The sequence below is a fragment of the Sturnira hondurensis genome, unplaced genomic scaffold (assembly GCF_014824575.4).
Source record: "Sturnira hondurensis isolate 20B ecotype Veracruz unplaced genomic scaffold, ASM1482457v3 Scaffold0020309, whole genome shotgun sequence".
In the NCBI taxonomy this organism is placed as follows: Eukaryota; Metazoa; Chordata; class Mammalia; order Chiroptera; family Phyllostomidae; genus Sturnira; species Sturnira hondurensis.
The window spans coordinates 263,441-366,446 of record NW_028092940.1 but is presented as its reverse complement, the minus strand read 5'-3'; the positions used below and the strand labels follow the sequence as shown (position 1 = coordinate 366,446).

The 103,006-nt window shown below is 59.0% G+C and overlaps 5 protein-coding genes, 1 long non-coding RNA gene and 1 pseudogene across 16 annotated transcripts; 4 read left to right on the top strand and 3 right to left on the bottom strand.

The window, feature by feature from the left end:
* The first annotated feature begins 6,511 nt into the window (after positions 1 to 6,511).
* GBX1 (gastrulation brain homeobox 1) lies at positions 6,512 to 25,467 on the top strand. Its single transcript, XM_037029503.1, has 3 exons — positions 6,512 to 7,055; positions 22,561 to 22,563; positions 24,497 to 25,467. Exons 1-3 carry the CDS (start codon positions 6,512 to 6,514, stop codon positions 25,045 to 25,047), a joined length of 1,098 nt encoding a protein of 365 aa, XP_036885398.1. The 3' UTR covers positions 25,048 to 25,467.
* Positions 25,468 to 26,927: 1,460 nt separating this feature from the next.
* Positions 26,928 to 76,730, bottom strand: AGAP3 (ArfGAP with GTPase domain, ankyrin repeat and PH domain 3). 7 transcript variants are annotated; one of them, XM_037029538.1, is made up of 18 exons: positions 76,143 to 76,730; positions 54,069 to 54,127; positions 53,756 to 53,843; positions 53,486 to 53,571; positions 53,239 to 53,380; positions 52,770 to 52,904; positions 52,519 to 52,646; positions 50,858 to 51,016; positions 47,465 to 47,557; positions 42,500 to 42,604; positions 36,319 to 36,487; positions 32,888 to 32,986; positions 31,160 to 31,297; positions 29,309 to 29,463; positions 29,135 to 29,225; positions 28,718 to 28,940; positions 27,793 to 28,048; positions 26,928 to 27,623 (listed from the first exon to the last, which is right to left on the bottom strand). In XM_037029538.1, the coding sequence occupies exons 1-18, from the start codon at positions 76,468 to 76,470 to the stop codon at positions 27,417 to 27,419; spliced, it is 2,661 nt and encodes an 886-aa protein (XP_036885433.1). In that variant the 5' UTR covers positions 76,471 to 76,730; the 3' UTR covers positions 26,928 to 27,416. The 7 variants fall into 7 exon arrangements, with proteins under 7 accessions (XP_036885433.1, XP_036885430.1, XP_036885431.1 ...); XM_037029535.1 differs by lacking the exon at positions 76,143 to 76,730 and adding an exon at positions 55,359 to 56,758; XM_037029536.1 differs by lacking the exons at positions 32,888 to 32,986; positions 76,143 to 76,730 and adding an exon at positions 55,359 to 56,758.
* LOC118975515 (10 kDa heat shock protein, mitochondrial-like) lies at positions 63,819 to 64,277 on the bottom strand (annotated as a pseudogene).
* On the top strand, positions 73,244 to 73,701 carry LOC118975546 (uncharacterized). Its single transcript, XR_005064089.1, has 2 exons — positions 73,244 to 73,308; positions 73,502 to 73,701. It is a non-coding gene; the product is annotated as an uncharacterized LOC118975546 (long non-coding RNA).
* A 1,469-nt stretch (positions 76,731 to 78,199) lies between the features above and the next one.
* Positions 78,200 to 81,840, top strand: TMUB1 (transmembrane and ubiquitin like domain containing 1). Its single transcript, XM_037029542.1, has 3 exons — positions 78,200 to 79,437; positions 80,308 to 80,732; positions 81,029 to 81,840. Exons 2-3 carry the CDS (start codon positions 80,338 to 80,340, stop codon positions 81,378 to 81,380), a joined length of 747 nt encoding a protein of 248 aa, XP_036885437.1. The 5' UTR covers positions 78,200 to 79,437; positions 80,308 to 80,337; the 3' UTR covers positions 81,381 to 81,840.
* A 261-nt stretch (positions 81,841 to 82,101) lies between these two features.
* FASTK (Fas activated serine/threonine kinase) lies at positions 82,102 to 86,519 on the top strand. 2 transcript variants are annotated; one of them, XM_037029548.1, is made up of 11 exons: positions 82,165 to 82,257; positions 82,469 to 82,521; positions 83,073 to 83,495; positions 83,964 to 84,143; positions 84,272 to 84,411; positions 84,804 to 85,017; positions 85,117 to 85,276; positions 85,701 to 85,792; positions 85,880 to 86,015; positions 86,096 to 86,210; positions 86,304 to 86,519. In XM_037029548.1, coding segments are annotated over exons 1-11 (1,623 nt in total). In that variant the 5' UTR covers positions 82,165 to 82,255; the 3' UTR covers positions 86,412 to 86,519. The 2 variants fall into 2 exon arrangements, with proteins under 2 accessions (XP_036885442.1, XP_036885443.1); XM_037029547.1 differs by lacking the exon at positions 82,469 to 82,521 and having other exon boundaries at positions 82,102 to 82,257.
* Positions 86,520 to 86,595: 76 nt separating this feature from the next.
* Positions 86,596 to 101,609, bottom strand: SLC4A2 (solute carrier family 4 member 2). 4 transcript variants are annotated; one of them, XM_037029543.1, is made up of 23 exons: positions 101,440 to 101,609; positions 99,084 to 99,197; positions 97,173 to 97,338; positions 96,797 to 97,038; positions 96,597 to 96,715; positions 94,964 to 95,196; positions 94,738 to 94,877; positions 93,662 to 93,842; positions 91,854 to 91,989; positions 91,604 to 91,769; positions 91,405 to 91,519; positions 91,104 to 91,288; positions 90,786 to 91,011; positions 90,448 to 90,663; positions 90,217 to 90,365; positions 89,905 to 90,099; positions 88,782 to 89,051; positions 88,588 to 88,677; positions 88,219 to 88,385; positions 87,587 to 87,840; positions 87,328 to 87,497; positions 86,913 to 87,086; positions 86,596 to 86,810 (listed from the first exon to the last, which is right to left on the bottom strand). In XM_037029543.1, the coding sequence occupies exons 2-23, from the start codon at positions 99,132 to 99,134 to the stop codon at positions 86,730 to 86,732; spliced, it is 3,726 nt and encodes a 1,241-aa protein (XP_036885438.1). In that variant the 5' UTR covers positions 99,135 to 99,197; positions 101,440 to 101,609; the 3' UTR covers positions 86,596 to 86,729. The 4 variants fall into 4 exon arrangements, with proteins under 4 accessions (XP_036885438.1, XP_036885439.1, XP_036885440.1 ...); XM_037029544.1 differs by lacking the exon at positions 101,440 to 101,609 and adding an exon at positions 101,037 to 101,057; XM_037029545.1 differs by lacking the exons at positions 99,084 to 99,197; positions 101,440 to 101,609 and adding an exon at positions 98,400 to 98,501.
* Positions 101,610 to 103,006: the final 1,397 nt, after the last annotated feature.

Genomic DNA, 103,006 nt, shown 5'->3' with positions numbered 1-103,006 from the left:
GCTCGACGGGTAGCGCAGTGAGCGGCGGAGCCGGAGCGGGGCGGAGGTGAGCGAGCGGGTCTCCCGCCTGACCGGTCCGGCCTGGGACTGACCCGGCAAGGGGGGGCTTCCAGTCGCGGGCGCGCGGCGCGGGGATGGGAGGGTGTGCGTCGGGAGCCCCGGCACTCGGCGGGCGGGCCGAGCGCAGGCCGAGGGGCGCCCCGGCGGTCGTGGCTCCGCAGGCCTCACGTCAGGGGCGCGTCGGCGAGGCTCCGAAGGACAGGTGGGCGAGGCAGCGGTCCCCGCGAGGCGTGTTCGGGCGTGGCCCTCTGGGGCGGGGCCTCTCTGTGGCCGGAGGGGAGCCCCCCGCGTCCTGGGTCAGACAGGCTTCCGGGGCGTGCTGGGCGCGGGCGCGAGCCCGCCGTCGGGCCCTCGCCGCAGGGCGCCCCCATGCGGACGGGGGAAGGGCCGGCTGCGGCGCTCCGGGTGGAAGAACTCCCCTGTGACCGACAGTGGCGGGCCGCTGTCCCAGCCTCCTCTCCGGGGCGGCGACGTTTAGCCTGGGGTCTGGAGAGGAGCCCCCTGGGCGAGCGTGGGGGACAGCAGGGGAGCGACGCGGACTGATTTAGGTTTTAAAAGATCGCTCCGGCGCCGAGAGGCTGTAGGGGGCGGTGGGAGGGGGGATCGGAGACCCCCTGGGTGGCTACCGTAGGGTCCAGGCGGAGGCGGGAAAGCCGTAGGTGCGACACTTTCGGGGACCCAGTGGGACTTGCCGAAGTACAGCCCCACCCAGGATGGCTCCCAGTGTTTTTGGCTGAACAACCGGCTGGATGGTGGTGCTAATTACTGAGCTGGCCAAAACGTTCGTTTAGTTTTCGCCGCCGGCGGCTCTAGGGAGCACTCAGTGGTCTTTAACCTCATTGGAAACAATGTTGTTGTTACATGGTCTTGTGGCGGCCGTCCTATCAGCTGGCGTTTTTAAGAACTTATCAACATTGGTGAATTTTTGTGCAGCCGCTTCAATATTGAAGATGGAAGAAAATAACCGACATTTTTGGTGTATTATGCTTTATTATTTCAAGAAAGGCAGAAACGCAACTGAAATGCAAAAAAAGGTGCAGTGTATGGAGAAGGTGCTGTGAACTGAATGGGTCAGAATGGTTTGTGAGGTTTCTTGGTACTACTGACGTTTTCTTTTTTTAAAATAGAGATTTATTTATAGAGAGGGGGAGGGAGAAAGGGAGAGAAACATCAACGTGTGGTTGCCTCTCCAACGCCCCCTACTGGGGACCTGGCCTGCAACCCAGGCACATGCCCTGATTGGGAATTGAACCAGCGACCCTTTGGTTTGCAGGCCGGTGCTCAATCCACTGAGCCACACCAAGTGGAGCGGTACTACTGACGATTTGGTCAAATAATTATTTGCTGTGGGGCTGGCTTCTGCATTGGAAGAGGTTTAGCTGCACCCCTGGCCTCTCCCCACTAGCAGTCAATAGTGGGAGAGAGCCGACACACTCAAAATGTCCAAATCAATAAAGTTCCTAGGGAAAATGAAAAGTGTGTCTTTTACTTTTTTTGGGGGGGGACCCTAAACAGACTCTTTGGTCAACCCAGTACTAAGGTGGGCAGGATGAGAAGGGGCAGCCGGCCAGGGAGCCAGAAGTTCAATCTGGGAGCTCTCCAGGGGACATCTGTCTCAAAGAGACTCTGATATAAGGTCCTTTGGGTCTGTGAATAGGGAATTCAGGGGTAAGAGTCTGTCCGGAGAGAGAAATGTGGGATTGTTGGTTTGTGGAAGACGTTTAAAGCTTTGTTCTAAGAAATCCTGGCTTGCAAGGATGCCTGACTTTCCTGGGAGAGCCCTGTTTATGCATTTTGTTGCAAATTCTATTTAATCCCATGTATATCATTTCATTTTCTGTTTCCTGAGCCTCAGGTTTGAGGCACCAGGTGTATAGCTGGGAATGAGACCTGTCCCTGTCCTCAGTGAATTTTCCATCTAGTCTGAGAAACAAGTGTGTGCAATCAGTTCCAATACAAGGGGCAATGAAGTGAATGCCAAAGACGTGTGGGAGCAGGAGCTGAGGGTGTGAAGAGGAAGGCCGGCAATGAGGGCAGGCACCTGGGAGCCCTTCACGGGAGGTGGAGTGCCTTTCCCAAAGAGGTACGCGATGAGGACTTCTGACCGCATCCGCATCTGGAGAGCATTTCAGGGAGCGGGAAGGGAAGAAAGGCAGTCGATAGGCGGGGCCCCTGCCCGACTTCACGCGCCCTCCCCTTAGCCAGCCGGTGTTAGGAAAGCCCTTTCTGGGGTTAGACATCCAGACACTCTTGCAAGCCAAGGAGCTTCCTCCCCAGCCTCCTGGCTGCCGGTCCCGCGGGCCCAGAACCTCTCCCCAGTAATTGCTTTCCGTAATGTGTTTGCTCCAAACCAATTTCACGCCTCCGTGAGGACTCCGCCCTGCACTGGAGGCGCGGACCTCCCCACCACCAACCTACCCGCGTGTGACACGTGCTCACACACAGACGGCACACGTTTAACACGACATACATAGGGTTCAAGTACCTGGACACAGCAAGCATACATGAATCTACACACCTGTGTAATAGATTTTAAGGCTGTTGTGTGCAGTCCCTGCGCCCAATCAGTGCACTGACTGTTAAATGCCCAGCAGCGCCCGCCGCGCTGGTCCTTGGATTGCTCACCTGGTCCTGGTCCTTTGCCCTCGGCGCATCTCCCGGACTAACGCGAGGGGGCGCTGTAGTACTCCGTACCTCTTTCGCGGTGACGCAGTTGCACTCTGCTACCACCAGAGGGTGCCCGCGGACAGGGCCCGATGAGGCCCACAGTCAGTGGACTCTGTCCCACCGGTGAGTGCGGTGGCAGTATAGATCTGCTGGCTTTGACTTTAGAATAGTTCGTTCTCTCTCAGTACCCTGAGTGCTGGTTTCTAATTCATGAAGGGGGGCCAGATGATGGGGTCTGACATAGGCACAAGGAAAGAGAGTAGTGCAAAACAAAATTCCTCTGTAGGAGAATAGTGAGAGTGGAACAAGTCAGAGCACATGGGCAGTTAAAAAAGCACGTTTAGAATTCCATTTTAGACGTGAGGGGAGGTGCTTGCCCACAAGGCTACCGTCCAGGGGTTCGGGAGGAGAACCACAGTTTTCTCCTGGTAAGGAAAGGAGCCACCTTTGATCAGATTTGATAGCAACAGCTTCTGTCCTTGGTGCTGATGGGAGAGTAAGAAGTGGCGTTGGAGAGCCACCAATTTGGGTTGCATTCTTGATCGCAGGGCTCTTCTTTGTCCATTTAGTGCAGGAAGAATTCGTTTTGAAAGTTATTTCCTTGTATTCACTTTATCCTTGCACCAGTTTTTTTGACTACTCAGAATAGATAGTAACCTCTCACGGGTGGAAAAGTTAAGTCAAAGAGGGGCAAGGTCAAATGACCCTGTGAGGGGTCAGGATGGAACTTAACTCCAGGTCTTTTTACTCCAGCCAGCGATTTTTCTTATTCGCTGTGTGTCCTCGCTTCCACAGTCCATGAAAGGGCAGGGAAAGGAAATGGGCTGCTTCAGTTGCCACTACGTATGTGAGGGCTTTTATCCTGGTTTAGCTACTGAATGCCAAGGACTCTGCAGAAGTCACACTCCAGGACCCCAGTGTGGCGAGGGGACAGATTGAGGATATAAATAGATTCTAAAACACAGCCCCTAACCAGCATACACCAAACGAGGGCAATACAGAATCCTCGGAGTCTCACTTCAGAGTTGGTGGTTCGTTGGGATTTGTTGGCAACAAGCTTTATGTGTGTGCTGTCTGTGCCACCTTGAGCAGAGAATTCTGCTTTACTGAGTGAAGTTCAGGGCAGTAAGATCTGGGCTTGAGCTGGGTGACACGTATCTTCAAAATCAGAGAGAGGGTCTTTAACCTTGAGTCCTCAACAATGCACTATCCATTCTTTCCCACCAGAGAGTGACAGGCTTATTAAAGAGGTCTTACTGAGGGGACTGGCGGGAGGGGATGTTTCAATGTATGTCTCCTTTGAGCCCTTGGACCTTTGTGCTATCTGATTTTATTACTTATGCAAAAAATGGATGCAATTACGTTCAAGAGTGAGTGTTCCTTCATCTTTTATTTGATTGGTGTTGGTACTGCTCATATGGATTTAAGTTTAGAGATTGTAGCCCCCAAATTCCCTCAATAATTTATTAAGTCAATAAGCCTCTTGGCGTATCCAATACTGTAAAGCCGTAACACCAAGCACTGACCTCTGTCTTACTTTGTAAGCACAACGTGCACTTTTGAAGCCTGGCCTTCCATACTGCTGCCATGAAGTGCTTGGGTAACTTAACACAGGGTTTGACAAGTATCTTTAGAAGGGTTTCCATTCAAGAATGATCCTCGTACTTTAGTAGCGAGCTGGGCTCCCCAGACCTAGATCAAGCCACCTCTTTTTTCTCCATGGTAACATCTTCCTGCCAGACTGGTCTCTCCGAAGTTTCACTTAGTTTAATTAGAGCCCCAGATAGATCAGGACTGAAGGGAAACTATACTCTTCTCCCTTTACCTCTCGGATGGACTGTCAATCAAACATAATCAAAGGAAACCCCTTTTTGGGTCTCACCCTCTTCTGTCCCCCTCGGGTGACCGTGTCTTTCAGGGTGCTGATTTTAATGCATGAGCCTGATGTTAGTGGTGTTCCCTAGGCCACACAATGCTCCTGACTTGAACAGATGTCACGAGACCCAGAGCTCCCTCCTGCCCTGCTCTGTCTTGGTGTGGAAACCCTGAGATTCTTTGGTGCAGGTTTTCATCCTCACCTGAGCCAAATCACCCTCCTAAAATTGCCTGGCTTTGCTACTGTTAATTTCAGCGAGCTCACCCCTCCCTAGGCACACGGGAACACCTGCTCCCAGTGACCAGACGACCCCCATGTTCGTGGGCCAGGCCTGCTCTGTGTGCTGAAGTTCAGGCCGCTCTTCTGTTGACTTGCCCGGCTTCGGTCTTTCTTACCCACGGACCTGAGGCTCCTATCGAGTGAACGTGCCCATGACTTTTGCCTCTAGATCGACAACTCTACTGCTGGAAACCAGGAGGGGGAGAGTGAAAGGGACCACCATTTCAGTGTCTGAGAATGGGGGAGGTGAGCAGAGTCATCGGCAATTAGCGGATAATTAGCGCTGCTGACCCTTGGGGCTCATCAGCGCTCCTGGGGCCGGCCCCCAGCAATCAGCCAGGGCAGGTCGATAGTGTCAAGCCCAGGAATGAATAGGGCTCATCAGCAGCGCTGGAGCTGGGGAGCCAATCAGGGAAATTCGGAGCAGAAGAGAGAGAGAGAGAGAGCAGGCGAGGGGTGGGGGAGAGCCAGAGACAGACAGACAGACAGGCAGGCAGGAGACAGAGATACGGGCGAGAAACGAGGGGGAAAATAGAATAAGACCCACTGAGAAACAGGAAGAACCACATAGGAATAGGGATAGAAACAAGGGCGGAGTAGGGAAGACTGGGAGGGAGGGGAAGAATGGGAAGGGAGAAAGATGGAGGGAGAAAGGTAAGAACAGTGGTAAGTACTTGGTGTAGTGTGGGCCCTTCAGGAAATTCCCCAAGAGGCCAGAGTGCGGAACTAAGGAGTCTGAGACGGAGGAGCGACTGAAGATGAGAGGGAAGGAAGAGCCAATGCCGAGGGAGACCGCGGGGAGAGTGTGAATGGGGCTGCGAAGAATCGACGGAGGAGGAAAAGAGCCCCAACGCGCGTGGCCCTGAGCCTTGATCCCTGGCTTCGGAGTGCGCCCCCTGCCGTCCTGACCTCGACACCCAAGGGGGCAGCGAGGTCCTGTCCGGTCCGCTCCTCTGGGCTTGCTTTTGGAGCTGCCCCAGGGACAGAGAATGGGACCCTGGGGGACCGGCTTGAGTCGGACAGAGGACAGCAGCCCAGGGTGGGATGTGGGTGGGGTGGGGGGCTCGGTCCGGGCCTGTCCCTCCCCTGAGCCCTCCTTGCCTGCCGCCTCGTGCCCAGTCCACGCCCGCGCTGAGTGGGCTGAGTCGGGGCGTGCTGGGTGGAAGGAGGGGCACTGGCCCAGCAGCTGCAGCCGCCTTCTCGTCGGGCCGCAAAGTTTCACAAAGCGGCGTGTCCAGCCTCATCAATCTCCATTAATAATAGTTGGTTGGGCCAAGGGGGGCGGGCGGGGGTCCCAGGCCAGCCGGTGGGGCCGCTGGGAACGGGCTCTGCGGAGGGAGCGAGCGGGCTCGGCGGAGGGCGGAGGGAGGAAGTGAAGCGTAATTTGAGGAAGATGGATGAGTCCGGAGGGCGACACCCCCAGCCCGCCCGCTCGCCCGCCCCCTCCCTCCTTAAGAGAGAGAGGGAGCGCGGCGCCGGAGCCACACTGCGCCGAGCCCGCGCCCCGCCGCCACCTCGGCCGGGGAGCCAGGGAGCCAGCCCTGCGTGTCCGCGCCGGGTGCCTGAGCCGCGGGGCACACGGCAGCACCCAGAGGGGAGTGCCCCTGGGTGGCCGCAGCTCCCAGCAGGATGCAGAGAGCTGGAGGCGGGGGCGCCCCCGGGGGCGGCGGCGGCGGCGGGGGCAGCGGTGGGGGCCCGGGCACTGCCTTCTCCATCGACTCTCTGATCGGGCCGCCGCCGCCGCGCTCTGGCCACTTGCTCTACACCGGCTACCCCATGTTCATGCCATACCGGCCCCTCGTGCTGCCGCAGGCGCTGGCCCCTGCGCCGCTGCCCGCTGGCCTGCCGCCCCTCGCCCCACTAGCCTCCTTTGCTGGCCGCCTTACCAACACTTTCTGCGCGGGGCTGGGCCAGGCCGTGCCCTCGATGGTGGCTCTGACCACCGCGCTGCCCAGCTTCGCGGAGCCGCCGGACGCCTTCTACGGGCCCCCGGAGCTCTCTGCTGCTGCTGCCGCTGCCACGACCACGGCGGCCCGAAACAACCCTGAGCCGGGCGGCCGACGCCCAGAGGGTGGGCTGGAAGCCGACGAGCTGCTGCCTCCCCGAGAGAAAGTGGCAGAGCCCCCACCACCCCCACCACCGCACTTTTCAGAGACTTTTCCAAGTCTGCCGGGTAAGTGCTGGGGCCGACCAGGGAGCCGGGCGGGAGCCTCGTTACCTGGAAATCCCAGACAGCAGCCTGCTCCGAATGTCGAATTTGCACCTGCCTGAAGCCCAGGAACCCCAGACCCCCAGATGGCGGTTCTGCGGAACCACCTCCCGTTCCCTTCCATACAAGGCACCTCTAGACCCCAGAACCGCCACCCTGCTCTGTCTCCAGAGTGCGGGAAGCCTCACCAAAGACTTCCAAACTGGTGCCTCTCCTCCAGCATTCTAGCCCGCAAGCCGTGACTCTCCTGCGACTTCTTTTCAGAATCCCTTCATCCTTCTCAGCTCCTGGGAATAGAGAAGCTTCAGGTGTGGGTTGGGTCCTGGGGACAGCAGTGAGATCCCAGGGTGAGGGTGCTCTGGGGCAGCTGTCAGTTCGGTTCGGGGAGGGCAGTTCCGGCTTCTGGTGAGAAGGTTGTATTGACCCCAGAGGGGCTCCGTGAATGCAGGGGCAGAGGGAGGGTCTTAAGGCAGTGGACACCTCTGTTGGTGACCTGTCTTCACCATAGTAGTAGAGGTCACTTCTGAATTGGCAGATTTAGAGCTAAGCCATAAGGAACGAAGCAGTAGGTTTAAGGAAACCTTAGCTATCAGGGCATCTGTCACACCTGCTGGACCAGGACTGACTGGGAGGCCAAGACAGAGGCTGGGCTGGGCTGGGCGTGGCCCACAAGCCTGGAGACTCAGCTAAGAGCTGATGCAGGAACACTGGGTCCCGGATCCTTCGTGGGCGGAGGATGCCCTCTTGAAAGAGGCAGGGTGTGTTAAACTGCACCTTGTTTAGAGTCAGTCTGCTTAGGACACTCCTGGCTTCCCTGTTGATTGTTTCTTAACCCCTGGAAGCCAGGAAAGCTTTTCCCTGTCCAGGGGCAGGTCCAGGTGCACCGGCATCCAGAGCTTGTACAGTTTGCTGGGCCGCATTGAAGAAAAATTAGGGCCACATGTAGGTGTGAGGTTCCTGAATCTCAAACTTATTTAGCATTAGGATGGATCTGTCTTTGCTTAATGTTTTATCGCATCCAGCTTAACAGGTGGAAGTGACCCCAGGAGGCATGGGGGCTGACTCTAGTGGAGACCGGGAGGAGATTCAGTCGTTTTTTTGTCCTTTCCCAGGAGAAGGAAATTTCTGATTATAGGTTTCTGGGCCCTTCCTTGAAATTAACCCAAGTGCTAATCACTCCTCCAGACCCCGAGGGCTGCTACAGAGCCTGTCTCCCTCTCCTTTCCCCCCTTACTCTCAGGCATTTTGGGCATTCAGCTGTTGTGTTTTCTGCCTGGTTGGACCAGGAGGATCCGGTGACTGAAGGCTGAGCAGTGCCTCCTGAAGGAGGGTCAAAGGGAAATGGTAGAGCAGCAACTGGAAGGCGGGAGGAAATGTCCATGAGATAAAAGGCCCCAGAGTGGTGGTAAGGGGTGCAGCCGGCAGAATGATTGGAAGGAGAAACGATCGGAGGGATTTTCGGAACAGGGTGGTCCTAAGGCAGCAAGGAGGGTAAGGCAAGCCATCAGAAGGATGGCTTTGGAGGCAGTAGGAATGGAGAAAGAACCGGACACACCTGGCGAAGAGACGAACTGAGGGGGAGGGGGGGACACCCCAGTGGAGGGGGCGCTGAAGAGCAGCATGCCCACCCCTTGGGAGAACAAGCCGTGTGTCCTACTCGTTCAGGTTTCCCTCAGTTCTGATTCGAACTCATTTGTAAAATGGGGTCTCTCTTCAGAAGCAGATAGACTATTGGCTGTGAAACTGACTTTGAGAGGGAGAGAGGAATAAACAGAGGAAAAGAACGAAGAGAAATACTGGGGGGGGGGGCAGTAAAGGAAAGGTCCAACGAATGAGCTACACACGCAGATTATCCAGAGGGAGGATGAGAGAGAGAGAGCTGCCTGTTGGAAGAGATGTGTGCAGGGTTTTTTTGCGGGGCTCAGTGAAAAGGGAGCAAAGCTGGATCAGAGGTGTGTGTGTGCACGCACGAAAGGGTTCCGTTCTGAGAACACTGGGTGGGAGCTCAATGAATGTCCAAGTAGGAAACAGGAAAAAGTTTCAACACTAGGAGTAATTTTTTTCTTTTTTTTTTCAGTTTTATGTTTTTAATTTAATTCTTATTCAAGTACAGTTTTCTGTTTTATATTCCCTGCCCTGCCCCCCCAAGTGCTCCCCACCTCCCTCCCATTTCTGCCCCCACCTTAATTATTGTCCATGTGTCTTTTATACTTACTCATGTGAGTCCCTCCCCTTTTCCCCTATGATTCTCTCCCCTCTCCTCTCTGGACCCTGTCAGCCTGTTCCGTATTTGAGTGTCATAGGAGTAATTTTTTAAAAAGGTTTTTCAGTGCTGATAGTGATGGAAAACTAGAATTTATATAGAGAGAGAATAATGAAGGAAAGATCATCTGAGGAAAATGTTGGAGCAGGAAAAGAGAGTTATTCTTAGAGTAAAGATAAGGAATTTTTTTAAAAGATTTTATTTAATTTTAAAGAGAGAAGAAGGGAGGGAGAAAGAGGGAGAGAAACATCAGTTGGTTGCCCCTTGCATGGCCCTGACAGGGACCTGGCCCACCACCCAGGCATGTGCCCTGACTGGGAATCACTGGCAACCTTTCAGTTTGCAGCACCACACCCAGCCCACTGGGCCGCACCAGTTAGGGTGACGAGGAATGTCTTTGCTAAGAGCGATGGGAAGGAGACCTCACAGAGGAAGAATTTGGAGAGGTGCTGGATGAAGGGGATCATTCATTTTGGGAAGAAATACAAATAAAGGGTCTGTAGTGGGGCTTTGGGGTAGAGCAGTAAGGAGAGATTTCAGAAGGAATATTCCAGGAGATAATGAGACAGGGGTCTTATCGGTGACTGCCACTTCTCACCACTCTCAGTACAGACTCTCCCAAGTCTCCTCATCCTGCTGTTCACACCCACCTTCCCAGTCTTGGGTTTTTCTCAACAAATGCTGGATAGGAGATCGGTGTGGGGAGCGATGGTGACATACGGCCCATGCTGAAAGGGTGGGGGGAGACAAACACCATTTGGAGAATTGTACTGGAGTGTTTAGTGTGAAATTAGAGAATCCTCTGCCCAAATAGTGGGGTTGGAGCCGCAACATTAGAAGAGTTTGGAGAAGGAATGCCATCTCTAAAATGACAAAGGAGAGGTTGCTGTACTTACGTAGGTGGGAGATACTGGCCTGAAATTATTAATTTACATTTGTTTAGTGTTTTACAATTACTAGCCCCTTTAAATGAAATTGTAGTGAAGATAGGCCAATTTAAAGAATGGTGAGTGAGCTCTTTTTCTTGGAATGATAAGGGCTACTTTTTAAATTTTGAACAGATCACCCCTACCAGAACTGGTAAAGGGGACACTTTACTGTTGTTTAATCGGATGGGTAGAAGCTGTACTATTCGGCACAAAGAAATACTGTTTACAGAAATAATGGGGCAGAGAAGATACAGGAATGGTAGATGGAAAATAATTCTAGATTTGGAGAGTGAGGACCAGTGAGAATGGTCAGGAAGGCGTGATGGAAGAGGGGAGAATTGTCCATTGGTAGGGAGGGTTTAGAAATATGAATCAACGGAAAATCCAGAGTGCTGCTGTCTAGCAAGCCATTTCTGTAATTAAAAAATTGTGTTAGCCACATCAGGAAGTAAAAAGAAACAGGTGGATTTAATTTTAATAATATATTTTATTTAACCCAGTATGTCCAAAATATTGTTTCCGCACTAATCAAAATGAAAATGTTTAATGAAATGTTTTGTATTCTCTTTTCATATTAAGTCTCCAAACTCCAGTGTGTACTTTACGCTTACAGCACGTCACAACTCAGACTAGCCGTGCTTCTGGCGGTCGGTAGCCTCGTGCGGCCAGCACTGACCATATCAACATAACACCTAGAGAGTTGTGAGAACCGCTTGCAGCACTCTCTAGACGTGCAAGTGACGGGGGAAGGAGCTTTGAATTGCAGTGGGAGGTAAAGTCCTCGATGTTATGAATAATGGAGAGAAGAAAACAGCAGCCCTAAATGGCAGGGAAAGAGGAGTCTGCCTCGAGTGAGATGGGCAGAGATGTCTCGTGTGTGTGGGTGTGTGCAAGGTCAGGTTCAAAGCTAGCTTGAAGACGTGGTGCAGGTGCACATCCCAGAGACGACTTGGGAGGAGGACGCTGTGTGCAGAAGGAGTAGAGAAAAGCGATGTTTGGGGAAGTGCAGAGGGCCCTTTAAACGGAGGTGTCTAGGGCAATGGTTTGCTCAGGAAGAAAAGGGTCGGGTTGCCTGAAAACAGACACTTAAGAAGTGAGGGATGTTAGCTAATTCATGTATAATTGTCAGACGAATGATAAAAATAAAATGAGAGATTGATAGGAAAGGCAATGCCAGTTGAGTGTGGTGATGAAAAGAAAACATTTGTAGTTCAGATGACACAGAGAAGAGAATGTGATGGGACAGACCTGAGAGAGGGCAATGCCGGGAACAGTATTTGTAAAGACTGTGCAGGAAAAGGTTTGCTAATTTCTCAATAGACGTTGGCAATAGTGTTGAAAATCATGCCAGAAGACCGGGGAACTTCCGAGGGGCGTGACATCTGAGTGCTGGTTGCTGCAAGTTAAGCACCTGATTGTAGCTAGAAACCGTTTCCAGGACCGTCGGTTAGTTTCTGAGTTGGTACCCATTATGACTGCCCAAGTCTATTTACTCGTGGGGGAAAAACAGGACATGAGAATGTGATGTGGCATCAGAAACTTCCATTAGAAACAGGAGGGAGATTTTTCTTGGGAGTGAGAAAGACCCGAGTATATTTCCCTAAAAATTTTGAGGAACAGCATACAGTGAGAGTGATTGCCCCACTGACATTCATAGAAAAGCAAATATTGCATTAACTTAATACAACTGGAGCAGTAGTTCTTGGAGTCGTGACACGTGGCTTCAGGTCTCATCGTTAGGGTTCAGGTCACTCATTAGCTGTGCAGCTGTGGCAAGTTGCTTAGTTCAATTCAAGGAACATTTATTGTATTTCTGTTATGGGCTTACTATGTTTAAGACATGCTGAGAGATTCGAAGCCTTACAACTTCTATAGGGTTCAGTTTCCTCATCAGTAACATAAAAGGTTTGGTATAGATGACCTTTAATATTCCTCTCAATTCCATAGAATCAGAGCTTATCTTTAAAGCCCCCGTGTTTGAAGTTCGGTTATTGACATGGACTCTAGACCCTCCTCTCTTCTGAGAGGGTCTATTAATTGTGGATGGGGAAAACTTTATTTCTATCAACCTCTAGCAAAATTTGGTGCTTCCTCTAATTATAAGTGTAGCCTAGAAAGCATAGTAATTTCAACAGTACCTGAGATTCTTGTCACCGATAGAAATCAAATATTTTTCATAGAAGTTTCTAGTCTTTGGAGACAACATTTTGTTTAATGAATTAATAAACATCACAAATTCACTTTAAATACTTGGTAACTACATTTTTTTATAATTGACTTCTAACGTAACCCTATGTGTTTTAAGTTTAACGCCTAGCAGCGTTATTCTGAGAAGGGGTGTATATATAGCCTTTATCAGACTACCAAGGGTACAAAAAGGGTTATGAACCCCTGGTTGAGTGAGGAAGGTCTCAGAAATGACAAGAGGAAACTTTCCTTAGGAGGACTGGACGGGGTGCTGGGATGCCTTGTACCGTGGGGAAGGTCGCCCTGTGGGGGGGAGAGGGGAGGCCTCTGCAGTGACACATGTAAATGTGGAGATAGTGACTGTGAATGACTGGGGAGGCAAGTTTCGAGTCAGGGGCAAGAATAACCTACACTGGGGATAACGAGAAAGGCGGAGGTCAGAATAAGGAGGGGAAATATTTGATTGGAAAGAAGGAGGAACTTGATATGAGCAGTGCTTTGCACTGAGAGAGAAGTTACCATGGGAAGCTGTAGGGGAGTGTTTTGCCTTGGAAGTAACGGGCAGAGAAGGATCTTTGAGGTGCTTGGGAGTCAGGAAGCAGAAATTCGAGAAGTAACGGAGTAGATGTGCAGAACAGGGGGACGTTTGATTAGGGTGACGAGGAGAGTTTGGCGGGAGGGGACTTTTGTCTGGAGGGAGCGGGGAGATGCCCTGAGCCGAGGCTGGAGCGAAGGAGGCCACATCCAAACCAGGAGAAAGGACAGGGTTGTGTGGGCAGGTGGGGAGGAGAGGTCGCATGTTTCCACTGGGAACGTGGTTATCCTGGGGGAAAGCCGTCAGCTCAGAGTCATGTGGGAGAGATACTGACGTGCCCATTGAGAGGAGGAGTGACAGAGAGAAGAGGTGCCCAAACCTGGTGGGACAGAAGAGTGGCCCGTGCAGGCAGAAGTAGGTTGTAGTCGGCAGAGGCAGCCCTGCACCGCAGGCTGTTCCCTTTCCCTCGTGGGGAGAAAGACATAACCTCCCAGGGATGAAAAGAAAAATCTGTATTAGAAGCAGGGAGGCTGCAGGGCACAGATCAGGGTCACGAGGGAAAGGCACCGTGTGAGAAATGAGGACCGGAGAGACAGGACAACACCTTGAACCAGGGATAGTGGAGGGTGGCCTTCTTGACTGTGAGTCCCGGGGAGTGTACTATCGTAGGGTGAAGACGATGGAACCGTGTTGGGAACAGTGGGAAGAGAAGTGATGCATACAGAGGTGTCCTGGAGGGGACAGGAGGGTGAAATTATCCTGAGAGTGACAGTAAGAAGCTCTGTGTGCAAGACCAGACAATAACTCTTCCCTAAATTGTGGGTAAATACAAGGAGTACGTAACTGAGTGTTCCTGGCCAACTCACACCTGTGTCTTCGCTTCCTCATCTGTAAAACTGGGTGATCTGTAAGGCTGCTTCCAGCTCTACAGTTCTGTTTCCATCTGTAAAGATAAACGTGAGTTATTAATGAGTGGTTCCCTTTTTTAAGGGGTTGGGGAAGTTCTGCACTTCTCAGTGCTGAGTCGTGGTGGCTGATCGGGAAGAGCAGCCCAGGAAATGCGCGTCTTAAGGTGAAACCGGGCTGGACTCTAGGATAGAAAAGGCTCTGTCATCTGGGGCCTGGGAGGTGTTACCTGAGTTGTGGCGTGTTCAGTGCTCAGATTAAGTGAGAGAAACATGTGATAAGGGTGAGAGTTGATCTAATCCAGGCCGAAAAGATTGGGGGTCATTTGTGACTGACGTTACCTGGTGGGCAAGAAAGCAGTGCCCAGCGGGGAGTGAGGAAAAGAGCTGTGGCGTTGTGCGGTCATTCCTACCTGGCAGACTCTGTGCCCAGCTGGCGCAGTGTTTGTGATGGGGTGACATGAGAATTCAGCCTTTTTCCTTCCGTGTTGGAGAGATGTGGCGAGCGCAGAGGGAGGAGCGTGGGCTTTGGGTTCGGATCTGGTGCCACCCTTTCTTTGTGACCCAAAGTGAAATGCCAACCTCTGCAGTCTTCGTTTCCTCACCAGTAAAACTATGGCAATAATACTTACCTCACAGAAGTAAGACTTAAACATGAGTTAAATGAGAAGATATTTGTCCAGCATCCTAATGTAATAGTTGTGCAAGAAATGATCCGTATTGTCCGTGTTCTGGAAATGGATGGGGAGCTCTCCTGGGAACTAAGCTGGGAGGGACATCTTCCCTGGCCGTTGTGTGGGACAGGGGACACTCTGCACTGATGAGGACAAACAGTTCTGGGAGTGATGTTAGAAGGAGAACTGTGTTCTGTGAGTTATTCGTGTGGCGAATGCCAGGAGAGAGCATTGTATGAATCTAATAGTAGATTTTGTCTCTGGCTTTCTCTAGTTTTTAATGTTTTTTTAAATGGAGTTTATTGGGGTGATGCTGCTTAATAAAATTATATCGGTTTCAGATGGGCAATTCTGTAATCCATCATCTGTATGTATATCGCACTGTGTGCTCACCACCCCGATCAAGTCGCCTTCCGTGACCACTTACCTCCCCTTTACTTTCTTCTACCTCCCCCCCCGCCCTTTTCTTTGGCAATCGCCATACCGTTGTCTGTGTCTATGAGTTTCGTTTCGTTTTGTTTTCGCTAAATCCTTTCACCTTTTCACCCAGCCCCCGATCCCTCTCCCCTCTGACCGCTGTCAGTCTGCTCTCTGTATCTATGAGTCTGTTTCTATTTTGTTTGCTAGTTCAGTTTGTTCATTAGATTCCACATATAAGTGAAATCATATGATACTTGTCTTCTTCCTCTGGCTGGCTTATTTCCCAGTCAGGAAAAGTAAGATTTTCTTCTTTTTGTGGCCGAGTACTATTCCATTACGTAAATGTACCACAGCTGTTTTATCTGTCATCTGCTGGCGGATACTCGGGCTGCGTCCAAAGCTTGGCTATTGTAAATAACGCTGCAGTGAACATAGGGGTGCGTATCTATTTTTTTAAAGATTTTATTTATCTTTAGAGGGGAAGGGAAGGAGAGAGGGAGAGAAATATCAATGTGTATGGCGATTGCCAAAGAAAAGGTTGCCTCTCGTGGGTCCTCTGCTGGGAACTGGCCTGCAGCCCAGGCATGTGCCCTGACTGGGAATCGAACCATGAATGTTTGGTTCGCAGGCCTGTGCTGAATCCACTGAGCTACCCCAGCCAGGGTCATATCTATTTTTTGAATTAGTGTTTTCGATTTCCTCAGATATATCCCCAGAATTAGAACCACTCGGTCTTTTCCCCCTTTGTTTTCGTGTCTCACGTTTTGGCATCTTTTCTAGATCCCGAAGCTCTTCTGCTGTGCCCCCCTGGGTCTGCTCCTCCTTTCTGTCCATTAGAAAAAACCTCCTTTTTTTCTTCATCAGAATTCCTATTTCCTCATATGCCTGATCTCAACTTGATGTTAGGAGCAAAGCCTTTGAATTAACATAATTCATACTCAGATTGATCAAGAAGACTTTTTAAAAGTTTGAATGAATTTCAGACTGGTCAGGTTTAGGTGGTGTACTAACGAATAATATCAGGTAATATGAAAAGATTACCTTGGATGGGAGAGTCATGGGAGTGAGGTGGGGATGCCTACCCTCGCTGGAATCATGAGATCATTGTCACTTCTAGGCACAGTGTTGGGTGTGGTCAGAACTCGGAGTTGCTGGTGACGGCGGCTCCACTCTAGGCTAAAATGGAGAGTTATTGATTCACGTGACTGTGTAGTACAGGAATGCAAACCGAGTTATTAGGTCTTGTCTTCTTGCTCTCACTTCGCCCCTTCTCCCTGTCTTCACCTGTTCTCTCCCCTTAAGGGAGGCAGCGGGAGGAGGGTGGCATGAGCCTCGGCCGGCCTAATTTTCACGATCCTAGGTTGGGAGCCCGTGGATTCGAGCCCCTGTGAAATCCTAGGTTGGCTGGTTAACTAGCTTGCGTGAGGTGCGCAGGGAGATGGGCTGTTAGGATTGGTCAGATCTGGGTCCCATGCCTACGTGGTCACTTGGGGGGGAAATGTGATTGACAGTCTCACTGTCCTGTGTAATAGACGGGAAGCAGTGCCCAAAGGGAGGGGGTGCTGTGCGTGAACAAAGGGGGGAGGGATGCTTGGCTGACAAAAACAAACCCCAAACAGATATTGATCTCAACCAGAAAGGAAGAAAAGAATGTGCCTTTAACTCCCTTTTGGTAGCACAGAGCAAAGCCCTCCCCCAGATAAGGGGTCCTGGGAGGGGCGGAAGAGATTCCGGGAGTGGGGCCTCGAGGAGCTCTGTAGTGAGGGAGGCAGACTGGGCTCAAGACAGTAGAAAACGCCTGTCCCCCCGTGAGGCTGACTCCCGGACGCGGGAGGGCTGTGCTCGAAGGGTGCGGGAGACAATTGCAAACTAGGAGCTAGAGAAAATTGATATCAAAACAAAGCTGTTTCCAGAGTTTGGCAATATTATTTTTTGAATGAGAAAATACATTTCTAAGTAAAAGGCATGTTGACTGGTACGATTACATCATCAAACCAATAATGCCAGAAAAATATGAGAAAGATCCGATGGGAGTTTTGTTTTGGGAAATGAGAGAAATAACCTGTTAAAGGACAAAGGTGAAATTTGGTGAGTGAAGCTCTCCTGTGGCATTTGAAGAATCTCCTCTAAGAATATTAAGGGAAGATATTAATAATTAGGCTGGAGCTCTTCAGTGATAGTGAAAGGCAGGAGGTCTACACATTGAAACTGGACTGAATAGGAAGGTTATTTATCTGACGAGGCGTCTGGGGAGAGGGCTGCTACTTCAGGGGGGAGGGGGCAGGTGTTTTACTGCCGGGGGTGAAAGGGCATTGACTAGGGATTTGGGAGGCCAGGGTTTAGATGTGGCTCTGTCCCTAGCTGTGCGACTTAGGAAAATCATTTAATCTTTCCGAAACCCATTGTTTTCACCTGAAAATAAGGTTACCAACCTGCCATTACTACTAATAATAGGTTCTACTCCACTTCAGTGAGTAGCTTGAAGGTAAAATAATACATGTGAAAGTGTTTTGGATAGCTAAGGTGCTCTTGGCAGTGATTAGCATTAGTACGCCAGGAGCGGAGCTCTGAGCGCGGACTGGTGGTGAACTTGCCCTGAGCTTGTCAGGAGGGTGGGAGGGGCTCTGGGTGGTCCAGGCGTAGAGAAAATTCTCACAGCGGTCTGGAGTCAAGAATGCTTTAGCGTCCAGGGAAGAATAGAACAAGAGAGAGAGAGAAGGAGTTTTCCTAACGGTACCTAAACTATAGGAAGGAGTCAGAGCACAGAGGGTGTAAATGGGCGGAGTGAGTGAAAAACAAATTGAAAGTGAGCTAGTTGCTGTAAACAATGGGAGAAAGCACGGCTTTGAAAAGAATAGAGCTGTAATTCTGATGATGAGATGAGACTTCGACAGGAGAGTGGTGGCAAACACACCCCTTTTTCAAAAGGATGACCTGGCTTTCTCCCCACCTTTGACACCCCTGCCCCAATTGGTTCTGTACTCAGGAAGCTGAGGAGTTGGCCTGGTCAGTAGGACGAGGAGGAGATGGGTGTCCCGAGGGCGGGTGGGGAGTGCAAGAGTCATCTTGGAAGTAGAGGGAAGGGAAGTCAGAGCCGAGTGAACTGGGGAAAGGCAGAATTCTGTTCAGTGGGTACTAGAGACTGTTGATTTTACATACAGTGGGACCTCACGACTCGTTCATTTGTTCCGGAACTCGTGATGAGTGCCGAGCAACCAAGGAGTGGTAAAGCGTTTTCTCTCGTGGGACGGTGTGGCAACTCATACAAGTTCTAGCAAGTGCGACAAGTCCTGAGCAAGTGCTGGGTGCCTAAACATTTTTTTTTTCTCATCAGAATGCAGCGAGTACAGGGTTTGACGAGTCCTGAAGGCAGTGAGTCCTGAGTACTGAGGCGTGACTCCGAGCTGGAGCAGCAGGGTGCACGGAGGGGCGGGGCCCCAAGTTCCCAGTAGCTGGGACCTGGGGTGGTTTTCTGTGCTGCGACTCCGGCCCACCGCCCTCCGTGACCGCAACTGCGGGACTGCCCCCCCCCCCCACCGCCACGGTACAAGCCTGGTGCTGTGTCTTCCCTTTCTTAAAACATTGTGTTGTTTCCATTGCCATTTAACCCCTTATGTCCCCCTCCCCTGCAGTCACCACACTGTGTCCGTGTCACTGAGTCCTTTTTGGACTCCACGTCTCTCCACCCCCAACCTCCCCCACGCACTAGCTGTCGTCTGCTCTCCATCTATGAGTCTTTCTCTGTTTTGCTTGTTAGTTCAGTGTGTTCATTGGGTTCCACATATGAGTGAAATAACATGGTATTTGTCCTTCTCTGGCTGACTTATTTCACTTGGCATAATGTTCTCCAGGTCCATCCATGCTGTTGCAAAGGGTAAAGTTTTTTTACAGCTGAGTAGAATTCCACTGTGTAAATGTCCCATAGTTGTTTTATCCACTCATCTACTGATGGACACTTGGGCTGCTTTGATATCTTGGTGATTGTAAATAACACTGCAATGAACATAGGGGTGCTTATGTTCTTTCAAATTGGTGTTTTGGGTTTCTTTGGATACATTACCAAAAGTAGGATCGCTGGGTCAAAAGGCAGATCTATTTTTAATTTTTCGAGGTGTCTCTACTGCTTTCCACAGCGGCTGCGCCAGTCTGCATTCCCACCAACAGTGCAAAAGGGTCCCCTTTTCTCCACCCCCTCGCCAGCATTTGTCATTTGTGGATTTGTTGATGATGTTCCTACTGGAAAATACCTGCCATGGGTTCTTTGACCTTGATTTCTTCTCCAGCTTGACTGGACCTGTGACCAAGATGGGGCTTCTCCATCTCCAGAGCGGCTTTCCTTCCTCCTGGAAGGAAGGCCCCACGCAGGCGCATTCGGCAGCCTGAGCGCTGCTCTCCAAAGTGGGGTTAATGTTGTGCCACGGGCTCCACGAGTAATCGTGGTTCAAACCTAGTGATTTCTGGTTCCTAGGGTAATAGTATCCACCAGAAGAATCCACATGAACTCTGGATGTGTCCCACCAGCTAGTCTGCCCCACAATTATTCCCCCTGGACAGACACCAAATGTTTTTCAAAGACTTCAGTCTCACCCATAGGGGACAAGTTGAGAATGCAACACACTCGTCTATTGGCAGTAATGACATCTTCACACGCAAAGGAAGAACCTTTCTGTTTGGCTGCCCTACCTAGCACAGTCAAGTCATTTCTAATTTAAGGGTGCTTTGGGGTTTTTTGCTGAAATTATTCTCCTCAATCATTATTTCCCATATAAAATTTTTTAAAGATTTTATCTATTTATCTTTAGAGGGGAAGGGAAGGAGAGAGGGAGAGAAACACCAATGCATGGTTGCCCCCTGTGCATCCCCCGCTGGGAGTTGGCCTGCAGGGAACCGGCCTGCAACCCAGGCATGTGCCCCGACTGAGGGTCGAACCGCGATCGTCTGAGTCGCAGGCCCGTGCTCAATCCACTGAGCTACACCAGCCAGGGCCCCATATAAATTTTTAATAAAGTTTTGTTGATCAGATTTTTTTGTTGTTGTTCACATCAACCAGTTATAGCATCTGCATGCCCTATTTTCATAGACATTGGATCTAACAAGTTCAGGTATTCTAAATCAAGTTTTTCAAATAGAAATTTTATCAAAAAGATTTGATTCTGTCAATTTTTAGCCAACACATTTTTCTATATGCAATTTTCATTGGGCTTTATTTGACTATATTTACCATTAACATTCATTATAAATTGGATTAAAAATAGTTAGCATTTATTTCTCAGCTAACTCATGAAAAATAGTAAGCTGTTTCAGGATTGCTGTACTGTGAAGGATCAGGCTACCCTGGTGCTCCTCCAGTTCTTCTGAATCTGTTCCTGTCACTTTGGGCATCACCTTTTAACACGCTCCACTTTTGGTGGAGCAAAGAGTAAATGGCAGGGCCAGGATGTTCTGCTGTGGTCCAGATGCATCCATGTTTGGGTAGAAGTAGGGGAAAGCAAAAAGCTTTTGGCTACTTTCTCTTCTTTCTCTAAACTTTGTAGCCCTTTCAGTTTCTCTGACTCATCATTTAATTCTCCCACCACTATGTCTACCCTACTTTTTTTTGAAGATTTTATTTATTTATTTTTAGAGAGAGGGGAAGGAAGAGGGAAAGAGAGGGAGAGAAACATCCATGTGTGGTTGCCACTCACAGGCCCACCTACTGGGGACCTGGCCCGCAACCCAAGCATGTGCCCAGACTGAGAACTGAACAGGCAACCCTTTGGTTCACAGGTGGGCACTCAGTCCGCTGAGCCACACCAGCCAGGTCTCTACCCTACTTCTTTCTTGTCCCGCTCCTATTTTTGCCTGTTTTCTTCCTTCTCCCACTGCTTTGCAGTTTTACCGTCCCAGACTCTCATAGCTGTTTTTCCCTTCTCAATTGCTTCCTTCTTTGCCCCACCCCCATCTCCTTCCAAGAGTTGCTTATCAGAACCTCAGTGTCTTGCCCCTACCTCTCAGCATCCCACTGAGATCAGGCAACCAAGAGAGGCTGTGAACTTGTGCTTCTCGTCTGTCTTTAAAAGCAGCACCGAGGGTGGCACGCTCATGGGGCTCGGTTTTGTGGAGTCTGTCTGAAGACAGAGGGATGGATGGTGCGATCTCGGAGGGCCCCGCCAGATCAAGGAACCTGGGAGCCGCATCTCCATCATCATCAGTTTAGATTTATTGGGTGCCCCTTGGGTACTCAGAGCCGTACTAAATGATTGCATCCTTCAAGATCCAAAATCCAGTTTCTGCCTTTTTAGCAGCCATTTAAGGTATAATAATATTGGACAGAGTTTTTACAAGGTTTTGTTCTTTTTTATTATCATTTACTACAAACCGTATCTTAAAAATTAAAAGTCACAGGGTTTAGCAATGATGTTGGAGATCGTCCTTCTAGCGTAGATCCTCTAGGTTCCCACTCCACGTGGACTTCTCTCCAGCTACCGTGAGATCTGAAGGTATCTGAGAAGGGGGTAGGATAGTGTTCGTGGAGAGGCTGTCTTATGGGCACTGGAGCTGGGATGGGGTGGGGTCGTGGGGACTGTCTGAGGAGAGGCTTGGGAAAGGAAGGACAGAGGGAGAGCGAGCTTGGGAATAGTTTCTTTTATTTGGTCAACAAATTTTTATTGAGTGCCTGCTCTGTACAGGTAATTCTCTAGATGCTGAAGGTACAGCAGTGAAAAAATATATTAACAATCTCTACCTTCATGGAGTTTATATTCTAATAGGAAGAGAGAAGCAGTTAAAAAAATTACCCTGTCTGATGTGGCTCAGTGGATTAGGTGCTGGGCTGTGAACCAAAGGGTCACTGGTTCGATTCCCAGTCAGGGCACGTGCCTGGGTTGCGGCCCAGGTCCCCAGTGGGGTGCATGTGAGAGGCAATCACACATTGATGTTTCTCTCCCCCTCTTTCTCCCTCCCTTCTCCTCTCCCCCAAAATAAATCAATAAAATATTTTTAAGAAATGACTATGGTTGGTGATACATACTATAGCAACAAATAAAACAGGGTGTAGGGCATATTGGTAGTTTTATTTTTAAAACGGTGATAAAAACAGAGACAGGAAGTGAGCCAGTGGCAACTCTAGGTGATGAGCATGGATGTTATTCCAGAAAGAAGAACCTGGGGGAGCGGGCAGCGCAGGGAAACCAGCCGGGAGAAAATGCAGATAAACTTGGGGAGGGATGACGGTGACCTGGACGGCTGGATACAGGGGAGGCGGTGAGAAGCCGGCAGGGTCTGGGTGTGTTTTACAGGCAGCAACACTGCCAGGACTTGCTGACTGGCTGTGAGGGAGAGCAGAGGTTTGGTTTGAACTGGCCGGGGAGAAAGAGTTGGATTTGAGACAGGTTAGGTTTGCATTCCAGAAGTGGACAGTTGAAAATGTGGGGGAACCGTTAGTGAAATGGAGGAAAACAAGGATGTGAATCTTGCAGAAAACAGAATGGTTTGGCTAGGGATGAGATACAGGAGAAGACGTGGGGCGGTGAGAGGTGGGTGTCGTGAGGGGCTGGGTGCTCACGAAGCATGGCCAGCTGGTAGGGGGAGGATGAAGACCATTTGTTGGTGAAAGGCAGCGAAAAAGTCACGTGAGAAGGCGGGGTGAGCCTAAGCAGGGGTGTGCCACGAGCATTTTGAGAAGGTTGGATAAAGAATGAAGCACTGTAGGGAGGAAAGGCACTGGCCTGGGGGATAAACCCCCCCCCCCCGAGGTGTGAAGAAGCTGACTGAGACGGGGGTGGGTGACGTGGATGCGGGCTAGGCTCTGGCCTCTGAGGATAGCGGCGGTGTGGCTCTTGAGGAGAAGGAACAGGTGTAGATTGCACCCGTGAGGGAAGGGTCACCTCTGGGGTGGAGAAGGGGGTTGAAATTGCTGGGCTGGTCCCGGAGGCCCTGGGAGGTTCGTGCTGGCGTGACGCAGATGGGGAGGAGTTGGAGGAGAGCGCTGGTAAGCTCTGGGTGCTGGGCGGGTTGGAGCCATGTAGACGCATGCACACCTTTTTCCTTATAAAACATTTCCATGTTCCCTTAGGTTATTTGACTTTGGGTTGTATTCTCAACCTTGGAGTGTGCTTGTGTGTGCACATGGGACGTGTGGTTGGGTGGGCACATGCACTCCCACGTCCGTGGAGCCCCCCCAGCCTTTACACAGTGAACTCTATGGGTAAGAGAAGCTGTTAGCTTACGGATTATTCATTTTCTCTTCCTTCCTGTTGGTTGGTTTTCTTTTGATTTGTTGTTGTTGTTTCACTCTTTATTGGCCCTTTAGGCAGAAAACAAGAGACTTTTGTAAAATTTAAACACTGAAAACATTTGTAATGCATTATTTGCAATTGTAAGAAGAATAAAAATATCAGTGGATAAGAAGAATAAAACCAATGGTTGAATTAAATTGTAGAATTATGTATGGGTTAAAATGTTTATATGGCTGTGATTACAAATAATCAGTAGTAATCTACTAAATGAGTCAAAAAATGTTTCCCCATCTATGTTCCCCTTACCGCATTTCTGTTTCTTCCCATTTCCCTCCGTGTTCCCAGCTGACATCACGCTCAGGGTCCTCGGGATTCTGAACTTGAGCAGAAGGCAGCTGCTTGTGCTTCTCAGCCACCTTAACTCGGAAAGAGGGACGGTGGGAAAGCAATGACAGTGTTTTTAAATGAGGAGAAGAACCAAAGGGGGCTAAGTAATTGAAGAAGCTCTGGTCATCGATATGGTGCATGTGGCAGGGAGGGGTCCCAGTTGTGGGCTGGACGATCCGGTTAAGGCGAATTGCGCAGGGAGTGCAGGAAGGGAACCTGGCTCCCAGGCCCTTGGACAGTGCTTCTTGGACCCAGATTTTGGGGTGGGGGGTGAGGATGAGGAGTCAGATGACCCTGAAGTTCCCATCTGGAAATGAGATTTAGAGACAGAAGAGAGGTCAACACCTAGCTCTTCCCACTGTGTCCGGTTAGGATTCCTAGGAGAGTAACGAGAACTGGCGGCCCCACCCCAACCCCATCCTGCAGAAGTAAATTCTCCCATATTGCTCACTGGTGTCACAGTAACTGGAAGGATCCTGAGCCAGGTCCCGCACTGCTTCACTCTGGAGCCCGGGGCTGCGTGCTCTGGGTCAGGAGAAAGCTGGGAAGGCAGTGGGGTCGGCCGAACGCGGGGGGGTGTGGGAATGTTGAGGGGACACAGAGCCGGAAATGGTGCCCCTTGACAGACACTTGTTGCCTGCCTCACTTTGCTGCAGTCAAGTCTGTGCTGGTTAATACCTTTCTTCCCATTTCTTTGTCTTCCCTGAACCTCTTCCCCATCCCTCACCCTGGATGTGCTTTCTTCTCCCTCCGCATCTCATCCGCTCCACACCTGTCTCCTCCTCCACACCTGTCGTCTGGCCATGCCTGTTCATGGTTCCATGTGCCTCCTCCAACCTGCCTTTTCCTGCCTTCTCCCTCCCTGTCCACTGGTTTTCGCTCCCCACAGAGGGGAAGGTGTACAGCTCAGATGAGGAGAAGCTGGAGGCACCAGCCAGAGACCCAGCAGGCAGCGAACAGGAGGAAGAGGGCTCGGGCGGTGACAGTGAGGACGACGGTTTCCTGGACAGTTCTGCAGGGGGTCCGGGGGTTCTCCTGGGACCTAAACCGAAGCTAAAGGGAAGCCTGGGGACTGGAGCTGAGGAGACAGCCCCGGTGGCAGCAGGAGTCACAGCTCCTGGGGGCAAAAGCCGAAGGCGCCGCACAGCATTTACCAGTGAACAGCTTTTGGAATTGGAGAAGGAGTTTCACTGCAAGAAATACCTGAGCTTGACAGAGCGTTCTCAGATCGCCCACGCCCTCAAGCTCAGTGAGGTGCAGGTCAAGATCTGGTTTCAGAACCGAAGGGCCAAGTGGAAGCGCATCAAAGCTGGTAATGTCAGCAGCCGCTCTGGAGAGCCTGTCAGAAACCCCAAGATTGTTGTGCCCATACCTGTGCACGTCAACAGGTTCGCTGTGCGGAGCCAGCACCAACAAATGGAACAGGGGGCCCGGCCCTGAGGGGGCCCCCGAGGACTTGGGAAGGCAAAGGACCGGCTCCTCGGCCTACTCTGAGACTGGGTGAGGGTTCTGGGACCCAAGGGACGACCACTGTGATTCTGCCCTGGAGGGGGCTCTGGCGGCAACGCACTTAGCTCCAGGTGCACGCTCCTGACAGTCTGTGCTGTGGGAGCTTGGCCCTGAGCCGTCTACCAGAAACCCTCAGGACTGTGGCTTCAGGGTTCAAGGCGCTTAGGCCCTCATGGCCCAGGAGCTGTTGGGACTGAGGTGGACTCCGGGGAAGGGGTGGGTTCTAAAATGCCTAGGGCCTGAAAGGTTCCCGGAATCGCTTCTAACAGTGGTGGGAGGGATCAGGGTGACGGCTAGCCAAACCGGTTACAGCTCCTTATTTATTTTGTGTGAAGTTTGTATATATGTGGATCTGCCTCCGTCTGTCTGCACCCGAGAGAGGGCTTGGGAAAGCGTTTCCTCGATCCTCAGCCAGAGTTTAGCTCCATCTTACCGCCCTGGAGCGGTTGCTGCCGCCTGTCTATAATACAAGGATGTGCAAAGAAACTAGATGGAGCCTCACTAGCCTCCTTAGAAACACCCCCCCCCCTCCCCCCGCACAACCCATCTCCTCTCCTGTGAGCTACCTCCACGTCTGTCCGCCCCCGGCCTGGGGCCTGCCCCCCGTGCACCTCCAGACCTCCTACTCCTGACACAGCACCTCTCTTTACCCATTAAACAGGAAAGCTTTGTCATCTCTGCTTTCTTCTCTCTGGAAGGGTCGGCAGGCTCCAGGACAGCGGTTTCACTCCCATTTGTATCACGAGGGGAAGTGAAGTGCTGGGCCCTAGTTTTGCTCTGGTGTCTGGGCCCCGTCTGTCTACCTAGGTAGACGCTGGCAGTTTGTCCGCGACTGGGCAGGCCGGGGGCTCACCCTCATCGCCTGTGAGCTCATTCATCTTTGTGCGGAGGACACAGCAGCCTACTGCAGCTCGGCCACTGTTAGGCGTCCCGGACACATGTCCAGTTGTTTCTCGTGGCATTAATTGCGGTCTCTCCTTCTCCCCATTACAGCGTTTACGGAGCTTAAGATACCAAATCCTTGTCGTTATAAAATGAGATTGGTTGAGAAGGCCCACTGCCCAGTGGAGGAGGCAGGAAAGAGTATGATGGTTCTAGGAGGATATGTACTGTGGAGGGAGCTACGGAGGCGGGACTTCCATGAGCAAATCAGGAAATGTTAGTGGGCAGTTAGGGACCCTAACTTAGCAAGTTCTCATCTTTAGAGAACAGGGGCAGAGGGGTTTCCCCTCCGTTGTCTTTCTAGCATCACTGAGGGACAGAGGGGGAGCAGGGGCTCTGGATGCTGCCCAATGACCTGCTGCCTCCCCCCTAACTCAAAGGCAAAGCTGAACTAAGTCCAGAGGGAAGCGCTGCCCTGGCGAACGCCTAGTTGCCCCCGAGGCCCCTGGTGGTGTGGGCAGCTCCCAGACGCTTAGGAAGGGGGTCAGTGCTTATGCCCGCTCTGTGGGCGAACTCCAGCCGGTACAGGGCATGGCAGGGGGTTCCTAAATAGAATACTGATCAAAATGAGATGAGCTGGAAAAGTTTTGGGGGCAGGGGCATGAGCAAAGAAGGCAGCAGGAAGCTTCCAGAGCTCCACGTTGCCTCCTGTCTGGGTTCACTGCCAGTGCTGCTGACAAACTCACTGCACCCCCTGGCAAGAGTGGGCTAGAAGGGACGCACGTGGGAGGCTGAGGAAAGACAGCGGGGCCGCGGACTGAACAAGAGGGAAACACTCCTCGAGTCCAGAGCGCAGGTGAGCAGACAGGGCCGAGGGGAGGAGGGGAGGAGGGCATTTGGGGGAGGGCAGAGATCTGAGGAGGAAACAGGCCACACACGGTCTGGTTTATTGGCTCATCATACACACACGCCAAGTATGTACACAAACATAAATATTCCAATGTACAAATTTACACGGGACTCACAGGTCACCCCTTGTCTTTCACCCAGCACCCCCAACCTGCGCCCTGTCCAGGCTCCACTTTGGGATGAAAGTTCGCAGGGGGCTGGGACTGGAGGGTAGGAAGCTGGAGGAGGGAGAGGTCCTGCTCCCCTCTCCTCACAGGTGCCTCCAAGGGTCCTGTCCCTCCTCAGTGGCACCGCTGGGCAGAAGGCTGGAGCCCTCCACTCCCTCGCTGCTGCAGGTCAAGTCCCACACTTCTCTTCTGATCCATCTGCCCCCATTTAGCTCCTTTCCTGTTTCCTCTCCCTCTTCCTTTCCGTGTCCCTAGGACTCAGTCTCTGTGCCTTTGTTGCCCCAGCGCCTGCAGGCAGGAAAGTGCCCGGGGTGTGGAGTCCTGCTGCCCTCTTCCTGGGCCTTAGAGGAGGCTCGGACTTCGGTGCAGCTCAGCAGAGGCACTGGTGCCATTGGCCGGCTCTCTGTTGGGGGTGGGTGTGAGGCCACAGCCCTCCCCCGGGCAGCCGTGCTGGATCAAGATGTCTGCGCACTCCTGGCTGCCAGCCCGGCGCGCGTAGGCCAGTGGGGTCAGGCCCCGGGCGTCCCGGCTCCTCACGTCCACCCCATACTGCAGAGGAAAGCACATTTTCGCAGTTGGCGTGATGTGGCAGGAAAGATGGGTTCTTGGGGAGCAAAGGAGGCAGCTTTCAAAGGGCCGAGGTAAGAAGGACATCAGGGCAGGTCAGAGGAACGCACAAGGGTGAGGCTGGGAAGGCAGGAGGGAGCCCAGGACTCACCCAGATGAGCAGCTGTGTGAAGACGACGTTGGCCATGGCACTGGACAGGTGCAGAGCTGTGCGCCCGTCCCCATCCCCGTAGGTCTCGTTCACCTCCTCCTTGGACCCGTGTGCCAGAAGCGTCACCAGCAGCCGCAGGTCGTCCTCCACCACGGCCCGGAGCAGCTGCTGCCCTAGAGGCACATCCGAGCTCGGCAGCGGGGCCAGGAACAGCTTCTGTTCGTACTTGGCCCGTATCCAGCGCTCCTTCTCCTCTCTGAAAGCACAGGTGCATCGGGGTGTGAGCAAGGAAGGGCGGGGCCAGGGACGGTGGTCAGGAAACGACATCAACCCCCAAGAGGAGAGTAAGGAAGAAGCAGTGGGAGAAAGTGTCAGGGCAGAGAAAAGAGAAGCCTAAGACTGGGAGGGCGGGTGGAGGGACAAGTGGGCGATGAGAAGGGTGTGCACGAGGCTGAAAGGAAAGAACGCTGGAGGGAGGCCCCTGGGGACAGCAGGGACATCGGGGCTGCAAGGGCAGGAAGATTCCAGGCAGGGCTCGTGTGGCAGCTTATCTGGCCCCGCTAGAACAAAGGGGATGGGGGCCTGTGCTGGGGGCCCACCACAACCCTATCTGCCACCCTTTCTCCCCATCTCGGAGCTCAGGCGAGGGCCTTCGAGCCACAGTGTAGATAGGGCCGTGCGCATGCGCCTCCTGCTGGCCCCTGACCTGCTGATAACAACTCAGAAAGGGCCTGTTGTTGTGAGGCGCCTGAGTGACAGGCGGGGAAGGGAGGGAGCCCCACGGGGCCAACACAGCAGTGGCCAGTTTTAACCCTTGCAGCACTGTCACAGCCCCCTGGCACCGTCCCCAACCTTCCCCATTCAGGAACACTGACCTCCCTTCCCAGCCGGCCTGCTGGCCGGCCTCAGGGTCCCATCCACTCACCTGCAGGCATCAGGCCCTGGCTTTGCATAGCCATCCAGGGCCCCCTCCCAGACACTGTTGGCCAGGGCGTTGCCCATGGCGGTCATGACAGCCAGCAGCTCAGGTGGCCAGTCATCGAGGTCAAGGGAACGGACCCGGGACAAGTGGGCCCCCAGGTGTCGGTGGGTCCCCGAACACTCGATGCACATCAGGGCACCCAGGTTCAGGCTGGCCCAGTCTGGATCTAGGGAAGGAGAAGCAGCACAGTGACGCTCACAGGCCACCAGTGAGGCCACCGGCAGAGCCCTCCTCCCCCTCCCCACACTCTTCCCAGGCCCGCTGGAAGCTTCTTGTCAAGCCTTCTTTACAGAGCTGTGGAGTCATCTTCTCTAAGCTGCCCCCAAGCTTGGCCCTGCACACCCCAGCCCTGCCACTCACTGGGGGCATCACAGTCGATACAGAAGCTGTTGCCGCGAACGGTGCGGACGGCCTGCACAGCCAGAGCTGTATTCTGGTTCCCCAGCCGAGTCTGCCACAGTGGGAGAGACAGGAGGTGGCTGGTCAGTCTGAGGCCACCTTCGGGTCCCGCCCCACTCGGGTCTCCATGCCAACCTTGTCCTTGGCGCTGCGGCAGCCCTGCAGACTGGCGAGGATCTGGGCTTGCACGCTCTGGACCCACAGGTCCCGCTCCTCTGCCGTCGAGGCCTCGAAGTGCCACGTCTGCCCGGTGAGGGACACCACCACAAATTCAAAGGACTCCTCTGCCTCTGTGGGGGACAGAGCGTTGACCGCCGTCACAACGGGCACCTCGGCAGGCACACCCAGACATGTCACTGCCACAGCTCCACTCGCCGCCTCCTTTCCAGGCACCCATCCTCCTCCCCCCACACCAGCCTCAGAGGCTATGCCCCCCAGGGCAACGTGCCAGGGCGCAGGGAGTAAACTTGTGTCAGTTGGAGCCTCGCCCTCCCATTCCTAACCACCTGTGGCGCCTCAGTGACGACAGATGGGGGCGCAAGGTTTCGGCTGCACTGGCACTGCCAGCAATGGGCCTGGAAACCAGGGTGCTTCCTGGAGCAAGAAGAGCTGAGTGTCTGGGGGATGTGATGGGGTGCTAGGAGGCAACGCTGGGAGGGGGGAGGCGGGCGTGGGCACCATCCGTACATGTCAGCTGCAGCCGCCTCATTTTGCAGCTCATTAAACCCAATATTCCTGACGGCGTCAGTGTGGGGCTCCTGGGAGCTGGGCCCCTCCCCCACTACCCTGGCACAGACAGGCAGGAAGGGCAAGTGATGGGGAGAGGAGCGTTTTCTCCATGAACCGGGGTGTGTGAGCAGACAGGCACCTGAGGACATCTGCACTGAGCGCAGCACTGTGGGCGGGACTGTGACCCCGAGCAATGTGGTCAAGCTGTTCCGAGTCCTGCTCCCCCAGGAGACAGCCACACGAATCCCATTCCCAGTGGTCACCGCCCCACGGGTGAACAGTTCCTAACAAGCAGTGGAATGTGTCGTGGGCACTGGAGAGACAGCTCAGGTACCTGTTGGAGGCCCAAGGCTGAGCCCCAGGCAGAGGCCTGAGCCACATGTTCCGCCCAGGGCAGCCTCTCGCCTCAGTGACACTGACATCTCCTGGAAGTCCCCCCGCTGGACTCCCATTCTCAGGGTGCCCTTAACAGAACTGCCTTCCCAGAAAAAGAAAATTGGCACCTTTTCCCTCCTTAGGCTCACAATTCCACCTCCCCTTGCTTTCAGCACAGCCTTTGAATGACCTCAATGCCATCAATTGGGGCTCAGTTCCCCGGGATGGGTGGACCCCATGCCACGAACACTAAGCATCACAGTGTCACAGGGCAGCTGGGAAAGGTGTTCCCACGGAGGCGGTCTCCGCCCACCTAACCACATCCCTAACCTTGACAATCAGAACAGAAGTGACTGACTAGGTGTCAACATCAGAGACTCCAACCACTGAGCAGAGGAACATTCTGAAGACACTTGAGGGAAAACCAGAGAAGCGACACTAGATAGACAGAGGATTATGCGACAGGGCGTATGGAAAAACGAGCAGCTGGAATCCTTTAGCATACAGCCAACTGAGGAGAGACTCAGCCCACCAGCACAGGGTATTAAGCACCTATTGTGTGCCCAGCACTCATTAAACTCAGTGGGTAATACAAGAGACACAGAAAACAGTCCTGCTTTTCCGCAAGTCTTGGAAGAGCTTTGGCGTGGCCGCCTATGTGCTTTTACCGTCTGTGAGAATAAAAGAAGCTCAATGGGCACGGGAAGGGTTTGAGCAGGAAAAGGGCGTTCCTAAGACACTGGGTCTAGATTACCAAAGAAGTTGCAGGACTACTTTTACTGACATTATTACTAAAAGTTCTTAATGTAATACTTTTGGGCTACTGTCCCCAAGTCCCACTGCCCACCTCCTGTGCCCAGTTTCCCTCTGGGTCCCCCTAACCTTCGGCAGCACTGCTGGGGCCGTCTGGTCGGGGGGTCCCGGTGCTCTTTTTCCTCCGGTGCTTCTTCCGGTTGGAGTGGGGAGATGGGGGAGGCTCCAGCTTGGGGCTGGAGCTGAGCACCTCAGCTGAGCCACTGGCTGGGGAGGGGAGAGTTGGAGAAGTGTGGGCAGAGGGGAGGGTGGGGGCAGAGCGCAAGTCCTGCCTGACGTCCCTAAGAGAGCCTTTCCCCAACAGCCCAGTCCCGAAGCCTGCCAGCCTCAGTGGAGGAGAAGGTGGGGAGAGGAGAGTAGGAAGGTCAGGCGGAGCAGGATGAAGAAGAGGAGGGAACATTGGCTTCTGCAGCCTGGAGGGGTAGAAGGTGGCCCAGGGAACTCACAGGGAGCTGAAGCCCCAGAAGCTCCGCACCAAATTTATCCTCAATCACACTCCCCGCTCCTCACAATTAATAGCAGAATTAGAAACAATCAGGGAGCTGCCTAATTACTGTCAATTAGAGCGCGCTAATCAAGCTCCCGTCTCCCACACCCCACCCAGCGCTCACCACTAAATGTCAAACTTCATTAGAGGCAGACACGCTCCCTCCCTCCCTGCCTTCCTCCTTCCAGACTCAACAGAGGGGCCCCGCCAAGGCCAGCGCAGGCCTTAGGGACGGTGACCTGGGAAGGGCCCGAGATTCTTTTCTCAAGCCCTGCACACTCACCCCCCAGGGGGTGTGGACTTGGGGCAGGAGCGGGGCAGATTCCCTGTGCAGTGAGTGCCCAGCACCTTCCTGGATCAGAGCTCAAGCCAGGGGTGGGCAGTCTGGCCTGGGTGACCCCGTGAAAGGCCTTTGGGAGGCCAATGGAGGAAGCAAAGTCAATGCCCAGGCACTGCTGCCCAATGGGGCGCAGTGCAAGGGGCAGGTTTGCCTGGGATGCTGAAGCCCAGCTCCGAGAACCCTGCGGTCTCGTCACTTAGGAAAGGAGGGCAGAGCTGCGCCCATTTTCCTTTTAGCCTCTGGAACTCCCAGGATCTGTGCCCAAGGGCTAGCATTCGGGTGAGAGTAAGGAGAGGAGAGGGACACACGCAGAACCACATGCAGGCACCAAATGAGGGGCAGGAGAAGGAGGAAGGAGAGGGGGAGTCAGGATGCAAGCAAGGTACGAAGATGGACAAAGGGGAAGAAGAATGAAGGAGAGCCGAGGAAAGAGGAGGGTGGGAGGGGAGAGAGAAGGTGGTGGTTTTAGACAGGGCGGGGCCTCAACCCACCCAAGGAGAGAAGCCGGTGGGGGTGGGGACACCACCTTTCCAGACCACTCCCTGGACCCTGTCTGCTGGGACCCCCTCTCCCTGCAGGCGAGTTGCCGCCTTCAGAACATGTTGAAAGCCCCCAGCCTTACACCTCCCTACTCAGCCCCGCTTCCCCGTCCCCCTGCGGTGAGGCTGATGAGCTGACTGCGCAGGGGGCTGATGGAGATGCGGGAGCCACCACCAGCGCCGCCTGGGGACAGTGGCGGGCGGGCAGAGAAGCTGCAGAGGGAGGGTCTCTAGCGCCTGGCCACTGACGAGGGACCGAAGGATGCAAGCGCAAGTGGAGGCTGGAGGAACGGAGGAACGTTAGAGCCCCTGCGCCAGCCCCTGAGGGCTCCCCTGGGCCCCTCCCCCAGGCCTGGGCACTGTCCAATCACAGCCACCCAGGCCCCAAACACTGCACAGCCGCCTTCCAGTCCCTGGCCGGCCCTGCATACCTGTGGGCCAGGCAGCGGCCTCATTCCACTGGTCTGCGCTGGAAACGGAGCAGGAGCGCTGGTGCAGCCCCTCGGGGCGGCTGGCCGAGTGGGGGGCGCCTGGGGGGGGAAGGGTCAGGCTGGAGGGAAGGCCACGGGAGGGGTGCATATAGGCTTTCCTGAACGGCTTGAGACATTCCAACAGGAGACTGACCAGAAAGGGGGGGGGGGTCTGGGTCTGGGGCACCAGGCCAGGCTTATTGGAGAACCAGAGGCCTCACATAGGTCCTCCTTGCCGTAGGAGGCAGCCGTTCCTGACTTCACACCCCTCCTCGCTCCATGCACACGGAGGAGCACACTTCCGTCCCCTCTCCTGGGACCCAGAAGTGTGGGGGGGAGGGGCACTGATACCCCCATCACTGCAGAGCCCCTCATCTCGGCCCCTCTCCCTCCTGGTCAGGACCCTGCACCCCACATTTTGGTCCACACATATGCCACTCGCTTTGCCTCAGATTTGCTGCCATTCTGACGAGAAATAAGTGTATCAAATTCAAGTAATTATGTCTAATTAGTATTAGTAATTATCCTGTTGGGCTGGAAAAAATTAATCTTTCGTTTCCCATCAGGGAAGAACGGCAGAGTCAAGGGGAACAGAAGGCTCCAGGAGAGCCACGCTGGGCAGGCAGGGCTGTGAGCACCTTCCGAAAGCCCTGCCCCCTCCCCAGGCACAGAGTCACCTAAGATGGTGGGGCGGAGGCCAGGAGGCAATGGCCGTGGCGGGTCTCAGGACAGGCAGCCCACAGCCAAGGTGTGTGATCGAAAGCGGAGGACCTGGCCAGGGGCTGGAGGGCAGTAAAGAAGCAGAGAGGGGCCTGCAAGCTGGACAAAGCTGAAGAGAGCAAGCAGCAGACACTAGGTGTCAAACCAGCCCTTCGAGCACACGGGCTGGATTTCCGGAAGCCTAGGGGTGGGAAGCTCTGCACTGAAGCCACTAGCAGGGGAAGGAACAGGCCAGACACCCCTAATTCTCCGGGGACTACATGCCCCTGAAAGGTGGAGGGCAAGTTTTGTGTTTCTCTTGTATTTGTCATAATACCAATGCAGGACCAGGCACACAGTAGGTGCTTACTAATACATATGTGGCACTGAGACTGCAGCCAGTTGACCCCGTTCTAGTCCCCTCCGGGCCACATGCTGACCTTCCTTCAGAATCCTGCCCCCTTCCCGCTCTGGCCTCAGGTCCCTGCAAACAGCCGCTCTCAGGGTCAGGAAGCTCTCCAGAGGGGCAGCTCAGTCCCTAGTTTCTCAGACACCTCGCTTCTCCCGCCTCCCAGGTTCCAAATCTTACTCCCTGGTCCCAGCCCCACCCCAGAGCACAGGCCCACCTTCTCCACCAAGCCCCCAACCCAAAGCCCCAGGGGGGGAAAAGTGCTCTCCCTTTTCTTTGTTAATTCTCCCCTCATTACGCCTGCAACCCCACAATCAGTGTGCACTGTAATTGTCGAATTTGATGCTAATGATTAATGAATTAAACATGGAGCCATCAATTAGTCCTCGGAGGATAATTCTGCATAAAGCAGCGGATAATGTAATTACAGTAACAAAGATAATGAGATGTTAACATCGCCCGGTGAGCAGGAGACATGTGTGAGTGTGCACGAGGTCGGTGTCGGCGCACGGCGGAGGGGACTCAGGCTCGGGGAAGCGTCGGTCCGTGTGTTCTGGGCATGTCGGCGAGGGTGCGTGGGCGCTGGTAACGATGCGGGTGGGTGTGATGCCTGTACCTCCCTGCGCCACTGCTGCCTGCCAGGTGAGGGCTACCGGGCCCGGGAAGGTCACTGGGCAAAGGTTTCCCTCTCTGCGGGAACAGTCCAGCTTCTGTGCTACCTGCCTTGAAAGAAAGGCCCCCCTCTGGGGCACTGATACTCCTCCACCTCCCCCAGGACGAAGTGGGAGACCCTGCGCCTGACCAGAGGCCGGCCCTCATTGTCCCCAAGAGGCTCTGGGAGAGTTCCTGGGGCCCTGGCCGGCCTCCAGCCCCTCCCCTACAGGCCAGGGGTTTCACGGCATGGGGGAGCTGCACGTGGCCTCCCCTGGTGCACCCCAGGGAGGCACCCCGCCCTGGTGGGTCCCTGTCTTTCTTGCCGTCGCTTCCTCTCTTCCCACGTCCACTAGGGTCTCCCTCTGCACGGCTCAAGGGCTGCTTTCTCAGCTCAGGGTGGGAGAGGACAGAGCACAGCTTTTCCAGACCAGACAGTTCAACTTCACAGAGTTGGGAAGCGGGGCATGACCTAGACCTCCTCGTACCTGGCTCACCTCACTTAACAGATGTCAGTGCCCGCCTCCCCTCCACCTCTCCCAGTGCCTCCAGCTGAAAACACACCCCAGGGCAGGGGCCTCGCCCTGGCCCCTGGCCCCGCCCACCTTCCATAATCCCGAGTGTCTCCATGTGGGGCCTATCAGCATTTTGAGTCGGGTGCTTCTCTGGGGTTTGTTCCATCCACTCTAGGGACTAAGTACCCCGGTCCCTGTCCACTGAATGTCCACTGTGACGTCAGGAACAGCCTGCATCCGTGTGGAATGCAGCACGCCCATGCTAAGAGCTACCCCCAGGGGCAGGGACACAGTGGCAGCACCTAGGAGGGCAGGACAAGGTCTAAGCAGCAGTTTCTGGGTCTGGGGAAAACCACATCTGGTTACCGAGGACAACAACAGGGCAGTGAGGTCTTGGGAGGAAGGGGTCCGAAAGCCAAGGCAGATCTGGGGCACTGAGCATGGGAGGGACAGCCCTCCAAAGGAGCACAGTGTCTTACCTGAACCCGCAGTGTCTCTGGAAAAGGAAGCACTGGCCAAGGAGAAGCTGCCCCACCTCAAGCTCAGCCTGTCTTGGGCCCTAGCCCTTCTTTCTCGCCGGCCTGCCGGCCACGTGGTGGGGTCTGCCGGGCCACCAGCTTCGCGCCCCAGTCAGTCCTCCCTGAGCAAAGAACCCACCTCTCGCTGCAGACTGAGGACACGTGCCAGGTAGGCGCCAGGCCACTCTGCCCGCTTCTAGGTGCGCCATCACCACACCACAAGCTGGGCTGAGACACCAGTCACATGCGCACAAGGTCCTGCCCTCCCCGTCACCTGCCCCGAGAGAGATGGTCCTGGGACCGCTGATGCCACCTGTCAGCATTCGGCCATCTGGCTCCGTTCTGACCTCCAAACCATCAGTGGGGCTGTGCACCTGCTGCTGCCCCCAAGGCCACGGGGCAGCATTTCCACCAGCGTGTTTGGCTGAGCTGCTGAAGTGCAATGCTGGTGGCTGGCAGGTTTGGAGCCCATAGGACCCAGCTGGAGAGCGGAACCCCAAATACCTTCCCTAGGCTGTATGGCAGCAGTGCCCCCTGTTCCAGGGGAAAAAGGCAACGCCCTCCCCGTGCCCCCCGCCCCCACCTCAGCAGCCCCCTTACCTGTGCCCCCACCCAGCTGAGTGTTACTCCGCTCGGAGGCCAGCCCGTTGGCCCGGGGGCTGGTGCCTGGGGCTGTGGCTGGCGTGGCTCGGGGCAGGCGCTTCCCTGGCACTTTCACCGTTGTCCGCAGCAGGTCAATCTCCTTGCCGTGGATGTTCTGCATGTAATCCTAAGGGCCGTGTGGGTGAGACAGACAGTTCGTCAGGACAGGTCATCTGCGGCGGTGTGGTCTCTAGCACTGCCCCTCTCCACGCCAAGGTCTGTCTCTGTTGAGCTGCCTGGGGTAGCTCAAACCCACCTGAACAGAAGGCGCCAAAGTGGGGGGGGGGGGCTCAAGTCCAAAGGTTTTTTTAATTTTTATTATTTATTTTTAGAGAGGGGAAGGGGGGAAGGAAGAGAGAAACATCAGTGGTGGTTGCCTCACACACGCCCCCTGCTGGAGACCTGGCCCGCAACCCAGGCGTACAGCCCTGACTGGGAATCGAACCGGCAGCGACCCTTTGGCTCAGAGGCCAGCACTCAATCCACTGAGCCACACCAGCCAGGGCAGAGAGCTCAAGTTTAATAAGAGCAGGACTGTGAGGCCCACAGAATATCCCCAAGTCTGGATTATACCTAGATCTACATGCTGACCACACGCAGCTCAGGGGCGCTTAGCCAGGAGCGGGTCGAGTCAGGGGAAAGAGAAGGGTCTGGAGCCAGGAGCTGAGTGAGGCTCAGGCCTCCCTTAGGGGAGATGGCTCAGGATGCAACACACTGGCCACGTACTGGACAGGAAGGGACTTAGGGAGAGAGGGTCCAAGTAGCAGAGAGGAGGTGACAGACTCCACAGGGTGCAGGCGGCTGGGTTCCCCAGGCCCTAGGTCGCTGGTCCCTAAGCACGTCAGCCCGTCTGCAGAAGCACGTGGCCGGCCGCTGCGGCATGGAGAACCTTACAGCCTAGGACCGCGCCCAGTCCTCAGAACAGGGCCTAACAATAAATATTGGTTCAACAGTTACAGGGAAGCCTCTGATTCCTTTTGCTGTTCTGAGGAGTTGAGACAGGCCTGATGGCATCAAAGACACCAGTGGGTAGGGGCAGCCTGTCCACCATCAGCAACAGCACCACCATCACCACCTTCACGTCCCCTCCCGACTCGGGGCCAGGCCGTCACTGTCACTGCACCGTAGCTGCGAGTCTCTACTCCTCGTGTAACTTTCACACCGCCCACTCTATGGATGACGAAACCGAGGCTTTCAAAGCTTAAGCTGCCCACAGTCACACAGGCAGAAGGCGGTGGAGCCAGGTTCAGGCGCAGGCTTTTCCAACTGGTGAGGCTGTGCACCGAAGGCCGACTCCATCCACCGTGCCTCCCAGTCAGCATCGGAGGGACCCAGAGTGGGGGCTGTCTGGTGCTCTGACCCTACTGTCCCGCCGTTGCCACCTTGGCCTGAGTGCCCCACAGGGGCATGGCCACTGGGGCGGCAGAGCAGAGCCATGCCCCTGCCCCTGGGTCTCTCCTCCCAGACGAGAACTCCGCTCTCCCCCAGGCCCCTCCCTGCTGGAGGCCCTGAGAGCAGAGGCTAGGCCCACAGAAGCCCATGGGTTGGACGCCGAGTTGCCCCTCTGTGCCCCAGAGCACCTCTGCGTCCAGCTGGCGTCCCTGCGCAGCACCGCACCACCTCAGGTGCAGCCTCGTGCCCTTACGGGCCGAACCCTACTATCCGTACCCACTCCGGGGCACTGGGCTTCCTGTCACCCTGGCGCTCTCCCACCTTCGCACCTGTTAGCTTCAGGGGAGAGTGACAGTGTTCCTGCTTAAAAAAGCAGATGGCCATGCTGCCTCTGGGAACGTGCTGCCATCACTCTGGGAATGACTGAGAGAACACCAAGTGGAAAGGGGTCACCTGGTCCCTGCAGACCGAGGACATCTGCTAGCTGGGCCCCGGCAGCTCTGGCCCCTTCTGGCCCCTCCCTCCCCACGTGGCAAGCTGGGCTGAGAGGAGGAGCAAGAGGTGGAAAACAGCAGCCAACGTCAGCCTCCCTCCTGCCCTCCTCATTAGGCTGGATGTCACCAAGGATGGGGACCAGTGGGAGGGCCATGGGGAGGCAGGGGCACCTCCAAGGCCAGCATGTTGGCCCCACCACCCAAGCCCAGCTCCAGGGAGGCCTGGCTGCGCCTGTGGTCGCCTTACATTCTCCAAGCCGCTGACAGCCTCAGGGGCAGATGGGCCTCCCTTCAGAAGGACCGGAGGGGTCTGGCCAGCCAAGGGAGAAAGCTCCCAGAAGTGTGTGTCCAAAGAGGGACACGCCCTTCCCTGCCGCACACACTGCTCTGAGGGTGTTTGCTTCATGACTCAGAACCAGAGAGCGATGTCCCTGAGATGTCCCTGAGCAGTCTCCACCCACAGGACGCCCCCTTGTCACCCTTCCCACCCAACTCTGCTGAGAGCAGCCAGGCCTCTGTCTCCAGCACTGAGCCTTCCCCGGTGGCAGGGATGGAAACGAACCCAGGAGCCCTCTGCCGCCCGCCCGGTGCCCATCCCCTCTGTCCCTTCTCCCACAGACTCAGCCCACTCCACCCAGTCACCGCGGGCCCACCGGTCCTGCTCTCAGCCCGGTGTCCCACGTGTGACTTCACTGTCTGTCTCAGCCCTCCCCACCTCAGGCCCCAACATCCCGCTGACTCCGCTTTGGCACACACCTACCCTGAGTCCCTGTACATAGTCATCTTGGGTCCCTGCACACGACCGCCTCTTGGATTGGCCGCTCCAGACAACTGTCAACAGCAGGCTGGGCCAAAGCCACAACTGCAGTCCCTCTCCTTGGGGAGGGACTTGGGCTGCTCTAGTTCACAAGGAGGTCACAGCAGCTGCCGCAGTTTTCAGGTCCCATGGCAGCCCTGGGATGCTTGGACTGGGACGTGGCGGGGAAAGCTGACCCTACGCCAAGCGCTGCACAGAGGGACTCCCCCCGGGGCCAAGGCGCCAGACCCCGACGGAAGGGGAAGGACTGGCCCTGCTGGCCCCTCTGACCTTGCACACAGAGGCTCTCTGCCCTGTGCGCAGTGCCAGGCCAGGGCCAGGCCCACGCCGCGGAGAGACGGAGCCCAGCCCGGAGGAGAGTGGCGAGGAGCGCCCGGGCAGAGGCGCAGCGTTTCCCTCCGTCAGCAGAACGGGGAGCGCGGTGGTGGTGGCAGCGGTGGCGGCGGCTCAGGAGAGCGGTCACCACGGCTGCCTTTATTACCCACCATCAAACAGCAATTTCTTCCCCAGCCTCCTCGCTAATTACCCAGCCAGCGTTCTCATCTCGTTTTATTACAGGAATTAACAACGAGTTCAGAGCGTGGAAAGCTATTAAGATGTGTGATTAAGCCACATTCAATTAGTTTCTACAAACAATTTAATTGATGTTGCAGATAGAATTAACAGAAGGTGATTGTGTGAATGGCTCCGCTGGCTGCAAAATGGGGGAGGCTGTGGCGGGCTCTCTTGGGCCAGGCGAGAACCGAGCTCGGGGCGTGAGGCCTGCCCGCCAGCCCTTCCTCTGTGTGCCCCCCCAGCCTGGCCGACCTCCACCGGCCAGTGAGTGTCCAGCAGGTGAGCCTCAGGCGAGGGCCGTCCTGGACGGGGGCCAGCCAGGCCAAGAGTTCTGTGCACAACGCTGGAGTTCCCAAAAGTCCTTCCGCGGCATGGGGCAGCTCGCCGGGAGGCAGCGTGCCTGCTCACTGCGGGCAAGTGAGAGGCTCAAGTTGGAAAAGGAGAGCTGGAGGCAGGTCAGTCAGCAGTACATGAGCCCAGCGGCAAGCCAGGAAGGAAAGCAAGAAGCAGGCGGGGTGGCCCCAGTGAAGCAGCCCCTGCTAGGAGCCCACTCGGCCCCGTTCACACAGCCGCATGCTGGGCCCTTGGCTTGGCCTTCCCGTGGCCTCCTCCATTACCACAGTTCAGAATCTGGTTCACGTCTTCGAATGAGACTCCAGTGTGTGGAAAGGACATGCACTTTGACCCCAGAGCCAAAGGGCAGACAGTGAAGAGCTGACAGACGGGGAGCCCAAGCTCTCAAAGGAGCTGCCCACTCAACCTCGTACTGCCTCCAGGAGAGCGAGAGTGGGCCCGGCTGGGGCCTGAGCCAGCGGAGCCACCTGTGAGCCTGTCCCAGGCTCCCGAACACATAGGACAACACACAGTTCAGTGAGCGCAGAGCTGGAAGGGGCTCGGGGGCTCGCAGGAGCCCAGACACCCAGCCTGGCCCACCTCCCTGTGTGACAGGAAGTCTGGGCAACGCTTGCCCCGATGCTAACTCTCCAGCAACTTTCTCAGCCTGCCCGGAAGCGAGGCGCTCTTGGGGGGTGCAGAAAAATCCAGGGAATGCTTAGAACCAGTAACGGGTCTGACTGTTAGTTCAGCCACCGGTCGGATGACTTTGACAGCCCAGGCTTTGTTGCCTTGGCTCTGAAGCTTGCTAAGTCTGTGTAAAAACAGCAGTCTGCCCGGCCTTCACCCCCCCTCCCAACCCAAACCCAAACGCAGAACCAAAGCTGCTGTTTCTCCCCCGTGTCCGAGGACCACCCCCTCCCCTCACCCCAGCCTTCTCCACAGTCTGGGGCCTGGGGACGAAAACAGAGGACGGACGGAGTGCAGCGCCCACCCAAGGCAGCACAAAGCAGAAGGAGCGAAGCAAAGGGGAGAGGCTAAGGGCCCCCACCCCAACCCCGCACACGGGAAGGGGAACTTGGATGCTTTGGAAAGGCCAGTTCCAGCTCAGTGGGCAAGACGGTGCCTGCGCAGGGAAGGGACCACGTGCATCCTGCCGGGGGCGGGGGAGGCTAGGACGTGTCTGGGCGGGCTCGGCCCCAGCCTGGGCACAGTGCCCCCAGGCCCTTCTCGATTGGAGGATCCTGCGCTTCTGACGCCTTTCTGAGAGACTCTGTGGCCACAGGCTGCCCCCGACTTGGAGACACCTGTGCCTTGGTGTCAGTGCTCTTCCTGGGAACCTGCTGCCTCTCATGGTGTCACTGCCTCAGCAGCGGGACCAGGACTGAGTGTCAGGCGGAGGCCAGAGTGGGGGAGAGGACAGCGATCGGGAAGCCTTCCTACTAAGTACCCCAGGTCACCCGAGGGTGGCCCCTCCCACCGCCAGGTACCCCAGCACCAGCTCCCACCCTGTGGAATAAGGGAGGCCAGGAGCAGACAGCCTGTACAGCCCCCTGGGCCAAGGGGAAGAAGGGCCAGTGCCCGAGGAATCGAATATGGGCCAAGCTGGGCGCTGGCCGAACTGGAAAGTGGCTGCCTGCTGGCTCTCCCCAGGCCAGGCTTCCTCCCTGTGTGCGCAGCAGGGCTGTCTGGGTGGCGCTCAGCACCTCGTTCTGGCCAGGCCCGTGGCCCCCAGCACCTCTCGGCTGGGGGGTCCTCCACGCCTTGTGTGGATTCAAAGGCAGGCAAGGGGCCCTCTGAGGCAGGCCCTGGGCCTCTGGGCCGGGGGTGGGGCTGGCCCACGTGCTGTGCTTGAGGGGCTTCACAGGAGAACTCATTAGCCCCACAGTGGGGTGGTGACAGAGATGAATTCTGGTGACAGCTGTGTGCCGGAGCCACGCAGTGAGGGGAGGGGGAAGAAGGAGGGTTGGGGAGCTCACTCCACAACCACTGCAAACCCCCACCCCAGCCAAAGGCCAGGCACCCACAAACATGGCCACCCCACTCTCCTCCCCCCAGGGGACCCATCCGAGTCCCCATGCCATTCTCCACAGACCTGCTGTCACTGCCCCCCAGCTCTCCGGCATCCCAGGCCCAGGTGCCCCCACTCTCGTGACTCCCCCGAAGACCCCTGGCTGGCACCATCAGCCCCCCAGCTGCAGCAGTTCTGTGTACATGGGACCCCCTCAGCTCTTCAGACACGCAGGACATAGGGTGCAGAGCATGACTGCCCACACCAGCCTAGCCTGGGTCACCGTCCCCGCGGGAGAGTTCTCCCCATCAGGCTCGGCCACGATCAGAGCTTGAGTGTGACATTCAGCCCGGGCCTGGGTCTTGGGGCCTGTGTAGTTCCAAAGCCACCAAAGTGGGGTCCTTCCTCGGCTCAAGTGAGAGTCCACTTGAGCTCACTGAGGCCTGCTCCCCTCCGGTCCCAGAGTTGGGCCCTCCGCGCTGTCCCCGTGTCTCTGCCCTCAGCCTCCCCCAGGGCCGGCCCTCGCCCCAGACTCACATGCAGGCTGGGGTGGTAAGTGAGCAGCCCATTGTCACAGAGCGTCACGTACTTCTTCTTCCACTCCTTGTTCAGGGACTTGCCGCTCCGCTTCAGCAGGATGCCCTGAGGACAGAGGCTGGATCAGGGACAGGTGCCAGCCCCCAGGGCCGCCTCTCCAGGGCTGTCTTCCCTCTCCTTCCTCCTGCTTGGGCCTCTCCAAGCGCACAGAGACCTCAGGGGAACCCTGGCCCTCTGCCCTCAAAGATGGCCCTGGATGAGGGCAGCAAATCCCCTCGCTGTCCCCAGCGGGGACCCCCAGCCATTGATCCAGCAACCAGACTTCCCGTGTAGCCTGGGGATGGATCAGAGCTCGAGAGAGCAAGGACTGTGGTGTGTTTCGTTCACTGACGCCCTCAGCACTGTGACAATGCCTGGGACACAGCAGACACCCAGGAAACACCTGGTGGACAGGCTGGGGAGCAGTCAGCCCAGTCTGGCTGAAAGACGGAAGACGAAACTTGAACATACCCAGGGACAGCCTTCACTGCCTTCCCCCAGTGACAGCCCCTGAAGATACCCTCACCTGCCTCTGGCTCTCTCCCTCAAACAGCAGACTGCGGGAGAGAGGGGGTAAGGACAGACGCTGCGGTTGGGGGGACAAGGATGGCCACAATGGTATACAGGTGGCAGACCCCCAGGACCAGCATCCCCCCCAAGTGCCCCCTCCTCCCTGACTGGGGAGGGCTGAGACCATGCTCCTGCAGGTGCCAGGACAAAACTGCACGGGGACAGCCACGCAGAGCCACGGACGGGGGGCAAACAGGAACGGATTAGGGCTCGCATCGTCTGGGAGAGCAGGGAAGCACCCTGAGTCCATCCCCGTGAGTGTCAGAAAGGAGGAGACGAACAGACAGACACTGTAAGGGCTTCTCTTCCAGGAGGGGAGGGCCCTGCCCTAAGACAGGAGACTAGGGATTAAGAGATTCGGGTGTGATGGTTTCACTTAATGGGGAATCTAACAAAAGAAAGTAGAGTAACAGCCCCGGCTGATGTGGCTCAGTGGACTGCGCGTCAGCCTATAAACTGAAAGGTCGCCAGTTCGATTCCCAGTCATGGCACATGCCTGGGGTGATGGGCCAGGTCCTCTGGCTGGGGATGTGTAAGAGGCAACCAATTATTTCTCAGACATCGACATTTCCCTCTTTTTCCCTCCCTTCCCCTCTTTCTAAAAACAAATCTTAAAAAAGAAAATAACCTAACAAACTTATAGATACAGAGAACAAATTAGTGCTTACCAGTGGGTGGATGTTGGAGGGAATGGATGAAAAAGGTGAAGTGGTTAATAAAAACAGTCACAGAGATGTAAAAATGTAGCATAGGAAATATGGCCAATAATGTTATAATTGTGTGTGGTATATATATATTTGTAGATATATAAATGTCTAACCAGTGTACTATACACCTGAAAATTATACAGGGTCCAGCAGAAGGCTTGCTTGAGTGTGGTTGGTAGGGTATGTGAATTCTTGCATGAAACGGACAGCAATTTGAACATTTCACCTCCTAAAATGTCATACGTTGTGCTTGAGTATGATATTGTTATATCACAGAATTATATACTTATGACTTTGTAATAAAAGGGGGCATTATTTGTGCTGAGCCCTGAATATGACTAAATTTCAGCTGCAACTGAAAAAAATTTTTTTCCACCACCGCTGCCCCCCTGAAAAAAATTTTTAAAAAAGACATTCATGCCCTGGCCAGGTAGCCCAGTGGGTTAGAGCGTTGTCCTGATATGCCCGGATTGTGGGTTCAATCCCTGGTCGGGGCACATACAGGAACCAACCAACGAGTGCACGGATAAGTGGAACAAAATGATAGGTGTGTCTCTCTCTAAAAAATCGATAAATTACAAGAAACAGAGGCTCAGGTGTGAGAAGGGCGTGGCCGTGGCCTGAGGTGAGGGTGGGCCCAAATTCCATCACGCCTCCCCTCCCAGTCCGAGTTCCCAAGGGAGGCTCAGAGCAAGGAGATGAGGGGACAGGTGATTTGGGATTTCCTGGCCGATCTCTTCCCCCAGGCAGGTGCCCAGGTGACAGGCAGCAGGGGCCCTCCACACCAGCCTCCTACCTTTTCGATCAAGTTCACCTCCTTGCTACCCTTCTTCCTCCCTCCCTCCTCTCCTCCCGCTGCTGCCCCCGCGTGAGGACAGGTGTGGAGGACTGTCACTCTGAGGACAGGTCCATGTCCTGGTCCCCCCGAAGCCTGAGAGATTTTACCATCACAAGGGGCTTCTGAAGACTCATGGTGTCACAGGGACCCTTAGGCTTCGACAGGGTGGCTGGAACACAGCCTGTGCAGGAGCCTGGGTAATGGGTTCTGGGCGTGGCCAGGAGTGGCTGCCTGGGCCCCCTCCCACGCGCGAGGCCCAAGTGTGCCCCTGACGCCCCCCTCGTCCCCCTCCCTGGAGGATGCCACTGTGGCCTCCGTTCTCACACCCTTAGACTCACCAGGCCCTCCCTCCTGGGTCCTGCCCCGACTCCGTCAGGAGAAAGGGAAGCCAGGCTCACCTCTCCCTCTGCCACCAACTAGCCCTTAACACCCAACAAGTCGTGTCCCGTGGGCCTCACTGTCCGGGACAGACAGGGAGGGCGGTCTCACCGAGGGCAGTCCTGCCCCCGCCGAGCAGCAGACCCGGAGGAGGCGGGCGGGGAGCGGAGCGCTTTCCTGCCCAAGCCCGCCCTCTTCACCTGGGCTCGGGGGAGAGGGAGGGCCGCCATGCGCCGAGGAGACGGCGACCGGGCCCAGGGAGCAACTCGGGGCTGAGCTCGCTGAGAGGCGGGGCAGAGCGGCCCCCACCACCGCCCACTCCCCGCCCCCTGGACGCACGGCGCTGGGAGGATGGAGGCCAGACTGGGCCAGCGGGGCCCGCCCGCCCGCCAGAGCCCCGCGCGCGCGCGCCCCGTGCGTTCCAAGGAGGGAGAAGGAGCTCCGGGGGTTCCCGCTCCCTCCCCGGCCGGCCGGCTGCGCACGGCAGAGCAGGAAGCAATCTGGGGCGGAATGGGAGCGGTGCGGAGGCGACAGCCCCCAGAGGACCCGTTCCCGCCGCCGCCTCCCTCGCAGCTCCGCCAGCCGGCTTAATTGCGGAGTCCGGATTGATTGGGAATGCAAATGGCAACTGAAATGCAATCTCCACTCCCAGCAGGAGCAGGGGGGAGGGGAAGGAGCGGCGTCGGCAGAACGGGACACCAGGCGGGAAAAGGGTGGACGGCCCTGGGCAGAGGGAGGTGTGACCAGAAGGAATGGCCATGAGCTGGGAGAAGCCTCCACCCCAAAGGCAGGCATGCCCCCAAATGCCCCTGGGTGATGATCCCTGGGGTTCCAGCCTGTCTGAGGTTCCTGCCTACAGCGGGCAGGGAGACCCGGGGCCCAGGACTGTGCTGAGCTTCTGCCCCCAGTATCCTTCCCAGTACACTCAGGAGCCCTAAACGGTTAGCGACCGGTAGCACCCAGGCGACCTAGCTGACTGCCCCTGGCCCAGCCCAGAGCCACAGGTGCCCCTGCACTGGGCTTCCGCTGCCACAGCTCCTGCTTCCGTCCACATGGGGGACCAGGCAACGGGTACATCACCCAGACACAGGACCTGGCACCTCTACCCTAGACGGGGAGGGCTTGGGGATACCCTTTTTTATTAACGGTTTACATGTGTGCACGCACTCAGAAAACTCCTGTTCCCCAGGCAGGGAGAGACAGTCCTCTGTGAGCACATCCACACCGCCTAGCAACAGCCGCCCCCAGCCCCGCCAGGAGGTGGTGGGTTTGCTCGGTCCCAGAGACAGGTGATCAGGCATCAATCAACAGGTGTGTGGGAGCCAACAAGAGACTGGCTGCTGCCGCTGCCAGTCTCTGGCCCAACTAGAGCTGACCCTGCCAGACATGAGTGCAGGGACGTCTCAGGAAGGGCTGAAGCAGAAACAAAGAACGCAGAGCCACGCGGTGTCCCCATTCTGCCCCTGGGACCTGACAGGTGCGCTGGGCCGTCCCATCTAAATGGACCTTCACCCATGAGCTCCAGCCCCAGCCTGACCACAGCTGGGCCTGAGCCACACCAAGCTCTGGGGTTCTGCTCAGAACCTGACACATCCCCTGTAGATACGACATCTCTAACCCCCAGCTCCCAAGAAGGTCTTTGCCAAGCCCAGCATCCTGTGGGCACAGCAGACTGACCACCGGGCCCCAGCCCCAGCCTCATGGGCACCTCAGCCCGCTGCCTCCTGCCCAAGATCCGGAGGGTCACCTGGCTCTGCCCTCGCCCAGCCAGGAGTTCTAGAGCCCTGCCTGGCACACCACCACCTCTGCGCAAGGGCGCCCCCCTCCTTCAATGTCTTCTCCCACAAGGGGACCCACATCAGGAGGCCTGGGAGCACCCAAGTCACCAGTAGCTGGCCCTGCCAGGCAGTGACTCAGAAGGGAGTCAGGGAGAGAAACCTGGATTAAGTCTTTTCTTTACCAATGAACAGAGGCTCACAGGAATAAGGCTGCCACAGAACCCAGGGGAAGAGCAGCCCTCGGTCTGCCCCTCAGTGCGTACTCAGGGTTCTCTTGCGAATTCCCTTCCTGTTCTGGGCCAGAGGGCCCAGACCCGGCCCTCTGGCTGAGCACGTCTCCCCTCCAGGTCACCCGGACTCCAGGACCACCAGCCCGAGAGCGCCGGAGGACAGTGGGCGGCTCTCTGCTGCCCCCTGGTGGTGGAGAGGCAGTACAGGCAAAGCCAGGAGAACGGGACTCTCCAGTGGGCAGTAACCACTCCCACCACCCTTCCCAGGGTCTCCTCCTTCTTAGCAGAACCTCAGGCCTGACAGGAGGGGTGCCCGCCTCTGCCACCAAGACCCCTGTCACAGAGGCCCAGAAAAGAACCATCCTCTAGCATTTCCTGGGCCTTATCAGCTCCTCTCCCTCAGCAGGGGAGAAGGGGGTGCTGACCTGTTTAATGGGGATGGCCCGGCCACTCCCGATGCTGTCCACCTTGCACTCAGCGGCCTTTTTCTCCCGGTCCAAGTCAGCACCCTTCCGAGACTGGAAGAGAAAAGAAGAGGCATGTTAAAGGGGCCCAGGGTCGGTGGGGGGGCAGCTGCCCACCTGGAATCCCCAGCCCACCCACCCTCCCTCGGCCTGGACAGGCCCTAGCAATGGGGCAGGGCCGGGGCGGCGGGACCGGGAAGGAACTGAGACCGAGAGTATTCCAATGGGTTTATTCTTACACACGGCACCATACAGAGCAGCACAGGTCACTGAGCTGGGACCGCCCCTTACAAAAGAGCAAGGACACGAGATACCAAGGGCGTGAGAGGCGCGCAGCCCAGGGGGCTGGGGTGTAAGAGAAGGCGGGGGGCAAGGAGAGGTGGACAGTGGGACTGAGGGATGGCTGGGAGCACAGGGCACGACAACCAGGGACAGCCAAGTCCAGAAGTGCGCGGGCAGTGGCCCGCCTGCGGCACAGACACCACACGGCACGTTGCGCCGAGCTCATCGGCGTGGCCCGAGGGGCACAGTGGATGGAGAGAGAGAGGAGAGAGGCCAGGAAAGGCCCCGAGCCCCTGCCAGGCTCCCGGGGCAGAACCGCCCCAACGCGGATCCTAGGAAACGGGGAGGCCAAGAGGGGGAAAGGCAAGCGCGCGGCGGTGCTGGCGTCCAGAGCGGAGCAGGAACGCAGAAGTCCATGCAGGAAGGAGCAGAGGAGGGGAGGGGCGGGAAAGCTCCCCCAGGAGCAGCTGGGCCGCGGGCGCTTGGACGCCCCGCCCCTCTGGGCCTCCTTGCCGGGCAGGCGTGGGGCCGAGCTCCCTTCTTGTCCATGCAGCGAGCCTGGCGCAGCGTCCAGCCGGGCCTGGTCCCCGGCAGCCCCCGGCCTTGGGCTCCGGCTTCCTAGCCTTCCCTGGGGGTGGGGGTTAGTGACAAAGGTTCCCGTGGGTCTCTGGAGTGGGGAGCACGGCGGCCGCGTCTCATCTGAGAGCAGTCCCAGGGCCCGGCCCGCCTCCGGCCCCGCACAGGGGACAGTGTCCAGAGGTGCTGTGTGTCACCACCTGGTCTTCTAATTTGGAAGGAGTTGGAAAGGCCTTTTTGTTGATGAAAAGTTGGAAACAGTGGCACATATCTGCAAATATCGAAAGAATAAAGATTTTGGCAAGTTATACTCAAGCCCCGCATAAGTTGGTCAGCACTGGTGAGGGCAGAGCCCCAGGTGCCTGGGGAGAGGCGGCAGCGGGGTGAAGAGGAAGAGGAGGAGGAGGAGGAGGCGGCAGAGGCGACGGCAGGGCAGCCGGCAGTCCATCTCAGCCGGGGGGTGGAATATTCGGGCACCACGTCCCTCCTGTTCACCCAGGCTGCCAGGAGCTGGGGGCACAGGGAGGGGGCAAAGGACTGCAACGTGGTAGGGGGGACCTCAGCCGAGGAGCCGGGAGCACTGGGCCCAGGGCCCCAGCCCGCAGCTCCGCCGGCGGCGGCAGCGCCTGCCCCGGGTCTCTGCCCCTCCGACCTGGGGAGAAGGAAGGTGGGTGGGACTGCTGGAGGGAGGGGCGGGGTGCAGCCTGCCTCAGGCAGACCGGGGAGCCAAAAGGCCCCCCACCACCAGAGGATCCCCGGGAGCCCCGAGGGGCACACCCCCAGGGCAGGAAACGCAGCAAGAGTGGCAACAAAACAGGGACATGACATCATGGGGGCGGCGGGGGATGTCCACAGCCACGTCAGTGGGAGGGCCACAAGGGCGCCACCCGCAGGGCAGACGTGGCTCTGCTGGGCAGGTGATGAGGGAGACGGGGGTGGCCCCAACAGCGAGGATGGGAGGGGAGGTCCCTTAGAGACGGGAGACACGTCTTGAGGCCGCCTTGGGGACAATGGCGCACGTGAGGTCACCATGGAAATAATGGAAGGAAAAAATAAGGTCGCCACCGTGAAGATGGAGCGAATGGAAGGGCCCGCGGGAGGACGGCGGGAGGACGGCAGGCGGACGCAGCACAGCGCAGCAGGCAGCGGAGGGCGCGGGGCAGGGAGCACGGAGGGGACGCGGCGCGGAGGCCGGGAGCGGAGCATGGCGCGGACGGAGGAGGAAAGCGTGCCCGGAGGGTGAGGGACAAGCAGCAGAGGAAGGCGGGAGGTTAAGAATGGTGTCGAGGGAGCAGGTGACGGAGGCAGGCTGTCAGGGAGCAGGTGCGGAGGGCACGGATGGCGGTCAGCGCCAACAGCGGCGCCCAAGGGCTCGACAGCAGCAGCAGCAGCAGCAGCAGGTGTGGGCACAAGCAGGCAGCCCAAGGCCCTGGGAGTCTCAAGGGGCGTGAGCAGAAAGGAACGAGAAGCTTCGAGTCTAGGCAGGGTCAGGACTGGGAAGTGCAAGGCGTGGCAGCAGCTGTCAGCAAAAAGAGGGTCGGTCAGCACGGACAGGGAGGGAACGCGTGGCAGGCACAGGGGACAGAAGCAGGCAGACCGGGCAGAAGTGTGCTGGGCAGGGCGGAGGCGCGAATGAATGGGCAAGGCCTGGGGACGCTGGATCTGCTGAGCTGGTTCCTGAGAGCCTGGCTGGGGCCTGGCCTGGAGGCAGGACCTAAGGCCAGGCCGAGAGCCCGGCCCGGCCGCCCACAAGAGGCACATGGAGTGACGCAGAAGGACAGGGTGATCTCCTGAGAGTACACGCGGCAGCTCACCCACCTGTGACCCAAGATCCTGGAATGGTCCAGCCAAGTCCCAGCTGGAGGGGGAGCATTTGGGGTGGACACTGTGTGTCAGAGGCCAGACGCTGGGCATGACAGGCGGGAGGCTCAGGACACCTAAGGGCTCAGGGGTGAGGCCCCGAGCGGTGGGAGGCACACGGGCCCCTGGGCGTGAGGTCTATGGGAAAGGGGGAGAACTGGCCTACGGGGCTTGAAGGCAGAGTGGCAAGGTACAGGCCGCAGGCCTGGAGAAGGTGTCTAAGGCTTTACTAGACCGACCCCAGCAGGGGGAGGAAGCGTGGGGTAACGGGAAAGAGTAGAATGTGGACAGGGGGCTGGGCCCTGGTTCCCCTCTGCTGCTAACACTTGGTGTCGGTGCACGGCTTCAAAATGCCAGGAGTCGGGGCAGTGGGGGCAGATGGCTCCAAAGATCCCTCAAAGCCCTGGCTGGAAGCCCTGGGGAGTCGGGGGCAGGTGTGGATGTGCTGAGGGCCGCGGCGGTGGGCCCGGAGGAACCGTCCGGAAGAGCCTGGGTGTGGGCCCGGGCTCCAGGAGAGCCTACGGAGTTGGGTGTCTGTGTGGACGGTGTCTGCGTGCAGCTGGCTCGGCTCCTGGCTGGGCCCTGCCTGCCCGGTGGAGGCGGCTGCGCGGGGGGGGGGCGGGCACGGGCACATACCGTGAAGATGTTGGAACGCCGCTTGGACTGCTTGCGGATGGGTGTGGGGGTGGAGGAGGCGGCGATGGTCTCGATGCGCAGCTCCCGCTGGCTGACGCTGGGGGTGGAGGGGACTGAGGACGAGTAGTCGCCGAAGGCGCTGCCACCGCCATTCGTGGCCTAAGGACAGAGAGGGCTACTGAGGGCGGCTGGGGGGTGGGGTGCGGGGCAGGCAGCAGGTGGGGGGCCCTGGCCTGGGGCTCATGGGGCAGCAGAGGGGCCGCTGGCTCCTAAAGACGGGGCTGAGGGGACAGGCAGCAAGGCCTGGAGGCCGGTGCAATCCAGTGGTCACTGCACGGGGCTGCCAATGGCGCTCACCGGGGAGCTCATCAAGGCAATGACCAGCAAGTCAGAATCAGTGGCAGAAGCTAGAGGACTGTGGGGTCTTGGCTAACAGGTGAGTGTGGCATGGGGCAGCAGGTCCCTCTGGCGGGGTGCCCCAAAGTCAGTGACGTATGTCAAGGATGCAGGAGGCTGGTGCAGGGCTCAGGGGCTGGGGAGGATGAGGTTAGCCAGCGAGGCCTGTGTGTGATGGGGGAAGGGACGTGGAACAGCTGAGGCCGAGCACAGTGCAGAGCTCTGTCCACTATCAGAGGCGGTGGCAGAAAGGGACTGAGCTGGCAAAGGAAGGAAAGATGGGATGGTGGGGTGGGGACAGAGAGTGCACACCAGTGCCCGGCCCAGGGCTCAGAACACACACTCAGACCCTAACCTGCACAAGGAGCAAAGGGGCTGTGCCCCGGCCAGCAGTCAGCAAGGCCCAGCCCAGGAGGGCGCAGCTGCCCAGAGGCAGCGAAAGAAGACCTGTGTCTAAGTCCCTCCTTTTCTTCTCCACCTGGGACACTTACAGGCAAACCTGGCTGCCTTCTAAGGTGCTAAGGGGAGGCATCTCTGAAAAACCAGCAAGACTACCGACAGGAAACGATGGCCAGGGTGGGCCCTTGGCCGAAGTAAAGGGGTGGCTGTCTGCCAGGTCACACCATCGGGCGCCCTGGGACAGCCCCGGGCTTCCTACAGAGCAGGGGACAGAGCGGGGGACCGCACTGATGGAAGGATGCTCTGGTCCATGTCCTGAAAAACAGCCGGGCGCTAGGCCAGGAACTGGAGGGGTGTCCAAGTGGAGTTATGGGGGCAATGCTGGCAGGACCAGGGTCAGAGGCACCCTGATACCCCAGACAGCACAAAAGCCACTGGTCCCCTGGGGGGGCAAGCGCTGCCCTTCTGAATGCAAACACGGACGGGCCGCCCACACTTCCGTTTCACCAGGGGCTGGTCCCCTCTGGGCCTCCGAGAATGCCCCTGCACCTCCTGAGTCCGCTCCATGGGCAGCGGCTCCTGACACAGCCCGGCCAGCACTGACCAGAGCAGATGTTCTGCCGCCTCAGCTGCAGGGGCTGCAGGGCGAGGGGGTGGCGAGCGGGGTGGGCACTAGCAAGAAGTCACCACAGGGCTGCAGAGAAGGCCAGGCCAGCCGCGCAGGCCGCATGAAACTCGAGCCAGGGCTTTCAAACCGTCCGCAAGGTGGGAGACCAGATGAGGGGGCACACGCAGGCAGACAGACAGTATGGTGAGGCAGGGCTGAGGGGAGGCGGGCGCACAGGGAGCGGGGAGGCGGGCCGCACCTGGTTAATGTGCACAGCCGGAATGGAGGCCGCGGACACTGCCGAGTGGCTGGGGGAGTTGGGCAGTGACTTGCAGGGCCCGATGGCCAGCTGCTGCTTCTTCCGCAAGGCCACTACCTTCTGGGCCACTGCAGGGGACAGCAGAGTCAGTTACCCCTCTGCGGAGAAGGGAGAGGCCCAGCGCGGAGCCACCCTCCCCAGAGCACACAGCTCGCCCGCTGGCCAGAGGGCCCGCCTGGCGCCCGAGTTACCGTCCTGGAAGACGCGCTCCACATTGAGCCCGTAGGTGGCGCACGTCTCGTAGTAGGTGCAGCGTTTCAGGTCGGTGGACAGCTTGCGGGCCCTGCTGTCATCGATGACCCGGGGGTTGGCGGCACTGATGGCGTCTGTGGAGGCGGGAGGGGGTGGTTGACACAGCCCGCCGAGCCCTGAGAGCCGAGAGGATGCTGGGTGGGAGGCCCTCTGGGCAGAGGGCTGGCCGCCCGAGGACACGGGCGTCCGCCTCCTTCCAGCTCTGCCGCCGCCTCACTGAGTGAGACCGAGCCGGACTCTCAGCTAATTCATCTCAAAACGTGGACCGATCGTCACCCGATGGTCACCTGGACGGCAGGAAGGAGCTGGGGAAGAGCCGGTGGGTGTGGGGCCAGGAAAGGGGGAAGGGAGCGGGGCTTCCTCAGACCTGCCCTGGGGGGGGGTGTCCAGCCCCACAGGCCCGCTCACCCTGAGTGCCCACCAGCACCATGGGCACCTCGCTGGCGTTGCGGAAGCTGCAGAGGCGCAGGAAGTAATTGTACACGGTCTGGAAGCTGATCTCATCCTCCAGGCTGAACACAAACACCACCGCGTCCACCCAGGCGGCAAACTAGGGGGAACCGCGCACAATGACCAGCCTCGCCTGGTCACGGGCGGGCTCCGCACCCCTCTCCCCACACACGCGCAATGGGCCAGGGCTGGGCGGGGGCCTCACCTGGAGCTCAGGCGGGCCTCCTTCATCTCGGATCAGCAGCAGGTAACTCTGGCCATCCACCACAATCTCCTTCTTAAACCGACCCCCTAGGACAGAGTGTGGGCGGTCAGAGCCGCAGCGGAGGAAACGCCCACGGGCCGCACAGATAGGGCAGGCACAGCCTCCCAGGGGGAGGCCAAGGACGCAGCGGGGAGATGGGCTGGAGCCCCGTGCGCAGCGCACGGAGGACAGGAGAGAAAGAGAGCGGCTCCGCCAGCCTGCAACTCTCACCTTCAGGGGACTCCTCCTGCACATAGGTCCCTGTCAGGTAGCGGTGCACAAGAGCCGACTTCCCACTAGACAGGTTCCCCACAATGCCCTGTGGGAGAGGAGGGGGCAACAGCCGTGGTCAGAGGGCGCCAGAGAGGAGCTGGGGCAGGAAAAGGCAAACACAGCGAGGACTAAGAAGGACCAGCGATGATGATGAGAGCGAGCGAGCGGGGAAGAGGGCCAGCAGGAGGGCTGCCGGGAGAGGCCCGGAGGAGAGAGCAGGGCTGGGGCGGCCCCAGCCCCGCGGCGGCCCGGCCCTCCCTGCCTCACTCACCACTTTAAGCTCCGGCACCGAGCGGCTCAGGGTCCACTCCTGGCTGTTCACAAACGAGTCTGCGGGATAGAAGGCTGCCTATCAGGGCTGGGTGGCCCCCGAACCTGTGCCATCTGCGACCAGCTGTCTGCTACACTGCCCCTTCCTAGGCCAAGGCCGGAGGACAGTGCTGTCCTGAGGGGACCCCGACCTTCACCCCTTGTCCCCCAGGGAGCAGCAGGAAAGTGGAACGGGGTGAAGACGGTCCTAGGAAGAGGACTCTGAGAGACGCAGGCTCCTTCCCCTGGCCTGGACCTGGGTCCCTCCTCCCACTGCTTCGGCGAGCTCAGGAGCCCCCACCTTGAGCCAGACCCGGCCTGGAGCCCTCTGGGCCTGGACCACAGCCCCAGCTGAGAGGCAGCCCCGGCAGGTCTCAGCCCAGTCCCAGGCCAGGCTGGGCGTTTTGGCAGCTGGGGGGCCTACCTCCCACAGCAAGTAGGGACAGCTGCCCCGTGCAGGGTGGGGCCACCCACCACATTCCTGCCAGGGTGAAGAGGGAGGAGCCCTCACCTGCCGGGTTCTGGGCCGAGGGGGTTGGTCCAATGGGGAGCTATCTGCCCCACCCAACTGGCGCCCCACCCTCAGCTCCTCCCCGTCGGGAGGCCACCACCCTTTTCTTCCCCAGAAACCCGCCTCCCAGGCTCCCTGCTGCTCAGTCCACTCTCAAACCAGAGCAGCTGGTCTGACGCTGGCGCCGGCCCGGGATGGGGAGCTCCATGCCACCCAAGCCCTCCGAGGGCCTGCCTCACCTTCCTGATGTCTAGGTTGTAACGTCCATCCTACACACTGGCCGGGGCCATCCTTCTTCCCTACCCCAGGCTGTCCCCAAGATGTTCGCACACGGCGGGACGAGGTACACAAGCAGTCACTAAACTCACAGCTAGAGAGGAGGGCTCAGGCCGGCCCGGGAGCTAGAAATGAGTCCCGGCCCCACCTAGAGCCAGCCCACGCCCGCAGCCTCACCCCCCTGGCCTCGGTGCTGCGTGCGCCTACAGCCAGAGACAGGCCTTCCGCTCTGTCCTCTCATTCCTCCAGGCCACGGGACAGGGCAAGCACAGGGACCACCTGCAAGGCCTCCTCTATCTGCAACAGCCACCTTCCAAGACGCGTCACCAACCTTACGTGGGCAGCCCTGCTGTCCCCTCGACCCCACCGCTCGCCCACCTCTACCAGGTAGGTTCCAGGTTCCCCACCGGCTCTCAGCGCAGGCTCCGGCCAGAAAGGATCCCCGGGCCGGGCTCGTTCCCTTACCGCTTGGCGCGCCCAGGAGCCCAGGGGCCATGGCCGCCCGGCGGCTCCACAACGGCTCTGCGGGTGCGGGCTCCGGCGGGGGGTCCCTCCGGCGGAAGCGGCTGGTGAGCAGCTTCCAGAGGCCGGCGGCGGAGCGGGGTCGGCCGGGCTCCGGGGCGCCGCGTGGGGCCTCGGCGCCCAGCAGCAGGTCGCGGCGGCTGGGGAAGGCGCCCAGGGAGCTGGCGTCGCCGTCGCTGCGGGTGCGCGCCCGGGGCAGCAGCCCGGACTCCGCGCGCCTGATCTCCTGGCCGCGGCGCAGGCGGAAGCTGAAGCTCTTCCTCAGGGCCGACAGGCCGCGCCGGGGGCTCGGGGTGGCGCGCCCGCCGCCGCCGCCGCCGCCGCGCAGCACCTGCCAGCGCTGGCTGCTCCACAGCGAGGCGCCCCGCAGGAAGCCGGCGCTGCCAGCGCGGCCCAGCCCGGCGCCCGCAGCCTCGGCCTCGGCCAGCTCCAGGCGGTTCACCTCGAGGAACGTCATGCTGGTGGGCCGTGGCCGCAGCGCCTGGCCACCCCGGGAGGGGCTGCGCCGGGTCGGCCCGGGGCTGGGCACGGGGCTGGGCGCGGCCGAGCCCAGGCGCTCCGAGGGCGCAGGGGCCGGTGGGCGGCCGTCGGAGGGGCCCCGGCGGCCGAGGCGCGGGCGCAGGAAGCCAAGCAGCAGGCTGCGGGCGCTCGTGGGCGGAGGCGCCGGGCCTCCCGAACACACGCTCCGCGGCCTTGCAGTCTGCTCCCGCCCCGCGTACAGGGCAGCCTGCAGGGCGGGGGCGGCGCGGCTGGCCGGGGCGCCTTGCAGGTCCAGTGAGTCGCAGACGCTGAGGGCGCGGCGGCATACGGCGGGCCGCTCCCGGCTGTAGGTGTCCCCCGGCGGCCAGCCCTGCTCCATGGTCAGGGCCCGCGGGCAAGGGCCAGGCCCATGGCGAGGGGCGCGGGGCGGGGCCCAGGCCGGGGCCGCGGCCGGAGCGCACGGACCTCCGGCCTCTGGGCCTCTGGGCACCTGGCGTCGGTCGACTGAGTCGCACGACTCCTCCACCGCGCAGGGGCAAGCCCAGACCTGGAGAGGCCGGGAGCCGGCCCAGCAAGAAGAGAGAGGCAGCAAGCCTGGCCTGGAACACCCAGGAACGGCGGCGCCAGGGAACCAGCCGGCCGGGGCAGCCCCCAGAACCCTCAGAAAACAGGAAATTCCAGCCCAGGGCTCCTCCTTGGATTGGAGCAGGTAGGTGAGGCGCCGTCGTTAAGAGCAGGCCAAATAAATAACAGTTCTCCGCACACCACACGCTGGGGCCAGCTTTGGACAGAAGTGGGCTCGCTCCAAAGGAAGGAACTGAAGGTGAAACCCTGGGGCCAGGATTAGTGAACGTGTAAACTAGGAGTCAGAAGGTTAAGTCATCACCCTCTCTGGGCCTCGGTCTCCTAATCTGTAAAATGGGAAGCCTGAGCAGGGCGATCCTGTCTTGGTTATACTGAGGCTCAGACCTCCTGAGGCCGGGACCCTTGAGAACGGGGGTTGCTGGATGCTACGGCGGGGCCAACTGTTCTGTTGACCACTGAGGCCTTCGTCCTTGATTGTAAAATCGTCCAGACTGGGTAAAGTGTTGTCCTTCCTCTGAGCAGCGGAAAAGCCAAAGGTAAGCCCTGGACCTGGACCATACAGTTCTGTGTAAGAAGCTCAGCTTGGGAGTTCCTGAAGCCCCCGGTCCGTTGCTCCCGGGTCTCGCCTCCTGTGCAGGGGCGTCCAGAGGCTGACCGGCCGAGCAGAGGTGAAGTGTTAGCTTGCGGTACCGGCTGGAGCCTGGCGCCCACCTCTCTTCAAGCCCCTTTGAATTTCACCAGTGTGGGCCGCACCAGACACTCATTACACGCAGAGTTCTCCCCGGTCCTCCCCCAAGGCCCTGGCCGGGAGCCAGGGCCAGCTCACCCCAATCCACAAGGACCCTGGGCAGAGCAGAAGAAACCAGCTGTGGTAGCGGCCAGCGTGAGGGGCTTGTATTTTCCTTTAAAGAGACAATGCTCCCAGGTTTCCTCCGCCCCCAGTCCAACCCTACTCCTGACTTCCCTCTCAGCTTCAGAACCCCACGCTCCTGGTCAGAGGCAAAGCCCCAGGGGAAAGGGGCACATTCCAGAGGGGCCTGGAGTGGGGGAGTGCCCGCGGGAGGCAGGGCCTCTCCATGCTCGGCGCTGCCAAGTCCTGGGCTGGATAACCGGAGAGACCCTGGGGGTGAAGTGTGTTCTCTCGGGACTTGTCATTAACAGTGACATCTCGGTGTCCTCTCCCGGTGCGTGGTCTCATAGCAGATGTTTCAGCTGAAGGGCCTTTCCCAAGCACCTTCAGGCACAGAGACGAAAACTCAACCCGGGAATCCTGACTCACAGTTCCAAGTTTAAAACTCCCACACTCGACTTCCCTATCGGCACATCTGTGTGTCTGTCTCTCACACACACAGGGAATCACCCCTCCCCCGAAGGACAAGGCTGCTCGTCGCAAACCCTTTCTCAAGCCAGGGAAAACGCGAGCCCGGGACAGCAGTCTGGGAGCCCTCCGGGACAGAGGGGGAATCGGGAACAAGGTGCCCAAGAGGGGTCTCCAACTGACTCTCTGGGTGGGGGTGGCAGGATGGGACTGCAGGGGGAAGCCTCCCCGCACCCCCTCGGGCGTGCGCGCTTGCTGGTGCAGGGAGGACAGGTGGCACTGCCCGGTCCCAGCATGAAAGGACGGCCCCGTTCTCAGAGGACATGCAAGCTCCGTGCTCCCACTGAGGGGTCAGCCCAGGCCCACTGGCCAGTCCCCAAGCCTGGACGGCTTCCTCTTCCTCAGCGAGCTGCCTCCTTCCCACCCCTGCTTCCCAGAAACCACTCCTGCCGGGCAGAAAGGAGCAGAGCAGGGCACTGGCCCCCGTGCCCATCAATGTCCCGGGACATCGAGCCAGGAAAGGAGAGCAGGGCAGACACACAGTGCTTCCTCATTCGCAGCAGCCCCCGTCGGAGACGGGGTCTCAGTTCTGTGTGACCCGATTCTGCTGCAAACAGAAGCAGCAGACAGAGTTCCACGGATCACAGCACGAAGGAAATGAGGGCAGCCCCACAGAGCTCCGAGCTGGGACCTTGCAAACAGGACAGACAGTCCACAAACCAGCCTTCGTATCAGGGGTCGGTCATCAGAATCCCCAAGCTACACCCGTCGCCGGGGGGCGAGAGTGGCTGCCGACGTGTCTGAGGGACTTAGATGCAGCATTGGCAAAGCCCGCGGCGCGCGTGTCTGGGGTGAGGACGGGCCGGCGTCCCCGGGAGCACCGTGCAGCCCCTCTGCTCTGAGTGCCTGGATTCCAAAGACTCTAGTCTAGATCAAAACCCTTCTGTCCGGGGTGTGTCACTGTGTGTCTGGGGACAGCGGGAAGGCACTGTGGACTGCACGGCAGCAGCCTGGGTACAAGGGCCTGCTGCGCCACGTAGGCACCGGGGGAACAGAACGCTGGCCCTGAGCAAAGCAGAGGAGGCCTCGGGCCCAGGAATCCAGCAGAACCTGCACTGCTGTCTCCACTCACGTATTTGCTGGACGATCCATTGATAAGGTGAGGTGTGCCCAGCTGAGGTCACACAACCCACAGGGAGCTGCGGGTGGCCTTCTTGGACCGGGGGTGGGCTGGCCTCCTGCGGATACCCAGGTGCATGCGAGCAGCGCAGGGAAAGGCTTTCCCTTCTCCCTGCAGCTGGGATGGTCCCCGAGGTACCTGGGCCCCACATGGCACAGGTTCCTCTTGCCCACAAGGTGGCAGCAAAGCATCTTCCTGCAGCCCTGGCCGCAGGAGCAGCGGAAGCAGGGGGGGACCCCAGCAGCAGGTCTGTGCTCCAAGGAGTGGAGAGCAGAGCCCTGGCGCTGCCCCACCCCGCCTCGATGGCCCTAAGCCTCCGCAAAGCCGCACACACTGGAGGCCTTTGAGATCCTTGAGTGTTTGAAGTGTCAGGAGCTGCCCACCAAGACGGTTTGATGCAGCAGCAGCAGCGAACCTCCAAATTCCATCCCCCAAATCACTCACCCCACGTTCTCCGTCTTAACTAATGCACAGCCAGGAATGTTCGGGGTGAGAGCCTCCACTCCCTCCTCCTCACCTCGCCCCCACACCCAAACCCTCCAATACCAGGTCAGTGCCGTTGGCTCCAAGTCCTTAGTGTGTCCCAAGTCCACTCTGTACACCCCCTCCTTTGCACAGTGTAGGCGAGCCACCACCCTCCCCAGCCCAAAGCACCTACTGCCAATCCGGAAGTGACCCAAGCACACAGTGTCCGCTGGGCACAGAGCCACACCAAGCTCCTCTCCACCTTTGAATGCCCCGGGGGCCTCGCCTCTTTGAGCTCACCTCCTGGAACTCCCCCCCCCCACCTCTGTCAGCCACGGAGCCTCCATGCTGGCCGGTGCTTCAGCTCATCCGAACCCCCTCCCGCACCAGCTGAGTGCCGGGCCACTCTCCATCGCCATGGTCACTGAACACTCATCACTCTCGGGTATTTTTCTGCTGTTCTATGCTCCCCTCTGGACCCCGGAGGGGCTCACGGGAGGTGTGTGAGGATTCTCCGTGAGTGAGGGAATGCGTATCTTGGCTGAGCGTGAACTGGGCCCCCAGGTTTTTGTTCTCCTTGCGGGGAGGGAGGCAGGCTTCAGACAGATGGGCCCTGGTTGGGACAGTCTGTCGAGGATAAAAACCACAGGCCACACCATCGGCACAGACCCCGAGTGGAGAGGTGCGGGGGGTGCAGGCGAGATGCCCACGAGCTCTGGACTTGAGACCGAGAGCTTCAAGCTCGGCCCGGGCCCTGCCAGCCGGGTGCCAATCCCCGGGCGGTGACCTTTGCCCCACTGAGGCCTGGGGTCAGCCTGTAAATTAGGGACAACCCACCTTGCCCGCTGAAGCCACACTGCCACAGGGAGGTCCAGCCCGGGGCCCAGCCCACAGCAGGCGATCAGTCAAAGGAGCCACCACCGCTGGGCGAGAAAAGTGTCAGGGACACAAAGTCACGCCGGTGCCAGCTCTCTTCAAATCAGACATTGAGTAGACCCCTCAGCAGGCTTTTCAGCAGCTGGTCTCTCCGTCTCTTCCCTGAGGGACTGCAGGGCTGGGCCTCAGAGTCCCCGGGGCCCCGTGGACCACGCCTTCCTCTTGTGAAGTCCTAACCCCCAGGGCCTGAGAATGTGGCCTTGCTTGGAAAGAGCATGGGTGCAAATGGAATTCACCGGAGTGGGGTGGACCCCGAATCCCTTGACAGGTGTCCTCATCCAAAGAAGCAGTTTGGACACGGAGACCACCACACACAGAGGAAAGGTCACTGTCTACAAGCCAAGGAGAGAGGCCCAGGACAGACCCTCCCTCACGGCCCTCAGAGGCAGCGCACCCGGCCGACACCTGACGTTCAGACTTCCAGCCTCCAGAGCATCGGTTTCTATTGTTTTAAGACACCTTCCCCCGGTTTGCACAGAAATGCACAGAAGCTACTATAGACTCAAAGGGGTGGGCTCCCCAGGGGGCCAGCAGGTGTGACTGTGCAGAAACCACACCCCCAAACCCCACCCCAGACCATCCCCCAGGGCTGCTTAGAGGAGCTGGGAATTCTTCCCCCATCTCCCAAGCTCAGAGGGTCAGAGAGCGCCCCTCCCCACCCCGCTGTGGCTGCATGCCCCCACCCTCAGCACAGCTGAGGGGGTCCAGGAGGCCAGGTGGGGAGTGGACAAAGGGAGGAAGCAGCGTCATCCCAGCCCAGAAATAGCCTTCTGCCCCGGAACTAGCTACTCAGTTACCAGTCTCGTTTTTCTTTCTGTCCACAAACTGTTGGTACGTTGGTGGACAGAACGAGACCGTCCCTGGGGAAGACTCAGTCCCTCCCTCTGAGCGTCCCCACTGGCCTCCTGACCTCGATCCACACTGACCCGCCAAGCGGGACCCAGACACACTCCCCAGACTGGAAACCATACACAGGGGGCCCCCCCTGAGGACCATGGGCCCTGCGCCCGCCAGACTCCACCGGAAAGTCCACCGCTTTTCAACGGTCTGTCCCCAAGCGGAAAGGAAGGAAGCCAGCGTGTGCACATCCTCTGTGACCCCGAAGGGCACAGCGGGGTGAGGCTGCACACTGCCGCCTTCGGGGGCGGGGGCAGACTCAGTGTAAAGAGTGGGCGCTCTGCCTCTTCACCCCAATTTTGACACGTTTCCTGCACGTCACGTTTTTAAATGGTCTTATGTCCCACAAGCTACGAATCTGCTTCTCCAGCCTGGGGATGGATCTTCGTTCCTCAGCCCTATAGTGCTCTCATTTATTTTCATCCTGTTTCTACACAAGTAAACTGTCTGAATCAAGTAACTGCACTAATTTCGCTCGGGGACAGAGTTGCTACAGCAGTAAAGCTACTGCCAGGTGCCCCCCCCCCCCCGAGAACTCAAGTACAGACGCTCACGCCAGGGTCTCAAGTAAAGGGGGCCGGAGGTCAGTGCACACAGTTACAAATAAAAGATTCAGGTGGTTTGAGTCTTCATGCACGAGAGTTTAAAATCCTCTGAACTCTCACTACAGGTTTTGGACATAGGTAGGTCATTTCCCCAGCGGGAGAGGCCACAATCGGGCCCGCGCCTACCCACTGCCCCCAGCGTCCCACCCCCAGGCCCAGGCCCCAGAGGCCGCCTCCCCTTGCCCTGCAGGCTCTGCAGCAATCCTGGGTCAGCCCTGGCTTCTGCCTGAGATCTAAGCAAAGGCCCCTGGGGGCAGGGGGCAGGGCAGACGAGGTCTCTCAAACCTGCCAGCCTCCTCTTGACTTTGCTGTAGAAGCTACGATCACATCTGCTCTCCCCCGTCCAGGTGCCTGGGCGCACGCGGGACAACAGACAGCTGCCCCTGCCACTCAGAGCCACCTCCGGCAACCCCAAGGACAGCAGGGTCCCCTCCAGTGCCCACACAACCAAGGCAGCGGCCACATGGGACACTGCTGGTCACCTGAGAGTAACAGCCACTTCCTGAACACATCAGGCCCCACGCTGGGCACTATACAACACAGAATGACCCACTGAACCTCAGAATAACCCATTTTATAGATGAGGAAACCGAAGCGGAGACAACACGTAAATAGTCTCAAGTCTCCAGCTAGTAAGTGGCAGAAGCTGCCTTCCAACCGAGGCTGCCTGGCTGGCCCTGAGCCCTGGGGCCTCCCTGGCCTGGCGAGGCTCCTGCTGACACAGGGCAGCCCAAATTCCAACCTGCAGGAGGCCCCCGCCTGTCTTCCTTTCCCTGGTACCCACACTGGGGCAGCCCAGATGGCCTGCCCAGCAGGGATCCTCCTTCCAAAAAGACCTTCCCGGAGGTTCCTCCTCACCCACCTTCCAAACTCCTGCCCCCAGCTCTGCTTTCCCAGCCCAGGATCAGTACCGGGGCCCACCCAGGCAGCTGCGGCCCTCGCAAAGGAGGAAGCTGCCTCAGAGACTACCTCTGACAGTGCAAGGGGACCGACCTATCGAGGGGCTGATGGGTTCATGCCACGTAGACAGAGCCACAGAGCACCCAGGGCGGGCCTCCCAGCCAGGGAGGGGAGGCGTGGACAAGTCAGACCACCCTCCTGAACTGAGGACACCAAGGACTCAGGCAGGGCGGGGGGCGCTTAGCTGAGCCCTCCGGGGCACAGGGCTACCCAGGTGTGGCCGGTTCACCCACACAATCTCCTGCCAACTGAAACCAACGTGTGCCGGGCCCCCAGGGTGACAGAACTCCTGTTCATTTTCTTAGGTGCGATACTGGAATTACGTTGTGCACAAGGCAGGTGCCTGTTCTTTGGAAACGCCTCCTACGGTGCTGAGGGGGGAATAGCTCCATGTCTACAGCTGCTGACCATGACCACCAGCAGAAAAATGTGTGTGTGTGAGAGAGAGAGAGGGAAAGAGACAGAGAAAGCCAATGGGGATCCCTCTCACCCCAAGATGAGAAAGTATTCAATATTCTTCTAGCCCTGGCAGGTGTGGCTCAGTGGGTTGTGTGCTGGCCTCCAAACCAGAGCGTTGCTGCTGATCCAATTCCCAGTCTAGGCCACGTGCCTGGATTGCAAGCCAGGTTCCCAGTAGAGGGCGCTGGAGAGGCAACCACACATAGATGTATCTCTCCCTCTCTTCCTTCCCCTGTGTCTAAAAATAAATAAAATCTTTAAAATATATTCTTCTAATTTCCTCCCCATATTATTTAAAAGTTTTTTTTTTTTACCCTGGCTGGTATGGCTCAGTGGATGGAGCACCGGCCTGCAAACCAAAGGGTCACGTTCGATCCCCAGTCAGGGCACATGCCTGACACGCGGGCCAGGTCCCCAGTAGGGGGCGCACAAGAGGCAACCACACATAGGTGTTTCTCTCCCTCTTTCTCCTTCCCTTCCCCTCTGTCTAAAAAATACAGAAATAAAATCTTTTTTTAATTTACTTTTTTGGATATCATTAGTTTATTATAAAAGAGACACGGAAATTATTTACATGATGAAAGATTTCAGTACTTCAAAGGAACAGACGGCATCATACGATGCCATTTCAATAGCGATTTATTTCATTCTACATACTTTCCAAGAATGGCACCATCTCTAAACAAAATAACAACCCTTGTCGTCTAGAACCGCTTGGGAACTTTCTCCCCAAGGAGCACGTTGACTGGCTGAATCTCTCCACCCTTTACCCTGGAGCTCAACCCAACAGTGTTTAGAGTCGCCTGCAATACTTTTGCTTGAGATTTTTCTGGAAGCATGACGCCTCCTTTGGTTACGGTTTCCCCAGCACACCTTTCAATGAGTACAGTCAAAGAGGGGCGAAACCTCCCAAACGCCTGTCCTGCCAGGACTCCGGCCACCAGAGTTCGTCCTCCGAGCTCACGCCAGGGCCACATGGAGAGACCAGCAGTTGGGCCCGCAGGACACGTGCACTTAAGAAATAAAACCTCCCTGGCTGGTGTGGCTCAGCGGGTTGAGCGCTGGTTCTAGTCCCAGTCAGGGCACATGCCTGGGTTCCCAGCCAGATCCCCAGTAGGGGACGTGGGAGAGGCAAACACACACTGATGTTTCTCTCCCTCTTTCCCCTTTCCCTTCCTTTCTCTAAAAAATGAATAAAACCTTTAGAAATTTTTGTTTGTTTGTTTTTCCTAGCACAATAGTGCATGCCAGCTGAGAACATGGGCTCTGAGACCAGACTTATGGGTTCAGGTCCTGCCTTTGTCACAACTAGTAGGCAGCTTGGGCAATACCCTTACATGTCCGTACCTCAGTCTCCTCATCCGCGAAATGGGACAACGCTCCCCCTGCAGGGATGTCCTGTGAGTTACAGGCAAGTAAGCAAGGCAGTGCCCAGCGCGGAAGGAGCCCTGACTCGAAGCTCCTCTTTTCAGTACTCTTCTTTCTGCGGTTCCAAATCTGATCCTGCCCCCCACTCCCTCAGCTCAGAACCCTGTCACTGCAAGAGCTGTCAATCAAGAGCTGGTGATATTTGCAGCACAAACACCAAGTACTAGAGTGTGGGGTGGCACATTTGCAGAGTTTAAAAACACACTATGCCAGCAATTTCCATAATGAAATCACAACTCCAGGAAAGCGGTGTCTCATGCGCCCGTCAAAGCCGCCGAGCATTCCTTCCCACAGCCGGCGGCCACACTGGGTCAGTGCGTGGGAGCCAGACTTTGGCCCCTGGGTCCTGACATGCTCTTTCGGTCAGTGTGGTGTTTCTTTGGTGTCAACTCAACGTTACCCAGCCCTGGGTCTCCCGCTCAGAGAAAGGGGCCACACCCCTGGGCCCTCCACTGCATCCAGCAGTGCGGTGACCTCCAGGCCCTCGTGGCAGAAATCAGTTTACCCTTGATCAAGTTTTGGGAGCCACCCGGGAAGGAGAGGCTTGCAGCAGGCTGTAGCAAGCCCGGTTGTGACCACTGCCCCCGTGATCAGAATTTAGAAAGGCCTCCCCTGCCCTGGCCGGTGTGGCTCAGTGGGTCGGAGCGTTGCCCCGTAACCAAAGGGCTGTGGGTTCGATCCCGGTCCAGGCACATACAATCAAATGCTCCTCTCTGGCATCGATGCTTCTTTCTCTCCCGTCCTTTCTCTCTAAAGGTGATGAAAACATGCCCTCGGGTGAGGACACTCAGCTCCCTCTACCTGGACCACACCCAGTCCACCCTCACTTTCAAGACAAGAGGACTGGCGTGTCCCAGCCCCTCCCTCTAGTGAGGACGGGCTTTCTTTTACCATCACGAGGAAATCTGTTTGTTTTCCCCTTCACGTCTTTGGAGAAGACAATACCACATGCAGGGCATGTCTAATGGACAGCTGCCCGTTGGCCCCTTGGTGGGTCTCTGTTAAGCTCTTTGGACTTGGGTCAGGGTCGCTGTACCCATGCCACTGTTGTCCCCAACCCGGTCTCAACTGACCTCCACCAGCCAGCAAGAGGCCTGTACCTCTCTGCCCTACACAGAGAGGACGCCCTGCTGAGAGGCAGGAAGGCTCCCTCGGATCCTGACACCCACCGTCCCACCCACCCCCATGGCCAAGGTCACAGGGTTTGGACCAGAAACCTTCACCCACCTCCCCAGGCCCTGGCAGAGGGAAGGCCGTGCACGCTGCCCAGGGAAGCCTGCTCAGCAGACAGGCCGTGGCTTTTAAAGCCAGAGCCAGCTGACCTGTCAGAGGCCTGAGCCAAAAAGCAGGACTCCCGGTGTTTTCAGTGAGTGCCCGGCTCTGACCCGGCTCTGACCCCTCGAGGAGCAATGGGAACTCCAACTGGGAGGACAGAGAACTTGACGCCCTGCCACCCGCTTCCAGTGCCAGCAGCTGGGCCCGAGCCAGACAGAGAGCCAGCCTGTTTCGGAGACTCAGGAGGGAGGCACCTCCCCACCCTCCCGCCAGAGGGAAGACACAGGCTCACAAGGAGCATCTGGCCCCACGGTGAATGGCCTCCCCACCGGCCCATGAGCACCTGCGCTGGCGGGACGCACAGCTCCTCTCTCGGGTGCCTGACAGCCAACAGCCCTAACTGCCCCCTCCTCCTCCGGGCCGGCAGGGGCCCACCGGGCTGGGAGGGGGCCCTGTGGTGGCACTGTGGCCCTGGAGCAGGGCACAGCACCATGGTACGAGCAGAGAGGCTCCCCGAGTGACCGCCAGTCCCCAGCAGGGCTCCCAGGCTGGGTGAAGAGCAGACAGACCCCTGTGTCATTGATCAGGCTTCACCTGCCAGGCTGGGGCTGCGCTGGGGGCTCGGGCTCAGCGTCCAGAGGGGAAGCAGTGAGTGAAGCAGACACCAGCTCGTGACAAATGCTAACGGGGGCAAGAGCACCACCTGCTCCATACTCCACGAGGTACCAGGCCAGGGAAGGCTGGGGTAGGGAGCACCCAACAGACCAGAGCTTTGAACTGGATAGGTGGGCACTGGAGTCAAACAGAGCCAGGTTCCAATCCCAGCTTGCCGAGTGTCTCAGGGCCCATGGAGAGATGTACAGGGCCCAAGGGCCATAGCAGGTAGGGGGATGGGCAACCAAGAAAGGATGAGAGAGCCTATTAACACAGGTTCATGCCCTGGCTGGTGTAGCTCAGTGGATTGAGCGCAGGCCTGTGGACCAAAGGGTCACAGGTTCAATTCCCAGTCAGGGCACAAGCCTGGGTTGCAGGCCAGGTTCCCCGTGGCGGGGGCGGGGGCATGCGGGCGGTGCATGTACAAGGCAACCGCACATTGATATTTCTCTCCCTCTTTCTTCCTCCCTTCCCCTCTGTCTAAAAAGAAATAAAAAATAAGATATTTTTAAGAAGAAAGGAAAAGAAAATGGCAGCACACCGTGGAAGGCAGGGTCTTTTAAATACACTAGAAAACCGAGTCCAGGAGGCGAACACTCTTGCATCCAGTTTTACAACAAACAGGTCCTCTCCTGTTACAGGGCCAGGACGAGAGCTGCTTCTCCGATGTCACGGCCACTGGCCACAGGGGCTCCTGAGCAGCTGCAGCGCAGACACTCCACATGGAGAGGTGCTCGGGTGTGAAACCCAGGGAGGAATTGGAAGACTTTGTATGAAAAAAAAAGTAAAATATCTCATCAAAAATGTTTATGTTGATTACATGCAGAAACAGTATGTCAGGTACATGGATTAAGTAAAATACGATATTAAAATCAGCCCTGGCTGGTGTGGCTCAGTGAACTGAGTGCTGGCCTGCGAACCAAAGGGTCACCAGTTCGATTCCCAGTCAGGTTACATGTCACGGTTGTGGGCCACGTCCCCAGTTGGGGGTGTGCAAGAGGCAACTAATCTATGCATATCTCACACATCCGTGTTTTTCTCCCTCTCTCTCTCTCGTTCCCTTCCTGTCTCTCTAAAATAAGTAAATAAAATCTTTAAGAAAGTGGATTAGCCCTAGCTGGTATAGCTCAGTGGACTGAACACCAGCCTGAGAACCAAAGGGTCACGGGTTCAATTCCCAGTCAGGGCACACGCTGGGGTTGTGGGCCAGGTCAGGTCCCCGGTGGGGGGCACGAGAGGCAACCACACATTGATGTTACTCTCCCTCTCTGTCTCTCTCCCTGCCCCCTGTCTAAAAATAAATAAAATCTTTAAAAAGTACATTAAAATAATCAGTCACCTTTTAAAAATTTTGTTCATATGGCTCCTTAAACATTTAAATTTGCCCTTACAGTTGTGAGTACGCAAAACAGTTTATTCCTGTATTATTACTTATTAACTACTGTACTACTTTCCATAGGAACAACTGTAAACCTACTTTTGCCCCACCCTGTCTGTGCTGAGAGGAAACACTTTCATCAACCGGCAAGCGATCAAATTAAGGCAGTCCTGGTGGCCGTGTGACACACCCGTGTGACACACCCCGGTGAGCCACACGCTGCGTGGTTCAGGGTCCAGTCCATCAGCTGAAACCTGGGGCAATTCCTGACTTGGCACTCCCGCCCTGGGGCCTGCCACGCTATGCCAACTGACCCCAAACTCCGCCCGCCCAGTGCCCGCCCGGGTGCTGGCTGGGGTTCAGGAAACAGCGGGGGAGGAGCCACCCGAGCGAGGCCCCGCCCCGCCCCCGGCGCATGCGTCCTCACTCCGTGCTCCCTGCCATCCTGCAAGGCTGCAAGGGCAGCTAGTTTATGAATGGGAAACCACAGCTGCCACATGTGAGCACTTCCTAGGGGCTGGCGCTGGTGTAAAGGCTTAGGGGAGCATTAACTTCCTTCCTTCTCCCATCTACACCACGAAAGGAGTGCTTGTGAACCTCATTTTAGCAACCAGGAAGCCAAGACACAGAGACGCTAAGGTCCAACATGTCGCTCCAAGAGGTTCAGATCCAGGGAGCCTGGCTCCAGAGCTGGACTGTGACCACGACCCCACACGGGCTCCGACGGAGGACGAATGACGCCCAGACTTCGTTCCACCACAGCACCCAACGTAGAACCGCCTAGAATAGTCCAGACGCAACAACCAAGCAGATGGTGGGGGAGGGGCTGGGCTTTGGAGTGACAGAAAGGCGCCAAACCTTCACAGCTTTTTACCGAAGGCTTTTGTGACTTCATTAGGGGCAGTTTAACAACAAAAACGAAATCCTCACGGGTCCCTCTCTGGAAGAGACCAGGCAGAGGAGGGCTGGCAGCAGCGGCGGGGAGCACGCGGGAGCCCCCTGCCCCCCACAGACACACTCGCACCCTGAGAGGCTGTGGTTGGACTCACATCCCACTCCAAAGCTTTGCCTCCAGGCGTGCACGCCAGCAAAACATCGAATTACTAGCAAAAGAGAAACTGCTGTAGGCAGGCACACCTACGGTGGCAAGGACGGGCGCAGAGAGAAAAGCAAGAGGAATAAAGACACACACTGTAAACAGGCACAGAACCAGCACAGGCACCTCCCTCTGGGACCGGGCGGGGCGGGGCCCAGAGAAGAGCCACCCAAGACAGCGCTTCCCACCAACACAGAACTGTAGGCTTTAGAAAAATCAATCCTAGGACATTCAAACTGTTTCCCACATAATAAGATAAAGAGGAACAAACCTAGAAGAAAATGAACAAAGAACATAAACAGAATTCAACAAAAAGGCAGACGACAGGGGGCCTCCGCCCCCTGGAACCTGGAGGGACTTCCAGAAAGGCAGTGTGGCCCTCAGAACGGGCACAGCGGAAAGTCACACGGTTTTCTTCTTCCTGGGACTCTGTCCGAAGGAAATAACCGGAGGAGTGTGGGAAGATCTGTGTCCAAGGAGATGCGTGCCGATCCCTGACACGGGAATCACGCAGCCTCCCAAAATGACAAGCATTCACCAGGCGCTGCTGGGTGCCCCTGGCACGCATGACCCCCGCACACCTGGGCACCCCCGACAGGAAGGTGACATTATTACCCCTCTTTCTCACACGAGAAAACTGGGGCACAGGAGCTGTCCCCTCTCTACTCTTTGAGGGACCCCAGGCAGCACGTGCCACGGAAGCCAGGCTCCGTGCGAGAAGCCAGGCGCAGAACATGGTAGTGACAGGAGCCTGCACTCCCTGGACAAGGGGGACCCAGGAGCAGAGAGGAACTGAGCCGATTCAGGCGCTGAGGGGCAGGGCTGGGTCACCCCAAGCTGCACAGGTACGACCAGAAGGCTCATTGAGGAAGAAGGGCGGAAGGCTGACCTGTGCGCGCACATGCGCGTCTTGCCCACGTTCTCACAGCCGGTCAACTGCAGAACAGAAGCGAGAACCCCGGAATCCTGACTCCCCGTCAGCCTCTCGTGAACTTGTGGTTCTCTGGTCCCCCGTCTCTGGCCAGCGCTTTCCACAAACCCGCACCCCTCTTCCTGTGAACCGCCAGGGACCTCAGGTCGATCTCGATCCCGGGGGAGCAGGCACGTGCCAGCCAGCGCGGGACGCCTGGAGGGGGGCGGGGCACACACAGTTCTTCTCTTCCCCTGCACATGTGAATCTGTCACGACAAGCAGGCGTTACTCTTGTCATTTGAACATATATTTACACTTTAACAATGTTTAAACTCTTTGAAGTGTCCCTTGATCAAGCATCCACTACGAGCGCTCAGGGAAGGGGGTGGCAGCTCCGAGAGTCACCGACCTGTTGGGGACTCGAGACCTCAGCCAACAGTTACAGCAGGGAAGAACCGCCCTGGAGTTATAGTCTAAACGTTCCCAAAAGGTAAACTCAAGGTCAAAAGCATTCTTGAGAGCCACCTAAGGAAGGGCTGGCCAGGGTTCGCGCAGCCCCCCAAAGCTCATTGGTCCATCCAAGAAGGGAAAGAGCTCGAGACCTGGGGCTGGAAACCCAGGGGAAGCCCCCGGTTCTGCCACTCCTTGTCTGGCCCAGCGGAGGTCCCTCTGAGACCTAGGCTACCTCGTTTGCAAAGTGGGGATGATGCAGGCACACTTCAAGAGTCTATGGGAGAATCACACCAGCAATGCTGCAAAGGCCTCGTGACAATCTCTGGCGGGCAAGCAGGCGGAAGAATGCTAATCGGTGTGATTCCACACCGAGCAATGTCTCCATCCGCCAAGCCAGTGTCCCAGGCCACCTCCCTTCCCCACTTCCACAGCCTGGTGCTCAGCCCCATGCTCCAGAACCAGCCACCTGCGCCTGACCCCCTAGCCTGCACAGAGGAGGTCAGCTAGGGTCAGGAGGAATGCAATAGGGTTAAACTGATTCTGAGTCACCTGTACAGTAAAGAGAAAACAAGAACCAGGCAGAGGGCCCGGGTGGGTGTTTAGGAGATGCTGAACAGCCACCCAGAACCTCTCAGGGCCCTGTCCACCTTCCCTTGCCCCGGGGCTCAGCTCCCCAGAGCAAGACGGACTTTTCAGGAAGGGCACCTTTGCTTCCTCCCCCCCTGAGGTTCTGAGGGCTCACAGTGCAAAAGCACGGTGAGGGCATTAAGAGCCCACTAATCACTTCTAACTGCTCCTGATCCACTCAGCCCAGCTGCGGCCAAGGGCGCATGCTCTCCAGTCCAGCCCTCCCGGACGGCCCATCTCCTGCAGGATTAAGTGCCATCTCGAGTGGCCTCCTGGAACGTGACACGGTTCAAACGGATAACACAGGATAAGGCATTCTAGCTCCTGAGCCAGGGCCCTCCTGCCCGTCCCCCGTGGACTCGGACGACGGCTCCTTGGACACCACGCTGTACGTGCACCCTCCTCTGCCAGCTCTGCAAACCCGTTCCTTTTCTGGGCCCCCTCGCCCACCTCTCACTGGGCACTCAGGAGCGAGGGCCACCTTATCAAGATGGTGTCTCCCACCTGGCAGCAAAGGGGAGGGGGCCCTCCCTGCCCCCTGAGGTCAAGCTGAGGCAGGTCTTTCCTTCCCTCTCTTGGGACCTTAAGGAAAGGGGTCTTGAGGAGCCTTCTCCAGCCTCTAACTTTCGCCCTGATTTTTTAAAAATCTGAGTTTATTCCTGCTGCTCCCAACGCTGTCTCGCCCTTCCTATAGGCCAATCCATTCACCCACCAGTGGAGAGAGAAACCACAGCCCTCCCTTCCCTCCTTCCCCCTCCTTTCTGCCTTCCAGGGAGCCAGGTGCAACTGGGCCACACAGTAGGAGCTACCTGAATAACTCAATGTATCTGGAACAAGTGTGGCTCTCCCGGGCCACCAGCACCCACACGGACGTGCTCTTGTTCAGAATTCCCAGAGCTCCTTCGTGCCATGTCCTAAATAGGCAGCCGGCCCCTCATCAGGCACACCCTCCCTCAACCAGCTCATTACTGGAATGTCCCTGAGAAGTTCCAAATGAAGATTCTGATCCCAACATCCCAACCACGTGCCTTGGAGGAGCCTCAGAAAACTGCACGTAGCGGGTCTCCCAGGGGAGCATCTGTGCCAGGGTAAAGGACGTCCCCCCCTCCTCACCCAGGACCAGAGGAAGGGCCAAGCACCCAGGAGACAGGGTCCCTGTCTCCCAAGTGGATACGGTTCTTCTCTCTGCATCACCGGGCTCCTGCCGGGACCTAGTGACATGACACACAGGGTCAGGGGACAAACTCTAAAGCCCCAGGCAGGGCTTCTGGGAAGAGTGTGACTGCTGAGCCCTGCTGAGCCCCCACCCCAACATGTCTGGCCACAGCTCACTGCTGCCTTCTCCAGGACAAACCAATCGGGAAACCTTCTTTAGAATGGGACCCAGCCCGAGCCCCCAGAGGCAGAAAGAAAGTGCCTGAAACACGGAGAACAAGCAAGCCTGTCTCTGGAATGCTCCAAGGAACTTTACTAAAAAAAAAAAAGACCCTGGCCCTGGATGGTGTGGCTCTGTGAATTGAGCACCAGCCTGCGAACTCAAGGGTCGCCGGTTCGATTCCCTGTCGGGGCACAGGCCCGGGCTGTGGGCCAGGTCTGCAGTAGGAGCAGCACCAGAGGCAACCACACATGGATCTTTCTCTCCCTCTCTTTCTCCCTCCCTTCCCCTCTGTCTCTAAGAAAACAAAAACAAAAACACCTAGGGAGAAACAAGGAGGACAGGAACCAGTCCCCCCGTTGACAAAGCCTGGTTTGTAGTGGCAGTTGTGTGGCACACCCCTGGCCCCGGCCCACCTCCAGGCCCTCCCCAGGGACCTTCAGGGCCCATGTCCACTTGCCCTACTCTCGGGCGAGTCCGGGCTGGAGGGACACATCTTCTCAGGGTCAAGCCTGCCTTTCCAGGCCACCTGCTAGGACCCCGAGGGCTGCTTCTTCCAGCTCCCCTCATTCTGGGTGCCCAGGCCGTCCCCCATCTGGCCTGGGGCCCAGGTCCTCCGCAGCCTGCTAAGACACAGCAGGAGACCCAAGCAAGTCCCTGGAGCTCCTTTCCCTGCAGGATCCAGACGAAGGCCTCGTCTCAGGTGGCCTTCGTGGCCCAATCCCTGGCTGATCAACTTGGATCCCTCGCTTCCCTGGGCCTCAGTTTCCCCACCAAGGAAGTGAGAGCAGCTCAGAGATCCTGCACAAGGTGAGCCTTCCAGCCCGTCCCAGCTCCGGGTTATACTTCTTTCCGTCCTTAAGACCCTGGGGTAGACGTGTTTTCTCTTTTTGGCCTTTGGTGGGAAAAGGAACTTTTGAAAACAGCCCAACTCCCCTCCAATGCTGTCCTTCGAAACCCCGCAAAGCTGAATGTTCCTCAGCTTCCTCCTGCCCCAACCAAGGGGTCAGAGGTGACCAAGAGAAGCCGAGAGAAGACAAGAGGGTGAGAGGCCAGTCGCCTCAGTCGCAGACAGCTCCCGACTGCATCTCTCGGGTCACCTTCACCCGTGTGTTACCGGAGCGAGGCTGATCACACACCAGGAAAATGCCATCCCTTCCCACTCGGAGGCTCATCCCTAGTAAACACAGCATCTGCTTCCCAGGCCAGGAGTGTGTTTATGTAACAGCCGCAGCCCAGGTCTGCCGGGCCCTGGCTGCGGGGAGGGGGGGGGGCGGCCAGTCAGGCCCAGAGTGAGCGGGGAACCGCCCGAGACGCTGCTGCCCTCCCTCCACCAAGACAGAAAGTGGGGACGCTGCTTTGCAGGACAGCGACAATATGGTTTGGTAGATGGAGAGAGGAAGGATACAGGGCAGAAACTGGAGAAGGAGTTTTCTTTTTCTTTCTTTCTTTTTTTTTTTTTTGATGCCTGCCTACAGCAGAAAAGCTGGGAAGACAGGAGTGGGAAAGCTGGGGTGAAGTGGATAAGAAAGATGGGTTCCAGGAAAGAGGGTGGAAAAAAGAGGGGAGAAAGAAAGAAATGGGAGGCCGTGCCCAGAAAGAACTGGGAGGCAGAGACCAGGAGAGCTGCGAGCGGGTGTGTAAGGGGCGCGGCTGAGCAGGGTGACAAGGAGACATCAGGTCCCAGGGTTCACAGGGGCCACACCAAGCTCCCAGGCTGAGCAGGAACATGGGGCACTTCCCAACCACAGTGGAGAAGTCGGCCACAGGGGACCTGCCGGTTGTGCTGAACCGTAAGACTGAGAAAGCCCAAGTGCTTCCGGTAATCACGGCCTTCGCACCACAAGGAGACTCTGGCCAGAGGCTTCCTGGGCTGGGGGGTGGGGGAGGGCTCACCATGTTAGAGGAAGCCGAAATTCCTGCTCTCCCTGCTCTGGGAAAGGCGCTGCGACAGATGTCTTCCCTCACCCCTTCTGTGGTTACCCCTCCAAGTCTCTACACCAAGAGGGGCGGGGGTGGGGGTGAGATCTTGGAGCTGATCTGGGACTCTCCTACTTCCTCCCGCGGACACTGTAGCTGCAGGGAATGGCTGCTGTCCCCGCCCTGCCCTGCCCGGCCCTGCCCACCCCCTTCAGCTCCAGGAGAAGAAACTGGTCCTGTCCCGGCTTTGGGGCCCCAGACCCACACACATGCCATCTCCGGGTCCCCAGCCACAACAGTGATTCAGGCCATTTACTCAGATCCATATTAATGAGATTTCTTTTTCCCCTGTCACCTAATTAGTTCAAAATGAACTCAGCCCTGAGAGGAGAGGAACGGGAGAGGGCTGGAGGAAAGGACAGAAAGGGTGTCAGGACAAAAGGGCAGGACCCCGGGTCTCATGGGGTCCTCTACTCCCAGAAGATGGGGGGCTCCCTCCCCAGCTACAGGGGCCTCTGAAAGCAGAAAGGGGGTTTTCAGGTGAGGAGGCCCCAGAGCCCACGCAAAGAGGTGAACGTGAGAGAGGGACCCTAACTGTGAGGCTCAAGTGATGGACAGGCCTCTGCCCACGATTCCGTGTCCTCAGCCAGAGACCTTGATCTCCCTGCATTTCCACGGAGGCTGAACCCACCACCTGCTGGTGGGCGTCCCCCATCAAACTCAACCAGAGGAGGAAGCAGATGGCCCAGGGCGAGGCCCATCTGCCCACTGGGCACTCAAAGGTCACCATGCCACAGGGATGCCTGTGGGCGGTGCCTGCCCCCACCTCCCCAGAGGTGGAAGGAGGGGCATCTGCCAGCAGCTTGTGCCCGCTTCCTCTGCCCCTCAGTAGCTGAAGCCCAGGGCCCAAGAGCCTGGAGAAAGTAGCACCGAGCAGCGCAGGGGCGCGGGGTTTCGGTTCCTGAGGCCGGCACCGTGTCCCGGGAAGTCGATCAGCGCCCCACAGTCCCCCGCCCACCTCGCAAGAGGCTCCCTAGAAAGCCGTGGCGGGTCCAGCTCGCGTGGGACCCGGCGAAGGCGGGGATGGACCGTCCAGCGCCTCCAACGCCGTCGCCTTGCCCAAGCCCCGAGCCAGGCCTGGCCCGCCAGGCCTCGGCAGCGGGCGGGATGTGCGTCGGGAGAGGGCGCCGCGGTGAGCGCCACCTCCCCAGCCCAATGGCGCTGGGACCGACCGGGAAGGGTGCCATCCACTAACGGGAGGTTCGGATTCCCCCCGCCCCGCCGCGGGGCACAGCCCGGGCAGCGGCTTAGACGCCTCACTCGCAGCGGCCCCACCTCCCAGCCCGCGAAGGCCCTCCGCCGCGCCCACCCTCCGGGGTCGTGCCAGACTAGGTCTGGCCCAGCCCCCCAGGGATCTCAGCTCCTCTGAGCGTCCCCTCCCCAGAGACATTATCCTCGAGCCCTGCAGCATTAAGGACAGAAAACATATACCCGGGCACAGGACCGGCCCCCAGCCCCCAGCCCCAGAGTGTCCCCAGACAAGATATGGCGAAGCCTGGACGCCGGCTCTGCAGCGCGGGCGTTCAACAAACCGCGTGGCCTGGACTGAGGCGCGCGGGGACCTCAGACGGAAATAGCGTGGCCAGGCCGGACCCACAGAGTCCCCGACGGCCGACGCCGAGGTGCCGCCGCCCCCCGGCTCCCGCAGCCCCAGCGCCGCTCACCCTCGATGGAGATGACGTGCTCCCGGATCTGGTTCTGCAGCGCCAAGTCCTCCATGCGCTCGATCAGGTCGTAGATGGCGTAGATATTGGGATGCACGGACTCAAAGCGCTGGATCTCGGCCCGGATGGCCGCCGAGTTGGATAGCGCGAACTGCTGGGGGGGCCCGCCGGCCAGCTGGGGCGAGGGGCCGCCGCCCCCGGACCCCGGCCCCGCGCCGCCGAACTGCCCGCCGCCCCCCGCGCCTCCGCCGCCGCCGCCACCGCCCCCCGGCGCCGCCAGGCTCGGCTGCTGTTGCGGGCTCTGCCCCCCGCCCGCCTGGAAGTTCATGGCTCCGGGATCGCGGGGCCCGAGGCGGGCCCGGCCGAGGCCGGGGCGGCGCTGCAGGGGCGGCGGCGGCGGCGGGCGGCCGCGCGGGGCTGGCGGGGCTGGGACTACGGAGCCGGCGGCGCTGGGCTAGTGCATGGGGCCGGGGGCCGGGAGGCGCCGCCGCGCACGCTGTGACCGCCGCTGCCGGGCGCTTCCCAGCGCCGCGATCCCGCTGCCTCGGAACAGCCTCCAGCGGCAACAACAACGGGACCGGGAGCGCGCGGCCCTGGCCCTCCCCCCGCGTCATGCGCACGCACCGCCGCCCCCGCCGGCCCCAGCACACGCAGCCCGAGCCCCCCTCTCAGCCGCCCCCGCCCCTCCTGCGCGCGGGCGCCAGCGCCCCCGCCCCTCGCTCGCGGGCTCTGCAGCCTCCACCCCCGAGCCGCGCGCCCCAGCCCTGGCGCTCCGGCCCCTCCCACCTCGCCTCGGCCCTTCCGTCTCCTCTCCTGCCCCCACCGCCGCGGGGCCACAGCTCGGAGGGGACAGTGGCCTGGCCTCCTCCGGCCCCGCTGTCATTTTCGCCTCTGCCCTGCTCTAGGTGGGGTGTACGATCTCCGGGCACTGCCCCAACAGTGTCCTATGCCTGTGGGTGCCATGAATGCGGTTGATTGGCCAAGAAGGGCCGCCAGCCCAGGCCCTGCTGCGCCTCCCTTCCATGGCCCTGCCTTCAGTGCGGCACAGGATCCCCTGTGCACACCTCGAGGTCATCCCTAGAGACTACCCCTCCCCCGGGGTTCTCTCTCTAGCCTCCCTTGTACTCTCCAGGGCCAGCTGCAGCACAGAGGCTGCAGTTTTCCAGTTCTTTGAGAGCTTCATTGACAGGCGGCCTTGGAAATGGCACTTAGAACAACATCCCCACTCCTACCTTCCAGCCTCCCCTTAAAAACCCTTCTGCCGAACCGGGGAAGGCCTGCTGACCATGACCAGACCCACAGGTACATAGAAGGGAGAGGGAGGAATCAAATATTACATCTTCTTCCCCAACTCACCCCATTCAAGAGGCACCAGAGCCCACACGACTGTCTTAATCCTCCTTGTCCTCACCCCGTAGTCCATCCGGTGTTCCCATCCACTCCTCCTAGGATCAGAGAGCTCCCTTCGCTGTCCCAGTCCTCTCCATACCCACTGTCAAAGCTGTCTGCGGTTCTGCCGGCCACCCGCGTCATCAACACCCACACGAGGCAGTGGACGCAGGACCCCGGCCCAGCCAGCCAGACAGCCAGCCTGCCACGGCTGCCTCCCTCCATGTCCTCTGGCACAGCTGACACGTCATCCTTTTGGCGCACACTTCCACTCCCCAGGCCCAGCGGGGTCTTTTCCCAGTGCAAAGGCGCTCCCCGGGCTTGTCTGCCCACACAACTCTGTCCCAGCACCAACCTGATCACCATCCCTCCGTTTCGTGTACCTTCCAAAGAACCGGGTGCAACTGGGGGGCCTCCCCAGCTCCTGAGAGATGTGCATTCCATCTACCTGTTTGACCTTTAGAATGTCTTCTACACTCTCTGGTCATCGTCTGCAAAATATAGTGTTTGAACAGAGCACCTGATGTCCTATAATTCGAAAAGCATTATCTAATATCTCTTTTAGATGCGTAATTAGAATCCACAGCACAAAGTTGTGACCAGGTAGCTCCCATGGGAGACACTGAGGCTGCGGTGTGTTGCCCCGCAGCCCACACGCACCTGTAGCACAGGTGTGTTTTTGCATGTGTGTCTTGCTGTACTGTGTAAGCCCCATGAGGGCGAGGGACAGCATCTTACACATGCCTGGGATATAGTACACATTTCACACATGTTTGTAGAGTCAGTGAACTAGTCGGAAAGAGGGAGGAAGCTAGAGATAAGTGGGTCCTGTGTGTTGTACACCTAAACTGACTGGCCAAGGCAACACTTCGAGTGCTTGCTCCCCCAAGTAGGCACGTCGTGCAATGGGAACACGAGGGTACGTTACTCTATAAATCAAGATTGGCCTGTGAAATCCAGAATGTAAGATCTCTGTGGCCATGGGAACCCAGAGGAAGCAGGGAAAACCCACAGAAATGAGCTGGCCGAGGCCGGGGCTCAAATCAACATCCTCTACACAATGATATGCCAAGGACGCATTTTCAAGCACAGATTTGAGGGGAGGGAGTGTGCTAATGCTAGGTGAGCAAATATCTCAACAGTACATAGTTCTCACATTTATTTAACAAAACACCTATTTCTTCCTTTTGGGGGAGGTCTCAGGAATGAAGAAATTTAGATTCAAAGAAGTTCAATTACATACGAACTTAAGGTCATTAAGGGATAAGGGATCAGCATTGTGTCAGGTTCCAAAGTCGATGCTTTCCACACAGTCTTGCAGGATCAAGGCGGAAGAGGGGACCAAGGAACAAGGACAGCCCAGGGCGCCGCGGCAAGCCCTGGAGAGGAGTACACTGGGCCAGACTGACAGTGCAGCCCGTGGCAACCGGGCTCCGGGCTGCAGAGTCTACTTGGGGGACCCAAGGTGCCTTCTGGCGTTCACCTGACGTAGGGGTTGATCGAGCCACCCGAGTTCATCAGAGCCCGCGTCTGGAAACACGGGTGCTCTGACGCGCTCCAGCTGACGTTGGTTTCTGCAGTGACAGGTGCCCTGGCTGCAGGCCCGGGGTGGGGGCGGTAGGGAGGACGGATCCTGCCGCAGCCCAGACTTTTGGGGGCTGTCACAACTTCCAAATCTGCCCCGCCCGCCCCTCTGGAACCTAAGAGCTCCGGAACCAGTTCGCCGAGCCCTGCACGTGGGTCCGCAGGGCCGAGGGAGGGGACTGTGTCTGGCCTGGACTACAAGTCCCACAATGCTCTGGACAGCGGCGGCGGCGAAGGAGGGGTGCCCTCAGGTGTCTGCGACCTCGGCGCCTCCCGCCCGGAAGTGCCCTAGGGTCCGCTATGGAGCTGGCGGAGCCCAGCGGTGAGTCCCCGCGCCGTGACCGCGCCCACCCCGCCTCCCCGAGCCCTGGCGGTCACCGCTCACCCTGTCCCGGAACCTCCCGTGCCCTCCCACGTATCGGGGGGCGGGAAGATGGGAGGGGTGATGGAGGAGTTGGAGATAGGGAGGGCGAAGTCCCGGCTTCCCGGACGGAACCTGGGGTCTAGCAGGGCGCTGGGTTTGGAGAGGCTTCCAGGGGAGGCGCCTGGTCGGGCCGCCACGGGGTGGGGCCGAGTAGGGTGCGGGGCGGCAACGGTAGGAGATTCCAGATTGTCAAAGGGCGGAGTTGGACGTTTGGTCTTAGGGAAGCCTTGGGAAGCCGTCCGTGTGGGCGGGCGGGGTTTGGGTGGATGGTAAGGGGTAGGGGGGAGGCAGAGAGGCCCCCTTGGAGAAACTTTAGCGACGGAGGAGGAGATAAGCTTTGGGGTAGCTAAGCAGCTTTGGGGTGGGATTGGTAAAGGCATAAACTTCGGGATGAAGTAGACGGAAGAATAGGCAGGCTTTAGGGTGAAGTTCGGTGGGGCTGAATTTAGGGGAGAGGTTGCTCAGAAGGTCAAGGCCCTTATCGCGGGATAGGGTTCGGGGAACTGAGGAGCTGGTTGAAGGTCTAGAGCTCAGGTTACAAAAGTTAGGACTTGGAATTTAGTGATGGGAAGGGCACACAGGGCAAGTTTGGGGCAACTAAGAGTTGGCAGTCTGTGCCCTGGGCTGGGGCTTGGGTCAGGGGTCGGAGGAGCAAGGCCTGTGGGCAGCCGGGGAGGGGTGGGCTCAGGAGCCTGCTGAAGTTCAGAGAGTTGTCGGCCCCTGTGAGCCAGCCCCTCAACCCCTCATGGGTTCTTTGTGCCTCTCCAGCTCAGTAGCACGGCGGGCAAGGCAGGTGCCATGGCTCTGATTGAAGGGGTGGGTGATGAGGTGACTGTCCTTTTCGCGGTGCTTGCCTGCCTTCTGGTGCTGGCTCTCGCCTGGGTCTCAACACACACATCGGAGGGCGCTGACCCACTGCCCCAGCCGTCAGGGACCCCAGCACCAGCGCAGCCCAGTGAAGCCATGGTGGTCACCGAAAGTGTCCCAGGGGAAGCCCTAGAAGCTGAGACCCCCAGCCTGAGGCACCGAGGTCAGGCTGCTGTGCACCCAGAGCCTGGCACAGGGCTCCCAGCGACGCCGCCACCACCCCTGGACTCCACTCAGGAGCCTCTAGTCCTCCGGCTGAAATTCCTGAACGACTCAGAGCAGGTGGCCAGGGCCTGGCCCCACGACACCATTGGCTCCCTGAAAAGGTAAGTTGGGATGAGGAAAGGAATGAAATGCCAAGGAGCGGGTGGGAATGATCACAGACCCGCCAGAGCCACCGAAGGCACCTGAGACTCGCCCCTCATTTTACAGATGAGGGGACCGAGATGTCCAAATCACACACCATATATTGTTCCCCTGCAGCAGGAGGAACCCCCTTTGAGGGCCGTGACCTGGGTCGGGGGTGGCGGGAGGGCACCGCGGAAGGGTGGGAGTGTGGTTCTGGGCAAGGGACGAGGATTGCCTGAGGCCTGCTCTATTACCCAGGTCCCTCTCTCCTCAGGAGCCAGTTTCCCGGCCGGGAGCAGCAAGTACGGCTCATCTACCAAGGGCAGCTGCTAGGAGACGACGCCCAGACGCTGGGCAGCCTTCACCTCCCTCCCAACTGCGTTCTCCACTGCCATGTGTCCACGCGGGTCGGTCCCCCACACCCGCCTTGCCCACCGGGGTCAGAGCCAGGCCCCTCCGGGCTGGAAATAGGCAGCCTGCTACTACCCCTGCTTCTCCTACTGCTGCTGCTGCTCTGGTACTGCCAGATCCAGTACCGGCCCTTCTTTCCCCTGACAGCCACTCTGGGTCTGGCCGGCTTCACCCTGCTCCTCAGTCTCCTGGCCTTTGCCATGTACCGTCCGTAGTGCCTCCACGGGCTCTCAGCAGTGTGGCTGGCGCCTCCGGACCTGGCTCCCGACCACAGGGCGGGAGCTGCTGTCTGCCCAGGCCCCCCTCTCCGGCCTGGGCCTGCCTCTTCCCGCTACCCTGGAGCCCAGCGCTGCGCCGCAGAGCACTCCGGGGGCAGGTGGAGGCCCCGCCCTGCGACCTCCGCGGCTCTGAGCCGTCTCCCGGGGCTGCTGGCCCTCAGCCGCCCCTGACAGCCGGCTCCTCCGGGTCAACCAGCTGCTGTCGCTGCCTAGGCCCTGGGCAGAGCGGGGCCACGCCCCTGGGCCCGGCTTAGTGTTCTTCTGCCTGAGGACTCAGCCACCTCTAGTCCCTAATTTCGCCTCTTGCAGATTTGGGGACCCAAGGACCGTGGCGAGGTGGGAGGGACCGAGGGCGTCCCCTGGAACTTGTGCAGATTAAACAACTGTGAAGTTTTCACTTCTTGTGTGTGTCTGAGCATGCAGCCCCACGGGGGCACCGGGTCCTTGCCGACTGGAACAAACGGAGCGCGGGTCACCGGCCGGGCCCTCTGGATGCGCATCCCTCCGGGGCCAGCCCCGAACCGCCCTCACCTTTCCTCCGCCTCGCGCCCGGCTCCTCGGCCCCGCCCCTCTGCCCCCAGCGCGCGTGCGCGCTATCCCGAAGCCAGGGGCGGGGCCTGGGGCTCCCCAGCGCGCGGGGGTTGACGGGAGCCACGTCTCTGCTGGCCGAGGACTGAGAGGCGATTGGCGTCCGGGGGCTGCTGGGAAGATGGCGGACTCGGTGGCCGGCGGATGAGGAGGCCGCGGGGGGAGCCCGGCCTCCGGGCCCCGAGACCCACTGAGGGAGCGATCTGCGCGGGGCCTGGGGAGTCATGTAGGGGGCGGGCATCTGCGGAGCGGGCCGCGGGAGGGCGGCGGGAGTTGGTGTTGGCAACCGTGACCACGGTCTCCCGGCGTCCCCGGGCTGGGTGGGTGTGGGGGCCCCTGACACCGCCGACTCCGCTCTGCCACTTTCCCCCTGCGCCCTCGGCTTCCACGGGCGCCTTCCGAGATGGGCGCCTTCCGAGATGGTTCTCGTTTCACAGGCGAGGAGGCTTAGGCAGAGAGACGAAGCCACTGGTCCAAGGTCACGCAGCTGGTAAGTGGGAGCACCCAGCATGGAACCCAGGACCGTCCGGCTGCGGAGCCCCCGTGCCGCCCACCGTGCCGCCGCTGCCGCCTCCTGCGGGAGCGGGAGGTGGTCGGGGGTGGGGAGCGTGTCGCCGGGCCGAGCTGGGCTCCAGGCTGGGCGCGACCACTAACTAGATTCGTGACCTCGGGCTTAAGTTTACCCCCTTCATCTCTCTGGGTTTTGGCTTTTCCACCTGTGAAATCGAGGTAATGCCAAGCCTTCCCTACGTCCTCATTGGCGTGTAAGGAGGATCAGAGGAGATAATGCATGTGGAGTTGCTTTGTAAATATTTGTGCGCCGAGACCACTGAAGGATTGATCAGGGTGTCAAAGCATGGAAGGAGGCAGAAAAGGGGGCTGGTGGGGAAGAGGACCAGAGCAGTCCCAAAGAAGGGTGAACATGACTCTGGCTTGCTCTGATCCCAGGCCCCTCTGGATGGGGAGTAAGGTGAGGCGTAGAGAGCAAGCTTTTCTCCCCTTTGGAGAAAACCTCACCCCCTTTTCTGGGCCGCCCCTCAGGGTCTCCATCACCCAACTCCATGCTTCGAGTCCTGCTCTCTGCCCAGGCCTCTGCTGCGAGGCTGTCTGGCCTGCTGCTGCGCCCACCTGTGCAGCCCTTCTGTCTGGGGCCCGGCAAGTGGGGGGACCGGCCTCCCGGAGGAGCCCCCCATGCAGCTCCCGTGCAGGGGCTGCAGCGGCTTCTGGAACAGGCGAAGAGCCCTGGGGAGCTGCTGCGCTGGCTGGGCCAGAACCCTACCAAGGTGCGGGCCCACCACTACCTGGTGGCACTTCGTCGTCTGGGCCAGCTCCTGGGGCCTCGGCCACAGCCCCCTTCTGTGGAGCAGGCCACACTGCAGGATTTGAGTCAGCTCATCATCCGAAACTGCCCCTCCTTTGACGTTCACACCATCCACGCATGTCTGCACCTCGCAGTCTTACTTGGTGAGGAGGGTGCCTGGGGGATGGGCGTTAACGGAAGAATAGAGAGGAGCAGTGGAGGACCCAAGATCACTGGCAGAATTCACCTCTCAGGCCTTGCCACGCATGGCCATACCCTGACACACTGCTGCTCCCCGACATCCACAGCCGACGTCAGGAGTCAAGCAGCATCTGTTGCAGCTGAGCTAGGGTGCTACCCCAGGTTCCTGCTACCTCAGTGCACCCGGAGCCAGTACAATTTGTCACTGTTCGCACTAGATGAGAACGTATATGCCATCTTTGTGTAAGACCTTCCTCACAGGCTGTTCTGATCCCCCAGTTGACATGGTACTTCACACCACGCTATAGCAAACCTTCCAGCCCAGAAAACAGATGAGGAAGGTTGGGGACCCACTAATAGCCCCAACACTGGAACAGAGCAGAACAGCTCCCTGTTACCAGAACTGCCTCCTCTGGTCCTCTCTCTCCCAGGCTTCCCGTCAGATGGGCCCCTGGTGTGTGCCCTGGAGCGGGAGCGAAGGTTCCGCCTCCCTCCGAAGCCACCTCCCCCTCTGCAACCTGTTCTTCGAGGTGGGCAAAGGTTGGAAGCTGCTCTGAGCTGCCCCCACTTCCTGCGGCATCCACAGCAGCACCTCATCCGGAGCCTGGCAGGTGCTGGAGGGGGTTAAAAGCAGCTTGGAGGTCAGGGACTGTTGAGTCAGGTGGTGGGGAATGACTAAGGTGCACACTAGTCTGGAGATCTGGCCTGAGGGTCCAGTGTGATAGGCTGTCCTTCACAGAGGCCAGGCCAGAGGAACTGACACCCCACGTGATGGTGCTCCTGGCCCAGCACCTGGCACGACACCGATTGCGGGAGCCCCGGCTTCTGGAAGCCATTGCCCACTTCCTGGTGGTCCAGGAAGGCCAGCTCAACAGCAAGGTGGGATTGCCTCCCACGCTTCTCAGCCACCCATCAGGCTCAGCCCCTGTCCAGCTTGATTGCCGCATCCTTGAGCAAACTGCTCAGCTGGGCCTTGTGCCCCGGCTTCTCCAACCCCCAGCACACACATGGTCCTCCGCAGTTCCCCAAGCACTCAGCCCATCAGCTTCACTGATCCCACTCCTCTCAGCCTTCAGGGCCAGGTCCCACGGCACTGCCTCCACTTGTTTGGTGATTAATTGCATGGGGCTCAGGACACTGCTTATGCCATGGCGTCCTGGTGTGTGTCAGGTAGAGGGATGGTTCTGCCTCTGCGATGACGTTCTAAGCTTGCAGGCCAAGGATTCTGGAGCACTGTTCCGTGCCAGGTGATGGTTGCTCTCCCTCTGCAGGCGGTACAGAAGTTGGTCCTGCCCTTTGGGCGGCTGAACTACTTCCCCCTGGAACAACAGTTTATGCCCTGCCTTGAAAGGATCCTGGCTCGGGAAGCGGGGGTGGCCCCCCTAGCCACTGTCAACATCCTGATGTCACTGTGCCAGCTGCAGTGCCTGCCCTTCCGAGCCCTGCACTTTGTCTTTTCCCCAGGATTCATCAACCACATCAGTGGTGCGCAGATGGGAAGGCTGGCTGGGACCCTGAGGGCTGGTGGGCAGGGGAGGGGGGGCGGTTCTGCAGCCCAGCAAGTCTTAGTCCCCTTGCCCACAGGCACCCCTCATGCCCTGATTGTGCGGCGCTACCTCTCCCTGCTGGACACAGCCGTGGAGCTGGAGCTCCCAGGATACCGGGGTTCCCGCCTGCCCCGAAGGCTGCAAGTGCCCATCTTTCCCCAGCCTCTCATCACTGACCGTGCCCGCTGCAAGTACAGGTGGATGGGGCATCTTGGGGAGGGAGGGGAGCAGCCTGGAAGAAGAGTAGAAAAGCTAAAGAACCTGGACCTGCTTAGGCTGATGGACTGTCAGGAATCATAAAGAAATGGGCCTTGAGCCCTGACTAGTGTGGCTCAGTGGATTGAGTGGGGCCTGTGAACCAAAGGGTCACCAGTTTGATTCCCAGTCAGGGCACAGGCCTGGACTGTGGCCCAGGTCCCCAGCAGGGGGCACATGAGAGGCAACCACACACTGATGTTTATTTTTCTCCATTCCCCTCTCTCTAAAAGTAAGTAAATCTTAAGAAAACACCACCACACAGAGGCAGTGAAGGCATTTGCCCAGGGTCACACAGCTAGGGGGCGTCCAGCTGGGAGGAGACTCCTGGGCCCTCCCTCCAGCAGTGTTCCTCTCCCCTTCCAGTCACAAGGATATGGTGGCTGAGGGGCTACGCCAGCTGCTGGGGGAAGAGAGATACCGCCAGGACCTGACCGTGCCTCCAGGCTACTGCACAGGTGAGCTCCAGGTGGGTGGGCGGGCACTACGCTGGGTGACATGGAACCCTGGCTAAAAGCCCCCCCTCTACCCCCAACCCCTTCCAGACTTCCTGCTGTGTGTCAGCAGCTCTGGTGCTGTGCTTCCTGTGAGGACCCAGGACCCCTTCCTACCGTACCCCCCCAGGTCCTGTCCCCAGGGCCGGGCTGCTTCTCAGCCCACTACCGGGGACACTGCCCAAAGGTAAGGGAAGACGGCAGGAGGGCCTCCCATGCCTTCTCGGACCCTGAGCGACCCTGAGCCACGGTCCATTCTGTCTCCAGGGTGGTGCTGGTGCTGCGTGAGCGCTGGCATTTCTGCCGGGACGGCAGGGTGCTGCTGGGCTCAAGGGCCCTGCGGGAGCGGCACCTGGGCCTGATGGGCTACCAGCTCCTGCCGGTGAGAGCCTCCCCCTTCCCTGGTGAGACAGACTGTATGCACGCCCACCCCAACCCCCAGGCTGGTGGGTGACCCGCTGCCCTGTGCTCGCAGCTGCCCTTTGAGGAACTGGAGTCACAGAGAGGCCTGCCCCAGCTCAAGAGCTACCTGAGGCAGAAGCTCCAAGCCCTGGGTCTGCGCTGGGGGCCTGAAGGGGGCTGAGGGGTGCACGAGGGGTTCATGATGGCCCCCCTATGGGGGGTGGGCGACTTGCACTTTGGCTCCACCCTGTCTTATTTTTCATTAAAGTCCCTTTCCTCCCCATCACAAGTCTCGTTTCTCATTTCTGGGCCGCCCACCTCCCTCCCATCCATGCCCCACCACCTCAGAGATACAGGAGGCCAGGGCAGGTGGGAGCAAAAGCGCTTTACTGCGGGGGTGAAGGGAAGGGGCCATTAAATTATTCACTTAAATAAAAATGAGGAGGGAAGGGGATGGGAGGGCATCCCCAGCCCGTCCCCTCTGTCCGGCCAGCAGCAGCTACACAGGCATGGGCATCTCATTGTACTCGTCCACGCCTTCCCGCTCGTCGAACACAGGCTCCGCCTCGTTGGCGTCCAGCTGTGGGGGAGGCAGGGGTCAGGAGGAGGGCTGACCAGGACTCGGGCAGGGACCACTCGGGCCGGGTGGGGCTGCTGAGGGGGAGAGGGCAGGCGGCCTTACGCATTTCATCTCTCGCTCGGTGAAGATGCGGGTGAGCACCACCATGCGCAGCGGCACTGTGAGGATGAGGATGAAGGGGAAGGCCAGGGAGGCGGCTGTGGACATGACAGCCCAGAGCAGGGCCAGGCAGAGCAGCTGCAGGGCTGTGAACAGGTGCATCCGCAGGGTCCGGACCTGGAGGCGGTGGGGTGGGGTGAGACGGGGAGCCCAGGCTCCTCCCAGCCACTGAGGACCGAGGACGCCTTTCCCCTCCGTGGGGGTGAGGACAGAAGTGCCTTCTCGATGCTCACCACAGCCAGGTCTTCACAGACTGAACTGGCCAGAGTGGGTACACGGGTCGGGGCTGGGGGCTGGCAGGTGACCCGTGCAGCCCAGGAGGGGCAGAGGCACGGGACCCTTCCAGGTGGCATCTCACCTTCTTGACGTAGGTGACGTCCGGGTGGTGCTTGGGAGGCATGAGCAGCAGGTGCAGCCGCTCGTAGAACTGGATCCCGTTCAGGGAGGTGACTCCCATGTACAGGAAAATCCCGAAGAGCACGGCCAGGGGTATCTGCCGGAGCAGGTCCCCGATCACGATGGAGAGGCCTGGGGGCGGCAGGGGGAGAAGTGGTCGTCTCCAGGGCCGCCCACTCTGACACCCAGCCCGGACGAGTGGGCGGGGGCAGCGAACATACCCACAAGCAGGGAAACCAGCAGCCCCGTCACCCGCTGCTCCTTGACCTCCTGGATCTTGGGCTTGTCCCCGGGCGCCACAGCCTTGCTCATGACGGTGAGCGCATTGGCATGCGTGACGGAGCGGACGGTGGCCGCAGCCAGCCAGGGCAGGCCGAAGAGGGCACAGATGCCGCCCATGCCCACGATGAGCAGCAGGTCCAGGTGGAAGCCGGAACCCTTCTGCAACATGCGCTCCTTCTTGGAGATGATCAGCCTGAACGGGCACGGGGCTCGCTGAGGCCCGGGGCCAGCTCGGCGGACCACAGGGTCTCCCCAGGGCTCTCCAGGGCACCCAGCTCCTGGCCTCTGTATTTGGAACCTGAACGCGTCCCGACCCACTCCATCCAAAATGAGAGTTCTATGACAAAGGACTGCCTCCCGCCCTCTGGGTCAGCTCCCAGCGTGCACTGGGCTCCTCCCTCCCAGCAAACATCACAGGGATCTCCTGCTGGCTACAAAATAAACTCCGGCAGGCAAGTTTGGCCTCCTGCGCTCCAACACCTGACGCTGCCCCTGGCCAGGCTCTGACCCACCCCCACGCCACCAGGCAGTTCCCGTCTGCACAGCACCCCCCTCGGCTAGGACCACTCACGTGGTGATTTGTGTCTCCATGAAGATGAGGATGAAGACCAGGAGGGCAGGCAGCAGGCTGGCCACCATCATCCACACGGGGAAGGAGCTTTTCTCGCCCAGAGGGTTGATGACCCAGCCCCGCTTGTCAGGGGCCGTCACCGAGAATCCATTGGGCACATTCAGCTTCTGCAGAGCAGAGGGCGGGACGGGTGGGCCGTGGAGAGGGAGCCCCGGGCTGCCCCAGGTGGGGCGAGTGCTAAGGGCATGCTAGGGAAAAGGCCCTTGTCCTCTCAGCTCAGAGGCAGCTCTGGAGCCGGGGGCCACAGAGGACCATGTGGAGTCCGATGCCAGGCAGCACGTTCTTGCTGCTGCCTGTACTTGGCCTTACCTGGGTATAGGTATCCTCAATACTGTAATCCACAAGCACCATGACGAGGATCGCGATAGGCACCCCGAAGTCCCCAATCACCCGCCGCACCTGTGGGCAAGCACCACGCTCAGACCGGAGGCCCCTGCCCTGCTCCAGACCCGACTGTTGGTCACCCGCAGCTTCCGCCTCCCTGAGGCCTCCACCCCACGCACCCGGCCAGGGAAGAACCGGCTGTTCTTGAATTTGCGCAGGAAGAAGGCGATGAAGAAGGTGCCGGCCATGAGCACCAGTGAGAGCAGGGCCGTGTTGGGCTGGCCCCGGGGCCTTCCCTGCGCAGGGGGCCCGGCCACGCTCACGTTCCCCGGCCCTGGCGTGGCCCTCGCCCCAGCCCACGTGGTATTCTCGCCACCATCTGCCTCATCACGGGCTGGCTCGGAGTTGTTGGCGACAGAACAGCCGTGGAGGGGATGTTCCTGGAAAATCTGAGGAGAGGACAGTGTTCCATCAGCAAGACAGGTGTGACTCCTGGGCTCAGGGGCACTCTGAACGGGACAGGTGGGGCGGGGGTGGCCAGCCTGCCCGCAAAGAGCTACTCTTGTGGATTAAGAAAATGACCCGGCCCTGACTGGTGTGGCTCAGAGGACTGAGTGCGGGCCTGGGAACCGGAAGGTCGCAGGTTCAATTCCCAGTCAGGGCACATGCCTGGGTTGGGGGCGTGCAAGAGGCAACCAATTGATATTTCTCTTGCACGTCAGTGTTTCTTTGCCTCGCCTGGCTCCCTCCTTTCCCCATTCTCTAAACAAATAAAATCTTAAACAAGAAAGAAAAGAAAATGACCCAGAGGACCAGGTGTGAGCGCAAGGCAACTGAGGATGAGCAGAGGCTGGTCTTCCCGAGGAAGGGGCTGGGGAGGGCAGCTGCAAACAGGCCTGGAGAGACTGCGCGTGACGTGTGGGTCACGGAGCCTGCCACAGACACGAGCCACATGTGCTGGCTGTGGCGGCACCTGCCCCTCAGGGGCCTCCTCCTGCCTACATTTTCTGGGGCATCTGCCACTTTAATAAAAGTGTATTACCCTTGTTATCAAAAGGGTGTTTTCCAGCCCTGGTTGACCTGGCAAGGCTGGGGGGTGGGGAGGCAGGAGAAAGGACCTACCCACTCTCTGCAGGCTACATGGTCTATGAGGGGGGTGGAGCAGGGGTGGCGGGCACCTCAGGGCCAGCCTGGCTTCCCGCCCAGGAGAGCGAGCAAGAGAGGCGCACACTGCCCCCTGGCTCCCGCCCCAGGCCCACAGCCTCACCCATCCCAGCCCAGTGCTCTGAGGGACCTGCTCACCTTAACCAACTTGTAGAAGGTCTCGTAGATGAAGATGAGGGAGATGAGGAAGGCAAAGATCTCCTGGGTGAAACGGGAAACGAAACGCACCAGGAAGCTCCCCTCCAGGGCCACCATGAGCAGGGCCAGAAGCACCAGCCAGAAGCCGATCCACACGCGGCCCACCAGGTACTCCAGCCCGTTGTGCTGGCAGAACTGAGGGGCAGGGGCAGGGGCGGAGAAAGGTGCGGTCAGGCCCAGAGAGCAGGGGCTGCCTGGGTGGGGGTGTGCCAAGGAGAGGAGGGGCACCCCAGGGGGCCTGCGGACCCTCACCGAGAAGAAGGCCTCCTCGAACACCAGCAGGGGCCCCGAGAAGCCAATCACCAGCAGCGGCTGGGCGCCCAGCAGGCAGAAGAGCATGCCCTGCAGCGCCGTGGACACGATCAGCTCCGACACCCCGATCAGGTTCTCCGTCTTCTCTCCTGGGGCGGCAGCAACCAGCTCAGAGGCTGCCAGCCAGGCCCTGTGTGCTCCCCGCACCCCCACCCCGGAGCCTCTCCTTACCCAGCAACCCCCCGAAAGTGATGGCGGGCGACAGGGCTGCGAAGTAGATGAAGATGACCGCAGCCAGGCACTGCGGGTTGAGCGCGTCCCGGAAGTCGCTCAGGTAGTGGGGGTAGCGGCGCCGCACGTCGCGGATCAGCCCCCCGAAGGGCCGGCCTGTCCGCCGGAGGGGATCGTCTTCCACGGTGCCTGTCGCCTCTACCATCTGCAGGAGCGCTGCAACCCAGGCCTCCGTCAGGGCGCCCGCCGCGGCCCCCCCACCCACCCAGCTCTCCTAGGAACAACTGCAGACCGCCGGACTCCTGCCCCAGGCAGCCCCGGCCCGCACTGGCCCGTACCCTTATCTTGGGCCGACTTGGGCTCCAGCCCTGCCCCTGGGGGCAGTAGCCGGCCCTGCTCCTCCCGCTTCTTGAGCATCTGGCGCTGGAAGTGAGCGACGGAGCGCAGCAGTTCCTCGCCCTGCACCTCGGAGGGCGGCAGCACCACGCTGCAGTCCAGGAAGGCGTTGATGGCGGTCAGCAGGTCCTCCCGCTCGTCTGCCAGGTAGGCCGCCTCGTGGAATTGCTGCCGGAGCAGAAGCAGGGCCGGTGAGGGCACAGGCCAGGGGCCAGGGGCCAGGGGCCTGGGGCAGGGCTGGGCTCTGCACCGGGGCTGACCTTGTCGGACATGAGAGTGGAGATGGAGCGGCCGATCTCGTGGTAGTCCATGTTGGCGCTGCTCGGGCCCAGCAGCAGGAAGAGGAAGCGCACGGGCACGGGCACCTCCAGCACCGCATCCAGCTCCACTGCCTCTCGCAGCCGCACGAAGGCCATGGTGGGCCGGGAGAGGAACTCCACACAGCCTGGGGGTGCGTGGAAGTTGTGGGCGAGAACAGGGCACGAACCGCCACCCATTCCCCGTAGCCTGGGGGCCACCAGGACCCCCACCCCCCAAGACATGCCCCGCACCCCCACATACCCACGAGGACCACTGTCGCCTCGGCGTTCTCGGGGATCTTCTCCAGCAGCTTCAGCTCATGTTTGGACTTGGAGCGAGCGATGCCGGCCGGCGGGGCTGGGGGCGGCAGCTCACGCTGCAGGTGTGGGAGGGTGGAACTCAGCCCGGCTGACCGCAGCCGGGCAGCCCCAACCCAGCCCAGGCCACCTTCTCTGCTCACCTCTCGCTCCACATCCAGCCTGGTCTCCGGAACACCGCCGATGAGAGGCTCGGTGACGTGGGGGTCGCCCTCGGCCCCTTGGCCGTGGTGATGCCCCAGCAGGGAGCCCAGGGAGCCGGCGGAGATATTCCGGGGGAAGGAGAAGTCCTTCTCATCACTCGGGTGGCTGGTGGGGCAGAGGGCGGCGTGTAAGAAGGGTGATGACAGGGACTAGGGACAAGCAGTCAGGGAGCCGCGGGCGGGGCCTTACCTGTGTTTCAGCAGCAAGGCCCGGAGCACGTTGGCTCTGTCCTCGGCCTTGATCTGGTCAGAGATGACCATCTGCTCCACCACCTGGTGGGCCACGCCGGGCAGGGTCTGCTGGTCCAGGTCCAAGAGCACCGCCCCTGGAAGAAGGAGGACTTAGGGGGACCCTCATCCCCAGGCCAGAAAGTGCAGGGCCGGACATGAGCTGCAGATGAGAGCGTGACCGGGCGAGGCTAGATCAGGGGGCAGCGAGCAGGGCCTGGGACCCGAGTCCCATCACCTCTAGGTCCTGTTCCTCCCCACCCTCTCCCTGCAGGAATATTGTGGGGCTCATTGGAGGCTGCGGAACTGGCCATTAGAGGCCCCAGTGGGCGCTGGGGCCGGGAAGTGGCCGGACACACCCTTCAGGAAGCAGGCAGCCTCCGCTGGGGGCCCCGGCCGCCCGCTTGGGCAGAGCCACTCTCCGGTGATAGAAAGTCCCTCCTCTCAGCGAGTGGCACGCTGCCTCCCCACATCTGCCCTGGGGTCCAAGCTCTGCCTCTGGAGCAGGACGGCGCTGTCCGGGGCCCTCGTCCACCCGCAAACTTCCCCCTCGACCCAGCTCCGATTCCCTACATCCAGCAATGACCCTTTCTTTTTGTTTTGTTTTTAATTAATTAATTTCTTTTTAGAGACAGAGGAAAGTAAGGAATAAAAAAAAAAAGGAAGAAGAGAAACATCCACGCATGCAAGATACATTGATCAGCTGCCTCTCGCACACCCCAACAGCCCGCAACCCAGGCCTGTGCCCTGACTGGGAATCGAACTGGTGACCTTTTGGTTCACAGGCCAGCACTCAATCCACCGAGCCATAGCAGCCAAGGCTAAACATTTTACTTATTTTTAGGGAGAGGGGGGAGGGAAGGAGAAAGAGAGTAAGAGAAATATCAGTGCAGGAGAGAAACACTGATTGGTGAACTTCTGTACGTGCCCGGACCTGGGACCGAACTCACAACCCAGGCATGTGCTCTGAACCAGTAATGGAACCAACGACCCCTCGGCTATGGGACGATGCCCAACCAAGCAAGCCACACCGGCTGGAGCTCACAAGACACTTTCTAGACCTCTCCCCCCAAGTGACTGTCCGGGAAGTAAAAGTTCTTTCAAGAGTCATCAGGTCATTTTTCTGCCAAGGGCAACTTTCAAAACACAGAACTAACAACAAACAGAACCAAAAACCCCCGAGTGACGAAGACAGAGATGGCAAAGCCTGGTGCTGAAGCGCCTGCCCTTTGGCGCCTCACCCAAAGCGCTTGGGCCTCACTCACAGCCTGTTTACTCCGAGTTCGGAAACGATTCTGCCGGCAGGTGCCTCCGTCCTTGGCAACTCAGGAACAGGCCTCCTGACAGCCGCTGGGCGGGACGCCCCCAGCACGAAGGAGGAAACACGCAATGACCGAGCAGAAACATCAGACACAGAGCTCGAGGGGCCTGCGCCTGTGGACACTCGGGAGGTCCACACAGTCCTGCAGGCGGGACCAGTTCAGAGAGCTTTCCAGCAAAACTGTCTAAAACCACGTCAGCCCCGAAAACACACCAGCTTCGGTTCTTTGAAAACGTCACTTAGAGAAAGCAGCGTCACCCCACCCTGCCACCACCCAAGGAGAGTGGTGATCCCAAGGATCATGAGAAGAGGCTTCCCACAAGCTCCCGTGACCTCGATCCCGGTGTTGCCCAAGACGCACATGGGGGCCATTTTGCCCTCAGAGAAGTGGCTCAGGAGAAGGGTGTGTCATGGGGCCAGGACGGGGGGTCGGGGGAAGGGCCGGTTACCATGGGCCAGGGTCCGGCGGAGCTCCAGGAGGCTGCGGAAGGACAGGGAGGCCACGTGGGGCTTCCCCCAGCGCTCGGTCTCCTCCTCCACGTCCTCTTCGAATTTGATCCAGCGCGCCGTCTCTCGCCACTGAGGCTCCTGGTTTTTGTCCAGCAGGAGCTCATTCAGCTCCACAAACACCTGCGGGGAGAGATGAGAGGGCAGGACAGGGTCAGAGTCACCGGGGGTCCCCAGGGACTGCTCGAGCGGTGTCGAGGTGGGGGCACGTGCCTCCGGACAGCACGGGCCACAGGCATGGAGTCCAGCTGAGTCGTCACTCAGTCGGAGACTTTCTTTTCCTCATCTGTAAAATGGGAGCAATGCCACCCATCTCCCAGAGCCCGTAGAGGGACTGAAAGAAGCACCCAAACACAGCCCCATCCAGGACTCGCTGCGAGTCCTGGATGAGCGGTCGCCGGGCACACACACAATCGGGCTCGATCCCGTTTGTACGCATTCAAGAACGGGCGCGACTGAGAACACAAGGGCAGGGGCTTCTGAGGGTGCTGCCTGGGCTGAGGCATCTTCTGAGCAAGAAATGGCCTGTGTCTCACAGGGTCATTGGCTGTGCCCAGAGCCACCGAGCACTCAGCCCGAGTGCACTTCACTGTATGCCTATCAGACCTCAATAAAATGGTTTAAAAAACCCATGCCAGGGGTCAGGGTTCAGGACCAGAGCCTTGGAGCCTAAGAGGGGCAGCATCACTAAGTCACTGATCGACCTTGGCTGGCCACCGTCCCTGATTCATGGCTGGGCCATCATCTTCACGAGCTGTGGGAAGATCATGAGTCAGAGGTAACCAGGTTCTGGAAAATGAAGTTCATGGCTCTGCAGAGCTGCCTCTAGGGTCCACAGACACCCCACTGCCAGCCGCCAGAAAATGGCCATGCCAGGCACCGACACTGGGGAGAACATTTGTAACCACGGGGGGGGGGAGTGCCCCTGGGGCTCAGGGAGGTCACCGCTGGCCCCAGAGGCAGGGGAGGCGGCCATGGGGAGCAGAAGGAAGCGTGAGAAGCTGAGAGACAAACATACCTCGTGGGGCTTGTGGGGGACCCGGGGCCGCGCCCGAGGCGTGGGGCCAGGCTCGCGTCCCTCCCGGCCGCTCTGCCCAGATTTGGCATTCTTCCGTACCAGGTGCCGCCGGACCCCAGGGACATCCTCAAACCGGTGACCTGGGAGGGGGAAGGGCAGCATCAGGCTCCCGCTCTCCCCAAGCCCTGTTCCCCACCCCGGCACCAGGCCCAGACCCAGCACTCACTCTTCATGAGGTCCAGGTCCGCTGTGGCCAGCGTCTGGGCCTCGCTCTCATCTGTGGGGACGCGGGGCAGCAGGGCCTGCTCCACCCCCGTCATGCTCCCGATGCGCCTCCGCTCCTGCAGGTTGTAGCTGCGGTGCCCAGGCTGTGCTTTGCTCAGGGGGCGGCCTGAGGCACCGCCATCATCGCCTCCGGCTGCGCCACAGGCCACTGCCACTGCCTGCTCCACTGCGGCTCTGGATGGAGGGACAGAGACGTCATGAGCCTGCGGAGGCCCCTCGTCTCAGCAAGGAGCCACGCAAGAGGACCACACACTCCGATCACTCCGCTCTAGACACAGGTGTTTAAACCAGGCCCTCTCCTCTACGACTGTGTCCAGAACCATCACATCAGCCACACGACAAACTTCTCAGCAGTGCAACTGGGCTGAGGGGAGGCTGCTCCTGGGGTGAGGGGGCGGGAGACACCTAAAGCCGCCACTCTGAGCAGCACCGGTCGCCTCCTGCCCTCCCAGGACCGCAGGGTCCCGTTTCTGACCCACCAGGGTGAAGGACATGGACGTGGGCTTTGAGACCATAGACGGCCCCCTGAGGTCACGAGGAACACGTGACTCCCTAACCCGCACAGGTTCCAACTCCCACTCCTGTGCTCCAACCCCTTTCTCTCTGCCATTGCCTGTGTGTCCTGGTGCCCACCACACCCTGCTATCTAACGCCTCCCATTGAGTCAAGGCTATGACCAGAAACGCCCCCCCAGACTTTCTCAGCCTACACCCACCCTCAGTGCCCCCGGCTCTGCTCACCCCCTTGCTCATAATCGAACCCACTTTTCCAAGGACAGCGTTTCTCTGAGGCTCCCCCAGCTGCCACTGGCCATCCAGCTGCCCCCAGGCCCGCGTCTGCACGCCAGACGCAGCTGGGGACCAGCACCACCCACACAACCCACCTATCTCCCCAGGGTGCGAGCCTGTACGCGCCCTGGAGGGGCGCCGCGCCCTTCACTTCCCCGCAGCCCTTCACACTGCCTGGCACCCACAAAACAACAAGTCCGTGACAGTAATGACCTTGAGAACTCATTCAAAGTGATTTCCTCCCGGTAGCCTTCTCTGGCTAACACCCCCAAACTCTGACCGCCTGCCAGTGCTGGTACCAAGCTACCTGGCATGGTAACTTGTTCTGGCGCCACTCCCTGACGCAACAACCAGAGGGGACTGGCAGCTCCCCAAATGATGGGGGTGGGGGGAGGTCTTCTACTTCTCTCGTGCCCTGAGGGTCTCAAGAGGTGCTTGGAGGTCACTAGACCAGTCCCTGACCCAGCGTGGGATGTTTCCATCTGAAGCCTGGGGAGAGGGGATGGCAGGGGGGCAGGGTAGGGGGCAGCTTAGATGGCACATCCGTTCTGTGCCAGGCTAAACCGTTCCCAAACCCTAACCCCGCCACCCCTTAATCCCTTCAACCGCCCTGAAGAAAAGTTCTATTATTCTTGGCTTCCAAATGGGAAAGCAGGCTCAGGGAGGTTCCTCGCCCCGAGAGCTTGAGAGGAGCAGGACTGGGACCTGGAGACCTGGAGGTTCTGCTGCTTTTCCCACCTGACACACCGACAGCAGCAGGGAAGATCCCCGCCTGGGGACACTCACCCAGCCTGGGCCCCTTTGGTGGCCCGGGGAGCTGCCTCCTGGTGGGGCTGTGGCGGAGGCGGGGAGGGACTGGTCCTTTCTGCCTTCCTGTCAGTGACTTCATCCTCCTGAAGAAAGAACTGGAAAAGGGACCCACGTAGGCAGACAAGGCCAGGCCAGGACTCCCCGGGGGGTCCCCCAGGAACCCTGCCCCGACTCACCTGCACAGAAGAGGGAGTGGAGGCAGGAGACGGCTGGGTGAGTGCCCGGGCACCCTCAGCCTCGCCCGCCTCATCCTCATCCTCCTCTCCCTCCTCAATGGTGGGGGTCTCCCCAGTGGGGGTGGCCCCAGGGCGCCTTCGAGGCTTCCGTCCGGGGCCCTGGGGTGTCTTGCGGCGGCGGGTGTCCGGAGGCAGGTGGGTGGACAGCGGGTGATGGATGTGATGGGAGGACTGGCGGTGGTCTGCGGGGAGAAGGGGACACCACTGCTGGCAAGCACAGCCTCGGGCCCAGCCCCCTGGCCCCAGCTCCGGCTCCTCTCATGGTAGGCAGTCCAGCCAGAAGGACCCCGCCCCCTCCTCAGGGTCTCCCCCTCACATTCAAAATCTTCCTCCCCATAGCTTCGGCTGGGCTCCTCCCCTCCTCGAGACCCTGCCTCCTGAAGGATCTCCTCGAACCGCTCCACGCCCAGGGTCCGGTGGAGTTCATCTTCCTCCTGCTCCGGGAAGCCAGGGGCCGTGGGGCCCAAGCGCTCTGGCTCTGGCTGTGAGGAGGAAGGAGTAGAGAGAGAAGACACAGCGGCTCACTAGGAGCTCACCCCGAAACGCCACCCTGCCTAGTACTGGAGAGAGAGGTACCCCCAGAAGCCTGCCGGCTCAAATGCTGGGGCCTCCGCCTGCACCCAGCAGCCCAACCCCTAGGTCCGGGTGATCTGGAACCTGGCTGTGCCCACCCACCCAGCTAGGGTGGGGAAAAGGGGCTGCTTGCGAAGTCTCGACACAAACCCTGTGTCCAGAACACCCACCCGGTGTGTGAACTGGGCAGCTCACGTGGTTGAAAGGGAACACACTCCCTCTGGCTAAAGACCAGCCTTAAAAGTAACTTCTGGGGGTGCCCGAACTAACTGACCTGGACTGGAGTCTGAGTCACATGGAAACCAGCCCCTGGAAAGGAACGTGGTGGCCTCTCCTCCTCAGGGGAGCCCCCCATTCACCACCCCTCAGCTGCCCTGGGGTCCCCACGCGGCTGCCTGGCCCCGCCCCCACCCCACCCCCCACCTGAGTCATGCTGCGGGAGCCGAGCAGCCCGGACTGCGGTGGTGCGGTGGTGTTTTGGATCGTTCAGCTAACGGCCTGCTCTAGCCAGTGGCCTTGGTCCAGCCCCCAACCCACCCCCTGCCGGTCTCCGCTCCAGGCGCGCCAAATATTTGCTCAAGAGTTTCTGGACCTGAAGGGCATCAAGATTTCAAAGGGCGGAGTATGGAGTCCCCTCCGTGGTGGCACCGGTGCTAGCGCGTGGCTAGAGCAAGAAAGAACAAGGAAGAGCAAGAAGGAGCTGGGAAGAAGGGCAGGTGCCGGGGAGACCCCGAGGTGGGGACAGGAGCCGCTGGGGTGGCAGGAACGCTCGATAGGAGGAGGGAGAGGGGTCGGGGGTTGCTTCCTCCCAGCCCATCTCTGCAGCTCTAGCCCGGCAACCCCCAAGCGCTTGCCTTCCCCCACCAGAATGAGCTCACTGGCTGGCGGGGAGGAAGGCGGAGGGAGGTGCTGAAGCGAGATGGAGAGCACGGAGGTAGCCTGGGAGGGGGCGATCAAGAACCCCTCGCACCTGAGGGCGCAGGAGGAAGTCCATGGCAGGCAGGGGTGAACTTGGGAAGGAGGGGGAAGGGACTGGCCAGCGCCCCTTCTCGGTCACGTGCCCACTGGGCCTAAGTGACCAATAACGGGCTGATTGTGGCACTCGGGGTTAATCATTACACTTCCCAGGAAAATCCGGAGGGGGCCACGTGGGGCAGAAACCACGTGGGGGTGGGAGGGGCGAACCTGAGTAGCACGTGGGGTGAGGGGCGGGGCCGGGGTGGTCTCTGGCTAGCAAGCTCCGCCCAGAGCCACTGAGCAGACTGTCGCTGTCTCTAAAGCCAGGGGTGGGGGGTGGGCACCGCCAGGTGAGACACCTAGCGTCCCCAAGTTCCTCTCTCACTTAGGCTACCCACCCAGGTCTTCAGTAAACAGCCTCAACTCTGTCCCCAGAGCTAGAAGCCTGACTAACTGTTCACAGCCACCACCCATATCCGTCTCAGACCCCTGGAGCCAGGCAAGGCCAGGGTAGGGATGACAGCACTCCTCGGGGATACCTCGCAGGTTCCCCTCGTTCCCAAGCTGCTGTTCCCAAGCTGCTGCAGGCGTGCGCGATGCACGCAGACACACACGCACACACCCCCGAGGGAATCCTCAGCAGAGCACCTGTGGCGTGAGGAGGGAAAGGGGCGGCCGCCTCGCCGACGATACTCACAGTTCGGAAAGAATCTGCGCCCGAGGTGGGGCGCCGGGGGGCGCTGGTCATGGCCAAATCTTAGCCCTTTTCACTGTCGCTGCGGCTTTCAGGGGAACAAGGCGGCGGCATAACCTGAGCGGGGGAGAGGACCGATCACCGCTGAGAGCAGGGCCAGGCCAGTGGGGGCGCCCGGAGCATTTTGCAGCCCTTGACCCAGCCCAGTGGAAGACTGGATGCGGGGCTTTCCGCCGGCTGGCCACCAGGAGTCTCCCAGCAGCGCAGGACCCTCCCAGCCGGGATGAAGGGCCGGCCTCAGGGCCCGTAGAGGCGCCAAGACCAAAGAGAAGTTATTTATAGGAAGAAAGGAGATGAATAAAGAGAAAGACCAGCGAGGACTGGGGCTACACAGGGCCAAGGGACTAAGGAGAGGCAGAAAAGGAGGAGGGGCTCAGACCTGGAGAGAAAGCTGCAAGGTGGATGTGTGTGTGTGTGTGTGTGTGTGTGCGCGCGCGCGTGTGGGAGGGGGCGGTTAGATAGAGGAGGGAGAGAGGGAAAGGACAAGCTGAGCCAGAAACAGGAGCAGTGACCGAGAGGTGGGCTGAGACAGGGGAGGGGTGTGCTGGGGCGAGTGAGATGCCCTCTGCAGCAGGGACGTGGGGAGGAAGGAAGGGAGAGAGAAGAACTCTGGAGAGAGTCCAACAGGGCCAGCAAGGGAGTCAGAGGAGACGGACCAGGACAGGGAGGGGGCGCATGACGGCACTCCCTCCCCTGGCAGGGGCTGGAGGCGGTGCTTGGGGGGTGGGGGGAGAATGCAGGCTCCCTGGGGGAGGGACAGGAGCCCCGCTCCACTCACTCAGTGGACAGGAGGGAGGAGGAGGACTCAGGGCACAGGCTGGGCACAGCTTTATAATGGGGGAGGGGCTTGTGACGAACTTGGAGGCTGAGCACACAAACCCTGAGGTTCTGCCTTGAGGGGCAGCCTGACCCCTCCCCTCCCCTCCCTTCCCCTCGGACCAGGAAAATCTGAGTGGCCGGGCTGATGCCCGCCTGACTGTGACTATAGGGGTGTCTGGGGGGAACACGGGGTGTCTGGTGGATGAGTTGCAGTTAGGGAACCTGACCAGTGCAAATCGGGGTGCCCATTCACAGTGGGGGAAGCACAGGGGAGCACCCAAGACTCTTCCAAGGTAAAAGTACTGAAACTCCCCAGTGTGTAGTTGGGAAGGACTCAGGCTTGCCCGACTTAGGCTACCCGGAGAGTAAGACAAGCTAGTGGAAGGGCCACCGATACAGTTCTGGGGGTAGGGGACAGTCCAAGATGGGGGAGCCTGGAGCGACACATTCCTGGCAAGCACTCCAACTCAGCTGACGTCTCCCTTCACATCCCCCAGCAGGCCTTTCAGCCAGGGCATGTCCAGGGTCGGGGAGAGGAGGGCCCTGGGGGTGGGACCCTGGTATGGAAAGCCTGCGAAGCGTCCGGAGAGCCTGCAGGTGTGGTCTCAGGCCCCTGGGCTGTGCGGGGCTGGGCCCTGCGTGTGTTCCCCCATCTTCCCTTTAACGCCCCCCCCCGCGCCCCCTCCCCCGCCATCCTAGAACACAAAGCAGCTTCTGTCCAGAGCATCGGTGCCGATAATCCGGGGTGGGGACACATTCCGGGGACCAGCCCCGACCGGCCCGGGGGATTAGCATCTTTCCCCCTGCCCAAGGGATTAGCCCCCCGGACAGCCACTTGGGCATTCACCAAGTGCAGTAGCACATTCCACAGCTCTTCGCGGTGGGGTAGGCTGCGGTGAGGCGCGGAAGGAGACGGCGCAAGTGGACCCTGGATTTCAGGCAGCACCGCCCCCCCTCCCCCGCACGGAGTTCCCCTCCCAAACAAGCCAGCCCCCCAGGGGTCAGGTCCAACTCTCGGGGCTCCTCTCTCCACCCCCACCCAGATGCTCCCTCTTCTGCCCGACCCCTTATACTTACCTGACTCGCCACCCAACCCCCTGCTCGGCTCTTCCTCCCAACCCGGAGGTGGGCGGAGAAGGCCCCGGGCAACCCCCAGGAGGGACGCCCAGCACCACAGGAAGAGGTGCCGTTTGGAGCCCGCTCAGGAGTTGGGAGGGCCGGCGGCGCCTCCGGAGACTACCCCCTCCTGGTGGCAGGGGGCGCGGCACCCTTGCTTTAGGGAATTCTGAGAAGCAGATCCCGGATCCCGCTCCGGACCAGCACTTCCCTCGCCTCCCCATCCTTTCCCCTAGATCTCGCTTTCCCGAGCCCCAGTCTCCGCCCTTCCCTCCACTTCCACTCCCTCCCGACACCAAGTCCCGAGTTCCCCCCTCCTTTCTCCTCCCTTCCTCCCTCCTCGGCCCTGGCCCTCCCCACTCACCCGCTTGCTCTAGACTTCGTGTCCCGGGGGTCTTGGGGTTTCTCCCCCTTCTCCGGCGCCTTCGTGCGCTCCCGACGACTCCCCAGTGCCCACCTCGGGGCGCGCCCCCGCCGCTCCCAACTTCTCCCAACTCAACTTTCCCCCGCGCCGCGGGCAGGCCAGCCCCCTGCGTGCGCGCCCCCCCGGCGCACCGTGCGCGGCCCCGGCGGGTGGGGAGGCGGGGAGCGGTGGCCCACACCCGCGAGCGGAAGCGCGTTTCCAGGCACCGCCAGGCACCAGCGCCCCGGTCCAGGAGGCAGCCCCTGGTCTCCTGAGTAGCCGCCGCCCTGGCTTCCCCGCATGGGACTCGGGCGCCCCGGGGACACCGTCTCTTGGCCCATTTAGGCACCTCTGGGCGGAAATGAGCCCAACTCACGCTGGGGGGAAATCCCAGGGATAAAAACGGAGGCGCAAAGATGATCAGAAAATTCCGGACGGAGAAAGTTGAAATACAAATGTATCGGGAACAATATTCTTTCTCTCTTTTTAAAAGATTGTATGTCTTTATTTTTACAGAGGGGAAAGGGAAGGAGAAAGAGTGGGAGAGAAACTTCAGTGTGTGGTTGCCTCTCATGTGCCCCCTCTGGGGACCCGGCGGCAACCCACGCAGGTGCCCTGACTGGGAATCGAACTGGCGACGCTTTGGTTCCCAGGCCGGGGCTCAATCAGGCGCACCAACCAGGGTAGGGACAGGATTCTCTTGTGCCCCAGGCCCCCACCCTCTCCAATAACCCCAGTACCTCCAAAAAAGCCCCTCTTTGCCTAGGGGGACAGGATCAGGGCGAGAGAGGTGATGCCAGCTGGAGGTTGGATGCCCATTACCCTGAGCTGACCTCGATTTTCCAAATGTGGCAGGAGTCGTGGGGTGAGGGGGTACTTCTGCCTCAGTGAGATTCCTGTGGTGACCTCCCTCCCTCCTTGAACCCAATTCATAGTCATCACATGTCAGTAAAAAATCTGTGTATTTCTGGTTTTCCCAAGTACAATATAAATTCTTCCGGATAAGGATAATACTTTTCCCTTCTGCCACTGGGTGAAGGACAGAATCGTGAGCGCAGAAAACGTTCAGGTATCAACGAGGTGATTAACAAATGTTTAGCATCAACTCTGCTTCCTGCGCCATGTGCTGTTTGGGACCGCTTTTCGTCCACTTCACAGCCCTCAGAAATGCAATCATAAGACAATTAGAGAGCAGCGCCAGCAAATCTATAATCAACTCCTGAAGGGATGAGGTCAAGGCTGCTGCAAGGGTAGCTCTGTCTGTGCTTCCGTCTGCTGAGGGCGGTAACCCACCTGCCAGCTCTCGGCCACACCCTGGCTCTAGTAGGCTCCGATTCCGGAGACTGGCCTGGGATTGGGGGGCGGTGCGACTCGCAGCGCTGTGGCCACTTTGCCTCAGGATGTCAGAGTGAAGCCAGCCACTGGAGCGTCCAAGCCGACAAACGGGGCCCAGAGAGAAGAACGGTCTCTGGCATGTGTTAAATCCGGTTTCAAACGCAGCACCTGCCTCCCTCCCCAGCTTTGTGTT

What these genes read in the sequence shown, in the direction of transcription:
- GBX1 (XM_037029503.1), top strand. Translation starts at nt 6,512, where the DNA reads ATGCAGAGAGCTGGAGGCGGGGGCGCCCCCGGGGGCGGCGGCGGCGGC.
- AGAP3 (XM_037029535.1), bottom strand. Translation starts at nt 56,274, where the DNA reads ATGGAGCAGGGCTGGCCGCCGGGGGACACCTACAGCCGGGAGCGGCCC. An exon ending in CGGCTGTGCACATTAACCAG is followed by an intron (nt 51,017 to 52,518) that starts GTGCGGCCCGCC and finishes CTCTGTCCTTAG; the next exon opens with GCCACGAATGGCGGTGGCAG. An exon ending in CCCCAGCAGTGCTGCCGAAG is followed by an intron (nt 29,464 to 31,159) that starts GTTAGGGGGACC and finishes TGTCCCCCACAG; the next exon opens with AGGCAGAGGAGTCCTTTGAA.
- TMUB1 (XM_037029542.1), top strand. Translation starts at nt 80,338, where the DNA reads ATGGCTCTGATTGAAGGGGTGGGTGATGAGGTGACTGTCCTTTTCGCG. An exon ending in ACCATTGGCTCCCTGAAAAG is followed by an intron (nt 80,733 to 81,028) that starts GTAAGTTGGGAT and finishes CTCTCTCCTCAG; the next exon opens with GAGCCAGTTTCCCGGCCGGG.
- FASTK (XM_037029547.1), top strand. Translation starts at nt 82,176, where the DNA reads ATGAGGAGGCCGCGGGGGGAGCCCGGCCTCCGGGCCCCGAGACCCACT. An exon ending in CGCGGGGCCTGGGGAGTCAT is followed by an intron (nt 82,258 to 83,072) that starts GTAGGGGGCGGG and finishes GCCGCCCCTCAG; the next exon opens with GGTCTCCATCACCCAACTCC. An exon ending in TGGGCTACCAGCTCCTGCCG is followed by an intron (nt 86,211 to 86,303) that starts GTGAGAGCCTCC and finishes CTGTGCTCGCAG; the next exon opens with CTGCCCTTTGAGGAACTGGA.
- SLC4A2 (XM_037029543.1), bottom strand. Translation starts at nt 99,134, where the DNA reads ATGACCAGCGCCCCCCGGCGCCCCACCTCGGGCGCAGATTCTTTCCGA. An exon ending in ACCAAAGGGGCCCAGGCTGG is followed by an intron (nt 95,197 to 96,596) that starts GTGAGTGTCCCC and finishes CCCTCCATCCAG; the next exon opens with AGCCGCAGTGGAGCAGGCAG. An exon ending in GCCTTGCTGCTGAAACACAG is followed by an intron (nt 91,770 to 91,853) that starts GTAAGGCCCCGC and finishes CTGCCCCACCAG; the next exon opens with CCACCCGAGTGATGAGAAGG.